Here is a 125,575-nt window from a genome sequence, read left to right as displayed (position 1 = left end):
TGAGTTGAGCTTTACAGGACGATTAGAGATAAAAGTGAAGGGGGAAGAGGGAAACGTTCCAGGGAAGGAATAAATAATGAGTAAAATCATGGGAAAGCACAGAGCACCGTGTGGAAGGGACACTAGTACAATTTGGCTGAAGCAGTGTCCATGTAGAAGAAGAATGAGATGTGTTTGCAAAGGTAAAGCAGTCTTTCAGAGAGGCAAGGAACTCCTAGGATGGAATGTTGTAGACATTGTCAGATGAGGTCACTGTACTACATGTTTTTGTTTAACCAGTTTTCTTTGTTATGAGGAAGGGCTCAATTTTAGGGCTGAGGGTGAAGAAAGGGAAGGGGGTGGGATTTCCAGAAAAGAAAAGGCATCAAGAAAATTTTTTTTTTTTTAAGAAACAAGGGGGGGGCAGCTAGATGGTGCAGTGGATAGAGCACTGGCCCTGGATTCAGGAGTACCTGAGTTCAAATCCGACCTCAGACACTTAACACTTACTAGCTGTGTGACCCTGGGCAAGTCACTTAACCCCAATTGCCTCACCAAAAAAAAAAAAAAAGAAAATAAAAGAAACAAGGGTAGGCTAGTACCAAATTGTGGAAGACCTTAGCACCTACAATGTACTAGGCAATGGAAAAGATACATAAAATAGTTCCTGACCTGAAAGAGTTTATAATCTACTAGGATCATAGATTTAGAGCTAACCTACTCATTTTACAAATGAGGATACTGAGGCCATGACATGTGGAGGGTCACAAGACTAAGTAAATGTATGGAGTTAAATTTGAACCCAGGTGTTCCTGACTCCCAAACCTAGTGTTTTATCCACTGGCATGTATGCAAATAGTGTTAGAAAGTAGTGTCATAAATTCCTGGAATAAACAAGTACAAGAGCTAAATTATAGAGTGTTCCCAAAGTCTTACTGCAGTTTTTAAGTTTTAAAATTTAAATAGCTTAAAACTGCACTAAGACTTTGGGAACCCACTATATTGCTCAAGATGCCATGAGGAAAATTGTACAGGCATATAAACATTAATTGATACAGGCAGCTAAATATTGTGTCTGATTTCCCACAGGAAAACGGGCCTGTAGGTGCCTTTGAATTTAGTGCAGTTATATCCCTCTGGAGTCTGCACTCATTTGCAAGTGTTTTTTTCTTCTTCTGGCTTTAGCGTTTCTCTTATGTGCCTTTGACAGTAAAGCCTCTTTGATATAAAACTGTGGTTGAAGGTCTTCATTTCCTCTTCTGATTTGGGGATTCAGCCAAATTCTAGAATCTAGAGTAAATTCATTTTCAGAAGTTTCTAGGAAATATACTTTGGCATACTTTGCAGATTAGACAGAGAAACTTTATTTAGGAGAAATACATTGACCTAGAAAAAGGCCCAAGATGACTAGAGGTTGGGTTTTTGTTGTTTTTAGTTTTATTTTGACAATTTATACCAAACCCAGTAGGTGTCCATTATGATTTGAATAAGAGGTGAATTTGGCTGACTGTTGCCCTCAGCTGATAAAACATTTCATTCTCCGGAAGGGACAAACCAGAGCATCATTTGTGTGTACTGCCTTTGGTCCTCAGAGAATCCCAAGCTAACAAAGAGTACCAAGGAAATCCTTTTTTCAAAAAAGCCAAAGTTCAATTAAAAAGTACTTATGAAGTCTAAACCTCCATTCAGATACATGACCCTGGAATGATTTAAGTATTTGGAATCTGCTGATTTCTTAAGAATCTAAAAACATTTATTAAACAAGACTCTTGCATCTTGACTCAGGAATTTACCTTAGGTGTGTATGTTGAAGGCAGTATAATATTGTAGATTCAGAGCTGGAAGCAATCTTAAAGGCCATACGATTCAAATTCTTAATTTGACAGATGAGGAGACTAAGTAACTTATACAGATCATGTAGGTAAACATTTTATAAGTGCCTTCTATGTTCCAGTGTGCTAAGCCTGGAGATGCAAAGAAAGACAAAAGACATTTCTTGCCCCCAGGGAGCTCATTATTTAATGGAGGAGACAACATGGAAACAACTATGTATAAACGAGCTATATACAGGATAAATAGGAAATAATCAATAGATGGGAAGTATAAGAATTAAGAGAGATTGGAAAGTTTTTCCTGTAGAAGGTGAGATTTAAGGCTAAGACTTTAAGGAAGGCAAGAGACAAATGATGAGGAAGGAATGCATTTAAGGCCAGAGTGAGTGAGAATTCTTGGAGTAAGGCAATGGGAGTTGTTTTTTTTTTTTTTTTTTGAGAAATGTCGAGGAGGGCTGGGTCATTAGATTGAGGGTATGTGGGGGAGGAAAAACTGTAAAGTTTAACAAGGCTGGGAAGGTGGGGGTTGGCAAGGTTATGAAGAGCTTTGAATGCCAAACAGGGTTTTATATTTGATCCCAAGAGTAATAGGGAGCCACTGAGGTGTATTGAGTTGGGGGAATGACATAGTCATACCTGTGTTTTAGAAAAATTACTTTGGCAACCAAGTGAAAGATGGACTATGGGGAGGGGGAGGTGTGGAGACTTGTGGCTGACAGATCAACCAGAAGGTTATTTTTTTAAAAGGTCCAGACATGAGGAACTAAGGAACTATACCAGGTGGTGGCAATATCAGAAAAAAGAAGGCATATTTAAGAGATGCATCAAAGGTGAGATAGTGAGGATTTCAGGATGATTCCTGATTTGTGAGTCTGAGGGACTGAAAAAGATGGGGGTGTTCTCAATAGTAATAGGGACATTTGGAAATGGGGGGGGGTTGGGGAAAAGATCATGAGTTCAGTTTTGGATATGTTGAACTTAAGATGTCTACTGGACATCCGATTGATGTCCAGTAAGCCAGTAGGAAATTTGTGATTATCGGTCATCAGAGAAGTTTGCACTGCATGACTAGATTTGACCTTCATAGCATAGAGATGATTGAATCTATAGGAGTTGACGAGATCACCAAGTGAAGTAGTGTAAAGGGAGAAGAGGAAGGGACCCAGGACAGAGCCTTTTGGAACGCCCATGCTTAGTGGGTCTGTCTTGGATGAATATATAGACAGTAAAGGAGACTGAAAAGGATTGGCCAGAGAGGTAGGTGAAGAAGCAGGATAGGAAAACCTAGAGAGAAGAGGATAAACAACAGTGTCAAGGTTGGCAGAGAACTCCAGAAGGATGAGGATTGAGGAAAGACCAGTGGATTTTGCAGTGAAGAGATCATTAGTGACTTTGGAGAGATTAGTTTCAGTGGAATGATAAAGTTGGAAGCTGATTATAAGGGGTTAAGAAGAGAGTGAGAGGAGATGGTGGCAACTATTACAGACAGTGTTTTCAACTTTAGCCATACCAAAAAAGCAGGAGACATATGGTAAGATAGTTAGCAAAGGATCAAGGGAAGATTTTTTTTTTGAGGATGAGGGAAACTTTAGGCACGTCATAGGCCATAAGGAAATAGCCAGTGGACAAGGAGAGATTGAAGATAAGTGAAAGAATGGAAATGATAGTGGAGAAAGCTGCTAGAGGGGACTTGGAATCATTTTTTCAGGTAGAAGAGTTGGCCACATCATCATGTGAGAGAGGTGAGGGAATAAATACAGTAGCAGAAGGCATCTGGGTAATGTGAGATAAAGAGGGGAAAAAGGGAACTCTTGGCAAATGGACTTAATTTTTTCAGTATGTTAAGAGGCAAAGTTCTTAGCTGAGATGGTGGGGTGTGTGGAGCCATTGGAGATTTGAGGAAGGATGAAAATGTTTGCAAAAGTTGGGGTGGTGAATGGGTTAGTGAGTTCAATTAAGAAAATATAAAACAATTGCCTAGCACCATTGAAAGTTCATTTGAGTGGCAGCTAGGTGGCGCAGTGGATAAAGCACTGGCCCTGGATTCAGGAGTACTTGAGTTCAAATCTGGCCTTAGACACTTAACACTTACTGGCTGTGTGACCCTGGACAAGTCACTTAACCCTAACTGCCCTGCAAAAAATAAAAATTAAAAAAATTTTTTTTAAAGTTCATTTGAGGGGCAGCTAGATGGCGCAGTGGTTAAAGCGCTGGCCCTGGATTCAGGAGTACCTGAGTTCAAATCTAGCCTCAGACACTTAACACTTACTAGCTGTGTGGCCCTGGGCAAGTCACTTAACCCCCATTGCCCCGCAAAAAAAAAAAAAAAAAAAAAAGTTCATTTGAGGTTATGCAATATAAATGTGTAGTGGATCTAGTCAGGATTGTTGTGTGATCATACTCCACCTTCATTCAGCAACTCATGTAGGAGAGAAGGCATTGGCTGGTAGAAGTGATCCAAGGCTAATGCTTGGAGAGGCATAAGTGGTGATAATGATAAGGGGACTTGAGAAGAAGACAGTATAGAGTTGAATTGATTCACCCAAAGGTCAAGATGGAAGAAGGAAGAGAGTGTGCAGAGATAATGATGGTCTAGAAGAGACCTAAGGAGTAAAGGGATTGGAGGTCACATCACAGACAAAAAAGGATTTGATGGTGGAAAGCAGAGGGAGAGATTTCAAAAAATATTTTATTTTTCCCTGATTACATGTAAAAACATTTTTTAACTTTTAAAAAATTTTTGAGTTCCAAATTCTTTCCCTCCTTTTTTCCCTCCCCTCTCCCTGAGATGGTAAGCAATCTGATAGGTTATACATGTGCAATCATGTAAAACATTAACATATTAGTCATTTTGTGCAATAAAACTCAAACCAAGAAATAAATAAAGTGAAAAATAATATGCTTCAGTCTGCATTCCAATTCCTATCAATTCTTTCCTTAGAGGTGGATAGCATTTTTCATTATGATACCCTTTGGGGGATTGTCTTGGATCATTGTATTACTGAGAATAGCTAAGTCATTCACAGTTGTTTATTATATAATATTGCTGTTACTGTGTACAATGTTCTCCTGGTTCTGCTCACTTTACTCTGCATCAGTTTATATAAGTCTTTCCAGGTTCTTCTGAAATCATTCTGCTTGTCATTTCTTATAGCACAATAGTATTCCATTATAATCAAATACCATAACTTGTTTAGCCATTACCCAATTGACGGACATCCCCTCAATTTCCAATTCTTTACCACAACAAAAAGAGCTGCTATAGATATTTTTGTACAGATAGATCCTTCCCCCCCCCCACCCTCTTTTAATCTCTTTGTAATACAGACCTGATAGTGGTTTTGCTGGATCAAATGGTATGCACAGTTTTATAACTCTTGGGGCATAGTTCCAAATTGCTCACCAAAATGATTGAATTGGTTCACAACTCCACCAACAGTACATTGGTGTCCCAACACATCATTTCCCTTTTTTGTTATATTAGCCAATCTGTGAGGTGATAACTCAGAATTGTTTTAATTTGTATATCTTTAATCAATAGTGATTATGGGCATTTTTATATGACTAGATAGCTTTGATTTCTTCATCAAACAATTCTTTTTAAAATTTTATTTTTCAATTAACAAAAAATCCATTTCTCCCTCCAATTTAAAAAAACAACAACCACTACCTTGTAACAGATATATACAGTGAAGCAAAACAAATTCCCACATTAACCTAGTCCAAAAATATATATCTCAATTTGCACTCTGAGTCCACCAGGAGGTGAGTAGGATGCTTCATCATCAGTCCTGTGGAATCGAGGTTGGTGGCCTTGATCAGAGTTCAAACCTAGTTCTTCAGTCACATCACCCAATATTGCTTTGTTGAAACTGGTCCTTTTAAAATCATACTTAAGAACAATCCACAAGCATTTGAGTGCTTAATATGTGCCAAATACTTTACTAAGCACTGAGGTCATAAAATGAATAAATATAATACCCTGGGAGTTTAGCTTGTTCAAAAGGCTCCCAAACCACTATGAAGAGTCTTTGAAAATTATGGAGAATCAAAAAGGTGTTAGGGTACTATAGATGATATAAGGTTATCCTGATTTTTTAAAAGAAGAAAGTAGATTCTTTTAAACTCTTAGGACCATGACTGATTCCTGGAAAAATTCTAGAATATATTATTTTTTTCTTTTTCTTTTTTGGTAAGGCAATTGGGGTTAAGTGACTTGCCCAGGGTCACACAGCTAGTAAGTGTCAAGTGTCTGAGGCCAGACCTGAACTCAGGTCCTCCTGAATCCAGGGCTGGTGCTCTATCCACTGCATCACCTAGCTGCCCCTAGAATATATTATTAAAAGGATGGTATTTGTGAGCCTTTCAAAAGATAAACAGTAATTGCTTTGAGCCAACATCGATTCTTTGAAAGCAAATTAAAAGATCATAGAATTAGAACTGGGTGATCTTGGAGGCCATATACTCCAACCTCCTGCATGCTACAGATGAGAAAAATGAAACCTGTTGAGATGGCTTACCAAACAAACCTCTCTCTGTCTCTGTCTCTGTCTCTCTCTGTCTCTCTGTCTCTCTGTCTCTCTCTCTCTTGATAGGGTCATCATGGAAAACCATGATCTCAGAAGTGCCAAAATTTCAGGTAACTTAAATGAAAAGGGAAAGACACATAGCATATGTATATAGGATGTACTTACTATTGTATATTTATATAAGTTGTATTACTAACGATGACTTATGCATGAGGATAAAATACCTCCAGAGGTGAGGAGCTCATGATGTACCAAGGCAAGGCAATACACTTTTGAATAGCTCCAATTATTAGGAAGTTCTTTCTTATGTCAGTAAATCAATCAACAAGAATTTGTTGAACCAAATTCTTTCTTCCTACAATTTTTATCTTTGGCTCCTAGTTTTCCCTTCTATGGTCAAGCAAAGAAGTCTAATCCCTTTTCCCATGACAATCCTTCAGTACTTGAAGGTAGCAATCATGTCCCTTAAAGTCTTCTTTTCTCTAGAATAAACATCTTGATCTCTTCAGCCAATTCTCCTATATCAGTGACTTAAGTTCCCTTAACCATCCTGGTTGCTTTCTTTTGGACATACTCCAGCCTATCAAAATCTTTTCTAAAATGTGGTGCCTAGAACTTATTGCAACACTCCACATATGAGGTCTGACCAAGGCAGCATATAAAAGAACTATCAATAACTTAATTCTGGCTACTAGTTTCTATTAACTTTTCTAGTAACTTTTCTTGAGTGCCAATTGCCCATAGTAGTTACTGGAAAAAATGTGAGTTGATGATGCCTGAGTTGGAAGGACCCAACTGGCTGCTGTATTAGTATCTCCCAGTAGATGTCAGTTTCTGCTCTTATTTAGAAAAGCTGCGATGTCCTATGCCCTCCTATGCTGAAAAACAGAAGTCCCTTTTCTCCAGTTTGGTTGGTAGCCATTCCAAGGGGAGAACCCTAGCCAACCCTTTTCAGGGTGAGCTTGACCATCAAAAATAACTTGACTGGGGGCAGCTAGGTGGAACAGTGGATAAAGCACCGGCCCTGGATTCAGGAGGACCTGAGTTCAAATGCGGCCTCAGACGCTTGACACTTGCTAGCTGTGTGACCCTGGGCAAGTCACTAAATCCCCATTGCCCCACACAAAAAAAAATTAATTAATTAATTAAAAAATAACTTGACTGATAAAGAGTACCTGCTGAACTCATGGAGGGTTGCCTGAAAAGTAAATCAGATATCCTCTAGATTACTTGCTCAGGAGGTCAGCATGGCATGTTTTGGTGAAAAGAGCCCTGGACCTGGGACTATTGACTCAGTTTGAATGCCAGCTCTGCCACTAAATGATTGTGATATTGAGAAAGTTACTCGATCTCTGATGGGCCTCAGCCCCCCATCTTTAAATTAAAGAGGTTATACTAAATGATTTGTAAAATTCTAAAATTCTCTGATGATCTGAAAATTCCCTTGGGAGTAAGGAAACCAGGGTTCTAAACCCTAATACCCTCATAAGTTTATCTGCTATATATGTAAATTATTCTCATAAAATTTTTATGTAGATGAGAAAGTAGGTGCAAAATATCTTTTTCCTCCTTCTAACTTGTTTTAAAATAAGTTTTTATCGATACCTTGTTTCTTATATCATCATAGTTATCCTAAGCATCTTCCCTCTCCCTCCTAGAGAGCTGTCCCATATAACAAATATGTTTAGAGGAAAAAAAAATCAGCACAACTGAGTAATAAATTGAAAAAGTCCAAAGATGTGCAGTGTATAAAATCTGTGGATCTCCCACCTCCCCAGAGTGGTAGACTGGGCCGTGTCCTCTCATATCTATTCAATTAAGTCCAGTTCGATATTAATGATTTGTTACATTTACTTTTGATTTTTTGGTGTGTAGTTGTTCTTTCCATTTTTTTTTGTAGTTATTGCATATATTGTTTTCTTGGCTCTACTTACTTTATTTAAGGTCATGGAGATTTTTCCATTCTTCTCTGTATTCATTACAGACATAATTTCTTACAGCTCAATAATATTCCATTACACTCATGTACCACTGTTTAGCTATTCTCCAGGTGATGGGCATCTATTCTGTTTTTAATCCTTGGCTATCACAAAAAAAAAAGTTTTTGTAAATATTTTGGTATATATGGGATCTTACTACTCAATAAGCCTTGGGGTAGGTATAAGCCTAGTTATGGAGTCTCTGGTTCAAAGGGTCTGGACATTTTAATCACTTTATTTGTATAATTCCAAATTGCTTTCCAAAATGATTGTACAATTTCACAGCTCCATGAACTATGTATTAGTATGCCTATCATTCTACAATACCTCTCCCCCGCAACATTAATGGTTGCCATTTTTTGTAACTTTTGCCAATTTTCAGGGTTTGAGGTAAAATTTTATAGTTTTTATGATTTGCATTTCTCTTATTATTAGTGATTTAGAATATTCTTTGATGTGGTTGGGAATACTTTGCAATTTTTCTTTTGAGAACTATTTGTTCATATTCTTTGACCACTTACCTAATTGGGGAATGGCTATTGGTATTATATGTGTTTATTATTTATATATTTTAGATACCAACTCTTATCAGAGAAATCTGATACAAAGATTTTTCCTCCATTCAATCACTTCCCTTCTTTTTTTTTTTTTTTTCCTAATCCAGAGTCTTTATTTGGGTAGCCTGGGGTGCCCTACTGGACCGAAATAGTGGCTCCAAGGACACCTAGATCACTTCCCTTCTTATCATGGGGAATTAATTTTGTCTGTGCTGAACCTTTTCATTTTCAAGTAACCACAGTTATCTATTTTTCCTTTTGTAATTGCCTCTATCTTTTGTTTGTGTAAGAATACATCTCCTACTCAGAGCTGTGAGAAATATTTGGTTTCTTTCTCTTCTAATTTTTTTTTGTATAATTTTTTATTATTAAGATCACATTTTCATTTAGAATGTATTTTTGAATATAGTGTAATTTGTTGGTCTCACCCTAATTTCTGCCAGACCGTTTTCCAGTTTTCCCAGCAGTTTTTTTTTTTTTTAAATCAAGCAGGGAGATTTTTTTTCCCTAGGTAGTTTGTTTTCAACTTCATTAAACATTGGGTTATTGAGTTCTCTTTTTATTCTGATTCTTCCTTGTCTAGTATTTTCCATTGGTCTTTCTATTTTTTGTAACCAATGCCAGATGGTTTTGATGACTGCTGCTTTATAACATAGTTTGAGGTTTGGAAGTGCTATTCCCTCTTCATCCCTTCTTTTTTTCATTATTTCCCTTGATATTCTAGATCTTTTGTTTTTCCAAATGACTGTTATCATTATATCAAGTAGTATAAAGTATTCCCTTGATTGTTATAGCATTAAAAGAGTAAACTAATTTTGGTAGTGTTGTCATTTTTATTGTATTGGCATGGCCTGTTCACAAGCATTGGATATTCTTCCGACTATGTAGATCTTTCTTTATTGCTTTAAAGCATGTGTTGTAATTGAATCTATACACGCCTTTTGGGTGCTTTGGTGGGTCAATCCCCAGATATTTTGTGCATTTTGTAGTTATTTGGAACGGAATTTACCTTTCTTTTTTTTTCTTTTTTTGCTTCTTATGTTTTGTTATTATTATATGTAAACACTGTTGGTTTTTGAGGATTTTTTTTGTAACCTGCAACTTTGCTGGAGCTATTGTCTCAAGTATCTTTGCTGATTCTCTAGGATTTTCCAAATAAACCACTATATCAGCAGCAATTAGGTATAGTTTTATCTCTTCTTTACCTTTATGCCTTTCATTTCTCTTGTCTTATTACTGTGGCTAGCATTTCCAAAACTATATCAAATAATGGTGGAGAGAGTCAGCATCCTTGCCTCAATCTTATATTTATTGAAAAAAGTTCCAGTTTATTCTCATTGCATATTCTGCTTGCTTTTGATTTTAGATAGATGCTTTTTATGATATTAAAAACATCTCTCAAAAAAAAGTCCCTTTGACTATACTTTGTAAAATTTTTAACATTAAGAATGTATTTTGGGGGCAGCTAGATGGCACAGTAGATAGAGCACCAGCCCTGGAGTCAGGAGTACCTGAGTTCAAATCCGGCCTCAGACACTTAACACTTACTAGCTGTGCGACCCTGGGCAAGTCATTTAACCCCAATTGCCTCACTTAAAAAAAAAAAAAAGAATGTATTTTGGAGGCAGCTACATGGCACAGTAGATAAAACATTGGGCCTGGATTCCGGACGACCTGAGTTCAAATGCGGCCTCAGACACTTGACACTTATTAGCTGTGTGACCCTGGGCAAGTCACTTAACACTCATTGACCTGTTTAAGAAAAAAAAAAGAATGTTGTATTTGGTTAAAGGCTTTTTCTACATCTATTGAGATGATCATGTGGTTTTAGATGTTTTTATTTTTAATATGATTAATTATGTTGATTTCCCCCCTTAATGTTGAACCATCCTTGCATTACTGGTATAAATACCACATGGTCATAAAGAATACTTTCTTGAATAATTGCTGTAGTCTGTGTGACAAAATTTTGTTTAAATTTTTAAAATCAATGTTCATTAATGATACTGCCCAATAATTGGGTTCTCCTTCTCCCCCTCCCCACCGTGTTTTAATATTTTCCTGGTTTAGGCATCAGGACTATATTTGTCTCTATTTTTTCCTCAATTTAAAAAAATAAAGTGAAGTATGGGTACTAAATGTTCTCAAAAAGTTTGATAGAATTCTCCTGGAAATTTATCAGGATGAGGAGGTGGTTTTTTTTCCCCCTCTTTGGTAATTCCTTTATAGCTAGGTCTATTTCCTATTCTGAAATTGGGTTATTTCAAGATCTCTAACTGGTCTTCTGTTTTTAATGTTGTTGAATTAAGTCATGTTCAACTCTTTGTGACCCCATTTTGGTACTGGAGTGGTTTGCTATTTCCTTCTGTAATTCATTCTACAGATGAGGAAACTAAAGCAAACCTGGTTAAGTGACTTGCCCAGGTTCACACAGCTAGTAACTGTCTGAGGCCCCACAGCTCTATCCACTAAGAATCTAGAATAAGCAGAAGGAAAAGATAGAGTGAAGAGAGAAAAATATTTTTTGGAAAGGGGCACAAAAATGTAATTTTCAAAACTAACAAATAGAATTAACTAAAGGGGAGAATCTAATTGAGAGAAAAAAAGAGGAGGAAGGAATATATACAGAAATAAAAGATGCCCCTTCTGTTGGTTGGGGTATCTTATATTTTTGAAGGTATTCTATTTTTCTTTTGTTCTCAGTTTTGGTAGCATATAACTGTGCATAATATGTTCTGATTACTCTTTTTTAAAATTTCTTCTGGTCTTGTTGTCGTTTTTCATTTTCATTTGTATTTCTTTTATTTTTTATTCTCTTCTTTTAAAATTTTATCCATTTTTTCATTTTGTTGAATTTTTTGATCCATTCACATTTAAAGTTATGAGTGTTAATTTTATATTTTCTTCCGTCTGTCTCTAATATTGTTTTTTTAATTATTTTCCTCTTCTGCTGTAAATACAGTATTATGTTCCTTCAGTTACATTATCTTAATCTTTTTTAAAAGGTGATCACTGTTCTTACTAGTTTTCTTCTCGTCACCCTTGATCCCCTCTTCTCATTTGTAATCACTTTCCCTTTAGAGTTATATTAGTTTTTCTTTTCTGCTTTTATCCAGTTGCATATTTCTTCCCCCTCTTTTTTCTGTCTCAATTAGATTCTCCCCTTCAGTTAATTCTGTTTGTTGGGTTTTTAAATTTCATTTTTATGCCACTTTCCAAAAAAGATTTCACTCTCTTCATGCTTTATCTTTTCTTTCTGCTTACTCTAGATTCTTATTCTCTCATTCATGACCCCCTATAATCATATGATCTCTATCTTTTCTCTATATTCTTCATATAATCAAATAATTATATAATATCCATTCTAGGCTCTCCCCTCTAGGTACTTTCTATCACTGCCTTGTTGTAGGACTTACCCCATGGTTTTCCCTTTTTCATTGTGCCTCACTGCCAAAATAATGCCAATTATTACAGATGTCAGAGAAGACACTGCCTCATGGCAGAATCCTTCCCCCTTTCCTCTTCCCCCCACCTCCAATCTCTCTCTCTCTCTCTCTCTTTTTTTTTTTTTTGGTGAGGCAATTGGGGTTAAGTGACTTGCCCAGGGTCACACAGCTAGTAAGTGTTAAGTGTCTGAGGCCGGATTTGAACTCAGGTCCTCCTGACTCCAGGGCTGGTGCTCTATCCACTGTGCCACCTAGCTGCCCCTTCACCTCCAATCTCCTGCTGATCTTTTTTCCCCCTACATTTGCCTGAAAATCTCCTTTCTGTTTTCATAGTTTCCCACTCCTCTAAGTTCCAACTCCTCTGCTCCCAGAATAGTGATTTTTCAAGCATCAAATCCTCCAGGCCTCATCCAGTGTAAGGTCCTCGTTTCTCTCACCAACTATCTCTCTTAATCTATAGGAAGATCATCAGTGGAACTCCCTCCCTCTACCAAAGACCTCTTTCCTTTCTTCCCTTTTTCAATCTTCAGCACTCACTCTTCTCTATCTCCCTGCTATCACATAACCTCCCATGTTGAAATGTAGTCCTATATAAGAAGCATTTACCTGTAGGCAAGGTATTTCCGGTTTCTGCCCAAAATGCCCCCTGTCCACCTCTTCACTGTTATCCCTACCAGATTTCAACCTTTATTCCTCTCTCCTTATAAAAATTTAGAAAGAAGTCTTCTACTGGTCTTTCTGTTGTCACTCTGTTGCTGACCTTCCCTACTGTATTTATTCCGTCTTTCTGCATTTCTTGGTTGGGTTATTTGAGAATCAAATAATCTCTTCAGTTCTGGTTTTCTTTTGAAAAACATTTCAACTGTACATATATAACCTATATCAGATTGCTTGCTGTCTTGGGGAGGGGGGAAGGGAGGGAAAGGAGGGAGAAAAATTTGGAACTAAAAATCCTATAGAAACAAATGTCGAAAACTATCTCTACAGGTAACTAGAAAAATAATAAACTACTTTTATGATAAAAAATTTCAAACTCTTCTTTATTATTGAACATCCTTTTGATCTGCTCAGTTATGAGCATTTATGCTCAGACTTGCAGGATTGGTCACCCTTGGCTATAACCTGACCTTTATTGCTCTTCAGAATACATTATTACATACTCTCTTTCTTTTTCTAGTGGGTGCAGAATAATCTTTCATTATCTGAATATCTTTTCCTTTGTATCTTTTCCTTTGTATATTTTCCTCATGGCTTATAGAATTTGTTATTTCTGAATTGAATTGTTAAATTTAACCACTATTTGTCTTGGAGTTTATAGCCTTGTTATCTCCTATCAAAAACAACTGACCTGGAAAACAGGTCAAAGCAATATAATCTAATAATCACCAGACTACCTGAAAATCTGAACCATTGAAAAGAGATGCCATATTTAAAGAAATCATGAATGAAAAACTGCCCAGATATATTAGAGCCAAAGGGCAAAGTGAAAACAGAAATTCAGTGCTTATCTCTTGAAAGAAATTTCAAAATGAAAACTTCCCAAAAGATCATAGCCAAAATCCAGAGCTTTTAGAGGGAAAAATACTCCAAGCAGCCAGAAAGAAAGAGATCAAGTACCAAGGAACCATAATCAGCATCACAGCTGACTTGGCTGTTGTCATGATAACAGAAAGGAGAACTTCAAATCTGATCTAATAAAAGGCAATAAATAACTAAACAAACAAACAAATAAATAAATAAAGGAAGGAATGAACGAATAAATAAATAAGTGGATGGATGGACAAATGAATGAATAAATAAATAAATTAATAAAAGCTTATAACCAAGAATAATTTATTCAACAAATACAGGGAGATATAATTATAGTTTTGACTCTTTGTCAAACTGCCTATTCATATTTTTTTGGGGGGGGGGTGAGGCAATTGGGGATGACTTGCCCAGAGTCACACAACTGGTAAGTGTCAAGTGTCTGAGGCTAGATTTGAACTCAGGTCCTCCTGACTTTAGGGCCGGTGCTCTATCCACTGTACCTCCTAGCTGCCCCCCTATTCATATTCTTTGACCATTGATCAATTGGGGAATGACTCATATTCTTATAAATTTTACAAAGTTCTCTATGTATTTGAGATATGAGACCCTTATCCAAGAAACTATCTATTAAATTTCCTCTCCAATTTTCTGCTTTCCTTCTAATCTTGGCTACATTGGTTTTATTTATACAAAACCTTTTTTTTTGTGGGGCAATGGGGGTTAAGTGACTTGCCCAGGGTTACACAGCTAATAAGTGTAAAGTGTCTGAGGTCAAATTTGAACTCAGGTCCTCCTGAATCCAGGGCTGGTGCTTTATCCACTGTGCCTCCTAGCTTCTGAGAGAGAGCTCACATCAAGTGGGGAGGAAATCAGGGAAAGCTTCGTGGAAGAAGTGGCATTTGATCTGGGTTATGAAGTTTGAGTTGGATTGTTGAGGGTTAACTGCTTCTCTTGTATCTCTAGTCTGAAACTAACCAGTAATATACAGCATGCCAGAATGCATTTCCATTCCATAAACAGTTGTTAAGTACTTTCAAAGTGCAAGGCACTGTATACTTGGTGCTGGGTAAAAGTAAAGGCAAAATATGAGCATTTCTGACCATAAGCTTACATTCTAGGTTGCTGGGTTGGTGGTTCAGAGAATGTACAGTAGGAACATACTTAAATACAAAGTACAGATAAAGCAATACAAAAAGTGAGTGGGAAGATCAGGAATGGTCTCATGTAGAAGATGATACTTGAGGTCCAGTCTTTAGGTAAGGAGTAAGTGCATTCCAGTAATGGGGGGCTGCTGGTGCAAAGGTCTCCCTAGCTGGCTCTTTTTTTTTCTTATTCTTCTTCTGTATTTCTCATGTTTCCTAGTTGTCTGCTGATTAGTTTTATGACCCTAAGGAGACTTTTCACTTTTTCTTTTTAAAAATATTTTAAATTTATTTAATTAAATATTTCCAATTATGCTTTTATTTTTAACATTCATACTTGAAATTTTGAGTTCCAAATTTTCTCCATCCCCCCACCTTGCACCCATTGAGAAAGCAAGCAATATATCATTTATACATGTGAAGTCATGTAAAACGAATTTCCATATTGGGTATGTTACCTAAACACACACACACACACACACACACACACACACACACACACACACACACGAAAAATAAAGTGAAAAAAATATGGTTTAGTCTGTACTCAGAATTTATCAGTTTTGCCTCTGGATGTGGATAGCATTTTCTTTCTTTCTTTCTTTCTTTTTTTTGTTGTGGGGCCATGGGAGTTAAGTGACTTGCCCAGGGTCACACAGCTAGTAAGTGTCAAGTGTCTGAGACTGGATTTGAACTCAGGTCTGCCTGAATCCAGGGCCAGTGCGTCATCCACTTCGCCACCTAGCCGCCCCATCAAGGATCCTTTAGAGTTGTCTTGGATCATTGTATTGATCAGAATAAGTTTTTTATGGTTGATTATCACTATAATATTGCTTTTACTGCATACAACCTTCTCCTGATTCTGCTCATGTCACTTTGCATTAATTCACGTAAGTCTTTCCAGGTTTTTCTGAAACCATCCTCCTCCTCATTTCTTATAATACAATAGTATTCCATCACAATCATATACCATCTCTTGTTCAGCCATTTCCCAATTGATGGGTATCCCTTCAATATTCAATTTGCCACCACAAAAAGGAGCTATAAATACTTTTGTACATATAGGTCCGTTTCCCTTTTCTTTGACCTCTTTGGGATATATACCGAGTAGTGGTAATTGCTAAGTCATACACAGTTTTATAAGTCTTTAGGGGTATAGTTCCAAATTGTTCTCCAGAATGATTGGACCAGTTCACAGCTCCACCAACAATGCATTAATGTTTCAATTTTTCCACATACCCTCCAGCATGTCAGTTCCCTTTTCTGTCATGTTAGCCACTCTGATAGGTGTGAGGTGGAACCTCGATGCTGTTTTAATTTGCATTTTTCTAATCAATAACAATTTAGAGCATTTTTTTATGTGACTACTGTTTTAATTTTTCTCTTGAGAGGGACCATCACCCTCTAACTCCCCACCCTGTGCTACTTTCAGTCCAAGAGATCGCTGGCCTAGATGGTCGCCAATAAGGCGTCTCCCAGCTCTGACACCCATTCGAATCCAGTGGTTTCCCCATTGCTTCCAGGATGAAACTGAAAATCCCGTTTGATTTTTATAGGGTCCTCCATAACCTGGCCCCTTCTTACTCCTTCCCCTCCCCTGTGTAATCGGTGATCCAGGCACCCCGGGCTCCAGGCGGTTCCTCCGGCTCTCGGCTCTGGGCATTTTCTCTGGCTCCCCCTTCTCCCTCCAGGTTTCCCTCGCTTCCTTCAGAACTCCCCCCAAATTCCACCTTCTAGGGGAGGCCTTTCCTGTTCCCCTTCGTGATAGAGTCTTCTCTCTGCAGATCGTCAATAGCTCGTTTGTCTGTAGTTGTTTGCATGCGCTCTCCTCCCCCTTCCCGCTTAGACCCGGCGCTCTTGGGGAGCAGGGATTGCCTTTCATCTTTTTCGGCATTATTCTTATTACACACAGGAGGGGCTTGTTTAATAAATGCTCCTCGGAGGACTTTTTGTCCCCTCTCCAACCTCCCCTCCTCCCCCCGCCCCACCCTGGGTCCGTATCCTCCTCCCCCCCTCCCCTCTCCAGCCCCCGCCCCGCCCTTGGCCAGCCTCCTCCCCCCCCCCCCACGGATGGTGTGGCTCAGAGGCGGAGGCGGGGCGGACGGCTGCGCAGGCGCACTGGGCGAGCTGAGCCCGTCGCCATGGAGCGGGGAGCACCCGAGCTGCCGCCGGGGCTTCTGGCCGAGCCCCTGGGGGGTCCGGACCCCGACCCAGTGGCAGCCGGGGATGAGGAAACGGCCAAGGTTGGAAGCAGGGCCGAGGGCCGGCTCTCTGGCTCCGGGGACGGCACGGTGAGGAGCGGAGGAGATCCGGGCCGGGCTCGGGCCTGAGCTCCGCGAGGCGGCGGCGGCGTCTGGGCTCGGCTGGCCCGGCGGGCGGGGGTGAAAGGGTGAGGGGGGGCGGCGGGGGGGGGGCGCCTAGGGGGGCCGGGAACTGGGGAAGGGAGGGGCGGGGCCCGGAGGAAAGAGGCCGGGGGGCAGGGGGATGCACCTGGGAGGAAGACCCCTGAGAGGAGACCCCTGAGCGTGAATGTGTGTGTCGCTCTGAGTGTGAGTGTATGACTGAATGGGTGTGACTCTGGGAGCGTGAGTGTGTGCGTGTGAATCAGTGTCAATCTGAGCGTGTGACTGAATGGGTGTGACCTGAGAGTGTGAAGGTGTCAATGGGTGTGTCAGTCCGAGACAGTGATTGTAAATGTGCCCCTAGGAGTGTACGTGTGTGACAGCCTCAGTGTGTGATTGTGAATATGTGTGTGTCCCTGTGAGTATATGAATGTGTGTGGCATTTTCAGTGTGTGAATGTATATATCACCGTGTGAGTTTGAGTGTGTGAATGTGTCCCTTTGAATGTGAATGTATGTGGGTGTGTCCCTGTGAGTGTGAATGGGTGTTTCTGGATGTCAGTGTCTTAAATATGTCAGTGTGTCAGTTGTGTGTGATTGTGAATGTGTCAGTGTATGTGTCCTTGTGAGTGTGAATGTCTGTCAGCGTGTGTGCCAATTGGAGTTTGTGAGTGTGCATTTCAGTGTGTGTTCCTTCAAGTGGGGCATGGTTGAATGAGTGGTGTGTGTGGGTGTGTGATTAGGTGCAGCAATGGATAGACTCAAGAAGACTTGAGTTCAAATCCTGCCTCAGGTACTTATCAACTATGTGGTCTTCTCCATGGGCATAATAATAGCATCTGCCTCCCAGGGTTGTAAGGATCAAATGAAATAATATTTGTAAAATGTTTTGCCAACCTTAAAGTACTGTATAAATGATGATGATGACGAATAACATGTATGGATGTGAATGTATGTAGGAGTGTGTATGAGAGCAAGCCATCAGGTGCAGGGACTGCAGTGATGGAACACTGGAATAGTAAATGGAACTCAAGGGAAGAGAAGAACAAGGAAGAAAAATGGATTGGGGGTGGGGATTTGAACCCACTGGTGTTATTTGGGGGGGTGGGGTAGCCTGTGCAGATTAGGTTTGGGTAAATAGGAGGTTTGGAAGGGGGTTGGCATTGATAAGGTATAAATTTATGAATTTGGGGGACTCCAGTTAAGTTTGTGGGACTTTGAGGACAAGGTTGGGGTTTGTAGTGTTGTGTGGAATGGACTTGGGATCTGTTTCAGTCAGTGGAGCAGCATTTAATTAGTTCTTACCAGGCACTATGCCAAGGCCCTAGAGAGACAGACAAAACCTAAATAAATAGCCCCTGACCTCACAGAGTTTAGATTCTAGGATAGGAGGAGGGATACAACATGGACAGATGTTTGCATTTTAGTGTAATAGACTCCTGGTAAGATAAAACTTCTTCACCCTTTCAGATCAGCTACTTACATTCCCAGACTGAGTTATCTGGGGGCACTGAGAGACTGAATAACTGTTTAGGGTTCCACTCTGACTTGATGGCTGCCCTCTTTCCTAGTCCAAACTACTGATTGTATTTATAAGTATGTACAGAATAAAAATGAGTATTATTTTTTTAGGAGAAGGCACTAGCAGCTGGGTGAATTTTATATGGAATAGAGCACTTGAGGTCAGTTTGAAAGGAAGTAGGGTTTCTAAGAGGCAGAGTTGAGAAGGGAGTACTTATTGTAGGCGTGGGGGAATATAACCATACAAAAGCACAGAAATGTAGGGGAAGTGTGAAAAACCGCAAGAATTCTAGTTTGACTGCTCCAGAGTGTAGGAAAGGGAGGAATGTCTGATAAGGTTGGAAAGATAGCTGGAAGGTTCTACTCTGGGAGTTTAGAATTTAGGACTAGAGAATTGAGGGTGTGGGTGTGGAGTTGGGTGGGGGGTGTGTGTACAATCAAATGACCTTGGTTGGGTTGCTTTTACTTTTTATGTGGCTTGTTTCTATGCCTCAAATATGCAGTAAATGAATGGCCTTGAAAAGTAGGGGGCTTGAGATTTTTTTTCCTTCCCTTCTTTAGAGTGATTTATTTGTCCGATTCCTGTCCTCACTTTAGTAAACTCCTGAAGTCAGTGTTTCTAGCTCCTGACTTTGCATTAGTACTTTGGTCTGTCTTTTAAGTTCAGCAATTCAATTAAACATTGACTACTTTGTGCAAGGCACTAAGTAAGGGGCTGGAGATACCAGGACAAAAAAATGAAACAAGGCCCTTGCATAAGGAGCTTCCATTTCACTGAGATACAGTATGTACCTAGCAAAGTAAATACAAAGTAATTTTAGGAAGCAAAAAGCCCTAAACAACTGGGAAGCACTGTGTAGGGGTGTGTGAGAAATCAAGAAAGGCTAGAGATGGATAGATAGCACTTGGCTGTACCTAGAAGAAAACTAGTGATTCTAGGGCTTAGAGATGAGAAAAGGCTTAGGAGGGGCAGTCTGTGTAAAAGCACAGAGTGTGCCATGGCATATCCAGTTAAGGGAACAGCTGGTAGATCAGTTGAGATGGAATGTGGTTTGTAAAGAATCATAGGATCATACATTTAGAGCTGAGGAAAATAAGCATCTGAGGCCCAGAAGGAGATATGTGACTTGTCCAAGGCCACAGCTGGTAGGCAGAAGAGCTGGCACTTGAATTAGGGTCCTCTGAAAAATACCAAAAACAAAACCAAACCAAAAAAAAGGTAAAAAAAAGAATTTGGGTCCTCTGACTCCAGAGCGGTCTGGTGTTCTTTTTACCTTACCACACTAATTCAGGAAAGATAGGCAAACACTACATTATGATGGCTTTTAAGTGCCAGTATAAGGACTTTGTATTTTATCTTAGAGGCAAATAGGTAGGGAGCCTCTGAAGATTTTGGAAGTAGAGGTGTGAGGTAGACTGACCTTAGTGATACAACTTTGGCAGCCCTGTGGAGAAGGAAGACAACCTGGTAGCAGGAAGTCCAGTTAGGAGACTTTTGCTGTAGTTCAGGTGAGGTATGATTAGGGAATCTATCAAGAAGCGTTTATTAAACATATATCATAATGTTGGACATTGCTAGATGCAATGTCTCACCTCAGAGGATTTACATTCTAACTTTTTTGTTTAACAGACTGAAGTCTGTGCCCTTCTCAAAATGTTTTTAAATGCACAAAAAATTCGTAAGGAACATTTACAGTATAAATATTCAATTACATTGAAGTACAATTATCACAATAAAAAAAAATACTTGGGCCCTAGGTTAAGAACTCCTGTAAGTAGGGGGATACAACATGCTTACAGATAAATACAGAGAGTGTGTGTGTGTGTGTGTGTGTGTGTGTGTCTGTGTGTGTGTCTGTGTGTCTCTGTGTGTATGTATAAGCATGGTAATTTGGTGGGTGGGTGGGGGGACAGTACTAACCAGGTGACTGAGAAAAGGCCTTTCTAGGAAGTAGCACTTGGACTGAGCCTTGAAGGAAGTTAGGGTGAGAATTGTGGAGGGGATTAGAAAAGACGACAGCTAATTGGATTTGGGGGGGTGAAGGAGAGTGGAGTGATAAAGATGATTCCCAGGTGGTAAACCTGAGTGATTGGAAGAATAGTGGTGCTCTTGACAGAAAAAAGAGAAGATAGGAGGAGGAAAGCCAGGATTAAGAGGAAAATTCTGCTTTTGGATGTGCTGAGTTTGAGATGCCTATGTGATAGATGTTTAGTAGATAAAAGAATGATGAAGGGAATGATTTAAGAGAAAACTGGTCAGTATAGCTAACCTTTTACCCTAGAGGTCTCCATAGTGGTGATCATGGATAACTTGGCTCCAAGTGGTGTGTGATCGGTCAGTCAGTGAGAGGATGGGAATATGAATACCACATTCCCTCCTTTCATAGTCTGTTTGGGGGTTTGTCTCCAGCACAACTTTTTTCAGTCCCATTTACCACTTAGGCAAAAGCTTTTGTTGAAATTTGACTAATAAATGTCCATCTTCCCTGAAAACTGTTATTTGTTCTTGCAAACTCTTGGAAGATTTAAAAAAATATATTTTAAACAAATGGGTTCAAAACTGGAGAATGGGAAAATGAGTTGTATGCAGACAAGGGGAAGGCTGCATACAACTCATTTTCCCATTCTCCAGTTAGATGATTACATATCCTAGTCCCAGCCCCCAAGACCCCACTTTGGAGACCATTAGACTAAAACTCATTATGTTGCTGTACCCAGCTATTCTTTTCCAAGTCACCCTTTTTGCTTGGAATACATGCAATCTGCTGATGTAAAACTTTTCATTCTCTATAGCAAGGTGATAAAAAAAAATAGAGTTGTTTATAGATAGTCTAATCTTGAATTTAAGAGGTTTTTTTAAAATATACTACATCAGGGCAGCTAGGTGGTGCAGTGGATAAACCACTGACCCTGGATTTAGGAGGACCTGAGTTCAAATCCAGCCTCAGACACTTAACACTTAATAGCTGTGTGACCCTGGGCAAGTCACTTAACCCTCATTGCCCCACAAAACAAAAACAAAACCAAAAAAATATACTGCATCAAAACTTCTTAAACTGTGGGTCACAAACCCTGTGGGGGTCGTATAACTGAATGTGGGGGTTGATGATGAAAAGATTATGTATATCTATTTTATATACCTGTATACCCAGGGTTGCACAGAAAATTTCTCCAGCAAAAAGGGGGCGTGAGTGGAAAAAATTTAAGAAGACTAGATAAAACAGTTAAGATAGTGTCTGCTTACCACAGAAATGAGTGAGTTAGGGTGGCTGATTTTATATTTATGGTTGGTAAATAGTACTTAGAAGGTAAAAAGGATGTTAAATGTTTAGGAAAATCCTCAGATATGAAATCTTCTGGTTATCTTTATTTTATTATAATTTTTTAATGTAAAATTGACACATTTTTAAAAATACAAGACACATTACAACAAATATACAAAAAATTCTTCCTCCAGGATATATTCTCCCCCAAAATTGGTTAACAATTTTAAATGTTGTTTGTTAATGCCTTCTTTTTTAAAATGCCACTCATTTTCTGATATTGTACAACCTTCCTCTATTGGACCATCCCTTGTAACAAAGAAACAGTTCAGCAAAAACAGTTTTCAAACAGTCCTATGCCCAGAGTCCTCCACTTCTTTACTGAGACAGGTTGACCGTTTCATTTTTCAAATTTTTAGTCATGATTTTTATTTTTACAAACATAACATTCATTTTCTAATATATCTCCCTTTCCCCTGCCATCTATTTGAACAAGTGAACCTGGACTTTGTATTTATTTTATTTATATTGTTGCTGTCGTGTATTCTTTGGGCCCTACTTTTTTTCCCTTTTGCATCACTTCACGCACATTTTTCCTTATTTCTTTGCATTCTTCATATTTGTCTATAAGGTGACCATCTAATTCAGAAGTTCTTAGGCTGAGGTCCACAGACAGGAGAGTGGATAGGTTTCAGGGTGTTGTAAGCTTGTATGGGAAAACAATTACATTCTTACTTCATTGTAATTGGATTCCTTTGTAACCCTAAGTATTTTATACATTTATAAGCATTATGTTAAGGAAGGGTCCTTAGGTTTCACTTTACTGCACTAGGGGTCCATGACACAAAAAAAGGTTAAGATTCCCTGAAGATCTGGTGATAAATGGGAAAGAAGTGTATCTTCCTTTTGCATCTTATAAAAATGTTTTCTGGTTTATAAATTTGTCTTCCTAATTTAAAAAATAATAATTTCCGTGTGTATGCCATTATACGTGTTTGTCTTTAAACTATGTGCTTTAGGTTATAATCTTCCAGAGGGCAGCAATTATGTATTTTTATTTTCTGTTGACTTCTTCATGCTCATATTTATTTGTTTATTTGTTCATTCATTTATTTACAGGGTAATATGCATTTTTATTTATAGCTTTGAGTTCCAATTTTTATCCCTTCTTTCCTCCCTCCCCCATCCCCCTCCCTGAGGTGGTAAGCAATCAGATATGGGTTATACATGTATGATTATGTAAAACATTACCATATTAATCATTTGTACATGTGGTATTTAAAAAATAATTAATAGTTAGCACATTTTGATTGTGAACTATTTTGAAAGTACTTTTAGAATTTTAGTTAAGCTTATAATTGCAAACATTGTATATAAATTAATTTTAGTAAGATTTAAAAATTAACATTTTCATGACTTGAAATTTTTTTTAGTTGCTTTCTAGAGCTGCAGAGGCAGCTAGGTGGTGCAATGGATAGATGACTAGGCCTGGTAACAGGAATACGTAAGTTCAAATGTGCCCTCAGACCCTTATTAGCTGTGTGACCTTGAGCAAGTCACTTAACTTCTGTCTGCTTCAGTTTCTTCTACTATAAAATGGGGATAATAATAGCACCTATTTCCTAGAGTTGTTGTGAAGATCAAATGAGATAATATTTGTAAAATGCTTTGCAGAACTTAAAGCTCTCTATAAATGTGAGCTATTGTCCTTATCCTTATCATTATTATTACTTATATACAAGGCATTCCAGAAGTCTTAGGACTTTTGGGACACTGTATAGTGGTACTTCATTTTAATATATTTTAAAGCTCAGAGATAATAGTAAGCTAGAGGTTTTGAATTCTAATTATAGTATTTGAGATGATTATATTCACATAATATTTGAAGTACACAAAACTCCCACTCCAGTGCCTCATCATAGTGTGGAAGTGACTCTGAGTTCTTGAAGGCCATGCCAGTGAAGTACAAGCTCAGATAGGTTTCACTAAGTTGGAAAGGCATCAATTATGAGTCTAGTAAAGAAGTCTGTCACCTGAAGACTAATCTGGCCAATTTAGGAGAGCTCTGTCACCTAAAGTTTGGTTACTGGGTGGTGTGTTGCTCAGGGGGAAAAAATTAATAAGATCTTTTTTTTTTTTTTTTTTGGTGAGGCACTTAGGGTTAAGTGACTTGCCCAGGGTCACACAGCTAGTAAATGTCAAGGGTCTGAGGCCAGATTTGAACTCAGGTCCTCCTGACTCCAGGGCCGGTGCTCTATCCACTGCGCCACCTAGCTGCCCCTTTATTTTATTTATTTATTTTTTGGGGGGAAATAAGATCTTTTGCTGAAGTGTGGACCATGTTTGAAATTCTGTGATTGCCAGTAGATAAAATGCCTGCATTGATGAAATTGTGGGTCTTGTGAGGAACATTTTTAGACATTTCATAATTATGCTATATAAGCCAAGGTGCAGAGGAAAGAGAGCTGAGTTTGGAGTCAGAAATCCTAGGGTCAGATCCTGACTCTGACACTTCCTGTTTGACCAGAATCAAGTCACTTGATCTTTTTGGGGCTTCAGTTTCCTCATCTGTTAAATAAAAGGATTGGATTTGATAAGCTGTAAGAGTTCTTCCCACTCAAAATCTGTGTTCTTTTGTTTTCAACTTATAGGATTTTAGGAAGTACATCTCTATATTTTGATTCATTCATCCATTTATTTATTTTTATTTTTTCAGTCAGCAAAAATCCAGCTCTTCCTCCTCCCCTAGTTGAGAACTACAGAGAAGCAAAATCCATTATGATCATGTATAGTAATCAAAACACATTTCCACATTGGCCATGTTTATAAAGAATTTTCCTTATTCTACACTTTTACCTCTCTATCAGGAGGTGGACAGCATGCTTCATCATTTAGTCCTCTGGAAGCATGGCTGGTCATTATGCTCATAAAGGTTGCCTTTACCATATTGTTGTGTTTATATAAGTTGTTCTTCTGGTTCTGATCACTTCACTCAGCATCGATTCATACCAATCTTTATAGGTTTCTCTAAAACCATCCCCATCATCATTTCTTATAGCACAATAGTATTCCTTCACATTTATATATCAGAACTTGTTCATCCATTTCCCAGTTGATGGGCACCTCAAATTCCCAATTTTTCCACTTGATAAAAAACTATAAATGTTTTTGTACATACGTAGAGTTTGTTTTGCTTAGGACTAATTCTTCTTTTAATCTATTCTCCCTCTAATTCTTCTTGCCCTCCTATTTCCCTGTTGAGTGAACTATATTGCTGGGTATGTTTGCCATTTCCTTCTTCAGCTCATTCTACAGATGAGGAAACTGAGACCAGCAAGGTTAAGTGACTTCTCTAGAGTCACACAGGAAATAAGTGTCTGAGGTCAGATTTGAACTCAGGACTTCCTGGCTTCTATTTAGTCCACTTTAGTTTTCAGGGAGTTTGTTGCTTGAGTAAGGTTTTGTACCTTTTGTGACAAGCTATTTTTTATTTTTTTTTTTGATGGTGCAATGAGGGTTAAGTGATTTTCCCAGGGTCACACAGCTAGTAAATGCCAAGTCTCTGAGGCCAGATTTGAACTTGGGTACTCCTGAATCCAGGGCTGGTGACAAGCTATTAATTCCCTTTTCAGTTATTTCTTTTTTCCATAGCTTTCATTTCTTTTTCTAATTGTTTCCTTCAATATTGTTTTTTTAAAAATAAAAACATTTTAAACTTAAAAACAAAACCAAATATCTCTTCTAGGATCTAATTGAGATATGCCCAAGATATGTTTTCCCCCCTAAGGCATTGCTTCTAAATATTTTAGTCATTTTTTTCCTCTGGGTTTGTGTCTTGAGCATCTCTGCCACCATACTTATTATGGTAGGATTTTTTTTTCTGTTTGTTCATTCTTCCAGCTTACTTCCTGACTTCAGACTTGATGATAGGACTGGGCTTTGCACATTTTGGTAAGGGAGTCCTGGGCTGGTCTGTTGCTACTTGAATATGAATCTCTTTTGACAGTAAGGACTTTCATTTTTGCCTTTTTGTTTCCTGGTATCTTCTTTTCTACATAGTGGGGCTCCATGAGCACTGGGGCTTTCTCCAGAGTTTGTCTTACATCATCAGCTGCCTAATATAAGCTGTAACTAGATGTCCCATAGGCATTTCAGTATGTTCAAAGTATGTTCTTTGAATTCGGTATGTTTAAAGCAGAACTCGTTATCTTTCCCTCTTCCAAACTTCCTTAGGTGGTCACCTTGGTTTGTAACCTCAGAATAATCCCTGACTCTTCACTCTTCCTAATCCTCCATATCCAGTCAATTGCCAAGTGGTTTTTCATTTAATCGCCACAGCATCTCTTGTATCTGTCTCCATCTCCCCACTGGCAAAACCCAAGTTTTGGCTTTTATTACCTCTCTCCTAGACTCTCTCAATAGCCTCCTGATTGGTCACCTTACCTCCATTCTTTCCTCTTTCCAAATACTCTCCACTTAGCTACCAAATTGATATTCTTAAAGTATCGGGCAAATGTTACTTCATTGATTTCCTACTTTAGGATAAAATAAAAACTCCTGTTTGGCATTTAAAGCCCCTCACAGTCTAGATTCAACCTATTTGTTCCAGACTAATTTCACATTACTCTCCTTTATGTAGTCACGTTTCAGACAAGCTGATTTATTTGCTATTGTCCATGCGTGACGTTATAACCTCTAACCTATCACCTATATTTGGAATTCCCTTCCTCATCTCTACTTCTTAGACTCTTTCCTACTTTCTCCAAGCAGAGATTCTTAACCCAGGGTTCATGAACTTACTTTTGAAAAAGTTTTAATAACTATTTTATTATACTTGATTTGCTTTGTAATCCTGTGCATTTTATTTTGTGCATTTAAAAAACATTTTTGAGAAACTTACAAAGGAGTCCATGACATTTTTTTTTTTGGTGGGGCAATGAAGTTTAAGTGATTTGCCGAGGGTCACACAACTAGTAAGTGTCAAGTGTCTGAGGTCGGATTTGAACTCAGGTCCTCCCAAATCCAGGACTAGTGCTTTATCCACTGAGCCACCTAACTGCCCCTAGGAGTCCATGACATTAAAATAAAAGTTAAAAACCCCTGCTTGAAAGTCCACCTGTTACACAAAGCCCTTTCTGATTATTCTTCAGTTGCTGTCTTCCCCCACTGCAGCAATTTAGTTTGTATGTGTTTTGTATTTGTCTATGCATGTTGTTTACCCCAGATATGCTGTTTCTTCACAATAAAATATAAGCTCTTTGAGAACAGGGATAGTTTTTGTCCTTTGTCTTTGTATCTGCTTCACACAGGCTCGGGCAACTCCAAAAGATTTTTGCAAATTGTGCTAGGGCTTGGGTTCCTTTGCCTGTCAGTGGCCACCTTTACTAGTATAGGAAAGTCTTCTTGCTTCCATTTGGTCCATACTTTGGGACCCAGGAGCTCCTGACATTTTGAACTCACTGTGCTTGCCACCAAAACAGTGAAAGTCCAGCTCAAGTGTATCTACTAATGTTCTGGGAAAGACATAAATCAATACAAAAAAGCAATAAAACTTCATTCCTAGGCCTGTATATTTGCACAGTTTGCCAAAAAAACATTCAAAACTAAACAATAGATTCCTTATTAACACAAATCCCTTTAACCTCTAAGGGGACCTTATCTCTTTAGTCATTCCCTAAAGCAATTAGATGATGACCTTTAGTCTTCAAAGATAACAGGAGACCTAGGCCTCTGGTTCTTGCCTAGGCTGGATACACCTTATTCTTCTGCATTTGTCCTTCTCTACTGAGGTTGGGGGTGGTGTGTGTCTCATTAATTCCCCACAATTGAATTCATTATGGCTGCTCAGAAGGTAAACTGAGTTCTGAGAAATCCTCTAGTAGAACCATGCTGGAAGGCCCAGAAGCAGTGCAGCTGGTGGCTCTAAAAGATACTTTGTTGCAGTTATCCTTAAGGTACTATCATTAGGGACAGTGGCATAGTCACCTTGGTCTCTCCTTGCTTAATGGCTGTGGGCAGTTAGTTTACTCCCTATTCTCCTAGGGATGAGAGAGGCTTCTTGTAAATAACTACCTTTTCTAGAGGCATTACCAAAAACACTCTCTGAACCAGTCTGGACTCACTTTCTGCCACGTTGCCTATCCCCCTGCTTCATCCACATTATTCCATTCCAAATTCTGTTGACTATACCAACTGTTCTGGACTGTGTCTGACTCAAGCTAGTTTCCGATATCTAGCCTGGTGTTAGATATCAGACTGGAATGAGACACCTTTAGGTCACTCAGCAGTTTCAGCATAAAGGAGATTCAGCTAGTCATAGCAGTAGGAAGAATACCCCACAAGGATGTGTGTGTGTGTGTGTGTGTGTGTGTGTGTGTGTGTGTGTGTACACACACACACACACACACTTGTGCACGCGCACACAGGCTCACGTTAAGGATAGCCAAAGTTGATTGAGCTGAGCCAGTTCCCTTGCCTGAATTGCTCATGGTTTTCCACTGGCTAAACATTAGAGTAATTGTACCTGGAGCTCTTCCTGGCTGTTTTGTACTCAACTGGCCAGGAAGTTACCCACAGCCTGAGCCTTTGGCCCCCTGAGCCAGTCTAGTCTGTTGTTCAGTCCTTTCAATTCTGTCTTACTCTTTGTGACCCCATTTGGGGTTTTCTTGGCAAAGATACTGAGTAGTTTGCCATTTCCTCCTCCAGCTCATTTTACAGATAGAGAAACTGAGGCAAAAAGGGTAAAGTGACTTGCCCAGGGTCACACACCTAGTAAGTGTCTGAAGCCAGATTTGAATTCAGGTCTTCCTGACTCCAGGCCTAGCATTCTATCCACTGCCTCACTTAGCTGCCCTTAATCTGGTCTAGAGCCAGTTTCTTAAGCTGTGGGTTGCAACCCCATATGGGAACAAGTAACTGAATGTGGGGTCTTGCAAAATTTGGCAACAGTAAAAGGTTATGTATACCTATTTTATATACCTATATACCCAGGGGAATCTAACAATTTCTCTGGCAAAAAGGGGTCATGAGTAGAAAACGTTTAAGAAACCCTGGTCTAGAGGATGGTTACAAAAGAAAAAACTCACCAAACTTGCATAGGGGAGGTGTTAGGTTACTGTTCCTACAACAGTTTCTCTATCCACTAAGGACATAAGTTTTTCATTAATGATTGGAGTGAGTAGTATTTAAATACTTTTTAAGTGCTTACTATGTGTTTAGCCCTATGTCTTTAGGCATCAGATCCAAAGACATAAAAATAAAAGCAACCCAACATCTACTCTTAGGAATTTCTATACTATTATGCCTCAGTTTTTCTACCTTAGACTTATTGTTCATTTCCATCAAGTCCCTTCATAATGAATATGTGTGTGTCATCTATTATCTTTAATTTTCTTACTTTTACATTTTTTGCTATTCTCAACTCCTGTATAAGATTTGAAATATGACATTTCTTAACATCTTTGGCTATAACTTCATTATTTATCCAATCCCATACTGTATTAATCTAGTGATAAAGTAGTATTACACAATTTATTAGATAGGTGCTCTTGGCAGATGATTTAATCTTTTCCCATAATTTGTTAAAATATAGGGATAATACCTCTTCTTCCTGTCTCCCAGGGTTATTGTATCAAGTAAAATAATGGGTGTAAAAATGCTTCATAAACTGTGAGGTGTTACATATAATTTTTTTCCATTATAAAACATGTCATGCAGCTAAGAGTCATTTTGTGTATGAAGACACTGAGTGGTTCTTTTTGTTTTGTTTTGTTTTTTGTTTTTTTCAGGGCAATGAGGGTTAAGTGACTTGCCCAGGGTCACACAGCTAGTGTTAGGTGTCTGAGGCTGGATTTGAACTCAGTTCTTCCTGAATCCAGGGGCGGTGCTCTTTCCACTGCGCCACCTAGCTGCCCCCCCACCAACTGGTTCTTGTTTTTGTTTTTTGTTTTGTTTTTGTTTTTGTTTTTTGCAGGGCAATGGGGGTTAAGTGACTTGCCCAGGGTCACACAGCTAGTAAGTGTCAAGTGTCTGAGGCTGGATTTGAACTCAGGTACTCCTGAATCTAGGGCCGGTGCTTTATCCACTGCGCCACCTAGCCGCCCCCCAACTGGTTCTTAATGAACTTGTCCACTATCTTCAGCCACTGAGTTTCATCATGAATGCCTGAAAGTTCTCTTTTTAATTGAAGTCCCATTTTTCCCCTTGAAAGATTATACTTAGTCTTGCTGGGTAGGTGATTTTTGGTTGTAGTCCCAGTTCCTTTGCCCTCTAGAATATGATATTCCATGCCCTGGTCCTTTAATGTAGAAGCTGCTTGGCTTGATCTTGTGTTATCCTGACTATAGCTACACAGTATTTGAATTCCTTTTTTCTAGCTGCTTGCAATATTTTCTCCTTGACTCAGGATCTCTGGAGTTTGGCTATAATGTTCCTGAAAGTGTTCCTTGGAATCTCTTTCAGGAGGTGATTGGTGGATTCTTTCAGTTTCTATTTTACCTTCTGCTTCTAGAATATCAGGGCAATTTTCCCTGAATTTCTTGGAAGATGATGTCTAAGCTTTTATTTTGATCATGGTTTACAGGTAGTCCAGTGATTTTCAGATTATCTCTCCTGGATCTATTTTCCCGGTAGGACTTTAGGGCTTTTTCATCTGCCTTGCAGGTGAATTTTCTTTTATGTGTGGTTTCTACCAGCTGTGAACTCTTTGAGAGGAAGGACTGTCTAGCCTTTTCTGTTTTTATTCCCACCATTAGGTACAATGCTTGGCACCCACTAAGCACTTAAGAAATTCATTTTCTTTCATTCATTCATTGATCATCTTCAAGATCAAATATAAACACCTGTTAGGCATTTAAAGTTTTTCACACTCTCACCCCACATACCTTTCCACCCTTATTGAAGATTATTGTTCTTTATATATACTGTGGTCCAGCCAAATTGGCCATTTTGTGTTTCCTCATACACGATACTGCATCTCCCACTGCCATGGCTTTGTACCTTTTGTCCCTCCTGCCTGCAACAAGATACAGTCAGAACACATTTATTAAGTGCCTACTGTTTTCTAAGCCCTGCTCTTCAGGCTGAGGGTCTAATCAGAAGGGTAGAGGGTACTGATGAGAGTACCAGCTCTATTCAATCTTACAGGATAATGAAATTTCCTAATGATGAGTTTCCTGGGGAAGGAAAGCATATTGGAGAGGTCCAAGGAAGATATAATATGTTAACTGAATTTGTGCTGGCTAGTTAGAACAGTTTAGCCCAGGGCAGAATTTCAGAATGGGAAGAGCAGATAACAAGATGCCCAGAGTGGGTGCAATGACTTATCCCTATTAACTGTTGCAGCACAGTCTGCAAAAACTTACTGGAATTTAAGACTATCCTGATTGTTAAGCCATTGTGGGAGGGGGACAGGGAGAGGAGAGACAAAGAACCTTCCTTTCTGGTGAATATGGTTTTGTTTGTTTGTTTTGGTGGGGCAATGAGGGTTAAGTGACTTGCCCAGGGTCACACAGCTATTAGGCAAGAGTCTGAGGCCAGCTTTGAACTCAGGTCTTCCTGAATCCAGGGCTAGTGCTTTATCTACTGCTCCACCTAGCTGCCCCCATGAATATGGTTTTTATCTGAACTTTTGTAAGATCCAGTTTTTGTTGTAGTTGTTGTGAGGAAAAATAAATTGCTTTGATGAGTTTAATGTTGATATTCATAAGAATCATTTATCATTTGTAAATCCTGTGTATTAAATCGTACCAGCTTTGATTAGGCCAAGGAAGATATATATATATATATATATATATATATATATATACATTTCTTTGTATACTTTCATAGCAATAAAGAGGATTTCTAATTTTGGTCAGTGATTTGAATTATTTAAATTTTAGTAACTGAAAGCATGGTAAGTGGTAATTAACTTTCAAAAAAATTTACTGTGTCTAATCCATTAATGATAGTAATATTACTGCCAGGTGCTAATAGTTTATCAACCCCAAATAAGGACATAAGAATTATTCTTATAAGAGATAAAACAAGCTAGTTTGAAAGATTTATGCTTATAATCTGAAAGGTTTTTATACTTGAGTCTCAAAAATGGCTTCACTGTGTTTCTGTGTTATGTGTTTGTTGATTTTTTCCTTTGTTACCAATGTGAAAATTTTGTTTTTCCCTTTGGTTTTGTTTAGATGACAGAAGGTAGTTTTTGGTCAAAGAAAATTGAAATTACTGTTTCAGAAGCAGAAAAAAGGACTGGAAGAAATGCCATGAACATGCAAGAAACTTACACAGCTTACCTCATTGAGACACGGTGGGTTATAAAAGTTATAGCAAGTCTGTGCCATTTAAAAAAATTTTTTTTGTAGCAGTATTTATTTCATATACTTGGAATGTTTGTTTTATAATCTTAGAAGAATTATCTTTATATGCTTCTTTTCCCCTCTCTTTGTATAGTACATAATATGTTAAGGTAAAAAAGTTGGATGGCAATTTGAACCAAAATCCTCATAAGAGCTGTAGCTACATCATTTACAGAGAGCTAAAAAATGTTTCAAGATTTCTGTTTTTTTAAATTTTCCCTATTTTCTTATATTTCACTTAATAAAAATATTTTATTATTTTCCAGTTACATATAAGGATAGTTTTCAACATTTGTTTTTATAGGGTTTTTAGTTCCAAATTTTTCTCCTACCCTCCTTTTCCTCCCTCCTCTCCAAGACAGAAAGCAATCTGATATAGGTTATATATGTGCAATCCATTCAACATATTTCTGCATTAGTCATTTTGTGAAAGAAGAATCAGAGCACAAGGGAAAAACCTCGAAAAAGAAGGGAAAAAAACCAGCCCCAAAGTAGAAACAGTATGGTTCAATCTACATTCATAATCCACAGTTCTTTTTTCTGGATATTGAGAACATTTTCTATCATGAAGTTCTTTGAAATTGTTTTGGACTATTGCATTGCTAAAAAGAGCCAAGTCTGTTAACATTGTTCATCACCATAATGTTGCTGTTACTGTGTACAGTGTTCTCCTGGTTCTGCTCTTCTCAGTCAGCATCAATTCATGTAAGTTCTTCCAGGTTTCTCTGAACTCCTCCTACTCATCATTACTTCTCACATTGATTTTTTTAAAACTTTGTTTTCTAAATTTTCTTCCTTCCTCCCTCTTCATCCCTCCCTATGAAATCCAGCAATTCAATATAAATCATACATGTGCAGTTATTCAAAGCATCTCATTTGTCAGGTTGTGAAAGAAAATAGACAAAATAACTTTAGAAAGGGGCTAACAAAATTATACTTCAATCTGTATTCATATACCATCAGTTCTTCCTCTGTTGATGGTTTGCATTTTTCATACGTCCTCCTGATATCATCCTGCTCATCATTTCTTCCACAGTTACTGTTGCTAACTGTATTACCCATCATCTTATTCCCTTCCCTTGATATTTACTCTATTTTCTATCTTCCTTCATCCTATCCCTCCTCAAAAAGTGGAGGCTTTTACCACTTTTAGGTCTTTTTCCCAAAGAAATCATGGAAAGGGGAAAGGGACCCACATGTACAAAAATATTTATAGCTGCTCTTTACGTGGTAGCAAGGAATTGGAAGTTGAGGGGATGCCCATCAATTGGGGAATGGCTGGACAAGTTGTGGTATATGAATGCAATGGAATACTATTGTGCTGTAAGAAATGATGAGCAGGAGGAATTCAGAGAAACCTGGAGGGTCTTGCATGATATGATGATGAGTGAGATGAGCAGAACCAGAAGAACATTGTACACAGTATCATCAACATTGTGTGTTGATCTACTGTGATGGACTATATTCTTCTCACCAATGCAATGGTACAGAAGAGTTCCAGGGAACTCATGATAGAAGAGGATCTCCAAATCCAAGAAAAAAAAAGAAAGAAAGAACTGTGGAGTATAGATGCTGATTGAACCATATTATTTCTTTTGTTTTTGGTGCTGTTGTTTTTTTTTCTATTTTGAGGTTTTTCATCATTGCTCTGATTTTTTCTCTTATAACAGGACTAATGCAGAAATAGGATTAATGTTATTATGTGTATATATATGTGTGTGTATAGATATATCTATATCTATATATCTATATGTATATAGATATATAGATATAACCTATATCAGATTACCTGCTGTCTAGGGGAGAGGGGAGGGAGGGGAGGGAGGGAGAAAAATCTGAAATTGTAAAGCTTGTATAAACAAAAGTTGAGAACTATCTCTACATGTAACAGAAAAAATAAAATACCTTATATGTAAAAAAAAAATTGTTTGCTTTTTACTGCTCCCTCCCCCAATCTGCCCTTCCTTCTCCTCTCCCCCCTCCCTATCTCCTTCCCCTCCCACTTTCCCTCAGGGCACAATATATTACTATACCCACTTGAGTGTGTATGTTATTCCCTCTTTGAGCCAATTCTTATGAGAGTAAGATTCAGTTACTTCCCCACTCCTTCCCCATCTTCCCCTCCACTCCAAAAGCTTTTTCTTATTTCTTTTGTGAACTACTTTTCCACAGTCCACCTCTCACTTTTCCCTTTCTTCCAGTGCATTCCTCTTACCCCTTAACTTTATTTATTCATTTTGGTGAAGCAATGGGGGTTAAGTGGCTTGCCCAGGGTCACACAGCTAGTGTCAAGTGTCTGAGGTCAAATTTGAACTCAGGTCCTCCTGACTCCAGGGCCGGTGCTCCATTCACTGTGCCACCTAGCTGCCCCCCCTTAACTTTATTTTAAAGATGTCATCATGGGTCAGCTAGGTGACACAGTGGACAGAGCACCAGCCCTGGACACAGGAGACCCCAAGCCCATATCTGGCCCCAGACATAAGCCATCCCATCCTGCCTGCCCCACAAAAAACAAGGATAAACAAAAAATAAATGCTTTACAGATATCATCCCTTCATATTCAGTTCACACCTGTGCCCTCTGTCTAAGTATATTCCTTTCAGCTGCCCTAATACTGAGAAAGAACTTATTAGTTAGAAGTATTATCTTCCCATGTAGGAATGTAGACAGTTTAATCTTTTAATATCCCTCATGTTTTCTTTTTCCTGTTTACCTTTTTATGCTTCTCTAGGGTCTTGTATTTGAAAGTCAGATTTTCTATTTAGTTCAGGTCTTTTCATCACGAACCCCTGAAGTCCTCTAAGACTCAAGCAGCTGAGCCTTTTTTAACTAATGTGTTTCCTAAAAGAAATAGCATCTCTTGGACAATACACACACACACACACACACACACACACACACACACACACACACATATATAGTCTTCAGAATGTGTTTTAAAAATTAAAAGATTTATTTGGAACTTAGAACAATTTTTCCCCCTATGGTAATAATACAAAAGGTGATTGGGCTTTCTGTTTAACCCACAAAAAGATTCAGCCTATGATGTAGTATGTCTAGAGCTGGAAGGGACTTCAGAGGTTAAATGACTCTCCCAAGGTCATACCAACAGTAGTTGTCAGTTCTGGAATTTGAAATCAGGTCCTCTGACTCCAGAGCTAGTACTCTTTCCATTGTACCATACCGTCTCCTACATAGGTTTGATACTATTTAAGTTGACAGGCCAACAGGAAAGGAATTCACTAGAAAAACACTTGAAATGTCTCTTGTGTGAAACCCTACACTTACTGGCCCTTGACTGCCCAGTAAGAAGGAAATGCAATGGTCTGAAGAATCTCTTTTTGTTCTCTCTTCTCAGCCTTAGCATGGTACAGGACAGTTTTGTTCATATGTTGACTTATATGTTGTACGTTTTGGTACTTGATTTCTAAATCCTGCATTCCTTTTTTTTTTTTTTTTGATTCTTTCAACAAACATTTATTTTATTTTCTATTTACATTTAAGGGTAGTTTTCAACATTCATTTTAATAAGATTTAGAGTTCTAAATTTTTCTCCCTCCCCCCTCCACAAGATTGCAACCAGGTGATATATATACAATCCACAAGTGTTCTTTTTATCAGTTCTTTCTATAGGGGTGCATAGTAAGCTTCCTCATTAGTTCTTTGGGATTGTCTTGGATCATTGCATTGCTGAGAGTAGTTAAGTCATTCACAGTTACTCATTGGGGGGCAGCTAGGTGGTGCAGTGGATAAAGCACTGGCCCTGGATTCAGGAGTTCCTGAGTTCAAATCCGGACTCAGACACTTGACACTTACTAGCTGTGTGACCCTGGGCAAGTCACTTAACCCCCATTGCCCTGCAAAAAACCCCCCCAAAACAAAAAACAAACACAATTATTCATTGAACAATACTGCTGTCACTATGCACAAGGTCCTCCCAGCTCTGCTCACTTCCCTATACATAGATGTTCATTAGTCTTTCAAGGTTTTTCTGGGATCATCCTGTTTTTCATTTCCTGTAGCACAAGTCTATTCCATTACAATCATATAACAGCTTTTTCCATCATTCCTCAATTGATGGACATTCCCTTGATTCTCAGTTCTTAGCCTCCACCAAGAGTTGCTATAAATATTTTTTGTACAATTTTTCCCCCTTTTCTCTTTTTCATGATTACTACTGTTAACTGTTTCCCTTCTATCCTATTCCCTTCCCCATGATATTTATTCTATTATCCATCTTCTTTCATCCTATCACTCTTCAAAAGGGATTTGCTTCTGTCTGTCCCCTCTCCCACTCTGCCCTTCCTTCTTTTGCCCCTCTCTCTTTATCCCCTCCCCCTCCTATTTTCCTGCAGGGTTAGAGAGATTACTCCACCCAATTGAGTGTGTACATTATTCCTTCCTGGAGCCAATTCTAATGAGATTGAGCTCTTTGAACCAATTTTGGTGAGTGTTAGGCTCATTTATTGCCCAGATTAAACAGATTACTCCACGCAGTTGGGTGTGTCTGTTAGTCCCTCCTTGAGGGACTAACTGATAAATTTAAGATCTTTGAGCCTTTTCTGATGAGTGTAAAATTCATTTACTGCCCTGCTCCTACCCATCTCTTCCCCCACTCCATAAAGCCTTTTCCTGTTACTTTCATGTAGGATTTCACTTCTGCCCTTCCCCCTCCCCCAATGAATTCCTTTCACCCCTCAGTTTTACCCTAAAGATGTTATCATCTAGCTAAGTGACACAGTGGACAAATCATCACCCCTGGACCTAGGGGGATCCCAGCCAAAACTCGGCCACAGACAGAAGACAGTCGCCCACTGTATGACCCCAGGTATGTCCCCCAGCTCCAATTTTTTTTTTTATGGTTCTCTAGGGTCTTGTATTTGAAAGTCAAATTTGCCATTCAGTTCAGGTCTTTTCATCACAAATATCTGAAAGTCTTCTTTTTCATTAAAGTCCCATTTTTTCCTCTGAAAGATAATGCTGAGTTTTGCTGGGTAGGTGATTCTTGGTTGTAATCCCATTTCCTTTGCCCTTTGGAATATCATATTCCATGCCCTCCAGTCCTTTAATGTAGAAGCTGCTAGATCTTGTGCTATCCTGACTGGGGCTCCACAGTACTTGAATTCTTTCTTTTTTGGCAGCTTGCAATATCTTCTCCTTGACCTGGGAGCTCTGGAATTTGGCTATAATATTCCTAGGAGTTTTCTTTTTGGGATCTCTTTCTGGAGGTGATCGGTGGATTCTTTCAATTTCTATTTTACCTTCTGCTTCTAGAATTTCAGGGCAATTTTCCCTGAGAATATCTTGGAAGATGGTGTCTAAGCTCTTTCCTTGATCATGGTTTTCAGGTAGACCAATAATTTTTAGATTATCTCTCCTGTACCTATTTTCCAGGTCGGCAGTTTTTCCCAGAAGATATTTCACATTGCCCTCTATTTTTGTATTCATTTGGATTTGCTTTATTGTGTCTTAGTTTCTCATAAAGTCACTGGCTTCCATTTGTTCAGTCCTAATTCTTAGGCAATTATTTTCATCAGAGAGCTTCTGTACCTCCTTTTCCATTTGGCCAATTTGATTTTTCAAGCTGTTGACTTTTTTCTCATGTCTTTCCCACATTACCCTCATTTCTCTTTCCATTTTTCCCTCTACCTCTCTAATTTTATCTTCAAAGTCCTTTTTGAGCACCTCTATGGCCTGAGACCAATTCATATTTTTCTTGGAAGCTTTAGAAATAGGGGCCCTGATGTTGACATCTTCCTCTGAGGGTGCCCCTTGGTCTTCCTTGTTACTGAAGAAACTTTCTATGGTCCTCACCTTTCTCTGTCTGCTCATCTTGCCTTTCTTTTACCAGACTTTTAGCTCCTTAAAGTGGGGCACTGTTTCCAGGCTGCAGTATCCCAAGTTTAAGAAGTCCCAGGTGGCATGATTTAAGGAGAATCAGGTTCTTCCCTTGCCTGGCCTGTTTCCTGGTCCTAGATGACCCCAGACCAACTTGCTAATCAACCAGCTTTCTGTGTTGTGATTGTCAGCTCTGATGAGCCTTTGTTCCTCCCTGACCTGGGCCCCTGCTACTCAAGCCTACCACCTGGTTCTCAGTAGGGGTGTAAAATCCAAGTTCTGCCTTAGCACCAGCATAGACCCCTGTAGTCTCCCCCCTGCCAAGGGCTCAGCCCACTCACCAGACTGTGAGCTTAGTTCCAGACGACACTGGCTTTTCAGCTGATTCAGAGGCTCTGGGGGTCTCCTTCTCTGGTGAGGCCTTCCTGAGATTGGATCTGTGTCAGGGTGACTGTGGGGTTGGGCTTGACTCCTGTATCAACACAGCAGCTCCCTCCTTCTGACTTTCCAAGCCGTTCTTGGTTAGAAGATGATTTCAGCACATTCTTCTGTGAGTTTTGCTGCTCCAGGCATTTTCCTATGACCTTATTTGGATGTTTTTTGGAGCAATTGTGTCATGAGTTTGAGAGTTCACTGCCTTTCCTCTGCCATCTTGGCTCCTCTAATTGAATCTCACTTTTAACTCTTGAGATCTCTAAATTCAGCATTCTTTATGAATAAGTATGAGAGTAAGGAAAGTGCCTGAAATAACATGGAATTAGGGAAGATAGAGAGGATAGGAGCTTATTCTACTGAGCAAGCTGATGAAATTTGTTAGAAACTTGGACTGTGCACTGTCTCTCCAGATTAGGAGGGGGAAGTACTTTAAGAGAGTTAACAATATCCTATATAGGGAAAAAAACCCCTATTAAATCCTCATCCTAAGATCACTAAAGGTTAGCACAGTGTTGTTTGAGTCTTACATATGATTCAGTAAATGTTAAGTGATTGAATAAGGACAGTAACCAGTTGTTGTCTTCACTAGTTTTTTCTTGTGTTCATATTTCTATTTTACATTTTTGTTTTTCCTGTTTGGATGGTTAAACCAAACTTTTTTTGGGGGGGGTGAGGCAGTGGGGGTTAAGTGACTTGCCCAGGGTCACACAGCTAGTAAGTGTCAAGTGTCTGAGGCCATATTTGAACTCAGGTCCTCCTGACTCCAGGGCCCGTACTCTATCCACCGCACCACCTAGCTGCCCCTTGTGTTCATATTTCTAATGGCTAACCTCAACTTCTTGCCTCCTCCTACCCCAGTATACAACTTTTGTGGAATAGGAAGTTACATGAACATTTTACTAAGGACTTGTTCTTAGCATTTTAAATAAAATGCAGTTAAGTGGAGACTTCATTTAAAAAAAATTAAAACTGATACACGGTACTATAAGAGTCAGTTACAATTTACATGTTTGTAATCTATTTGTAATTACCATTTTAAAGCAGACATACTATATCTCAAGTGTAGTAATGTTCCTGAATCACAATATATAGTATTTGTTTGGCTGTGCATTAGCAAATGTGGATTTTACTGAAATTAAATAATTTGAACTTGGTGTTAGCCCAAATGTATTTAAAGCTTAAACTTGCTGTCAATTGTACTTTGTGGGAATTTTTTTTTTAAATTTTTATTTTTAGTGAGGCAATTGGGGTTAAGTGACTTGCCCAGGGTCACACAGCTAGTAAATGTTAAGTGTCTGAGGCCGGATTTGAACTCAGGTACTCCTGACTCCAGGGCTGGTGCTCTGTCCACTGCGCCACCTAGCTGCCCCTGTGGGAGTATTTTTAAAGATTGGTTGTCTCTTAAGAACTTTTATGCATTTTGGGGGCAGCTAGGTGGCGCAGTGTATAAAGCACAGGTCCTCGATTCAGGAGGACCTGAGTTCAGATGTGGCCTCAGACACTTGACACTTACTAGCTGTATAACCCTGGGCAAGTCACTTAACCCTAATTGCCTCACCCTCCCCCCAAAAAAGAAAAAGAACTTTTATGCATTTTTAGTACTGAAGCTATATTTATGGTTTATTTTTCCCATTCTGTTATTTATTATTTTTAATATACTGCTTTAATTTATATAAGTAAAGATTTCTATTTTATTCTGACCTTTAATATATATGCATGTGTTTATATGTATATGCATGCACATACATACACATACATGGATCTATTTATTTTCTCCCCATCTCCTTCACAAGTACATATAGTCAAGCAAATGTCCATCTTGGCCACATATAAAAATGTGTGTCTCATTCTGCATATATAATTCATCACCTCTGAAGCTGTGTAGTATCATTCATCATAGGTGTATCATAGTTGATTGTTGTATTGATCAGAATTCTTATCTTTCAAAATTGTTCATTTTTTATGGTTTTGTTATAATATGAATTGTTCTCCTGGTTTTGCTTACTTCACTCTGTGTGAGTTCATACAAGTCTTCCCAGATTTCTCTAAAACCATCTTTTTAATTATTTCTTACAGCACAATAATTTTCCATTACATTATTTACTATAATTTGTTCAGCCATTCCCCAGCCAGTGAAGAGCCCACCTTAATTTCCAGCTCTTTGCTATTACAAAAAAGAGTTGCTATAAATATTTTTTACACATAAGACCTTTTTCTCTTTCTTTGATCTCTTTGAGGGTCAGACTTAGTGGTGGTATTGCTTGGTTAAAGGGAATGCATGTTTTAGTAACATATTGCCCAATTGCTTTCCAGGATGGCAATACCAATTCAAAGCTTCCCTGGCAGTGCATCAGTATGCCTGTTTTCATATAGCCCCTCCATGTTTATTATTTTATCAGTTTCCCAGTATGTTGGCTGTGAGCTGGAGCCTCAAAGTTGCTTTAATCTTCATTTCTCTAATTATTAGTGATTTGTAGCATTTTTTAGAAGTATGGCTATATATCGATAGCTTAGATGTCTTACCTTGAAAACTGCCTATTCATAACCTTTGGGAATGGCTCTTATTCTTAGAAGTTTCATATATATATCTTTTAAATAAGTTCTTTATCAAAGAAACTTGCTCCAAATATTTTTTCCCAGTTAACTATTTCCATTCTAGTCTTAGCTGCATTGGATTTTTGTTTATACAAAAACTTTATGTAATAAAAATTATCTGTTTTTTCTTATGTGATACTCGTTTAGGTAGTCATGAATTCTTCTCCTGTCTTAGATCTCAAAGGTAATTTCTTCCTTGCTCTGATATGACCTTTTATTTACTTATTTGTTTGTTTGTTTGTTTGGCAGTGAGGGTTAAGTGGCTTAACCAGGGTCACATAGCTAGTAAGTATCAAGTGTCTGAGCCTGGATTTGAACTCAGGTCCTCCTGAATCCAGGGCCAGTGCTCTATCCACTGCGCCACCTAGCTGCCCCTAAAGAGGCTTTTTTTTTTTTTTGCAGGGCAACGAGGGTCAAGTGACTTGCCCAAGGTCACACAGCTAGTACGTGTCAAGTGTCTGAGGACAGATTTGAACTCAGATTCTGTTGAATCTAGGGCCAGTTCTTTATCCACTGCACCACCTAGCTGCCCCCGTGATATGACTTTTTAAATCTATGCCATGTATCCATTAGGAGCTTATCTTGGAATATGGTGTGGGTGTTAGTCTAAATGTAATTTCAGCCAGATTCTTGTCCAGTTTTCTCAGCAGTTTTTGTCAGATAGTGAGTTCTTATTCTAGTAGCTGAGTCCTTTGGATTTATGCAACATTAGACTATTACTAGTTTCATTTGCTTTGTTATTTTGTGTATCTGATTTGTTCCATTAATCAGCCTCTCTTTTTATGTTTATTGCTTTGTAGTATAGTTTGAGATCCTATACTGCTAGGCCCCCTCATTTCCTACTTTTCTTTTCCAGTATTTCCTTTGAGATTCTTTATCTTTTTTTTCTTCTTCTCTCTCCAGATGAATTTCATTATTTTTTCTAGTTCAGTGAAGGAGTTCTTTGACAGATTGCTATGACCCTGAATAAGTAATTTTGATAGTATTGTAGTTCGTCTTATATTAGTTTTACCTTTCTTTGTATTCCATGGTTTATATGAGCTTTTATGGGCAATTTACATTTATTGGGTTAATCATTCAGACCTCAGAAAAAGTCAGTGTCGTGGCAGTGTTGAAAATTCTGCCACTTTCCAGCAGTAGTTTTACTCATTTGGCATTATTGAATAATTATTGTTAAACCTATATTTTAAATTTTTTTATAACATGTATGTGGTAAATCTTTCCTATTTAACCTAATGTTTAAACTTCTGTTGATGAAACATTGATTCTAGCTCTTTAAGATGAAAACATTATTTCTCCTTAGAGAATTTGGAAGAATGCTGACACATCTGATGCTTAGATTAGGTTAAAAATACCTCATTCTAATCTGTGATACCTTGACGTAGATACTGTGTAAAGTTAGAATTGAATTTTGATTCTCTCTTTTGAAAGCTAATTTTAATACCTTTCTAGAAATGTGTATTTTCATGGATTGGGTTCATTTGAAATTTGAAATTATCTTGTTCATTATAAAAGTCAATTATTATTATTTTACTGTAGTGGTAAAGACATCCATGGAAAGAATGCTAGATAGTGTTAGTGGAGTTGGGAACTGATTCAACCACTCTGGAGAGAAATTTGGAACTATGCCTAAAAGGCTATAAAACTGTGCATATCCTTTGACCCAGCAACACCAGTACTAGGTCTATATCCCAAAGAGATCATATAAAAGCGATAAGGACCCAAATGTACAAAAATATTCATAGCTATTCTTTTTGTGGTGGCAAAGAATTGGAAATTGAGGGATTCCCATCAATTGGGTGGGGAATGGCTGAACAAGTTGTGGTATATGAATATAATGGAATATTATTGTACTGCAAGAAATGATGAGCAGGCAGATTTCAGAAAAATCTGGAAAGACTTATATGAATTAATGCTGAGTGAAGTGAGCAGAACCAGGAGAACATTGTACACAGTAACAGCACCATTGTGTAATCATCAAAGGTGATAGACTTAGCTTTTCTCAGCAATATAATGATCTAAGACAATTCCAAAAGATCTGTGATAGAAAATGCTCTCCACATCCAGAAAAAGAACTCTGGAGTCTGAATGCAGATTGAAGCATACTATTTTCACTTTTATTGTTTTTTGTTTGTTTCCTCTTTCTTGTGGTTTTATTTTTCCTTTTATTTTGATTCTTCTCTCACAGCATGACTAATGTGGAAATATATTTAACATGATTGTAATGTATAACCTATATGAGATTGCTTGCTAACTTGGGGAGAGGGGAGTAAAGGGAAAGTGGGGAAAAAATTTGGAACTCAAAATCTTACAAAAATAAATGTTATGGAGCAGGTAGGTGGCATAGTGGATAAAGCACTGACCCTGGATTCAGGAGGACCTGAGTTCAAATGAAGCCTCAGACACTTGACACTTACTAGTTGTGTGACCCTGGGCAAGTCATTTAACCCCCATTGCCTCACCCCCCCCCCCAAAATGAATGTTGAAAACTAACTTTACATGTAATTGGAAAAAATAAAATACTATTTTGGGGGGGGGGGGCAGGGCAATTGGGGATAAGTGACTTGCCCAGGGTCACATAGCCAGTAAGTGTTAAGTGTCTGAGGCCAGATTTGAACTCAGCTCCTCCTGAATTCAGGGCCGGTGCTCTATCCACTGTGCCACTTAGCTGCACCTAATATACTATTTTTAAAAAAAGAAATAGTGCTAGATAAATAAGCTTTTACCATATTCTGAAGTCCATTCTTTTAAATTAACTGAGTTGCTTTTAAGGCTGTTTTAAAATGTCTTTTTTTTTTGAGGTTTTGTCCAACATGAGTTCAAATGGGCCTTTTGTGGTAAGTTCTGAAGTTATCTTTTTTTTAACATTCCCTTTTTTGTTTCCTTTCCAGATCAGTTGAACCGAGTGATGGCCAGAGTGTTCTTACAGACTCTCTTTGGAGACGGTATAGCGAATTTGAATTATTGAGAAACTATTTGCTAGTTTACTATCCACATATTGTTGTCCCACCTTTGCCTGAAAAGAGGGTAAGAAGTTGATAGTTTTTTGTTTCTGCAACATATATTTCTATTTGATTTTTTTAAAAATAAATTTTATCTTGTCACATTATCTAAAACAATAGCATATTCCCAGTTGTTTTACAATGTAACATCCCCCAAAACAGGAAAGCAAGTGAGTATAAACAAATGAGTTTGACTTGATAGTATATACATCTTTACACGTTAGTAGTTTACTATTTTATTTATTTATTTATTTTTGGTGAGGCAATTGGGGTTAAGTAACTTGCCCAGGGTCACACAGCTAATAAGTGTCAAGTGTCTGAGGCTAGATTTGAACTCAGGTCCTCCTGAATCCAGGGCCAGTACTCTATCCACTGCTCCATCTGGCTGCCCCAGTAGTTTACTATTGAGTAAAAGAAAAGGTGTATGTTTTCTTTAGAAGTTTGTGCCATCGTTGTCCAGTGTTTTGATCACAGTTTTATTGTTATTTAAAGTGATTTTTAATTATATAATTGTATATATTCTTTTGGTTTTGCTTTTAATATTTATCTTTGAAGCTATTCCTAATTAGTGATTTATTCACATACTTAGGCAGAATTCGTTTGGCATAAACTCTCTGCAGACAACATGGATCCTGATTTTGTGGAAAGACGAAGAATTGGTTTAGAAAACTTTCTTTTAAGACTGGCTTCACATTCTGTCCTTTCTGAAGACAAAATCTTCTATTTGTTTTTAACACAGGTATTTTGTTTTACATAACATCTAATCCTTTTATTTTCTGGAGGCATTTAGAAGCATCTTTGACTGGGTGATTTTTTTTTTAAGTGCACTGCATCATTGTTTTTTGCTGAAACTTTGAGTTTGTTGAACTATTGAAGGTATTTACTGATATTGCCTAGCTCTTGCTTTTCCTGATGCAGTCATTTAGATACATGTCTGTAAGAAATCAGGTCTTCCTCATGAATCTCTTGTGGATTCTGGATGGTGATAAAGTGTTTTAGTTTTTAAATCAAGTATTTCTCTTTTTACTACTTCTTGGGAAGAATTTTTTTTTTAAACGAAGTATTAGCACTGTATATTTTTTGTTTGTTTTGTAATAATTATGACAACTAAAATATAGCTTTGATTTTTAGGAAAATAACTGGAAGGAGACAGTGAATGAAACAGGGTTCCAGCTAAAGGTAATAATTGTGTGAATTAATTTTTTGACTAGGAGATTTTTGTACCTAGCTTTTGGTAAAAATGTCAAAGTCACATCAGTAAAGTTCTTCCCTTATTTGCATATTACTATGTTTTGAGGCCATATCTGGAATTTAATCATAACAGGAAATATTTGAAATAGCAGTGGTAGAATTTTCCTACTATAGTTCATTCTTGTTAGTACATATTGACATTTTCTCTTTTTAAAAAAATTCTAATTATTGAAGTCCTGACTATAACTCTTCATTGAAGGTGAAGCGAACTTTTATAGTATGTAGTCTGACATTACATCCTCAGCAGGCTGCAAATAAGTCATCTTAGTCTCATTTCATCTGTCCACTGGGACGTTGCTATTATTTTTTGTATATAATGAAAGCTTAAAGAGGTGATTCCTAAAAAGTCATTCTATTCATTTTAAACAAGGCTTTCTTGGTGACCCAGGCAAATTCAGGCCTCCTTGGGTTTTTCTCTCCAGTCATTAGAATTTCTGTTTTGGATACGGAAATGGCCCCACAGGTGTTTTAGAGCATGTTTCTAATAGTGAAGCTTAGGTGAAGAGAGGGAAGTAAATTTCATATGAATCCCTACCCCTATGTACATATTTATAGACACATACACACACATTATACACACTCATTTGTATATGCACACATGTGTATTGTGTTTGCAGATATATATATATATATATATATATATATATATGTATGTATGTATGTATGTATGTATCTTTCTAGAAAGAGATTTTAGGTTATCATCAGGAACAGATTGTACTAGCAAGAAATTGAGGAGAATATTGGTGACCCAATGTCAGCTTTACTTCATTCTGGCCCTAAGTTCACAACTATAGAAAAGTCCTTAGTGTCTTCCCATCTCTTCAGCCCAGAAACTTTGCCCCCTAAACATCTTGAGAATGCCTTACTTCATAGGCAGAACTAGTTTAACCCTGGTTATCATCCAGGGATAAAAATTAAACTGTTTTTTATTAGCTGATTTGATTAAATTTTTAAAGAGAAAAAGACCTCATAATACCAACAGGTATAATATTTACATATAGTAGTAGTGTGTCAGAGATTTAGCAAAGTGATAGAAATAAGAATAAAAATGTATATATAAATGATGTGATAATTCTGCAATACCACCAATTTCCTGATTATGAATTGGTATATAATATTCTTATCTGATTGAAATTTTGTGGAAAGAGTAAAATCCATTCATTCCAAATCTTACTGTTATTACTTAAACATTCTAATTTCCAAATCGTTCACCTTCTAAATGCACATTAAAAAAAAATGAAATCTTGCTGACTTTATGCCACCAGTTTCTGGACTGTCTTATGGAAATCATCTATGAGAATGCTGGAATAAGTACATATTAACTGAGGGATGGATTTAAAGAAATCTTAAGCTTTTAAAAATACATTATTTTGATAAGGATTCTGTAGAATTATTTATAATATGTTTGAGATTATTAAAAAAGGTCATAAGTAAAAGATAGGTACTTTGTACATATTTATTTGCTTTAAAAAATATTCTGTTAATGATTCATCTAAGAAGTTAGTATTCAGGACTTGATTCTAGCTCACTACCTGTTACTAAGTTGTCACAAAAACCCTATCTAAAAATATTTTTGTGTAAAATACATTTGGAATCTTGTAAATGCCAAATAGGTAGTCCTTTTTTTCCCTCCAAATAGGCAATTTTATAAAAGCAACAACTTTCTTTTTGTTTTAAATAATTTAAGTATGAAATTTAATACTTAGGCAAGTCTTAGAGTAATAATTTAATTTGAACTTTAAAAAATATCTGGGAAAGGCAGGACTGAATTTACTACATAATTTGTTAAATTACTTTCTTTTTTTGTTTGTTTGTTTTTGTTTTTTTTTTGCGGGGCAAAGGGGGTTAAGTGACTTGCCCAGGGTCACACAGCTAGTAAATGTCAAGTGTCTGAGGCCAGATTTGAACTCAGGTACTCCTGAATCCAGGGCTGGTGCTTTATCCACTGCGCCACCTGGCTGCCCCCCCCCCCCCCCCCCCCCGGTTAAATTACTTTCTTAATGAGGTTGTGACAAAGACTAAACAGATTCAGAAGACTGAGAAATGTAAATACCTTGGTATACTCCTGGTTTTATTCTTGGTTATTTTCATTTTAGCTCTCTTTTTCCCTCAGAAAAATACTAAATTTTTAATGTGTTTCAGAAAGTGCATCCTTTCTGAACATACCTATATTTGTATATCATAATATTGGTCACTTATTTGGTAGCCTCAACTATCCTGAATGTAACCAAAAATTAGGAAGTAAGTAAAAGTTGTGTAATGACATTAGACACCATAAAGAGAACCTAACTTTGCTCTTTGGGATAGCCTTTTGAGCATTCTCTCACACTCTCTTTGCTCATACAAGCATAGTATTAAGAAGCTTACTAATTTGTTTAGTTAGTTAATTAGAAGCATCAAATTAGAAGCAAAGCAGGTAGGTACCCATAGAGGCAGGTACATGTACAACCGTGAGAAACAATAGCTAATAGCCTTGATTACAAGGGAAGAAGCAAAAGGGTAAAAAATGAGATATCAATTAAAATAATATAAATTGTTACCTTTTGGTATAGGGAGAATCGCCCTTCATACCTCAGTAGCCTTTGAGGTTCTTACTGTATTTAAAGCTCAGCATATTTTTGAACCATCATGAGAGATTGTTATATTCATTATGCTCAATTTAAGAAACAGGTAAGTGTGTAATGCATTTAGAAAAATTTCCTTCCAAAAAGGGTTAGAACAAAGGTTTGGGCATTTAAAGTATTGTGATGACTATGTTAGGGATGTTTCAGAAGCAAAGGAATGGGAGTAGATGGGCAGAGAGTAGGTGGAGTGTATACAATTAAGGATTGGGTTTGATTTGTTTTTTATATTTTGTGTGATTTGCTTCAGTAAAAGGCTCAGGGATTTGGTGGTGCCAAAAATATTAGGTTCAAAAAAGATAGGGATAGGGACTATCTATACCTGTGATTTGACTGGTAGAGGGAACTCCTTTTACCAATTCAGGTCAGCACTTTCTCTGCAACTAGTCTTAGCGAGTTACCTAGAGCTTCGAGAAAGTTGGATGACTTGCCTGTCAATCTGTGTCAGAGGTTGAAATTGAAACCAGGTCTTCCTGGCTTTGAGGTTAACTCTATCCACTGTGTCACTCTACAAATGTCTACTATATTTTTTTCCACAATTTTTTATCTATGGCTTATCCATCTTAGTAAGCTGCTATTTTTATGAAGACAGCTTGATGTAGGGGGTAGAGAGTTGGCCAAGAGAATGGCCTTTTTCCTGATGTACACTGACTCTTGTTCTCAGGATGTGAGAGACAGCTAGCCACTCTTGGATGATTTAGGAAAACCATGTTTTAAGACTTGATTCTGATATGTGTGACCACCAGCAAGTCACTTAACTTCTCATTTTCCTTGGCAGCTCTACAAAATGCTAGGTTACAGACTGCTTGCTAGTCTGCTTTGGTAGATGGAGTTTCCACACTGGGAATTCCATTCATTGATAAAGTCATAGGCCTAGGCATTCAAAAAAATTAAAGTGAATGTCTTTAGTGACTTGACTTTTGAAACCCTTTGGTTCTTATTGTGTATTCAGTGGTAGACCACAGGATAATGCTAACTCTCTTAAATTTTGTGTAGTCTTTATTTGTAAGAGATTTGCATGCATTGATTCATTTGTTTTCACTTGTTCCACTTGTTACCAAATTGTATGTACATGTATGTTGTCTGAGCTGCAGCCTAACCACATTTGAGAGCCTCATCACCCCAATAGCTGCTGGGTGATTTTTTTGGGGCAACTTTCCAAGTTCATCTCCAAGTGAAAGAGAGGTCACAATCTGTGTCATTGAAGGGAGTGTTCTTACCAACAAAATCACAGATTTTTGAAGTATTGAGGCAAGGCTCCATTAAATTTCTGAGGTGAGGAGGGCTGGTGAATAGCCTCAAGAGCGAAAAAGAAACCAGCAAAATTAGTGAGAACCTGAGGATAATGTCTCTTAACTTTTTTTGGTTTGGTCTTCTGGGAATCTACATAAATGAACATATGTCAGCTAGAGGGAGATGCTTTGCAGGAACTGATAAGGCAGGGTTGAATTGGTAAAGGTGGGTAGTGCCATTGCAGATTTTTCATACCAATTTAGATTTTTTAATTGCCTTTTTAAACTTTTGGCATTGATGGGTAAACTAACTTTTTTTATTACTCCTCATGATTCCTGCTTCTGCTGGAGGTACCTGTCAGAATAGCTGCTTCTTTTTAAAGAAAAACAAAAACAAAATAGTTTTGTTGATGCTTTTTATTTTTTTAATCAGTCATTTTTAGTTATTCATTCCTTCCCTTCACCTAGTTTTGAATCCTCCCTCATAACAAAGAAACAGATAAGTAAAAACAAAGAATGTGGTGACCAGGTTGGTAGTATATATAATAATCTGCCCAAGGAGTCCCCACCAAGTTGGAAGGTGTTTGTTTCATTATCTGTTTTCTGAACCCATTATTAATTTTTCAACTGTTAGTGTAGCAAGAGTTTATTGAATATAAATCTTTCAGTTAAAGAAACTGTTATTTTATGCATGTATTCTAACTGGAGATAATTCATAATTTATGGTACTTCATAGCACATTATGTTTCTTGGAAAGGAATTTGTATCTCGATTTAAAAAAAAATTACTGGGTACCTCAGAATTTGCTGGCAAGGATTGTTTTCATCCACTCCTCCTTTATTTCCTAAAATTCTGGAACCTGAAAATGAAAGAACCTAATATCCTTTTGGTTTGCAATAAACTACTTTGTCTCTGTGGCCTGTACTCTATTATATCACTTGATAATAATGTAGAACAATTTCCCAGTATTGTAATTTATTGGGCTGTACCATTTCTTTGGCATTTACAAATGCCAAGTTTACACTCCTGTTTTTGTAATGTTTCTGAAAAGCTTAATGACAAAGTTCTTTTCTTTGTTCACTTGTGCACTTGTTCAAATGTATTTGACACTGTAATATGAAGAAAATTTTATTTTAGCATCTTAATTCTAGAAGGAAAGTAAAACTGTTTTGATTTTATGCCCTGAAATATAATTGTAATTGAGTTAACAAATTATTTTTTCCAGGCAGACTCCAGGTTAAAAGCTCTTAATGCAACATTCAGAGTGAAAAACCCAGACAAGTAAGGTTTTGTTTTAATAACAATTACAATGTTGTTTTGAATTGTGCCTTTCAAAAACGATTTAATTTTTTCATTTCTAAATGTATGCGCTTTATTTACCCAAGATTTTAAGTAGTGACTGAAGTCTGATAAAATTCTGTTTAAACCAGTTTCAATCTGGCTTTGAAATTTTAGCTTGATGATATCCAATTTAAGGGTATATTTGACTGATGGAAAATATTTTAGAAAATCAAGCCATGGGGGCAGCTAGGTAGCGCAGTGGATAGAGCACTGGCCCTGGATTCAGGAGTACCTGATTTCAAATCCGGCCTCAGACACTTGACTAGCTGTGTGACCCTGGGCAATTCATTTAATCCCCATAGCCCCGCAAAAAAACAACAACAACAAAAAGAAAATCAAGCCACACTGCCTCTTTTCAGTAGACTTGAGTGTTGTTGAAGGGATTAAAAAACTAGTGAGCAAAATAGCTTTCATTTTATTTAAAATGTTTCTTCATTTCCTCTTTTCATCTAGATGGAATATGTTTTCTCTTTCACAAAGAACTGGGCCAGTTTTGTACTTTTAATTTACTGATCTTAGACCCTATGAAAATAGGAATGAAAGGTTGATAGGCAATAATGTACTACCACAAATTGATTACATGTTTATTCTTTTATTGCATGAGAAAAGTATTTATTGATGATTTCTGAAATAATAGGAGTCATATGTAAGTATGACTGTTTTAAAGGAAGCTGTTGAGTTCAGGAATGGTCTTACGGGATGGGATGGATCTCCTCAAATTTTTGGTCCTTTCTACCTTTGAATTGTGGTCTAATCCTCTTTGTAGACTTTTCCTGTGACTGGGAATCAAAGGATGCAAGTATTAATCCCAGGACTGCTACCATTGAAAGACAACTGCTTTCTTCCTCAATTTTCCTATCTGTAAAATGAGAGGGTTGGAAGTGGTTAACTGTTTTGGGGGAAAAGAATATGCTTTGTAGGGAGGTTTCTTTGGATATTTGTTGTTGAAAAGTGACTGTTGGGTCAAAAAATTGTATTAATACGGTGTAGAAAACCAAACAAATAAAACCAAATCCTGCTCTACTCCAGAGCCACCTCCATATCACAATGAGGCATTGAAGTAGGGCTGTGTGTGTGTGTGTGTGTGAGTGAGTGAGTGAGCGAGGGAGAGAAGGAAATATTTGGCTAATCAGGATAATAATGTTTGGGAGAAAAGTTTTTTGTTTGTTTTTTGTTTTTCCCGTATTTTCTTCATATACTTTTAAAGATATCATTCATCCTGTAGTAGAAAGAGTGTTTATTTTGGAATCTAGCATGTGGGTTCAAATCCTGGCTCTCATTTTTAACCATCTGTGTGACCTTGAGCAAGGAAGTCACTTAACCTCTTTGGACCTCAGTTTTCTCAACTATAAATGAGAATATTGGACTAGATTACCTGGATGATCCCTGACATTCTTTTTTTGGTTTTGTTTTGTTTTGTTTTTATTTGCAGGGCAATGAGAGTTAAGTGACTTGCCCAGGTTCACACAGCTAGTAAGTGTCAAATATCTGAGGCCGGATTTGAACTCAGGTCCTCCTGATACCAGGGCCAGTGCTTTATCCACTGCACCACCTAGCTGCCCCCGATCCCTGACATTCTAAAATCCATGATCCTGGGAACTTCTGTAATTTTTGTTTGCTACTGTATTATCTAAAACTTTCAAAATATATTCTATTTAATATTCTCAATTATTACCACCTTATTGTCAAATATATATTTTTACTATTAAAAAAAGAGGATACTCAACCAAATAATCTGTTTTCTCTTCTAGTTCAAGAATTCTGATTTTATTATACTTCTTTATCAACTAAAAGAAATTATTTGTTTTAAATTTGTTCAAACTGAGAATGATTTACCCAAATGTGGAGAATAAAGCTGTAATAGCTATTAGAATGTCTCTAGCTATAATACTTCAGGAGAAGTTAATCTGTTATTTGCATAAATGATTTCATAGCAATTCAAGTTTTTTTTTTTTTGGTGGGGCAATGAGGGTTAAGTGACTTGCCCAGGGTCACACAGCTAGTGTCAAGTGTCTGAGGCTGGATTTGAACTCAGGTCTTCCTGAATCCAAGGCTGGTGCTTTATCCACTGAGCCATCTAGCTGCCCTAATAGCAATTTAATTTTACATATTTAGATAAGCTCTCTTATACTTGATTTTATATAATGCAGTTCTAGATATATGAATGTAAATCTCCAACAATTTTGTAATTTTCAATAATTAAGTAGGTTGGTTAGCATTTGAATATCCCTTTTTGAAGTTTTGGAGTTGATCTGATTGATATTTTATAGTTGACTTGATAGTGTGAAAATGTGCTCTGAAAGATTAATAATAATAATTTGACCTCCTCATGCCTTTTATTTTTTAATTTTTTGTTTGTTTTGTGTGTGTGTGTGTGTGTATGTGTGTGTGTGTGTGTGTGTGTGTGTGTGTGTGTGTGTGAGGCAGTTGAGGTTAAGTGACTTGCCCAGGGTCACACAGCTAGAAAGTGTTAAGTGTCTGAGGCCGGATTTGAACTCAGGTCCTCCTGAATCTAGGGCTGGTGCTTTATCCACTGCCCCACCTAGCTGTCTCTCCTCATGCCTTTTAAAGGGGAAAAGTATAATTATAAGTGCCTATAATTTTAAAATAAAAATAATCCATTGCCATCATCATCCTAAAAAATTTATAAGAAAAAAAAAGCCTAGACTTTGTGGTACTTAAAACCTAAGATGCTAGATATTATTGCATCTTTGCCTGTTAACATTTTTACATATTTAAGAATCGTTTCCTTCTAACTTGACCAGTTTAAAATAATCTGTGAATATTTATTAAAGTTTCTAAATAGAACTTAGTATGATAGTAAGTAAAATGAAGAGAATATATGTCTTTTTTTTTTAGGCCCAGTGATATTGTTGATATTTAGAGAAGGAAGAAGCACAGTTAAGTGATAAAGTAGATAGAATGCTGGGCCTGAAGTTAGGAAGACTCATCTTCCTGAGTTCAAATATAACCATAGATACTTACTAGCTGTGTGATCCTGGGCAAGTCAATTAACCCTGTTTGTCTCAGTTTCCTCATCTGTCAAATGATCTGGAGAAGGAAATAGTAAACCACTCCAGGATTGTTGCCAAGAAAACCCCAAATGGGGTAGTGAAGAGTTGTACACAACTGAAAACCAACTGAACAAGGGAATGAGGAATAGGACAAGGCGGGGTAGGAATAAATGTGGCTTATACAGGGGACAGCAAAGAAATGAGAAAAGAGGAAATATTGGACATATCTATCTCTTGTGGGAACTAAAGCCACCAAACAGAAGCTGCTTTGGCAGCCTACTCTCTGTGACCTTCTGGCTCTGCTTTTGAAGGACTTTTAGGTTTCCCTAGAAATCACAAGTTTGGGGCCATAGGCTTTTGCCTTTGACTTCTTTTTCCTGTCTTGAGCACAGGAAAACCAGGCACTCACTGGTTAAATTGCAAAATTATTTTACTTATATATGAGGAAATCTTGGTTTAGAAATTGTATATTACAGGAAAAGTATAGGCATGACAATTACTTAAATAAATTTGACATTATTCATTCTCTATTTTTCAGTTCCAAATGGCTAACTCATTCCTTTAGCCCCTGTCCTTGGAAGGTCACTTAGTTCTTTATTGCTCACTCCCCCTCTTGGGTTCAGGATGAAACAGATACTGAAATACCAGTTTAATAGTTTTGATCTCCTTTGTATTCTAGTAAGCTTCTGTCTTACTCCTCTAAATTCTTTCTGACTGCCTGAATAATTTTGCCCAAGTCTTTGTCCCTGGCTTTCTAGCCTTTACCTGTGGCCATTCTCTGTAGCTTCCATCAGTTGAGGTGAGTTATTCATACTTCTCATACAAGAATATGCTTACATCTGTTTTAATTTAGTTGGGAGATTCTATGTTAAAATCTCAATTCCAAGCAAAGTATCTAGAGGCCTAACTTTGTTTATTCTTTTAATTTTGCTGGCTACTGGGTGGACGTCCCCATCTAAGTCTGCAGGCATTGCTAGTTTTATTGACCGAGACAAGCATTAGCTGACTTAAAGGAATCCAAGTCCTCTTCTGTTTCTTAAATGTGTATTACTAGACTTTGCAACCTATAGATCTGCTGGTATCTCTCTAATGATGACTCCCATAGTAGGAGGAATAAAAGCTTTCTCCTTCTCTGTCCCATTCATTAGCACTAGTTCTCTCAATTTAAACTTATTAGAGATCAAATATTTAAATTCTCTTGGTATTCCACAAGCAACTATGATGTAAACATATTTCAGAATTTTTAGACTCGGAAATTTTGTCCAAGTACAGTGGCTTCTTGGCTAGTCTTGGAGGGGAAGGAATACAGACCAAGAAATCTATCTGACCTATTGTGAAGAAAACTTGAGGTTTCTAATCATGCCTAATTCCTGGATTCAAGGCTATTCTGAAGGTTGTATTTATTGGGAGGCAGTAGACTGAGAGTTTGCCTCTTAATGCTCAGCCTAGGTAAAAAGGAAGGAATAAGCAACGAGAAACTTGACTGGCAGCAGGCAAAAAAAAGAAGCAGTCTTTAGATCTCTCATACAAAGTTGCTTGAAATAACACATTTTTTCCTGTTCCATGTAGGATGCTGCAAGTAAGCAAGGCCATCCTAATGATATGTTCCCTATCCTAATCATGGCCACCCACTCTTGTAAGCCTTATGGCCCCTGACTTGGTTCTCAAAAGGTTTTATGGCTGGAAAACAATATGGGGGAAAAAGGATAGAGTAAAAGAGGGAGATGGAGAAATGCAAAGCAGTTTTACATTACCTTTACCTTGTGACATGCTACACATTAATAAGCATTGCTCATTCTCTCAGCTCTGCTTGCTTGTTGTCTTCTTACATAATATCTTGCATAGAAACTTTGAATTGTAAATGAGATATACCTTTGATGACTATACATGTGGAGCATTAAGATCATGAGGCACCCTAGAGAGTCTAAAAGCACTTTTTAATATTGTATTTATTTGTTTTTGATTCACTAACCTTCATACTGACTTTCCCTACTTACTCTTGTTTTTTTTTTTTTTTTTTTCTGGTGAGGCAATTGGGGTTAAGTGACTTGCCTAGGGTCACACAGCTAGTAAGTGTCAACTGTCTGAGGCTGGATTTGAACTCAGGTCCTCCTGACTCCAGGGCTGGTGCTCTATCCATTGTGCCACCTAGCTGCCCCTCTACTTACTCTTAAGACTACAGAAAGAGTGTACCCAAAGTTCCTGTCTTTTAAAAGAGTCGACAGTTAACAGAACATTGCCTTTGGAATCAGAACTAACTTTGTGTCAAAGCTAGCTTTAACACTGATTAGCTGGGTAATCCCGGGCAAGTCACTTCTCTCTCTCTGGTCTTCTGTTTCTATGAGGGGATTATACAAAATAATCTCTAAGGTTTCTTCCAACCCTGTCTAGAGAGGGAAGTAATTGAAAATTTTTATATAGAATTTGTTTTTGAATGACTAGGTTCCAAAAAATTCCCTTAGAAAATCTTGAGACAAATGTATTTTCCTTATTTAATTCCAAGATGATTTTTGTCTGAAAAAAACCTCACCACACAATCAAGGTTTTAACACGACTTGTTCCTAATTTTATTTTGAAAATGTCAAATGAATATGAATGTGTTATGTTCTGAGAATTTTGTTAGTTGTATAGTTGAAGAAAAATCTGCAGCTAGCTTGGTGTTAAATAGAATCAGACTCATCATCAACAGTTCTTAGATCATAGTAACTTCTTTCAGTTTGTGAATGCTTGTTCCTTGATATATATTGATACACTATCTGTGTCCTGTTACCAGGAGATTTACTGAGCTAAAACACTACGGTGATGAACTACAGTCTGTCATCTCACACCTTCTTCGAGTCAGAGCTGTAAGTGATACCTACGTGCTTTTTGTGAGAAAATTTAGAAGGCAGTACAATTATTTAACGACAATTAAGTGGTGGGTGGGGGTAATACTCATGTTCAATAACTTAGAATTTTTGAATCATTCCCATTGCATTTTGTAAAAAAACAATGCAAAATGTTTTCTAGACTAACCATTTTGAAAATGTCTGGCTATATTCATCTTCTCATGTTTATAATTTGGTATATGTGTTTGTTTTGACATACTGTCAAATCTTACATTTCATTGTGAGAATATACCTAATTGCTTTAAGATCTACCTAATCTCTATTCATTCTGAATTCTTATTAAAGACTTGTAATATTTTACTTATTAGAAGAGGCCTTATATCAGTGCTTTTAAAACCTCTTAAGGTGGGTAGGTTTGCTGTGATGGAAAATATAAGAAGTCTTTTAGAAAAGTTGGTGCTAGCATTTCAGGGATGTTTTATACATATCAATACAGTTACTCTAATGATTGCCATATACTTTGGGGTGAATAGATGGACCTGGGAAATAATGCTTCATTCACTCTTACTCTTTGAGAAATTCTAAAGCATGTGAACCTAGCCTTCGTAAGAGGAGGCTATGACATGTCCAGAGAAGTCTAGGGTATCTTGGGACAGGCCTACATTCATTTGAATCCCTAGAGAAGTTCCCAAACTGACCTAGCCCTCTGGGTAACTTGAATTTTCATGATAGGAGCATAGCCTCTTACATTACATCCACCTTCTTTATTTTACATATAAAAAAGCGGGCCTAGAGAGGTAAATTGACTTGGATGTTTGTGTTATTTTAGTTAATTTAAGTGCTCATACTGGAATCCAGATCATCTGTTCCCAGTCAGATGTTATTTTCACTCTAATGCTGTGCTACCTCTAACCATTGGTCTCAGACGTATCTCGTTGTTTGATTTAATCCAGATGTATACCCTGAAAGCTGAGTAGAACTTGACTGAGCTTTAGGCCCACAAGTGGGCAACAGCAAAACATCTCTCTCATTGTACTCTTTTGTGTATTATTCTTCAGGAGTAAGTTACACTGGAACAGGTTGCCAGAGTACTCAGATCCTGTGTTGTATGGCTTAACAGAGAGGGAACTAGATTCAGAGCTGGAAAATCTAGATTTGAGTCTGAACTGAGATCTACTAGCTGTATTTTCCCCCAAAAATGAGTGCCTGTTGGCATAATGCAAGCTCTGTGTATAAAGTTTATCCTTTAAATGTTCAGGAATAAGCCTAGTGGACATTGTTAGCCTAATGCCTATTAGGATGAATAAGCAAACACAAGAATACCAACCCTTGTAGTCCTGCCAAATGTAAATATTTTAAGAAGTTGGGTAGGAAAGATATGATCACAAAGTCAAAGGTGTTTTGATTCATTTCAACTAACAGTTATCCTCTTCTCTTGGTATTAAAAAGAACCCATTGTAGAATATTATCTGTAACATTAAGTTTCTCTTAACACATACTTGTTGAGTGATCTATGTCCTTGACACAATCCTGAGGGACATGTCTTTGTTGCATTAGGATCCAATTTATAAACTGCTTAATGTGCATATATGTATACCTTATACATAATAAATATTGAATTTCATTGGGTGACATTTTTTTCACATAAATTAGGATGAATTTCTTGGCTTCTTCAGACAAAATTTGTAGCCTTTTTATGTCATTAGAAAAGTTCATTAGGTTGCCAACATGTAACTACCATAGCCCAAATTTAAAGAAGAAAAATGTACTTACATGTAGTATAAATTATGTATTACAAATTATGATACACATATGTATAATATACATCTATGTGTATATATGTGTATGCATATGTATGTCTGTATGTATATGCATATTGTGTAGATGTGTACATACTGTCCCAAGTTTTGGTGCACTTTTGAATTTTAATAACTTCACGAGTATAAATGCTAAAACGTATAGAAAATAACATTTGAAAGGTTACATTTTGAGAATAATGATGTAGAAACATCATTAATGTTACATCATTGTAGCTGATTTTCAAACTTTGAAAAAAAGCTTTCATTAGTTGCTGCTCAGTGATTGAAAGTATTACATTTGTCATCCTATCCTTAAGATTATCCAGAGAATGCAGATTTTTAAAAAAATAAAAGTATTTTATTATTTTCCAGTTACATGTAAGGATAGTTTTCAACATTTGTTTTCATAGGATTTTTAGTTCCAAATTTTTATCCTACCCTCCCTTTCCTCCCTCCTTCCTAAGACAGAAAGCAATCTGATGTGGTTTATATATGTACAATCACATTAAACATATTTCTGCATTAATCATATTGTGAAAGAAGAATCAGAGCATAAGGGAAAAACTTCAAAAAAAGAAGGAAATAAAAAAAAAAATTCATCTCCAAAGTAGAAACAGTATGGTTCAATCTGCATTCATAATCCACAGTTCTTTTTTCTGGATGTTGAGAACATTTTCTATCATGAGTTCTTTGAAATTGTTTTGGATCGTTGCATTCCTGAGAAGAGGCAAGTCTATCACCATTGTTCATCATACAATGTTGCTGTTACTGTGTACAGTGTTCTCCTGGTTCTGCTCCTCTCAGTCAGCATCAGTTCATGTAAGTCCTTCCAGGTTTTTCTGAACTCTTCCTGCTTATCGTTTCTTATAGCACCATAGTATTCCATTACATTCATAGGCCACAACTTGTTTAGCCATTCCCCAATTGAAGGTCAGAGAATGCAGTTTTGATACTTACTTGATAGTTTTGATGTGACTCCACAAGAAAAAGTCTAAATTAGTAAATGAATCAGGTTACCAAACAAGAATATCTCTTTTGCCAATCTACCAGTCTAAGAAAGTGTCACGTGCAATGAATATATAATGCCCCATCTTATTAAAATTAAAAATTCACAAACAGAAGTCCAAAAGAAATTTAAATAATCTTTCAAATGATGTTTTTTGTAAGTTTGTAACATTTTAAAGCTGAAGTTATTAAAGCTTAAAACTGCACTAAGACTTCTTAGGACACCAATATTCTTACATACGTGTGTATGTGGATCTCCTTGGATGATTATGACTTTAATATTGGTAACTAGGGGCAGCTAGGTGGCGCAGTGGATAGAGCACCGGCCCTGGAGTCAGGAGGACCTGAGTTCAAATCCAGCCTCAGACACATAACACTTACTAGCTCTGTGACCCTGGGCAAGTCACTTAACCCCATAACACTTACTAGCTCTGTGACCCTGGGCAAGTCACTTAACCCCAATTGCCTCACACACACAAAAAAAATTGGTAACTGATTTCAGCTAATATTTGTACAAATTTCTTAGTGTTCAGTGGAATAGTTGAAATTGACCTGGTTAAATTTGAATAAAACTATTATATTGGTGGAGGTCAACATGTCCTTGGAATTAAGGTTAAGGAAACTTAGACATACTAGAAGGAATAGAGTCTTCACTTAAACATAAAGGGAACACCACTAACAACAGTATTTATCTTCCATTTTTTAAAAAGTGGTAATAGGGGCAGCTAGGTGGCGCAGTGGATAGAGCACCAGTCCTGGATTCAGGAGGACCTGAGTTCAAATCCAGCCTCAGACACTTGACACTTACTAGCTGTGTGACCCTGGGCAAGTCACTTAACCCTCATTGCCCCACCAAAAAAAAAAAAACGGGGGAAAAAAAAGTGGTAATAGTTATATATAGAGAGAGCTTATGTTAGAGTGTAAGCTCATTGAGGACAGGAACTGGTTTTGCTTGTTCTTTGTATACAGTGCTTAGAACTGTTTTTGGCCCATAGTAGGCACAGAAGTGCTTATTAAATGATGTTTATAAAAACAGATGTCTTTTGTATGTAAAATAATTCATAATTAAGCAGCCAAAAATAAGACATTTTAAAATTTGGGCTAATAATGATGTATGAGTGTGTGGCAGAATGGTTAGGTACTTTTAAAAAGTGAAGGGGAGGCTTCCCTTGTCCATCATGGATTTTATTCTTTCTGTCAAGATCATTCAGGGAAATGGGTGGCCTGGAGTTAACCAGTAAGCCAGTATCAACTACAAGTGGTAGTATTACCCGGTAATAGCTAAGAATTCAAGTGTTTGAGCCTAAAACTACTTCTCCTCACTCTTAACTTTGAAAACATTGAAATAACGCCATAGAACAATGCAGCAAAACTCACAGAAGAATGTGCTGAAATCATCTTCTAACAAAGAACAGCTTGGAAGGTCAGAAGGAGGGAGCTGCTGTGCTGATACAGGAGTTGAGCCCAACCCCACAGTCACCCTGACACAGATCCAGTCCCAGGAAGTCCTCACCAGAGAAGGAGACCCCCAGAGCCTCTGAATCAGCTGCAGTATTAGTGTCATCTGGAACTAAGCTCACAGTCTAGTGAGAGGGCTGAGCCCTTGGCAGGGGGGAGACTACAGGGGTCTATGCTGGTGTTGAGGCACGACTTGGGTTTTTCACCCCTGCTGGAAACCAGGAGGTAGGCTTGAGTAGCAGTGGCCCAGGTCAGGGAGGAACAAAGGCTCATCAGAGCTGACAATCACAACACACAAAGCTGGTTGATTAGCAAGTTGGTTTTGGGTCATCTATGGACTAGGAAACAGGCCAGGCTAGTGAAGAACCTGATCCTCCTTAATCATACCACCTATGACTTCTTAAGCTTGGGATACTGCAGCCTGGAAACAGTGCCCAACTTTAAGGAGCTAAAAGTGAAGTAAAAGAAAGGCAAGATGAGCAGACAGAGAAAGGTTGAGGACCATAGAAAGTTTCTTCAGTAACAAGGAAGACCAAGGGGCACCCTCAGAGGAAGATGTCAACATCAGGGCCCCTATATCTAAAGCTTCCAAGAAAAATATGAATTGGTCTCAGGCCATAGAGGTGCTCAAAAAGGACTTTGAAGATAAAGTTAGGGGCAGCTGGGTAGCACAGTGGATAGAGCACCGGCCCTGGAGTCAGGAGGACCCGAGTTCAAATCTAGCCTCAGACACTTGATACTTACTAGCTGTGTGAACCTGGGCAAGTCACTTAATCCCAACTGCCTCACCCCCCCCCCCCAAAAAAGATAAAATTAGAGAGGTGGAGGAAAAAATGGAAAGAGAAATGAGGGTGATGCGGGAAAGACATGAGAAAAAAGTCAACAGCTTGAAAAGTCAAATTGGCCAAATGGAAAAGGAGGTACAAAAGCTCTCTGATGAAAATAATTGCCTAAGAATGAGGATTGAACAAATAGAAGCTAGTGACTTTATGAGAAACCAAGACACAATAAAGCAAATCCAGATTAATAAAACATAGAGGGCAGTGTGAAATATCTTCTGGGAAAAACTGCTGACCTGGAAAATAGGTCCAGGAGAGATCATTTGAAAATTATTGGTCTACCTGAAAACCATGATCAGGGAAAGAGCTTAGACATCATCTTCCTAGAAATTGTCAGGGAAAATTGCCCTGATATTCTAGAAGCAGAAGGTAAAATAGAAATTGAAAGAATCCACCAATCACCTCCAGAAAGAGATCCCAAAAGGAACACTCCTAGGAATATTATAGCCAAATTCCAGAGCTCTCAGGTCAAGGAGAAGATATTGCAAGCTGCCAAAAAGAAAGAATTCAAGTACTGTGGAGTCCATCAGCATAGCAGAAGATCTAGCAGCTTCTACATTAAGGGACTGGAGGGCATAGAATATGATATTCCAGAGGCAAAGGAATTGGGATTACAACCAAGAATCACCTACCCAGCAAAAGTGAGCATAATCTTTCAGAGGAAAAAATGGGACTTTAATGAAAAAGAGGACTTTCAGGTATTCATGATGAAAAGACTTGAACTGAATGGAAAATTTGACTTACAAATACAAGACCCTAGAGAACTATAAAAAATTGGAGTTGGGGGTGTCTAGGTAGCGCAGTGGATAAAGCACCAGCCCTGGATTCAGGAGTACCTGAGTTCAAATCCGGCCTCAGACTCTTGACACTAGCTGTGTGACCCTGGGCAAGTCACTTAACCCCCATTGCCCCGCCCCCCCCCCCAAATTGGAGTTGGGGGACATACCTGGGGTCATGCAGTGTCTGTCTGTCTTGTGTCTGAGGCTGGGTTTTGGCTGAGATCCCCCTGGGTCCAAGGTGAATGCTTTGTCCACTGTGTCACCTAGCTGTCCCATGATGACATCTTTTTTTTGTTTGTTTTTGGTGAGGCAATTGGGATTAAGTGACTTGCCCAGGGTTATACAGCTAGTAAGTGTTAAGTGTCTGAGGCTGGATTTGAACTCAGGTCCTCCTGAATCCAGGGCCAGTGCTCTATCCACTGTGCCACCTAGCTGCCCCCCCATGATGACATCTTTAGAGTTAAATTGAGGGGTGAGGGGAATGCACTGGGGGAGGGAAAAGGGCAGAGGTGAAATCCTACATGAAAGAAACAGGAAAGGGCTTATGGAGTGGGGGAATAGATGGGTAGGAGCAGGGCAGTAAATGAGCCTAACACTTACCAAAATTGGTTCAAAGACCTCAATCTCATTAGAATTGGCTCCAGGAGGGAATAATGTACACACTCAATTGGGTGGAGTAATCTCTCTAACCCTGCAGGAAAATAGGAGGGGAAGGGATAAAGAGAGAGGGGCAAAAGAAGGAAGGGAAGATTGGGGGAGGGGACAGACAGAAGCAAATCCCTTTTGAAGAGAGATAGGATGAAAGAAGATGGATAATAGAATAAATATCATGGGGAAGGGAATAGGATGGAAGGGAAACAGTTAATAATAATCATGAAAAAGAGAAAAAGAAAAATTGTACGAAAAATATTTATAGCAACTCTATGTGGTGGCTAAGAATTGAGAATCAAGGGAATGTCCATCAATTGAGGAATGATGAAAGAAGCTGTGGTATATGATTGTAATGGAATGGTCTTGTGCTATAGGAAGTGAAAAACAGGATGATCCCAGAAAAACCTGGAAAGACTCATGAATTGATGTATAGTGAAGTGAGCAGAACTGGGAGGATATTGTGCATAGTGACAGCAGTATTGTTTAGTGAGCAATTGTGAATGACTTAACTACTCTCAGCAATACAGTGATCCGAGACAATCCCAAGGGACTAATGAGGAAGCTTACTATGCACCCCCATAGAAAGAACTGATAAAAAGAGTACTTGTGGATTGTGTGTATATAGATGTAGATATATACATATATCTGTATACACACATACACATATGCATATATGCACACACACACACACACACACACACACACACACACATAAACCTGGTTGCTGACTTGTGGAGGGGGGAGGAAAAAGAGGGAGGGAGAGAGAAAAATTTGGAACTCTAAATCTTATGAAAATGAATGTTGAAAACTACCCTTACGTGTAACTGGAAAAAAAACCAAAATAAATGTTTGTTGAAAAGTAATCATCTGGATTTAGCAAACCTGACTTCTTCTATGTTCCTGACTCTGGCTTAGCAGTCTGTTTCTGACCTATTTTTTTTTAACCTCTTTTCTTGTTTGCTCCCCCTTCTCTACCTTAGATCCTAGTAATGTTATTTTGGGCTTCATCATTTCCTCAGCAGTAATAATGCCATAAAACAAAATACTGTAGCAGTTTGGTAGGAAGGGTCCAGGCTGTGATATAAATGCCAAAGCACTGGATTTGAAGCCTTAATGTATTTCCCTAACCCTTTGCCACTACGAACAAGTGACTTTTCTTCTGTATCTCAGTGTTAAGGGCTAAAATTCTAGCTAGCCTGTCTAAAATATCTAATGAGTGGTCGCCAATAAATTATAAGCTTTAGCAAGAGTTAGACTTTTAAGCATTTATTAAGGAGAATAAGAATTTGGTAAAGAGAGAGAAAGGCCTAGATTCCTATCTATTAAAGGGAGAGCACATTTCTAGCTCCGCTCTCCACCAGAGTCCAAAGGCAAGAGCGCGAGACTGAGCGCCAGTCTCTTCCTTCCTCCTCCCACTAGCCCGAGTCACTTCCTGACTCCTGGTCTTGCCCTCAAAGACCTTCGCTTCATAGGCAGAACTCTTCTACAGTAAGTCTCCAGCAGGTGGCGTCATTCCAAACGTTACATCAGTTTACTCATCTTTTGAATGAGTGCATTGGACTGTATGCTTTCTACCATTCTTTTAGCTCTTAAAATCATTTCTTTCTATGACCTTTCATCTTGAAGTGCAAACTATAGGCATATGTTTAAAAGATTATACTTTATTTTAATATTTATTTTAAAAATTTAGAGTTCTGAATCTCTCCTTCTGTTCAGCCTCTCCCTCAACCACTGAAAAAGCAAGCAATATGATATCAATTATACATGTGAAGTCATGCAAAACATATTTCCATTCTAGTCACGTTGCTCCCCACTCTCATCCCACTCCCAAAAGCAAGAAAAATAAAATGAAAAAAGTATGCCTCGGTCTGCATTCAGAATTCATCAGTTTTCTCTTCTGGATGTAGATACACTTTTCATTGTTGGTCTATGGGCACACTCTTGCATAAGGTTTTCTTGAAATAACAAATTTGATATATTTGAACCAGATCTCATCCTAAAGTTGTAAAATCCTGCTACATGTGAATTCTTTGCCTATTTATATAATATCGATTTCAGGGAACCATTCAGTCTAAAATGTTGTTATGGAACCAGTTAATATTGGGTTAGGGAAGTACTATATGTAATGATAATCAAGTTTTAGGTATAGAACAGATTTGTTTTTTTCATAGTATTGAGTCTAGTTTTGCCTAACTTAATGCATATCTTTTTTCTTTTTTGTTCTATACTGCTTATGTTCATTCCAGTTCCTATACTGGAAGTGCCACACACCTTTTCTTATAGGTTCCAGGAACATTCTGGCTGGTACCTCCTCTTTGGGTTGATTATGAAAGTGTACTGTGAGACTTCATGAAACTGTACTGGCTAATGTCTTTCTGAGCTTCTGCCCTGAATCACCAACTGCAAATTAGACATTTCCAACTGGATGTTCCATAGGACCTCTCAAGCTTAACATATGCAAAAGAGAATTCATTTTCTCTCCCCCCAAATCTACCTTGTTTCCTTACTTTACTATGTCTGTCAAGGGTACTTTCATTCCTGCAGACAACCAGTTTCGCAACCTCACCTTTGACCCCTTGTTCTCCTTCATACCTTACATCTGATCTGTTGTCAAGTCTTGTCATTTCTATTTCCATAATATATCTCCACTTATCACTTCTCCCCTGGACTATTTAAATGATTTAATTGGTCTCTTCACCTCAGGTCTTTCTCTAATCCATTCTCTACTCAGGTGCTAGAGGGATATTGCTGTAGCAAAAGTCCAACAATGACATTTGCTTGTTTAAAAAGCTCTAATGTAACTCCCCCTTACCTCTAGGATGAGACATAAACTGCTCTGTTTTGCATTTAAAATATTCACAACCTCACTCGAGCTTATATTTCTAGACTTATTTCATATTACTTCCCCTCATGTACTTTTATATGTTCCCTCCACACTGACTCTGTTTGTTATTCCTCACCATAATAGCATTCCATCTTCCACCTCTGGGCTTTTTTACAGGCTTCCTTCTCTGCCTAAAATATACTCTCTACACCTCCATTAAAAAAAAAAAAAAGTCTTAGCTTTCTTCAGAATCCAGTTCAAGCTCCTTTTCCATGGGGCCTTTTCTAATTATCTCAACTACTAGTGTCTGCCTTCTCCTTCCTTATAAGTTGTTGTTCGGTCATTAGTCGTGTCTGACTCTTTGTGACCCTATTTGGAATTTCCTTGGCAAAGATATTGGAGGGGTTTGCTATTTCCTTTTCCATCTCATTTTACAGCTGAGGAAAATGAGGCAAACAGGTTTAAGTGACTTGCCCAGGGTCTCACAGCTAGTAAGTGTCAAGTGTCTGAGGTCAGATTTGAACTCAGGTCCTCCTGAATCCAGGGCCGGTGCTTTATTCACTGAGCCACCCAGCTGCCCAACACTTCTTCTTTAATGTAATGTTGTCTAGTCTTTAAGCAATAATTATTTTTATGGCAGTTAGATCAGTTATATCATGCATGAAAGCTTGAACATCTTGCTATAAAGTAAGTCAAAAAGGTGAATAAAAGGAAAATAGAAATTACAATCCCTGTTGACTGGGAAGATTAGTTTTCAGCTTGTTTCATAAGAAAAGCATATTATTGACACAGTCTGCTGCTGCAAGAGTGGACTGTTACAGATTATTTTGTCAAGTTGAAATGTCCTAGGATGATGATGATTATTGTTAATAATAGTAATAATTATATAGCTAAGCTTTATATGGCACTTACTACATGCCATGTGATGTGCTAAGTACTTTATAATTAATGTCTGATTTGATCCTTATAAGAACCCTGGGAGATAGGTGCTGTTATTATCCCCATTTTCTCATCCCTAGATGAGGAAACAGATTTTCTAGTGACACTATCTTTCTATTACTCTTTAGTTCACCCCCAGCACCTCCCCTCCCTCCCTCCCTCCCAGCAGCCCTCATTTTCCTTTTTTTCTATTTGTTCTTGATGCTTAGGCTTTTCAGTAAGCTTTAAATCTATCAAGTAGGTTGTTTGTTTATGTTTTTTAAAGAATTATGATATGTAGTAATGTTTGCCCTTACTTATAGGTTTGTAGATGCTTGTCCTCTCATCCAGGTCTTCAGTCCCTGGAGCTATCACCAGCTGCCTGGTGGTGCCGGGATTTATTTGGTGTTGTCTCATCATCACTTAGGGTGATCCTGAGGCTTATAGAATCAGGAGATATGGGTGATCGGGCATGTGATCTAGCCATTATGGCTTTCTCTATAAAAATGGTTTAATTGTAGTATGTTAAGGGCTAAAATTCTAGCTAAACTGTCTAAAATATCTAATGAGTGGTCGCCAATAAATTATAAGCTTTAGCAAGAGTTAGACTTTTAAGCATTTATTAAGGAGAATAAGAATTTGGTAAAGAGAGAGAAAAAGGCCTAAATTCCTAGCTATTAAAGGGAGAGCACATTTCTAGCTCCGCTCTCCACCAGAGTCCAAAGGAAAGAGCCCGAGACTGAGCGCCAGTCTCTTCCTTCCTCCTCCCACTAGCCCGCGTCACTTCCTGACTCCTGGTCTTGCCCTCAAAGACCTTCCCTTCATGGGCAGAACTCCTCTACAGTAAGTATCCAGCAGGTGGCGTTATTCCAATCGTTACAGTCCCCCCTGTTGTTCCTCAAGAAACAAAATGTTTCCTTGACGGAACAGTAAAAAGAATACAATAACTATTGCTAACTAATAATATGTGAACAACAATATAGAAAAGGAAGAGAGGAAAGTTTTGTCCAGAGGGGCGATTTTTTTTTGTCCTCATGAACCGACGCTTTGACATTAGTCTTGCAAAGGGAGGGCCTCTGCAGAGAATACATGTTACAGATGGTGTATATTATAACAGAAAGAGAAAAAAACAACAAAAACAACAAATCAAAACTGTTCATTTAAAGTCTCTGAAAGTCTTTTCTCAGATGTCCTCTAGGTGTAGTCGTGGAATGGAAGTCTTTTCAGGGGTTGATGTGTGGATGCTGGTAATCAGCCAGGAAATTCCTACAAAATTGAGCTTAACACAACTTTAAAATAGCTTTGTCAATAATCAAATCAAACAATGAAAGTTCTCAAAAACATGTCTAAGGGAATTCAGAATCTTAGTTGTTACACATGAAACATATAATAAAACAAAAATTGAAACATTCTTTAAAATTATAATATTACTATAGTCCCCCCTTATGGAGGGTAATTGAGAAGACAATTGCTGTGATATTAATTTTTTAAAATAATTTTTATCTTTGTTTCATCACTTTTTGCATCATCTGCCTAATTATCCTCATGCCATTATGAGAAATTAGAAAATCTAATATAATTGGTAACAGGTGTCAAGGCCAAATTCAACACTGTATTTATCATGACACCTGAGATAATTATGGGGGGTTACCATAAAAGAACAGAGAAATGATGGGATATGAGCATTCCCACACTTGAGCAATATGTACTGCCCATACAGTATGCCAGGCTTAAAATAGGTGGATGGAATATACGTCCATGCCACCGAACATATTGGAGGAAACTGAGTCAGACTTAATCAGATCCATGGGATTAAGATGTCCATGGCATCAGGCATATAGGAGGGAGCATAGAAGCCAGGTGTAGGAGTGAGATGGGTGGGATGAATACTTCCAGCCATCTGTACAATATTGTGGGGAAAAATAAAATAAAATATTAAACCAAGAGAATCCAACCTCAACATTTGTCAAAAGCCGTTCCCTTGGCCATACCTTGACTTCATGCATGTCTCCCCTCATGTGTATTCCTCTTGTGATTGGATGGCATCTTGGCCAACTGGCATCTGATAACTCAGAATAAAGGCAATTAATGTCTTAAATGATAAGTTCCCATAATCCAAGTCTCATATGTATTTAAAAATTGAGGATAATAAATGATTGCAAAAAATGTGAATACATCTTGACTCAGAACACAATATATAATTATGCAACAATTTCAAATAATACCCCTTTTTTAAAAACTTAGTATACAATTACTTTTGTGAAAAATCTGAATATATTTAAATACAAGTTAAAGCATAACAGAATCTCAAAGAACTTTTTTTTTTTTTGAAAAAAGAAAACTTTTACAAATGTTCCCCTCTTTTTTTTTTTTTTTGGAATATGCTTATCAAAAATAATACTTCTAGAATCAATTTACACTTGCCATGGCAAACAATTTGCTAGGGAAATGCTTTAAAGAGTTTGATCAAATAATCAGTTGAGAAAAAATAACAAAAACAAACAACTCAGAATATGGGAGCACAATACTCCTAGAATTAACATTGTATTATGAAATCAAAACCATGTTTCAAAATTAGATAGATGAATGAATAGAAGAAGATACATGTGGAACAATAAAAGACAATGAAATTCAAACTAGGGAAATCTAAATGAATATGAACTTAATATCAATAAGAGTATTATAAAATATAAACTTGATCACATGACTATAAAAAGCTTTTACAAATATTCTCCTTGTTTTAGAAACTAGGTATAAGACACAATCTCAAAAGCATGAAAATCTCTATGAAAATAAACCCATACCATTAATTTCAAAATGTATATGTAATAGCATAGAAATCCTATGTAACCTCTGAACTGATACTATTAATAATCTGAGTGAATTTAGAACACTTTTGATTCCGATATCTAAAATCCCCAATACTCATATCAATACCTTGCTGCTTACTTCTACATTTCTGTAAAATATATACCCTTCCATGGCAAAAGAATCGGAGTCTTGAACTATGTTGATGATTGTCATTCTTATTCGGCTTAAGTTTTTCTTCTTTAACCCCTCTATATTGTCTGTCAGCCTTTCACCATACAAATGCTTTATAAGATTACTAATTAAAGACAAAAGCAGGTTAGCAAAATTATGAACAAAACGAGCATATCTGGAATTTAAAGGGTTTTCTAAAGTTGTCTCAGAAGCACAGCCAGGCTGGGGAAGGGGTGAGCCTGAAGCTGCAAATGCAGTTAGAGAAAGTTGAGCATGCGCATTAGATCTTTGGACTTCCCGGGCCAGGGAAGCAATGGGCTTGGCCATGGGAGGAGTAGAGGGTGGGGTCTGGAGAGGAGGGGAGGGACCAGAGCAATTTGAATCAGACTTGATTTTGAACTCAGGCCTGGATTCCTCTTCCCCCACTTTGCCTCCAGGTGCTAGGGGATTAAAAGCTTCTAGAGGGTGGGTCATTGCCTCCAGGCATGCAAAATTAAAGCAACAATTAGTGTTAGAACTGGGAAAAGCTGCAGGAATCTCTTCAGGTTTCTCTGAAAAAGCATGGTTGGGAGAGGGAGAGATATTTCCTTGTGTGAGTAAGTTGCTGGCTCTTTTAACAAAAATAAAAAGAAAAATAGAAAATCCACAAAAACAAAGCATTAACATGATCTTATCTCCCATTTGTCTGGTTAAACAGACTAAAATCAAAATAGGATAATTAGGGAGTTTAAAAGGTCCATTCGAAAAAATTTAAAGGAAAACACAGCCAGTACACCAGTACTTAGCAGTTTAAAGGGTAGGGGAAATTTCTTACCCAACCGGAAGATCAGAAGTGAGGTTCAGCTTTCCTCTTCGTGGTCAGCCATCTGTTAAGGGCTAAAATTCTAGCTAAACTGTCTAAAATATCTAATGAGTGGTCGCCAATAAATTATAAGCTTTAGCAAGAGTTAGACTTTTAAGCATTTATTAAGGAGAATAAGAATTTGGTAAAGAGAGAGAAAAAGGCCTAAATTCCTAGCTATTAAAGGGAGAGCACATTTCTAGCTCCGCTCTCCACCAGAGTCCAAAGGAAAGAGCCCGAGACTGAGCGCCAGTCTCTTCCTTCCTCCTCCCACTAGCCCGCGTCACTTCCTGACTCCTGGTCTTGCCCTCAAAGACCTTCCCTTCATGGGCAGAACTCCTCTACAGTAAGTATCCAGCAGGTGGCGTTATTCCAATCGTTACAAGTAATAATGCAGAGTAGTTTTTGACGCAAGACAAATACCTTTTGTCATATATTGTATCTTCCCATATTTTAAACTTTAGACATCAATCCCTACTTAATCTTTACCTTTTGCTTAAGTCTCATGTGCTTGGAGCGCCTCCTTAGTGGCTCCTTTCTACCTCATTTTACCTGATCAGGCCAGTTTCACATTAACAACAAAGATAAATGAAATAGTTCTTGCCCCTAAGAAGCTTACAGTCTAATGGGAGGAAATGACATTTTTAGATAATAAAATATGAACTAGTAAATTCAAAGTAATTGTATTGGAAGCAGGCAGCACTGATAGCTGTGGGGTGGGAAGAGAATCAGGAAAGGCCTCATGTGAGTTCTAGTTATCAGAGTTTAAAATGTTCCCCCGGGAGTCAAAAACCTTTACTTGGGCTAATTATTTTAACTAGAACTAGCTCCTACGATCTGGGGGATTTATTATCCAAGTGCAGCTGTGTGAGGTTTCCTTTTATAGTCAGGAAAAAAAAGACCCTAAAACAGGGGTTCTTAACTTGGGATCCATGAGCTTGTTGGGTTTTAAAATATATGTGTCTTTACAACTGTATTTCAATATAATTGGTTTCCTTTGTAATCCTATGTATTATATTCATTTAAAAATCTTATTCCAAGAAGAGATTCATAGGCCTTACCAGAGTTGTCCATTAGACAAAAAAGATTAAGAATCCCTGCCCTAAAACTTAGTATCAGGATCATAGCAGTCATGGACTTACTTTGGCAGTTAGGCTTTCCCATTCCTCCTTTCTGGAGCTCCTCCCTGGGTCTTCCCTTTTCTTGTATTAGCCTGGCTGTACCATGGCTATAGTAATTTTTTCTTTGAATCGTTTGCTGACTGGCATGATAATCGTCTATCACATTGTTTAGAATTTTGGAAAAGTCTTTTGATCCAGTAGGTTTTTTTTGTTTTGTTTGATCCAGTGGTTTCTATATGTTATGACCCAGTCAGGGAGCTGCATATGCCCTGCTCCCCAGGCTGACCAGCAGTCTCATGAAAACTTTCTTCACTTTCCCTTTTCTACCCTTACAACTAGAGGCTTCCATATCTTGTACCTCTGTGACTGAGAAGTATTGAGTGAGAAGAGGAGATGCTCCTTTTTGACCTGTTTATACTCTCTCTGGCCATCTCAAACTCCCTCTCTGCAAAAGAAATCGACATGAAATACTCACTCCCTTTGCCATTTAACCTGTAGATTAGTCAGCTTCAAGTAATGTTTCTGAATGTTTGTTGTTCAAGATCTCCTGACAGAGGTTCAAGTTTCCTTTTTCTTTTGTTCAGATCCTTACAGGGCTCTTAGTTTTCCTTGGCTGTCAGGACTGTTCTTTTCTGCTATTATTGTTCCATTCTTTTCCTGGAAGAGGGAACAAACCTTTCAACCTGAGAAAAAACATTAACCATTCCTCTATACCTCTCCCAGGGCATGACACAATAGAGTGTGACTAATTCTAAAAAAGCAACCTTTCTTCACACTTGTTCTTAGGCTTCCTGGAGCATGTATATTCATTACTTTTCAGGGTTGAATTCACTGCTTTTTTTCTTTTGCCTATCATCATCACTATTAATCAAAGGTTAGTTAATTTCTTTGCCTATGTACTGAGCAGGATCAGAAACTGGAGAGTTAACCTATGAGGCACTACAGGGAGTGGAGTATATGCTTTTTTCTGATTGGGTTGGACTCTGCAAAAGTCCATTAGACTAAAATTTTTTTCTAGAATACTAAATTCCATGGTAGACATATGTTAGCTGTAAAGGTTGACAGCTTTAAAGAATCACACTTACTGTTAAATAGTGGGTTTTAATACAATACCTTTTAATACCTTTCTTTGAGAGGCAATGTTGTGGGTTTGTTGCACCAAAAATTGCAATTCCTTACTGCTCATTTCAACTCTCCTTTCTCTTTTGTCTCTTCTGTACCATTTTGGGGCAGAATTCTAGGTCATGTGGTCACTGGGAGATAGGCTCGGAGTAGGAAAGGCCATGTGGCATGGGCTGATAGGTAAGATCTAGGAATATGGGACAGAAGGCAGGATTTTTAGGGTGGCAGAGGAAGCCAACATTCCCAAAAGCTTGGGTCCAGAAATTAAAGGTAATAACTTTGGAAAGCTCCAAATAGAATGTGAACTAAGTTCTTCCTGGGGTGAATTTGAAAGATTTTTAATAGATGTGATCTTATACTACCATCTCTTGAAGTTGATGGCTTTCAGATATTTAAAGGATTAGTATCTTCTTTAAGGACAGGCTTTACTAGCATTGAGAATTCTTATAGGTTGGTTTGGTAACCATATTTTCCTATTTTATTAATTTATCAAGGATATGGTGCATCATTAAGATATTGAAGGGCTTTAAGGAACAAATCAGACACTTATGGTTTGTGCAGCCAATGCTAGACTCTGGTTTATACTTTCAGGTGATATTTGTGACATTTGAGAAATTTTAGTGAGGGTTAACTAGTCAAAACAGCACACAATCCAATACTAACATGAGTTTTTATGTAATATTTGTCCCATAAAGTGTTATATTGTTTTTATTCTATTTTTAAAATATAAATTTTTCTTTTTTAGTATATTACTTTTGGTTTTAAAATGCTAAACTTGTTTTGGGGATTGGAAAATTTTTACCCTTTTTGTGTGTGTGTGTGGGGGGGCAATTGGGGTTAAGTGACTTGACCAGGGTCACATAGCTAGTTAGTGGCAAGAGTCCGAGGCCGGATTTGAACTCAGGTCCTCCTGACTCCAGGGCTGGTACTCTATCCACTGTGCCACCTAGCTGCCCCAATTTTTACCTTTTTGGTAAAAATAATTTGGTAGTAAACAATATAAGATAAACCCAAACTAAATCAGCTTCTATAAACATTTATTTTAGAGAGTGGCAGACCGACTCTATGGTGTCTATAAAGTTCATGGAAATTATGGAAGAGTTTTCAGGTAAGCATATCTTTATAAATGTATGGTTCTTGACAGTAGAACTTTTATAGGATGTGATGTTTATACCATAGTAAAAAGAACATTGAAAGTAAGAGTCCAAAGAGGCTGGTTTCACTTTGCCTCAACATTTAGTTGTCATGGGACCCCCCCCCCAAAAAAAAAAAGAGAGATATAGTTGTCATGGGACTTTGGGCAATGTCATTCATCTCTTAGCCTTAGAATGAAAATAATACTTACATTATCTACTATCACAGGGGTCTTTTTCAGAAAAGTGCTTTGTAAAATGCAAAGCACTATACTAATGTGAACTGCTTACTATTCTTAATAATAATCAGAATTCATGATATTTAAAAAGACCTTCGTTACAGGGAAGTATTTCTTAGTCTTAGAGTGTTTTATATACATGTCTTTTTTATATAAATCATTTGTTCTTGTACAGTTCTCTTTTCCTAAATTTAAGAACTTAAATCTTGTTGTTCCTAAAGTTTTTTACTTCCATCCTGAATTTCTTGCTAGTCTTCTATTATAGTTTTTTTTTTGGCTGAATTATCTTTTTAAAAATTTGTGGTAGATGCATAAGTTTTTAGTCTCTAGTCACTTAAGGATATTAACTTCTCAATGCATGTCACTTTTTAAAAACATGTTATAGGTTTGTGGTGAAATTCAGGTGCATTTCAGAGCAATATCAAGATTGTTGCTAGTATATGTAATGCAGAATTGAATGCTTTTTATATTCCATGAAATAAATAATAGACACTGCTATGAGTAGATGAAAATTCCCCCGTCCCCTGAAAAAAGATAGTTATTGCAATAATTTTCTAAAAAATTTATATAGTTGGATGTTACAATAATGTATCATGTTGAATGTCACTATATAATTCTCTTAATTTCTTATATTAATTATTGTATCTCTTTAAGCAGTTGCTGGAAATTAGACTCACAGTATTTGAATTCAGTCTGAACAAATCACAATGCAATGTCTTTCTCTAACCTGTTTCCCAACCAATCTTCAAATCAACAGAATAAACTAATCAAAACACATGTCCTGTGGCAAATATTCACCAACAACATTCTTATTAATGTTGTAGGAAAACTAAGCAGAATGTATTTGGGTTTTCAATAGGTCTGTTTAGTATTTGAAATTTACCTTTATCATAGACCTTTCTCTCATGGGACACATCTGTTGTCCAAAATATCACTGAAAGGAGAGCCATTCACTATATAGTCTTGGTACCCATGTTCACAAAAAATGAAGAGAAACCAAATCTTACCAAGATAAAACATTGTAATCACTAAAATGTCTGGCATAAATCGGTCAGGAAAGCTGTTTTTTGTTGTTGTTATTGGTAGGACTTAATCTGAGACTTAAAGGAAATTGAGGGATCTGAGAAATAGATGATGAAGGAATATATAGTAGTTGTGGAAGACAAACAATAAAATTAAAAGTTGAGCTACAGAATTTTAGCAAGGTGCTTCATACCCACCTTCTAGAATTTTATACTCTTTCTCTGGGATATTTCATAAGTTGTTTTCTTAACAAATTCTCATTTTATTAATGTTAATTACAGAGATCCTTTATTGCCTGTTGTGTTAAAGAAACCATACTGTTTACCATCAGAATTAAAATAGAATCAGAACTGAAAGTCTTTAAAAATTTTTAAGTATTTTTATTTTTAAGTAAATTTTAAAAAATTAACCAAATCTGCCTTCTTTCCCTACGTTGACAAAGAAAGAAAAACAAAAATGTTATAAGTATGTGTAGTCAAATGAAACATTTGTGAATTGGTTATATGCAAATACATACATATGTATGTGACTGCTTGTGTGCATGCATGCACATACACTTACATACGTACGCACACTGACACACGTATATATCACTCTGTACCCATAGTCCATCGCCTCTCTGTTGGGAGGGTGAGTAGCATGTTTCATTATGAATCCTCTGGAATCATGGTTGGTCACCAACAAATTGGTCGGTGTTCTTAAGTTTCTCAAAGTTTTTTTTCTTTACAATATTGTTGTTATTTATAAATTATTCTCCTGGTTCTTCTCAGTTCACTCAGCTTCATTTCATACAAACCTTCTCAGGTTTTTTGGAAACTGTCTTCATCATCATTTCTTGCAGTACATTAGTATTTTATCACATTCATATACTTTAATTTGTGATGGATACCTCTTTAGTTTGTAATTCTTTGCCATTGCAAAAAGAGCTGCTATAATATTTTTGTACATTTTCCTCTTCTCTGACCTGTTTTGAGTATAGACCCCAAAGGAAGTCTTAAAAAAAGTTCTTTTTTGTTCTGAACTTGATAAATATCAATGTAGATGAACATTTCTGTATAAAAAGAATGGAAAAAGAGGATTGCATATGAAATTGTGAATCTATTACATAAAGCTTTTTTTAAAAAGTATATAATAAATTTAACATAGTAATTCCAGAGCTAGAAGGTTCTTTAGAGACCAGCCACATATTCGACTTTCACATTTTAAAAATCATAGGCTCGTAAGTATGGAACTGGCAAGAACCTCAGAAACCTTTTAGTTCAATTCCCTCATTTTATAGATGAAGAAACTGAGCCCTTAGGATGCTACTTGCCCAAGGCCACACAAATTCTACCAGAGATGGAATTTGAATCCAGGTCCAGTGACTCCAGAGTTATGCTACTGTTCTACTTTGTTTCTGTATAAAGAAACTGAGTCCAAACAGGTGAGCTGAATTAATTAGGGTTACACAATGAGGTAATGACAAATCCAGAACTAGAGTGATATTCTTTTAGATTTAGGTAGCAAAATTTGTTTAGCCCCTTCCCAGTCAATTATTCTTTACTAGCATAGGAAGGGATTAAAACTTGCACTGACTCTTAGGAACCTGTATATGGGATCTTTTTTTCTATTTTTGACCTCTTCGGAGTATATGCCTAGCAGTGGGATCTCTGGGTCAAAGCACAGTTAAGTCACATTTTTTTTCTTTAGCATATTTTGAATTGTTTTCCAGATTGGTTGTACCAGTTCACAACTCCACCAACAATGTATTAATGTGTCCATCTGATAAAAAGTTTTAAAGTGTGATTGAGTTGGATTTATTGCTTGAACATAGCAATTTCCTTACATGTCAAATATACACAGTCTTTAAATGTTATATGGAAAGAAATAGTATGGAAGACTAGACTGTTTAACTTGCCACGTCCTTAATTTATATCATATTTGTAATTTTATTTGTTTTTTCTTAGTGAATGGAGTGCCATAGAAAAAGAAATGGGAGATGGACTACAGAGTGCAGGACACCATATGGATGTGTAAGTTCTGTATGAATGTTAGATAATTTGACGTAAAGTTTTTTATGTGTCCTAATGACAGGATTTGTCACTGTTTTTGTCTTTCTTTTGAAGATGAACCATTTCAGTTCACTTCAAATACTTATTGTATTCTTTGTCTATATTGTGTGTGTGGTGTTTAATAGTTCCTTCTGTGCTGAGCATATATGGATGTTGGTCATTGAACCTGAGAATATTTGTTAGGGGAAGAAAAAAACTTTAGAGAGCACCTACATTGGCCTCTTTATTTCAAAGCAGAGGAAAATTGAATGCCAGAGGAGTCAAATTGCTTTCATAGTTAAACATTTAGTTAGTGGCAGAGGCAGGAGTAGGACCCCCAGGCCTCATGACTCTCAATCATTGCTCTTTCTACTATGCCATTTTCATAGCAGCTTCAAAAGTGCTTCTTTGTACCTCTGCCTCAGAAACTCATGGCAAATAGGAAACTTATGTTCAAAGAGTAACTCTAGGGGCAGCTAGGTGGTGCAATGGATAGAGTACCGGCCCTGGAGTCAGGAGGACCTGAGTTCAAATCTGGCCGCAGACACTTAATACTTACTAGCTGTGTGACCCTAGGCAAGTCACTTAACCCCAATTGCCTCACCAAAAACCAAAAAACCCAAAAAACCCCAAAGAGTAACTATCTCTCAGAGCTGGCCTGTCCATTCTGATATTTCCTAGCCATCTGCAGAGATGCCATGTTGCTTTAAAACTGTATTTTGGGGGCAGCTATGTGGTGCAGTGGATAGAGCACCAGCCCTGGAATCAGGAGGACCTGAGTTCAAATTTGACCTCAGACACTTGACACTTACTAGGTATGTGACCCTAGGCAAGTCACTTAACCCCAAATGCCTCACCAAAAAATTAAATTAAATTAAAAAAATTAAAAACAAAAACCAGCAACCTGTCTTTCATAAACCCCTTATATGTTTCTTTTACTCTCCTTGCTTGTGTTTACTTTGGCTTATTCTATTAGTAGTCTGGAAATTCTGCCCAAAGCCCTTTTAATTTTTCTACAGCATAATAGTATTTCATTCTTATAGGACCTTGGACAAATCTCTTCACCTCCCTAAGCCTTAGTTTCCCCATCAGTAAAATGGCAATGTTAATATTTGCACCTTTTGTCTCACAGGGCTGTTGTAAGGAAGGTGCTTTGTAAACTTTGGAGTGCTATAGAAATATGAATTGGGGGCAGCTAGGTGGCGCAGTGGATAGAGCACCGGCCCTGGAGTCAGGAGGAACTGAATTCAAATCCGGCCTCAGACACTTGACATTCACTAGCTGTGTGACCCTGGGCAAGTCACTTAACCCCAATTGCCTCACCAAAAAAAAAAAGAAAGAAAAAGAAATATGAATTGTCACTATCATCATTCTTCTGTTCAACTTTAGTGATAACTACATGCTAGGATTTTACTTTTGGAGATCTTATCCTACCACTTGGTTTTTATTAAACTTATAGATGATAAGATTGAAACTACTTGAGATGACATCTTTGGTAAATTTAGTGTTCAGAATCAAATAAGAAGTAGAAGGCTCTACCACTTTTGTAGACATAGAGTTTGGCACATTCTGAATCTCAGTGAAACCTCAGTGAAATTTACTGCTTCATTCTTTACCCCTTCACACACATTCTCATAGTTGGGGCTTTCTCAATGTTCATGATATAAGCTTTTGGTATATAGCCTTATTTATCATTTGGAATCCACTAAGGAAGGGGGGGGCAATTGCACATATCCAAACCTAACTGAAATTTGTTGTTCATCTCAGGCAGGGATCTGTGTAAGTAAGGTTAAACAACATCCGTAAGGACACACATATACTCCCTTTTGATGTTTCAGTTCCTAGCTTCTTATCTTAAAAGTCAGGTTGGATTTCTTTGCAAAGATAGTTGTCCTTGAAAGTATCAATAAACTGTAAAAACCAAACCAAAACCAAAAAACCAAACCACACACAAGAAAAGTAGCACATACTGCTTATCTATTTTCTTGGAAAACCAGATTAGATTGTGCTAAACTTTAGGTTTCTCTAAGCCTTATGGCTCCAGCCATAATACTTCTCTCAGGACATTTAGGGTTTTTAATCCTAACCTCAAACTAACACCTCACTTCCAAAACATGCTAAGTGCTTGAGCACTTTTTTTTTCTTTAAATTTATTATTTATTTTTGATTTTGAGTTCCAAATTTTCTCCCTCGCTTCTCCTTCTTCCCTTCACTGAGAAGACAGGCAGTATGTGTGAAGTCACATAAAACATTTCTTTATTAGCCATATTTCCAAAAAAAGCAAGAAAAATAAAGAAAATTAGAAAATTATTCATTTGCAAAGTTCATCAGTTCTCTCTGTTTCTAGATAGCATTTTTTTTCATCATGATTCTTTTGGAATTATTTTGGATCCTTGTATTGATCAGTGTAGCCAAGTCTTTCATAGTTGATCATCTTTATAACATTGCTGTTACTGTGCCCAATGATCTCCCAGTTCTTCTCACTTAACTTTATATTAATTCATATGGATCTTGCCTTGTTGTTCTAAAACCACCTACTCATTTTCTATATAGCACAATAATCCTCCATCACAGTCATATGCTACAACTTGTTTAGCCATTCCCCAATTGATAAGCATCCCCTTGATTTTCAATTCTTTGCCACACAAAAAGAGCAGCTATAAATATTTTTGTATCTATAAGTCTGTTTTCTTTTTCTTTGATCTATTTAGGATATAGACCTATTAGTGGCATTGCTGGGTCAAAAGGTATACATGGTTTTATAGCTTTCTGGGCATAGTTCCAAATTGCTTTTCAGAATAGTTGAATCAATTGACAACTCCACTAACAGTTCATTAGTGTACCTATTCTTCTCATATCCCTTCTAGCATTTATCATTTATGATAGATATGAGGTGGTACCTCAGTTGTTTTAATTTGCATTTCTCTAATCAATAGTGATTTCTAGGATTTTTTTTATGTGGCCATAGGTAGCTTTGATTACTTCTTCAGAAAACTGCCTCTCTATATCTTTTGACCATTTATCAATTGGAGAATAAAGCTTATTTTTATAAATTTGACTCAGTTCTATACTCAGTATATATTTGAAAAATGAGGCTTTTAGCAGAAACACTTGCTCTAAAAATGTTTGATATTACTTTATTGTCTATAGGATCTTTGAAGTTTCCCTAATTATCCCTTTTAATGAAGTCTATTTTTGCTTTTGCTTTTTCTGAGATCATGATTGCCTTTTTTTTTAAGTTCTGCTGAAGCATATTAGATTCTGTTCCACCCCTTTATTTTAACTCTGTGTATGTCTTTCTGTTTCAAGTATGTCTCTTGTAAACAGTATATTATTGGATTCTGATTTCTTTTTTTTTTTAATTTCTTTTTCTTTTTATTTTTTTTAAGGGCAATGGGGGTTAAGTGATTTGCCCAGGGTCACACAGCTAGTTAAGTGTCAAGTGTCTGAGGCTGGATTTGAACTCAGGTCCTCCTGAATTCAAGGCCAGTGCTTTATCCACTGCGCCACCTAGCTGCCCCTGGATTCTGATTTCTAATCTATTCTGCCATTTACTTCCATTTTATGGGTGAACTCATCGCATTCACATTCAGTTATGTCTTTCCCTCTATTCCATTTTCTTTTTATCTTGTCCCTCCTCAAAAATCTATTTTGCTTCTAACTACTGTCCTCCTTAATCTGGCCTCCCTTTTATTGTTCCTCCCCCTTCCCCACTTCTCTTATCCCTTTCTCAATTGGGCAAGTTACATTTCTATACATGCCTAAGTGTGTATATATGTTCCTCCTTTGAACCAATTCCTATGAGATTGAGGTTCAAGCATTGCTCAACCCCCACCCCCATTTTCTCCTCTATTGTAAAAGCTTTTCCTTGCATGCCTTTTTTGTTGTTTATATATTTATTTAGAATTTCCCCCTACCTTACATGTAAAAACAAATTGTAACATCGATTTTTAAAACTTTGTGTTCCATCACCCCTTAATAACTCAGGCAATTCAATATAAGTTATACATGTGCAGTCATGCAAAACATAGCAGACAAAAAAACTTTAGAAAAAGGAACTAACCACCACAACAACTACATTTATATAGTACTTTAAAGGGAGATTTCTTTACAAAACACCCATGAGGTTGATTATTGCAACAACAATAATAGCTAACATTTATATAGTACCTTATACCTGACAAAGAGTTTTCTTCACAATAGCCCAGCAAGTAAATACCATCACCACTACCACTACCATCCCCACCATCATCATCCTAGCCTTACATTGCTTTTGCCTCTACTTCAGATTTTTTACCTCAGTTACTATTGCTAACTGTGTTTCCTTCCATCCTATTACCTCCCCATGATATTTACTCTATTTTCTATCTTCTTTTACCCTATCCCTCCTCAAAAGTGTTTTGCTTGTGACTGCCCCTTCCCCAGTCTGCCCTCCCTTCCTTCACCCCTCCCCCCTTATCCTCTTCCCTTCCCACTTCCCCACAGGGTAAGATGTATTACTGTACCCACTTGAATGTGTATATTATTCGCACTTTGAGTCAATTCTGATGAGAGTGAGGTTCATTCATTCCCCTGCTCTTCCCCCTTCTTCCCCTTCATTCCATAAGCTTTTTCTTGCTTCTTTTATGTGAGATATTTTGTCCCAGTCCACCTCTCCTTTTCCCTTTATGCCAGTGCAATCCTCTCACCCCTTAATTTTATTTTAAAGATGTCATCATGTTATACATGTACAACCTATATCAGACTGCTTTCCATCTTGGGGAGGAGGGAAGTAAGGAGGGAGGGAAGAAAAAAAAATTTTTGGAACTAAAAATCCAGTGAAAACAAATGTTGAAAACTATTGTTATATATAATATATAACTGGAAAATAATAAAATAATTTTTTAAAAAAAGATGTCATCATGGGGCAGCTAGGTGACACAGTGGACAAAGCATCTGCTCTGGACCCAGGAGGACATGAGCCCAAATCCAGCCTCAGACATAAGACACTCCCCAACTGAGCAATCCTGGGCATGCCCCCCAACCCTGACTGTCCCCCACACACACAAAAAATAAAATAAACAATAAACTTGCATGCCTTTTTTATGTGAGAAAAATTTCCCCATTCTATCTCTCTCTTCCCCCTTCTTCAGTGAATTTTTTTGCCTCTTTTACCATTAGGTCAATTCTGTTTTTTATGATATTTTCTTCAGTATTTTTTGTGCCTTTTACCAAGCTATTAATTCTCTTTTCACAATTTTCCTCTACTGCCTTATCTCCCTCTCTCTTTTTAAAAACTCTTCCAGGAATTCTTGCTGGCTTTTAGGTTCAATTAGCATTTTTCTTTGAAACATTGTAATTGCTTTGACATCATTGTCATCTTCTTGGTCTGTGTCTTGATCTTCCCTGTTACCATGGTACCTTTTTATGGTTAATTTTTTTTGTTCTTGTTGTTTGCTCATTTTCCCAGCCTGTTTCTTGACTTTGAACTTTTTGTTAAAGTTAAGCCCTGTTTACCTGGGTCTGAGGAGGCATTTCCCAAGATACATGCTTTTTTTGTGCTGCTGTTTCAGAGGTAGTTCTGGAGTTCTGGAGAATTTTGGTGCTTCCAAGGTGGTGTGATCCGGGGAGAGATGTGGCTGGTACTTGCTTTCCTGGTCTACACTCTCATCTTTACTCAGAAGAAATCCCTGCACCCCTGCAACCACAAATGCTAGTGTTCTCTTTGCCTTGGTACTGTGACCAGGGCCCCTGCTCTCTTGTAACTGACCTTCAGCACTCTGTTCCTCCCTAGAACTGCAACCCAGAACTATGGGCAATAGAGTTATCAGTCGGTGCCATCTGTACACAGTGCCAGCAAAGGGTCCCCTGTAATCTCTCTCTTTTTTTTTTTTTTGAGGCATTTGGGGTTATGTCACTTGCCCTGGGTCACACAGCTAGTAATTGTTAAGTGTCTGAGGCTGGATTTGAACTCAGGTCCTCCTGAATCCAGGGCCAGTGCTCTATCCACTGCACCACCTAGCTGCCCCTATAATCTCTTTCTGATCAGTTGTCTGACCCTTGCAGTACATGTGGGCTGTTCTGACAATTACCCAAGTTTTCTTAGACCAGAAAAATATCTCAACCTGACTTTGTGTTGGCTCTGCCACTCCATATTTGATTTGAGGTGTTATTTTAAAGTTGGAGAGGAATGTTGAGAGAGTTCAGCTGTATTGCCCATAATCTACCATCTTGGCTCCACCCTTTCCCTTTAGGGTGCTTGAACACTTTTTAATTCTAACCTACCACTCAAGGATCTTTCTGACCTTGATTTTTTTTTAACATGTATTTTTAAATAATGTTGTTGTTCAGTCATTCAGTCTCATCTGACTCTTCATGACCCTATGGACCATAGCATACCAGGCCCCTCTATCCTCCACTATCTCCCTAAGTCTGTCCAAGTTCATGTTCACTGCTTTCACAGCATTTTTAAATAATAGAAGAATTTATTGAAAGCTTCCAACAGTTCGGTTTCTTTGAAAATGTTAGGCAGTGTGTAGGGTTTCCATGGTGTTGGACAGTACACATAGTTCTGTACTGGTTCTGTAAAGGAGTCCATGATCAATTATGCATTAAGTATGCTTGCAGAGAATAGATTGATTAAAGTGTCTTTATCAATGTAGTCCTGCTTGGTTCCATTGGGGATAGGAAATAGAAGAGATAAGTAGTACCATCTTCTGCATACTTTGGCAGCCTTTCAGATGTGATCTGCCAAGTGTTCATTTATTTGCTCTGATCTAAGGTTTTCTAGGCCCAGCCTGAGGCTGGGGAAAATTGAAGTATAATTGCATCGAAGGCATATCCAGAGAAGACAGTGACACCTGGAAAGTTTTAGAGAAACTGGGTCAGAAATAGAGAAAAAGATTAGGAAGCTGTGAAAAGCAGGACCAACTTAGGAAAACTCATTGGAGGGTGGGGGCAAATGTAGTAGAGTATCCAGGAAAGGAAAATATAGCTCTCTTCTTCCCCTTCTGCTTTCTTATTCTAGCAGAAATTGATTCTTTGTACCAGACCTCAGGTCACTTGAAGGAGAAGGGAAAATCATATATTGAATCTTTGACACCAGGTAAAATTGTAAACCAACCAGAACCGAGAAAACATCAAGAAATTCAGAGGGAACTATTTGGGGGAAATGTCTCATTCAAGACTGGAGGGAAAAAAGTAGAATTAGATATTTAAATAGTGATTGGAAACAGTTAAGAATCATTAAACAAGATCATACAAAAGTGAATTTATAGGAGGAAAGGATCTTGGGGGACATCTAGTGTAATCCCTTTATTTTATAGATGAGCAATCTAAGGCCCAGAGTGACTTGTCCAAGTTGATAAAGCTAGGATTCAAATTGAGTCCATATTCCAAATGTAGTACTTTCCATTATACCATTTTGCCTATAATTTGCATTTTGATATAATCTTCCTTCTAAATTGAGCTAAGTGTTTTAATCTTGTCTGATGTAGTAGCTCATCCATCTCCTTTATCGTTTCGTTAGTGTTTCTCCCAGTGTTCTCTGACTCTGCTTTCTCTTTCTTGTGGTAGAGTTGTCATAATTAAACACAGTACTTTGGAAATGGACACACCATGGCTTTGTAAAACTTGGTTTTTTCCAGTACTTTGAGTCTCTATTTTCAGAAGATATCTACAGTTAATTCCTATGTCCCTTTCCTGGGACATAATTGATACCTCAGAGCCTATCATGGGGAGTTTTTTTTCCCCCTAAGTGCATTCATTATCTTGGAATTGGCCATACTAAAACTAAAACTTTTTAAGTTCTCCATAAAGAATCAAAAGATATTCCTCTCAATTTGGTATTTTACCTGGAAGAATTAATGTGATTTACATACTTAGAAATTTCATGGTGTATAATCTTCCAGATAATTTATTAAAATATTTAGTTATATCAACCTTAGCAGATGTTTATACATCTTTATCCTAAGAAATGCTTGTTTATTCCTCTCCTTTTCCCTATCTCTAAGCCTTGCGCACTGCCATCAATCTGGTTGTTGCTCAAAAGCCTTTTTGTTAACATTGACTTAGTATACACAGTCATAATTGTTTTAAAGCTAGAAGGAGCTTTTATTATCCTCAAGTGACTTCAAAGAATTTGATCTGTACATAGACAAAAATTCCTCCAAGCAAACATTGCAGATTCCTAGTTTCAGTGTAACACACTGTAATTCACTGTAACTCCAGTGTATATATTTGTGTCTGCCTATTGTACACACAGCTGTAAAAATGCACATTTTTGTATCGTGTCCCAAAAGTCTTGGTGCAGCCTTAGCTTTAAGTCTGCATCGATTCTTTTGGGATGCCTAACTCCTTATGAAGGCTAACCCCTTTACCTGTTCAGTTGATCCCATTCTATCCCATCTTCACCAATAGATTTTCCCCTATTGTCACCCCTACTCTTTTACTTATTTTCACTTATGTGTAAGATTGCACCAAGACTTTTGGGATAACTTGTACTTAAAATGACCTATAAATTTTATATTTATGGGGCAGCTAGGTGGCACAGTGGATAAAGCACCAGCCCTGGATTCAGGAGGACCTGAGTTCAAATCCAGCCTCAGACACTTGACACTTACTAGCTGTGTGACCCTGGGCAAGTCACTTAACACTCATTGCCCCACCCCTTCCCCCCCAAAATAATAAATTTTATATTTGCAAATTGTCTTTTTCAGCAACTTTTGTTGCCTTCTCCATTTAACAGAACAAAGAATAAATAGTAGATAAGATGTAAATTCTGATTTTTTTTTTCTTTCTTTAGTCATCCAGAAAGTGTTTATTTGGTACCTACTGTCCTTAGTTCAGTGCTAGGCACTTTAGGGGATACAAAGAAAAAAACCCTTTTTTTAATTCAAATTTTCATGTACAAAATTAATATGGCAATATTTTACATAATTGCACATGTATAACCTATATCTGATTGATTACTGCCTCAGGGAGGGGGTGGGGTGAGGGGAGGGAAGGTAGGAAGGATAGAATTTGGAACTCAAAACTTTAAATAAAAATGTTAATATTATTTTTTAAAAAAGAATAGGTATGGTTTGGATAAACAGTGGGGAGCACATTCTAGAAAAGAGGAACAGAATGAACAAAGAGATCAGAAATCACAGTGTGGTAATGAGAATGACCTGATCAAAGGAGGTGATAGTGGTCAGTAAGCTGTTGTTAAGAATTTGCTGTTATGGCAATGGTGTAAGATGATCTGCTGGAAAACATGTGGCTATTTTAAGCATTGCAATGGTTCAATACACCTCTGAAGGACTTAGGAAAATCGCAATCCATCTACAGAGAAAGAACTGATAGTAACTGAAAACAGATTGAAGCTTTTTTTTGGACAATTCCTTAATCTGAAGTTTTGTTTTTCTCTGTTTTCTCTCACAACCTGGCTAATGTGGAGATGTTTTCCATGACTGCTTATGTATAACTTATATTGAATTGCTTGAGTTCTTGGGGGTTGGGGATGGGAAGGGAGGGAGGGAGGAAGAGAAGTTGGAACACAAAGTTTTAAAAAATTGATGTCAAAATTTGTTTTTACATGTAATTTGGAAAATAAAATTCTAAACAGAGGAACCCCCCCCCCCAAAAAAAAAAAAAGAAAAAAAGAATTTACTGTTATGTGCCAGGCAATATGCTAAGTGCTGGAAAATGGCACAATATCTTTTTGTATTTTGACTCTACTTATTTTATAGAATGTGATACACACACACACACACACACTCATATGTAAACAGTTTGTTAAGAGGCATAGGCATAGGGGCAGCTAGATGGCGCAGTGGATAAAGCACGGGCTCTGGATTCAGGAGTACCTGAGTTCAAATCCCGTCTCAGACATTTGACACTAGCTGTGTGACCTTGGGCAAGTCACTTAACCCCCCCATAGCCCCGCCCCAACCCCCAAAAAGAAGGATAGGCATTTACCAATATTGCTGAAATGCATTGTTTTCCATAGGTTTCATTGCTTTTCCTTTGGGAAAAAAAAAGTCTTAATATGCATTAGAACATTAATATTTTGTATTCTAGGAAAATTGTTTAATTTTTTTAAGTATACATATACATTTATTTTTTAAAAATAGATATGCAGCTTCTATTGATGATATTTTAGAAGAAGAGGAGCATTATGCAGATCAACTAAAGGAATATCTTTTCTATGCAGAAGCATTAAGGTAAGTATAGTTAAAATTCCAAGTTACTTGCCTTGTGGTCATTCAGAACTGAGGCCATGTGCTTCAAAAGAATATGGGTAATGTGATTTTTCATTCATTTACTTAGTAAATATTTAGAGGTCTGTTATGTTCCTTTTTGTTAAACATTGGTAGAAGGCCACAAGCTAGTTTAAATCCTTTAGTTCCTTGTGGGAACAGTGATATTGTATCAAAACCTTCCCTTACCTGGATGAATTGAAACTCTTCCTGTTCCCCTAAAAGGGGGAAAACATATATACATAAAAAGATAAGTAAAGGTGAGTTATATGAATAATACTTTGTTCTGTGCCCACTGATGAACCATCGGCAATTTTTCAGCGGATGGGTAAAATAATGAAAACAATGTTTTAAGAAGATTGACCTGGCTGCAGCATTGCAAGATGTATTGAGTTTACTTAGACTGAGTAGGCTGGGTTTGAAGTAAGAATTTTAACTAGGGTAGTGGTGGTAGGAGTGGAAATGAAGAGATACTTTTAAAAACACTATGAATCTTTCAGTTGACATGACTGAGTGACTAACTGGATGTGGCGATCAAGAAGAGTGTCAGAAAACTCCAAATCTTAAAAAGAAAAGAAAAACCTTAAATAAATGCTCAATTAATTTTCCTTTTATATTACTATCACTTCCAACTGACTCCTTCCCACCAACCCCCAGTACAGTCTTCACAGCAAATAAATGCAGCTAAACAAATGTCTCATTCAGTATCTATGTCCACTGCCAAGAAAAGGGAGTTATGTTTCACCCATAGTTCAGTGAAGTCACAGTCACTGCATTGCTTAAGTCTGATCTCTTTCACTGTTGTTTTCCTTTTTGTGGTATTTGGGTAAATTGTTTCACTTAACTCTATATCATTTTGTACAAATTCTTTCAAAGTTGTTTATATTTATCAATCCTCTTGATCAATAATAGTATTCCATTGCATTCACACATCACAGTTTGTCCATCGCCCATATTGACTTTCCCTCAAATGCACTAACCTAACTACTCAATTCCTCAGTCTATTCACTTCCAGGAGATACTCCTCCACCCTATCTTAGCCACACCCTTGATCTTACACCACCCACAAATGTTCTAGAATTCTGATATCTCTTTATCTGATTGAAGTCTATTGGCTTTTCTCCTCTTCCTCTGCCTTCCCTTACATAACCTTTGTCCTCCAGAGAGTGCTGTACTCTTTGTCCATACTTTGACTTCTGATCCCTTGAGCCCCTCAGTTCTCTCCCAGGCCTTCTGCCTTGCACTAATCACTGTCTCTTCTCCCATTTTGATCCCTTGGTGAACCAATTCAACTCTAGATTATTCTCCTTTCTTGATTCCTCAACCCCTCTATTATATTGCCAGTTATGGCCAGCCAAGCCTCAACCCTGGATCACTCCTATCATTCACTGCCTTCACTATTACACATTTGCTCCTGAATGAAGGTGAAGAAAATCACTCGGCTCTTGTGACGGGGTTCTCTTCAGATTTATCTTACACAACTTCAACTGGGCAATCCTATACCTCCCATATCTACTCACTATCCCTCTCTCCATGGTGGCTCTTCAAAACCTTTTCATCCTTCCTCACACTTTTTTGTGACTTTCCCTCACTCTCAGCCGAGAACCTTGCCTCATACTTTACAGAAAAAATTGAGGCCATTTGCCATGAGTTCCTTCTCCCATCCTCCTCATCTCATATCACTCAGATGCCTTCTGCCACTATTTTCTCCTATATGCCTGTCTCATATGATGAGGTGGCCTGACTCCTTTCCTTTTTTTTTTTTTATTTTTGTGAGGCAATTGGGGTTAAGTGACTTGCCCAGGGTCACACAGCTACTAAGTGTCAAGTGTCTGAGGCCAGATTTTATTTTATTTTTTGGGGGCAATGGGGGTTAAGTGACTTGCCCAGGGTCACACAGCTACTAAGTGTCAAGTGTCTGAGGTCAGATTTGAACTCAGGTACTCCTGAATCCAGGGCCGGTGCTCTATCCACTGCACCACCTAGCTGCCCCTTATTTTCAATCTCTTCTTCTCTATTAGTTCATTTCCTACTACTTACAAACATACCTGTGTCACCCCAATTGTCAAAAAATCTTCACTTGATCTTTCTATCTCTGTTATCATCCTATTTCTCTTCTGCCCATTTTAGCTAACCACCTAGAAAAGACCATCTACAAAGGTGCCTCCACTTTGTCTCCTCTCACTCTGTTATTAACCTCTTAGAATCTAGCTTCCAACCATATCATTCCACCAGAATTACTCTCTCTAAAGTTACGAATCATCTTGTAGTTACCAAATCCAATGGCCTTTTCTCAAGCCTCTTTTTCCTTGACCTCTCTACAACTTTTGACATTGTTGATCACTTTTTCCTCCTTGATACTCTCTTCTCTCTAGGTTTTCAGGACACCACTTTCTCCTGGTTCTCCTACCTATCTGACGACTTCTTCTCTGTCTCTTTTGCTGGATCTCTTTCCACAATATACCCTCTAATTATAGGTGTCCCTCAGGATTCTGACCTGAACTCTCTTCTCATATCCTTGTATACTACTTCATTTGGTCATCTCATCAACTCTCATGGATTTAATAACCATCTCTATACTGATGATTCTGAGATCTACCTATTCTACCCCAGTTTTTCTACTGATCTCCAGTCTCACATGTCTCATTGCCTTTCAGACATCTTAAACTCAATATACCCAAAACAGAACTCATTATTTCTTCTCCTTGAACCCTCCCCACATTTCCTTTTACTGACAATGGCAACACCATCCTCCTGATCACTCAAGCTCCAAAACCTATGTCTCATCTGGATTCCTCACAATCTCTCACCCCCAGTCTCCAATCTGTTAGATTTCACCTTTGCAACATCTCTCAAATATGTCCTCTTCTCTTTGTCATTGGCATCTCTCCAGTAAAAATCCTCATTACCTACATCTGGACTATTATGATACCCTCCTGGTGGTCCTGCTTGCCTCACGTCTCTCCTCATTCCAATCCATCCTCCATTCAACCATAAAGTGATTTTCTTAAAATACTTCTCTTACCCTCTCACCCACCTACTCAGTAAATTCCAGTGCCTCCCTCTTGCCTCCAGATCAAATAAAAAATGTTCTGTTTGACATTCAAAGCCCTTCATAACCTTGTCCCCTCCTACATTTCGAGTCTTCTTATACCTTACTCACTGACACATACTCTTTGATCCAGTGATACTTGTTTGCTGGCTGTTCCACAAATGCGACACTCCATCTCTTGGCTCTAGGCATCCTCTCTTGCCATTCCCTGTGCCTGGAGCACTTTGCCTTCTTCACTCCAACTCCTGACCTCCCTACCTTCCTTTAAGTCCCAACTAAAATCCCACGTTCTATGGGAAGGCTTCTCCAACCCCTCCCCTCTTTATCCGGTATATAGCCTGATCTGTATATATTTGCTTGCCAGTTTTTTCACCCACTACATTGCAGGGTCCTTGACTCTGTATCCTCAGTGCTTAGTACAGTGCCTAGCACATAGTAGGTGCTTAAGTGTCTCTATAAATATTTTTGTATAAATGGTATTTTTCCTTTTGTCTTTCACCTTCTTGAGTTATGCCTAGCAGTGGTTTCTATAGTTTATTGACATTTCTAATATAACACCAAATTGTTTTCCAGAATAGATGGACATATTTGCAGCTCCACCAGCAGTGCATTAATATGCCTATCTTGCCAAACCCTTTCTGGCATTTATCATTTTCATCTTTTGTTATCTTTATCAGAATGATTGGTGTTTTAATTTATACCTCTCTTATTCATGATTTAGAGAACTCCCAAGTTTTTGAGATTGGTGTTCAGGAGAGTTTTGGTACCATTATTATGTCATTTTCATATTTGTATCTGCACCACTTAACCAGCCATTAAATATTTAGCACTTACTATGTTCCAGGCATTGTGCTAACGACTAAGGATACAAAAGGAGGCAAAAGATAGTCCTTGCCCTCAAGGAGCTTACAGTCTAGTGGAAGAGACAGCACCAAGCCCTATGCTTGGCACATAATAGGTACTTAATAAATGTTTGTTTTGTTATCAGAATAGGGAAGTCAAATGAAGGAACTGATGTTGGGAAGAAATGAATCAAACATGTTAAATCTAAATTTAGATGAGGAAAATATCCAAGTGGGAATATCTTATAGGCATTGGAAATGTAGGACTGGAGCTTGGAAGAGAGTTTGCAGTTATTGAGATCTCATTTGGGAAGTAATAATTGAAGTCAGAAGAATCAGTGAAATATTTGAGGAGGAAAGTATATAGAAAAAAGCAAAGGGCTGAAGATGGAACCTTGAGGGATATTCATATGTGAAGGCCTAATAAAAAGAGTTAAAGAAGTAGAGAGGTGGGAAGAAAATCAGGATCGCTTATGATCCATGGAAGCCAAGGGAAAGAAAGTTTTAAGGAGAGGCTGTGGTCAACAGTATTAAATGCTGCAGTTTAAGGACAGTAATGGATAGTAAAAAGGGGTTGTCATATTTGGCAAATTAGGGAATCATTCATGACCTTTGAAAATGTAGTTTCAGTAGAGACTGAAAGCTAAATATGACAGTGGGAGAGGCAGGGAGCATGCTTTTAGGAGAATAGTTGGTCTCCTTTCCCCTTCTCTCCCTCTAACGCTCATATGACCCAAGATGGCAGCAGTAGGGGATTTGTATGTGAAGACACATTCTTAATGGAGGAGCTGGTGCAGAAGATGGAGGCGGGGGGGGGGGGGGGGGGGAGGAGGAATGGCCAGCAGGAACCACTGATAAGGCCAGGATGAGGATGATAACATCAAGGAAAAGTTGTATGATGATGGTAAAGAAAAGAAAGAGGAAATAAGGTAACAGAAACAAAAGTTTTAGAAAATAAAAAAAAGCAGAAAAAAAATCAAAGAGAAAGAATAGCAACAGAAGAAACAACAAGAAGATATAAAAAGTTTGAAAAACCTGAAGAATATATACTAGAAGAAAAACTAACAGATCAAGTATGTCTAAAGAAATTACAGGAAAAAGCAGACTTAAATTAGCACAAGAATTAGCACAACTACTGTTAATAAACAATGTGTGGTATAGGGGTGGCTAGGTGGAGCAGGTGATAAGCACCGGCCCTGGATTCAGGAGTACCTGAGTTCCAAATCCGGTCTCAGAAACTTAACACTTACTAGCTGTGTGACCCTGGGCAAGTCACTTAACCCCAATTGCATCACTTAAGAAAAAAACAAGAACAAACAAAAAAACAAGTGTGTGGTATCAGAAGCTATGACTCTATTTTCTTTTTTCTTTTTTTTTTTTCGGTGAGGCAGTGGGGTTAAGGAGACTTACCTAGAGTCCACACAACTAGTACACGTCAAGTATCTGAGGTCGGATTTGAACTCAGGTCTTCCTGACTCCAGAACCAGTGCTCTATCCACTGTGCCACCTAGCTGCCCCTTCTATTTTCTTTTTAAAAGTTAATTTATTGGGGCAGCTAGGTGGCGCAGTGGCTAAACACACCGGCCCTGGATTCAGGAGGACCTGAGTTCAAATCCGGTCTCAGACACTTGGACAATTACTAGCTGTGTGACCCTGGGCAAGTCCCTTAACCCCCATTGCCCCACCCCCCCCACAAAAAAGTTAATTTATTTATTCTGAACTTAAGAAATAAAACAAGCATGTCCATAATATAGTAGAATAGGGGAAAAAAAAGATGATTGTACATGAAACTTGCAAATCTATTATGTACAACTTGCTATTCCTTTTAAATATATAATAAAGTTATCATGTAACTTTTTCCCTTTTTTTCATCCCCACCTCCCCCTCACTATACTATAGTACCCCCCCCACACACACACACAGTGTGTATTTCTATTTATCAATTCTTTGTGTGCAGATAACATCTTCCTTCATATGTCCTTTGTAGTTTAATTTAGGTATTTATAATAGTCAAAGTACTTAATTCAATCAAGGTTGTTCTAAAACAGTATGTTGTAGGGTAGCTAGGTGGTTGCAGTGGATAAAGCACGGCCCTGAATTCAGGAGGACCTGAGTTCATATTCAACCTCAGACACTTGACACTTACTAGCGTATGACCCTGGGCAAATCACTAACCCTCATTGCCCAGCAAAAAAAACCCCAAAAACAAAACACAATATTGTTGTTATTATATACAATGTTCTCTTGGTTCTGCTCATTGTGCTCTTTATTATTTTGTGCAAGTCTATCCATGTTTTTTCTAAGAACTACTATCTTACACCATTTACCAAAAAAAAGATCAAAGTAGATAAATGATATAGATATAGAGATGTTAAAAGAAAATTGAAGAATATGGATATATTACCTATCAGATTTATGGATAGTTTGATAATTTATGAATAAACAAGAGGTAGAGAACAGTGTGAGGTGAAAAATGAATTCATTATCTAGAGATGACTTAACAGAATTTGGAAAGTTACTAAAAGATAAAATTAAACAATATGAACCATATTGTATTATGCCATTTTCTTAGAAGCATTAGCTGGAGATATTTGTAATTTCATTAGAAATTGATGGCTTGAAAAAATTATCAATTCATTGACAGTGCAATGAAGTGAAAAACAAACAAGAAAAGCAAAGCAAAAAAGAACATTGTGGTTCCTGGAGGGGATTAAGATGATCTTGCAGACTATGTTGGTTGTCATAGAGGATATTTGTAAGGCTTTGAAGACTTGGTGTGACGTTTCATCTTTTCCCCATTGTCTTCTGTTGCACCTTCTACATGTAGCACAACTTCCTTTCCTTTCAGTTCTGCCAAATGCTACAATAAAAAAAATAGCCAGCACAAAAATCTTTTTGTGTTGGTGATTTAATCCCTTGCCACTTAGGTGCTAATGCAATGGGGAACTTGGTTCTTGCTGCCAAAAAGTTAAAGTCAGGAAACTTGGTTGCTACTGAATCACAGTAATAATGTCGTTGTTGCTATCTGGTTCCAGGGCAGCACAGTCACTAAATTGGATACAAGTAGTTGCAGTATGACAAAAAAACAAACAAACAAAAAAACCCACCCCCAAACATTCTGCAGTATTCACCAGCAGCATTCAATAATACAGCTATAACCATACCTCTTTGAACTCTTTCATATCTTGTCAGCAAACGCAATGTGGGACAAGGACATGTGGGCTGCATTTAGTATTAAAATTGCTTTGTCTTAAGATATAGTCTCAGAAGACTACTTATTTAAGGATACAGTGCCTGAAATGGCTACTCGTTTGACAAAAAAATTTAAATCGCCAAATCCCATCAACCTTGAAGCCACTTGAAGTAATGTCTCCACCATTGCATTTGACAAAACCCAACTTGTTGTATTCTAAGTGTTTAAACAGCCTAGTTCATATTTACTAGAATATTTCTACTGATGTAGCTCATAAGGGGGAGAATGGGAAATTCTTAACCTGTTTTTATTTACCTGATTTTAATATGCCTGAGAAACAAACTTCCTTTGTTCTCCTAGATTGTATTAGGATAAACTTTCACTGGGTTTTGGTCTTTCTTTTCCATTTTCAAAAGATGCTTAGCAAGCTGAAACAGTTACTACAGTTTGGTAAATTGTTAAAGTAACAATTGTGACATCTGCTTTTATAAAGCAACTTATTTAATAAAATCACTATTGTGAAGGCTTCAAAAAAAAAAAGGAAGCATAAGTGATGAGAAAGTGAAAAAAGTTACAAGTCTACTCATTCAAGAAGTTTGAAAGTGAAATAAGGAGAGAAATTGACAACAGAGTCAAGTCAAACTTTTTTGCAAGATGAGTAGACTGGATATGTTTGAAGGTAGAGGGGAAGGTTCCACTGTTGAAAATAGAAATAATCGTAGGGAATAGGGAAGACATTGGGTGGGTGAGTAAGCCTTGAAGGGGAAGCAAACATAAAAGATACTTGTAGTGACAGTGAAAGGAAAATAAGAGTCATGATAGCTGACATAAATGTACTCGAAGCCTTTGAAAACATTTTCTATATATTATTTCATTGTATTTTCGTAACATCCTTGAGTATCTATACAGTAGATGAGTAAACTGTACAGACTTGCCCATAATTCCATAGTTACTAAGTGTGTTACAGGTAGAATTTGAACCCAGGTGTTCTTAAAGTCTAGCATTTTAACATTCTGCCATACCTCTTCCTTTGCTAAATACAAGTAAATAAGGAGAAAGTGCTAACAACTGAAGGAATCTTGATAAAACTTCATGTTAGAGAGGCAACACCTGGGCTGAGCTTTGAAGAAGTTCTGCGGAGAGACTGTGTACCATGGAACAGCACTCTACAGATAGGGGGTAGTTTTGCTGTACTAGAACATGTGTGAAGGGGGGAGTCCAAAAAGATGGGCTGAGCCAGATTGTAAAGGGCTTTTTATGTTAAAGGAATTTCTCCTAAAGGAAATAGAGAGTCATTGAGGCTTGTTGAATAGGTTAATGACATGTCTTAGAGCTATGCTTTAGGAAGATAATTTTGGCAGCAGTGTGGTTGATGAATTGGAGGGAAGAAAAATTTGAGGCAAGGAGCCCAGTTAAAAGGTCACTGTGGGCAAAGACAAGATGGCAGAATAGTAGGAAGAATTAAGGTGAGCTGTGCTCCTCACCTGCAAGCTCCTCCAAAGACATGTAGTAAATGCATCAGACTGACAGGGAAATCCAAGAAGAGTAGCATACTTTGTCATTTTTTCCAGCCTGGGTCAGCCTAGGAGACAGAGAGGTTTGGGGACACTGAGGACAGGGATCTGTTGGGAGCAGCCAAATAAAACACTCCATTATAAGGGAGAGACTATGTACCAGAGTTGAAATGTGGTCCAGACCACATCCTGGGGCATCTCAACAAGAACAGGTGCCAAATGGCAGCTTTGTTGCCCACTACCCAGTTCAGGGTCATAGATCTAGGGCTGACTGAGTAGGGACCTGTAGTCTTGATTCCTACCAAGAAAGAAGAAAGTTCAGAAGCAAGAAGCACCTTAGACCCCAGGATCATAGAGGCATCTCAGTTCCAGGCTATGGCCCAATCTGAAGCCTGCAGAGAAATAACCAGGTCAGGAATCCCAGACCAAAATGAAACTTGCATTTCTGTCTCTTAGAACAACAACCCTCCCAGCTGGTTGATATAGCTAAGCCCACCAGCAATCCACTGTTGCTCAGATCCAAACTCAGGTGAGGAACTTACAAAAGCTTAGGCAGGCTTTACCCTCATTTTGGGAGCCCTGAAGTTCCCCAACCTAAACTCTGCTAGAGATCATAGAATAACAATACTCAATACCCCCAAGAAAACAGCAAGAGAATTAACCCAGACTATCCTTTCAGAGTATGCAGAACTTCATCTTAACATCAAGTCCAAAGTCAGAAAGTAGGCTGTAGGAATGAGCAAACAAAAAAACAATCCCACCATAAAAAGCTGTTATGATGACAGCACTCTCAAACAGAAGAAGGAAATGATTCCAAAATCAAAAATCTACAAGCTAAACATCAAGGAAAAAGATAACTTGGGGACAGGTTCAACTAGAATTCCTGGAAGAGAGGAAGCCAGAGTTTAAAAAATATATATATAAAAATGCATTTATAAATGAAATAGAATACAAAACCTTTGCCCAACCAGCAACTTCCCTGAAAGTCAGAATGGACTAGATACAATGACTGTTCTCAATGACTCCATGTGACAACCAGAAAGATTTAAACAGTCAAAGACAAAAGAAAAGAAAATGTAAGATATCTCATATCTCATAGCAAGGACAGCTGTCTTAGAAGACAAATCAAGGAGAAAAAAATTTAAGAATCATTAGACTAGGGGGCAGTGAGGTGGTAGCGCAGTGGATAAAGCACCGGCCCTGGATTCAGGAGGACCTGAGTTCAAATCTGGCCTCAGACACTTGACACTTACTAGCTGTGTGACCCTGGGCAAGTCACTTAACCGTCATTGTCCCGCCCCACCCCACCCCCAAAAAGAATCATCAGATTATCTAGATACCATGACCAAACAAGAAACTAAACATCATATTTCAAGAAGTTTTAAAAAGAAAACTGCTCAGAGCTTTTAGTGGAAAATAGAACTCACTGGTCTTCTACTGAAAGAACCCTCAAATGAAAATTTTCAGAAACATTTTAATCCAATACCCAGAGCTTCTTTATTTCTATAGCTATCTACTCGTATATCCTAATTATGTAAGATAGTTTTCCCTAACTTTCCTTTCCCTTCATCCTGCTGTGTATTTATCTTCCCTCTTCATTCTTTTCTTAAGATCATTGAGATATAACAGAACCACTCCCAGGCCTTCTGTCTATGCTGTAGACTTATGCTGTAACCCCTGATGATAAAAGGGTTCAGTGAGCACATCATCTCCCCTTATTAGGATGCAAGTAATTCAAAGGTCAAAGAAAAAAATACTGCAAACAACCAGAAAACAGAAAATCAAGTACAGAGCAGTTGCAGTCAGGATCACATATGATTTAGCATCTACCACTATAATGGAGCAGAGAACTAAAATGCCATAATCCAGAAGTCAAAGGCCTTATGCCTAAGAATACTTTACCCAGCAAACTGAACATCATTAGGAAGGGGAAAAGATGAATCTTTAATGAAATAGAGGACATCCAAGCATTCCTGATCAAAAGACCAGAGTGTGTAGAAATTTTGAAGTTCAAATACAGGAGTTACTAGAAACCTAGAAAGGTAAACACGAATGAATAATGATGAAGGATAAACCACTTCTAATTCTAATAGAGGGAGATGATATATGTGTTCCCACTGTCCCTATCAATAATTAGAAGGCCTAGGGGTGGTTCTGCTAATATCTTGATCATCTTTAGGAAAGAGTGGATGAGAGAAGATGAAACATCACAGAGGGAAGGGAAAGGAAAGTTAGGGAAAATTACCGTTGTGTAAGTTGGTACACAAGTAGACATCTCTACAGATAAAGAGGAGGAGGTGGAAGAAACGGTTGACAATTGAATCTCACTTTCATCTGAACTGGTCAAAGGAAGAAAGACTATATGCACACAGGTACAGACAATACATTTCACTCAACAGGGAAATGAGGAATGGGGAAAGGGGACAAGGAGAAATTATTGGTAAAGTTAAGGGAGGGATTAGTCCTAAACAAAACAAATTTTAAAGCTGTATGTATTTATAACTCTTTTGAGGTGACAAAGAATGGGAATCGGGGAGTGCCTATCAAATGGGGAGTAGATAAGTAAGTTACAGAATATAAATGAATACTATTATTGCACAATACTGTTGTGCTATAGGAAATGATGATGGGGATGTTTCAGAGAAACCTGGAAAGATGAGTATGCACTGATGCCACAGTGTTGTGAACTGAATGAGGGAAACAATTCATACAGTGACAACAATATGGTAAAGACAAACAACTTTCAAGAATTAGGGAACTCTTATCATTATAATGACCAACCAATCTTTAGACTCCAGAGGTCTAAAGATGACATGCTACCCATATCCTAATAGAGAAGTGAAAGACTAAATGCAGAATGAGACTTAATGTATTCTCTGAAATGGACAATGTGGAAATTTGTTTTGCTTGAGTATACATGGTTTAAGAGGGGTTTTGTTCTTTCATCTTCAGTGGAGAGGGGTATGGGATGGAAGGTGGATTTTTCTTGATTTTTAAAAATCCTTTTAAAAAAGAAGTTATTGCAGTAGTCCTGGTGAGAGGTGATGAGGGCCTAAACTAGAATGGTTATTGTGTAAGTAGAAAAAATGGAAGGGATGGAAAAGATAATTAGGAGGTAGAGTCAAAATACTTGACAAATGTTTGGATATGCGAGGAATGAGGGAAAAGGAAGAATTGAGCATAGTTGAAGTCCTTGAGTCTGGGTGACTTAACTTAGCTGTTCCTCAACAAAAATAGGGAAGTTAGAGGGAAGATACCCGGTTTCATTTTAAACATCCTATAATGTTCATTTTATGACTTAACAGTTTCACATTCACTTCATTTAAATCTGAAGAAATTTTCAGACAGCCATTCAGCAAGTGTTGAGCACTGATAAATGATATGTTCACTATAGAGATTTGTGCTTTAACTTTTTTTTAAACTAATGGTACACACATATTAAGTATGATATAAAATGATGGTATTGTTTTTAGGTGTCTTAATTAAATTCTGCTGCTTTTTTTTTAAAGCCCTATTGCAGTGTCTCTTTATGACATATCTGACCTTGAGTTCTTAAAGGCTGTGCCAGCCAGAACATAAGATCTGGCAGGTCGTAAGCTGCTGACCTGCATTTCTTAACCTTTTTTGTGTTTATGGACTTCTTTGGGCAGTCTGGGTGAAGGCTATGGACCATTCTTAGAACAAATATTTTTAAATACATGTTATTACAAGGGCAACCCAGTTATATTGAAATATTGATCCAAATATTTAAAAACCAAGGTTCCTAGATTCCAGGTTAAAAAGTCCTTTCAGTAAAGGCTTTGAAAATGGGCCTTGTGATAGACCATACTTCTACTACTAGAAAATTAGTCTCGTTAGGCAAATTTTTTGACCCACAACAACTCTGAAACCATCTACTATGTCAGAGGTGTGATGATCTGTCTTACTCTTCCGCTAATTATTAGTGAATTGAGATCATAGATTTCATTGATGAACTCATAAATCCTTAATGTATCAAATTATAAAAATCAGCCCTGTGAGATTTTTATTTTAATGGAATAGGGGCAGCTAGATGGTGCAGTGGATAAAAGTACTGGCCCTGGATTCAAGAGGACCTGAGTTAAAATCCAGCCTCAGACACTTAACACTTATGGTTTGTGTGACCCTGGGCAAGTCACTTAACCCCAATTGCCTCACACACACACAAAAAAGTTATTTTAATGGACTAGAATCCCCCGCAATGTCAGAGATAAAAACAGCGCCCATCTCACATTCTCATTATGGGATATTGCATTCTTAATTAGGAGGGGTTATGTTTTAGGGACTATATAATTATCAATTGTTTTATAACAGGCTTTTTGGTATTTAAATAGTATCCCCAAGTAAGCACAAATGAAATATTCATCAGAACCCTTCAGTAAAACATTTAAAAACGAAACAAAACCCGTCTTTTAAAAAAGGTCTTAAACATACATTGCCACAGTTATTTCTATTGTATTTTTTTTTTTTTTGCAGGGCAATGGGGGTTAAGTGACTTGCCCAGAGTCACACAGCTAGTAAGTGTCAAGTGTCTGAGGCCGGATTTGAACTCAGGTACTCCTGAATCCAGAGCCAGTGCTTTATCCACTGCGCCACCTAGCTGCCCCTCTGTTGTAATTTTAATCCATTTCTTAGTGTAGTGGAATGAGACCTGGCCTGGAAGCTGACCAGGGTTTAAATCCTACCTTCTAACACACTGACTGTATGACCCTGCGCTAGTCACTGAACCTCTCACTACTCTAGGCAGCTCTTTAAGACTATGAATTGCCTTGCTTGAGGAAGTTTCTTCTTGGAAATCGTTGGTCCTTTCTCCTGTGTAGCTCTTGTTGTATTATGTAAAATTATACATATACTTAAAAATTACTAATATCTATTTACAGCTACATATATTCAAAGACCTAGCCAGTCTTTTTGATATGTTAAATATAAAATCAGCCAATGTTCTGATGTTAAACTATGAATTAGCTGTATTTATTAGTATTGGGCTGTTAAATTTATTTTTTTTTTTTAATTCAAGGTTATAAGGGGCAGCTAGGTGGCACAGTAAGAGCACTGGCCCTGATTCAGGAGGCCCTGAGTTCAAATCCAGCCTCAGACACTTGACACTTACTAGCTGTGTGACCCTGGGGCAAGTCACTGAACCTCTGTCTCAATGTCCTCAACTGTAAAATGGAAATAATAACAGCACTTACCTCAAAAGGTTGTTGTGAGGATCAAAGAGATATCTGTAAAGTGCTTAGTATAGCACTTGGCACATTGTTGGCACCATATAAATGTTTATTCCATTTTCTTCCTTCTCTCTATAAAAATGATTAGAAAGTTAAATGACAGCCTTTTTTTCCCCTCAGAGCAGTTTGTAGGAAACATGAATTAATGCAGTATGATTTGGAGATGGCTGCTCAGGATCTGGCATCCAAAAAGCAGCAGTGTGAAGAACTTGCAACAGGGGTAAGTATATTTCATTTAATTTATGCTTTATAAGACTTAAGTTTGGGGCACTAAATTTTGTTGAGGGGGTAACTAGGTGGCGCAGTGGATAAAGCACCGGCCCTGGATTCAGGAGTACCTGAGTTCAAATCCAGCCTGGGACACTTGACACTTACTACCTGTGTGACCCTGGGCAAGTCACTTAACCCCCATTGCCCCGCAAAACAAAAAACCAAAAAACAAACAAATTTTGTTGAGAAAAAAATAGTTATCAATATACAAATGCATTGTATCTAATTATAAGAAGTTCTGGTTCAGAAAAGCACCTTCACTTGTATATAATTTGTGTGTGATATTTTTATTGTGGGGGGGGGAGCCAAGCAATTGGTACTGTTGCTTAATAAGGTATTGAAGAGAACTCTATAGATGTTGCTTGGTATGTTACCATAGTAACTGATACCAGATTTGTATATGTATTTCTTGGGGGGGGGGCCAGTGAGATGAGGCAGGAAGGGCACTGATCAGACCTGTGATTTATCCATGTAGGGAATGTTCCTGGTGACAAAACTCCTTCTTGGAAGCAGATTGACAATTGTTTAGCAATTTATAGTCTTAGATGGTTGCCTGGGCTAGTTTTGTATGAATTAATTTTTTAGTTCGTCTTGAAAGGATTCAGTTAATTATTCTAAAAGAAGTGCCTTTTGCATATTTTAAAAAATTCTTTCTGTGAGTACATGTGAAGAATATTATCTGTTTTAAGTTTCACGAGGGCAAGGCCTATCATATCCTGTTTATCTTACTCATGGGCTACAATATTCTATAGGTAATAGATATTTGTTGATTTGAATTGGTATTAGACTGATTCGTGGAATCAAGGTATACATTGTGAGAAAAATCTTTGATATGCTTTGTGTAATTCCATAATAATGGAGTTCTGTAATATTACTTTCTATTTGTTAACAATTTTTAAAGTTTACAGAGCACTTTATTTTGATTTTTCACACTAGCCCTGTCAGATGAACAGGGCCAGTATTATTATATGTAGCTCATTATGTTTTGGTCTGTACCACATTATATAGTATTAATATTTTGCGTTTAGGGGGCAGCTAGGTGGCGCAGTGGATAAAGTATTGGCCCTGAGTTCAAATCCAGCTTCAGCCACTTGACACTTACTAGCTGTGTGACCCTGGGAAAGTCACTTAACCCTCATTGCTCTACCAAAAAAAAAAAAAAATTGTGTTTAATATCATTCACAATCACAGACTGTCAAAGTGAGATGAGACTTTGTCATATAGTCCAACCCCTTCAAGACCCAGAGAGGTGAGAGTGATTTCATGAGAATCATACTACCAAAATAAAATCACATTACAAGTGACAAAGTAATTTTCAGTTCTCTTATCTGGAAAGCTAGGGTTAGAGCCCATTTCTTCTACCTACTAGTCTGTTGTTCTTTCCACCAGGCCATGCTGCCCTTCATTAAAGGAGATAACAACCAATGTGAATGGGCCAGGCACTCAGTTTTTACCTGTAGTGGTGATGGGATACAGTGAGCTCTAGGTATATTCTTATCTACTTTTTCTTGTGCTTAGTGTGTGACATAGCTAACTGTAGTTAAGATAGTAGTTTGTAGTGGTCTATAGAATAGGTAGTTTGGTTTGTTTATTTTTTTTAACTTTGGAAAAATTCTGGGCCATTTTTGAGTAGGTTTAGGGTAGGGGGGGTATTCCCTCAGTAATCTCCAAAGAATGGGGAACAGGAGAGTAATGAAGTATGAATTTAGGATACTCTCTTTATGCACTACTACCTGTTGTCAAAGCTTAATTTTCTTGGCTTGTGAGTAGATGACATTTTCAGCCTGAGGTAAGCAAATTTTAACAAGTTTTTACCCATTTTTTTTATAGTAGGCTTTTAAATTATATCTGCCTTTATGTTATGGAAGTTTTCTTTGATACCTATAATTTTTAAAAAAGGATACTTTTTGAGAGTATACCCTGACACAAGATTTTTACTTCTTTGGGGGATGGGGAACGGGGAAGGAAGAAACTATTCATCTATCTATTTATTTATTTGTTTGTTCGTTTGCTTGGTCGCTCTTAGACTGTGAGGACATTCTCTCTAAAAGGAATGACTAGCAAGCTGTTTGGTCAAGAAACTCCAGAGCAAAGAGAAGCCAGAATAAAGGTGCTAGAGGAACAAATAAATGAAGGAGAAGAACAACTGAAGTCTAAAAATCTGGAAGGCAGGTAAAAGTGCAGAGAAACATAATAAAATTTCATTTTAGAAGGCATGAAATATTACTCACCAGGAGGTAGTTTTCCCCTGAGATATCTATTCAAAGGGGAATCCTTGTAGCGATGGTAATTAGAAAACATAATAGTTGAGGATCTCCTAAAAGTTTCATGTAGTTTATGTACCTGACAATGTGCATGATTTCCATGCTTTATGTTTTGATATCTTTGAGGATAAATATTGATTAAATTTGACCATGAAACATGTATAAAGTGATCATTTTTGTAGTTTGTGACATTTAATTGCCATCTGACTGGCTTTTCTTATTTTGCTTCCATCAGGTAATGAAGTAACAGAACTAGACCTAGTATTTCTGTTTGTGTTTTTCATTAAAAATGTAAAGGCTATTCATTTCTTCAAAACCTAGTTCCTAAGAAATCAGAATCAATTTAAAGATACCTTTATTGTTAGAATAAAAATTATAAATGCAGTTCACACAAAATTTTTAAAAACCATAGTCGTCCACAAAAGCAAACATAGCACATGGTAAACTCATCTCTCTAAATGTTAAAGCATTTGCTTTATATACAACTGCTTGGTGCTTTAGTAAAACAAAGATGAGCCATACTCATTTTCACAGAAAAACTATACATTTTCATATGACCAAGGGAAGCAGTTTATACAATTATATCTACCAAGTTTGGGAGAAGCAATTCAAGTAGCATTCTCTTGCTTACTTGAAAGGTGCAGTTTGAAATTGTTATGCATATCAAGACCACCTAAAACAGACTTTGTTTGCACACTAGTCACTCAGTGAATACTAGTTGAATTGAACTGTGGCAAAACATATATTATTAAAGGAAAAGGTATGTCTTCACTGAAATATTTTACCCTGTCATTTAAAACATATATACATTCATGTAGTTAAAATCAGAATAGGGTATCTGACATAAACAGTCCCATTTCACATAAGGAGGCACAATGATGATTCTGCCTTAATTTCATTACAGAGAATTTGTGAAAGCTGCTTGGGCAGATATTGAACGCTTCAAAGAGCAAAAGAATCATGATTTAAAGGAGGCTCTCATAAGCTATGCAGTTATGCAGATTAGTATGTGCAAAAAGGTAGGTGTTCAGTAGACCTTTAGTGAACCTACAGATTTGTAACTGTACATTTGGTGAGAACTGTAAAATTTCATTACATCTAAATGCTATTTTGTTGCCAGAAGAATTTTCTTTTCATTTTAAAGTCCATAATGCCAGAGTCATTAAGTTTTTAAAATTGTATCTCATTACTTTATCAAATTTTATAGACAAATATGTAGTATTTTGTAATATATTGAGTTTGTAAATTTATGCAGATGATCTGTCCGAAAACCTGTACCCACAAATAATACTATTAACCTCTAAATATATATACATATATATTAGATATTTAAGAATATTTTTCACTAACAGTCAAAATCTTGAACACACTTGCATTGTTATAGTTTTCAAAGCTGTTCTTTAGCATTTTCTAATCAGTGCTAAGTGAGGTGGGATCTGGCAGTTATTCATTGACCTTGATCCATAAAAACAGCCTTTTTTTTCCCCTTTATCCTAACCTGTAATTTTACCAGTGTAGGGAACTATGTGAAAATTATTCATTGATTCAGATTGAAATGCATTCTCTAGGGCCAAGCTTGGCCATTTCCCAACATTCAGTTCCAATTGTGTTGTTGTTATTGTTATTTCCATTTCCATTGTTGTAGTCATTGTGTATATAATTTTCCCATTTCTGATTACTTTATAACAGTCGTATGTCTCATACTTTTCTGTTTTTGTCATTAATTATTTCTAATGGCATAGTAATATTGCATTCCTATAACAGTTTGTTTCATTGTTGCCGAGTCCAGGGGAATCTACTTTGTTTCCATTTCTTTGTCACTACAAAAAAATATTTCTGAAAATATTTTGGTGTATATGGAGCATTTCTTTTTATCATTGACCTTTGAAGCATATGCGTAGCAGTGAACTCTCTTGGTCAAAAGATACAGAAATTGTAGTCATCCTCTTTGAATAATTTTAATTTGTTTTCCAGAAAGATAAGACAAATTCATAGCTCAGTTACATTACATTACTGGGCCCATCTTTCCTAGCCCCTCCAATATTGACTAGTTCTACCTTTTGTCTTTTTTTTTTGTTGTTGCAAATTTAAGGAGAAATCTGAGTTATTTTGCTTTTCATTTCACTTATTGCTGATTTGAAGCATTCTTTCATATGATTGTTAATAGTTTGTGATTCTTCTTGTAAGAACTATTCAAATCCCTTTGATAGCTTTTCTTTTGGGGAATAGCTTTTGGTCTTTATTTCTGTTAATTGTCTGTATTCTTGTCCATCAAACCCTCATCCATAGATCTTTAAAACAAGGATTTTCCCCCCAGTCAACTCTTTCCTTAGTTGCATTAATTTTGTTCATGTAAAACCTTTTTTAATTTGTTATATTTGAAATGATCTGTTTTATATAATCATTTATATTCTTGTTTGATTGGAAATTGACTTTCTAGCCATAGCTATGAAAGGTATCTTCTAGTTTTTTATGGTATAATCTATAATTTATTCAAATCAAATATTCAGGGTGGCTAGGTGGTGTCCCGCCTCAGACACTTGACACTTAATAGTTGTGTGCCCCACCCAAAAAAAAATACAAATCAAATATCTATTTTTAGTTTATTATAGTATATAGTGTAAGATATTATTCTAAACCCAGTTTTCACCAGAGTACATTCTGCTTTCCCCAGGAATTCCTTTCAATAGGAAGTTCTTTCCTGTCTTGCATGCCTTTTCATCTTTCCATAAATCCTCTGTAAAGGATTCATTCAATGCCCTTGAGATCTTCCTCTGGTTCTTTTATGATTTCTTGGATACATGTACAGCATTTAGACTGTACATCTATTACTATCTTTCATGCTCACCAAATGAATGACTTACCCCATTTTCCAATCCTACATGTCTTTAATAAGATATCTGTTACACCACTTTTATGAGTCTTTTTTTTTTTTTTGGTGGGGCAATGAGGGTTAAGTGACTTGCCCAGGGTCACACAGCTAGTAAGTGTCAAGTGTATGAATCCAGATTTGAACTCAGGTCCTCTTGAATCCAGGACCGGTGCTTTATCTACTGCGCCACCTAGCTGCCCCCCATCATGAGTCTTTAAAAAAACATGCTTCTAGTTTTACAGTGGTAGTTCTCAGAGTCCAAACCTGGCCTATAAACAGAGTATGTTATGTAGTAGGATAGATATAATATGGGAGTTATGACTTATCAAAACTTTAGACATTACCTAGCTTATTTTATTGCTTTTTGATAAAAATTTCCTGGACATCAATGTAAAATCTAATGTACCAAGTCTTAAGTTTTCAGAACTCATTGTAAGTCATCCATTAATGTTTTGATTTTCTTTTAGGGAATTCAAGTGTGGACCAATGCTAAGGAATGCTTCAGCAAGATGTAATCCTGGAGAAATTAATTCCTCTTCAATCAAGTGCCCCAGAACAGAAGCACAAGTACATAATGGAGATTTAAGTTGCTACCTGGTATACACAAAAATTTACAATTTAATCATTTGAATAAATACAGTGTTCTTTATGCTGATTGTAGTTGTTAGAATAGCACAAAAAGGAGATGTTTTAATGAAGATTAACATTGAAATTAAGAACTTATGGTGATTCCCCCCAAAGTCATTTGGTATTGTTTGAGACGATTCTGAACTAGTAAAAGTTCCATTGTTAGGTCATGTTTATGTGTCCTTTTAGCCCATGCTCCCTCTATCAATATGTAAAATGATTTAGAGAGTTTTTACTAAAGATTATATTCTTGAGGTTTACCCAGTAAAGATGGCCAAGTGGAAACTCACCAGAGTGCTGTGGGGGTGATTTTTACTTGCCTTATAGTTGAGCTATTTGCTTTGACAAAAGCTCAGCAGAAACTTAGTGTGAAATCTAAGCTATTCCACCCATACCTCCTCAGCACCCCTGTGAGTAATGTATGCATACACTAGAAAATGCCTTCAACTTTGTGCTTCACCAGAATTTTGATATTGGACAAAAATTTTTATACTGCCAACAAAGACAACTCTTTAAATGAATAGTGGAGTCCATTGTCATGAATTAGTAGAAAGCCTTTTAACTGATTATGTTAAATATAAGATAGAAGTTTCCAAATCATTTTTTCAAGCCTGAGTGATGAGCCTAAATTAACTTGGCTTGGCTCTTGACATATGGTGTTTCAGGGTACGAGATGTAACAATTCAATGTAAAAGATCTATATGTCAACAATATATATAGTATCTTCATTATTAACATCCTTCTTTTATACTGCTTGGCTGTAATTTTGTAAAGAAAAATGAATAAATTATATTGATTTTTTTGTTTGGTTTTCATGATACAGTATGTTCAAAAGCCAGGCATCTTTATTTTTTGCTAGCTTTGCAGAATCTTAAATGTGAACTTGCTGTTTCTAATTATGTAAATAACAATAATCCACTACTATTTAGCATTTGACTTTTTTTACATGTTGAAATGTTACAAAATATTGTGGAAATTGCCAGACTTAATAAAAGAAAGAAGCATTGTGCTAATTTCATATGAGATGTGTTAATTTAACAAAATGAAATACAAAAAAAACCCACCCCAAAACAAACAAAAAAAGGGGGCAGCTAGGTGACCTTACTAGCTGTGTGACCTTGGGCAAGTCACTTAACCCTCATTGCCCTACAAAAAAATAATAATAAAAAACAAACAAAAAAACCAACAAAATGATTCATAAACTATTAATACTTCATTATCTACATCATGGAATATGTCCTTAGATTTCATTCTCTTCCACCTTCTGGTCCTTACCCCATTACTCCCTAGCTCTACTGCTTGTTTCTTTGTTTAAATATTTCATTGTATTTTTTTGGGAACAAAATGTTTGTTTTAAAAATAACGAATTATACTGAAATGTGATTTAATTTTTTTGTTTTATTACTCTCTTGGGTTTTATGAAAGGTAACACTAGTAGAAGGAAAGCTCATCTGTTAAAAGACACACAAATGAACTTTTATCTGAAATAAGACAACCTTCCTATCTGAAATTAAAAACCAAACAAACCAGTAGACACAAACTAAAAAAACCGACATTGGCAAATGGATAGTGTACCTTTCTCACTTCCATCTGGTTTTCTTTAATTTGGAAAAAAAAGAACAGAACTGGTTTTTTTAGCTCCATTCCAAATAAGCAACATAAAACTCTTGAATATCTTTCAAATTTTCTATAAATAAATATATGCCTATCTAATAGAGTGTCTTGATTAGGACCATTTTTATTTACTTTTTGACCTTGTCACAGAAAGATGCTGTAGTTTCCCTTCATATTTTAGAGGACTAGTTTACTTTTTTTTTAAATTGTGCAAGTCAATAGCTAAATTTTTCTAACCTTAAAAATCTATTCAGAACATTTTGGCATGATTACAGAAAAGAGAGAAAAAATAGATAAATGGACTAGGCAAAATTCCTTCTCGTCTTCAAGTTCTTTTTTTTTTTTAAGTATTTATTTCAGTCTCTAGTTTTTTGATTATTTAGTTTAGCTCCCAAACTAAAAAACCAAATATAAACAATAAATGACTTTTAAAGTCTTTTAAACTAATTTAAAAAATAAATACAAAGACAACAATACTGCATCTCAATGACTGCAACTTCTTGACTTCCCATTAAGGAAATGTGACAGTCTGCAGTGTTATCTCAACTGAAATAGTGGTTATTTAAACTTCCCTTTGTATCTAGACATTTGAGTTTGCATGAGTCACTAATGATTGCAACATAACACTCACCAAAACAGGGACTAAAGAATCATTAAAGTGTGTTTTTAGAAAAAGACACACTTTTGTTTTTGTATTAAAGGACAAGGTTCAGCAGAAATAATACCATTCTCCCATCCTCCAGGCTGGCAACATAGCTGTCATTCTTTTCTCTTCACTTTCCCTTACCTCTCTATCCAAAATGTTGCCGAGGTGTATTGATTGTACCTTTGCAACATCTCTTGAATAAGTTCCCTTCTCTCCTCTGATACCGCCAACACTCTGGTGCAGGCCTTCATTTCTTCATGCCTGGACTATTTTAAGAGTTTTCTTTCAGTTGACAAGGTGATTTTTTTTTCTTTTTTAGTGAGACAATTGGGGTCAAGTGATTTGTCCAGGGTCACACAGCTAGTAAGTGTTAAGTGTCTGAGGCCGGATTTGAACTCAGGTCCTCCTGACTCCAGGGCCAGTGCTCTATCCACTGCGCCACCTAGCTGCCCCAAGGTGATTTTCTTAAGTGCAGGTCCAATCATGTCACCTCTCCCCCCCCTACTCAGTAAACTCAGGTGGGTCTCTACCACCTGCCGGATCAAATATAAGATCCTCTAGTGATCAAAGACCTTCATAACCACCCTCCCACACACACATCTTTCCAGTCTTCTTATGCTTTAAACCTCCTCACCTCCAAGTCCTCTTCAGTCTAGTGACACTGGCCTCCTTGCTGTTCCAAGCCCAGGGCACTTCATCTCTTGGCTCTGGGCATATTCACTGGTTGTCTTCCTCCTCATCTCTGCCTTTTGTCTTCTCTGACTTCCTTCAGGTCTCAGCTTAAATTCCACCCTTCACAGGAACCCTTTTCCACTCTCTCTTAATGTTAGTGCTTTCCTTCTGTGGATTATTTCTTGGTTTTACAGCTTGATTGAGTACATAATTGTTTCTGTGTCGTTTCCCCCATTAGATTGTGCGTTCCTTGAGGACAGGGACTCTCTTGACTTTCTTTGTATCCCTAATGCTTAGCACACTGTTTGGCACATAGAGGGTTCCTAATAAATGGTCTTTTTTGACTGACGAAAATTTATTTGGGGGCAGGTAGGTGGCATAGTCCAAAGAGTGCTGGCCCTAGAGTCAAGAATACTAATCTTCAGAGGCAGCTAGGTGGTGCAGTGGATAAAGCAGAGGGCCCGAGTTCAAATCCAGCCTCAGACAGTTGACATTTCCTAGCTGTGTGACCCTGGGCAAGTCATTTAACCCTCATTGCCCTGTCCCAAAAAAAAAATACTCATCTTCCTGAGCTCAAATCTGGCCCCAGACACTTCCTAGCCATGTGACCCTGGGCAAGTCACTTAACTGTTTGCCTCCATTCCCTCATCTGTAAAATGAGCTGGAAAAGGAAATGACAAGCCATCGCAGTATCTCTGCCAAGAAAATCCCAAATGGAGTCGTGGAGAGTTGGGCACAATTGAAATGACTGTATAACAATTTAGAAAGCATATATAACAGAAAAGCCAGGATTTTGCCATATAGAATTCACAATTTGGGGCAGCTGGATGGGGCAGGGATAAAGCACCGGCCCTGGATTCAGGAGGACCTGAGTTCAAATCTAGCTTCAGACACTTGACACTAGCTGTGTGACCCTGGGAAGTCACTTAACCCTTATTGCCCCACCAAAAAAAAAAATCACAATTTTATTAAATTTGAAATCTCTATAACACATGGAATTTCAGGCTTTCCAGTCCCATGTTAAGAATCACATCCAGAAGGAGTTTATTATTAATATAATTTTACATATAATATAAACAGGATATCTCGGATATCCCAAAATACACTAAGATTTTTCTTATACCCTGTATATATTTACTTCATTGATGGAAAAATCTTTTGCAAATGGAAATAGTTACTCCTGGAAAATGTATTAATTTTCAATGTACTTTTACAACTCTTATCTTTTTAAGAACACTTTACTTTATATCAAAGGATGACTGAGCAACCTAATCAACAGACTGAAAAACAATCACAAAACCAAGTTAACTTAGTTTTTATTTATTTTAGAGAGACAGTAATTCAGCACTACATTCATTGTCTTGTTAAAAGAATTAGGGGGCAGCTAGGTGGCGCAGTGAATAGAGCACCGTCCCTGGAGTCAGGAGGACCTGAGTTCAAATCTGGCCTCAGATACTTAACACTTACTAGCTGTGTGACCCTGGGCAAGTCACTTAACCCCAATTGCCTCACCAAAAAAAAAAAAAGAAGCATTTATTAAAGAAAACATTTCATTAGATTGTAAGCTCTTTGAGGGCAGAATATGTGTGTGTACACTCTGTAGATAAAGGTGGGCCTGGAGTCAGGAGGACCTGAGTTCAAATCCATTCTCATAGCTCTCCTAGCTGTGTGATCCTTGGTAAGTCACTTAACCTCTGATTTCCTGATATAATGGACCCACTGAAGAAGGAATTGACAAACCACTTCAGTATCTTTGCCACGAAATCCTCCTTCCAAAAATAGGGAGTCATGGAGAGTCAGACATGAAGGATACAACTGAACAGCATTGTACAGTACTTTACACATAGTCTAAATAGTAAACATCAAATTAAACATTTATATACATATATATGCATATATAGAGAGAGACAGAGACAGAGAGAGAGAGAGAGAGAGAAAGAGAGGAAGCACAAGAATACAAGATGCCAAGAAACATAAGTGGAATACATTCAATACATGGTATTTTAAGTGCACTGGCAGAACAAAGTGCTTTGAGAGGCAGTAGTAAGACTTGGGTTTAAATTCCAACTTAACATTTGCTACTTGTTTGACAGTGAGGAAGTCCCTAACCTTTCTCTGGGTCAGTGCCTCTCATTTTCAGCCCTTACCAGCCCAGCCCTATCCTACCCCAAGCCCACTCTGCCCTGGTTTACTCCTCTGTTCATCCATCTCTATTATATCCCATGGAATCCCTTCTAGCATGAGCAAACTCCCCTTTCCTTTGAGTGTTTCTTTCACCTTTCCTATAAATGCTTCTAAATCCTTGCATTAATTAATATCTGTCAAAGAAGGACACAACCTTCAGGGTTGTAACGGTCTAATGAGCTTTAAGAGAAACTTTAAGGCACTATATAAACGTCCAACTACTTTTCTATCCCCTACCTAAATCATCACACCTTCCTTATCCCACTACAACTTCACTTCATGTGGCTCACCCTACCATGACCATCTTCCTCACTTATGAGTTGCATATTATAGAGCCAGGAGGAGTGGAAAAATAGCCAGCATTGAGCCTTCCCATTTCTGCAGTCCTTCCCTTCTCTATGGCCCTTTAAGTAAGAGACATACACTTTAGTGCATGATGCTATGTAGGCTATGCAAGTTTTTGCTTACATGTGACTAATAGGCAACTCAGATGACATTTGAACCTAATTCTTCCTAACTCCAAATCTAATGTTCTAGCTACTATATAGCAAAGCTTCTTAAAGTGGGGGTTGTGACCCCATATGGGGTCACATAACTGAATGTGGGGGTTGTGAAAAATTTGTCAGTAAATGTTTGATTTGTATACCTATTTTGTAGACCTACGTTACCCAAGGTCATGCAAACATTTCTTGGATGAAAAGGGGTTGTGAGTGGAAAAAGCTTAAGAAACTCTGCTCTATAAGACATTGAAATGGCCTTGAATGATGGAGCTATGGTAAGAATTGGAGCCCAAGAAGTGATGTGACAGAAACAGTGTCTTATGGCAAGTCATCTGGTAGCGCCGTGTTGGATTTGAAGTGCTCTGCTGAGTATATAGAGAAATCAGAGTTTTTCGTCTGACTTTGAAGCATTTCACATTTGCAGGATTCCTTATGAGGACTGGATTTATCAGTACCTAACATTTTCCTCAGGAGTCATTTTCATTTTATGTGGTGAAATGACAGAAAAGTGTCTGTGATCAAGAAAGATGAGTTTAAATTTACACATTTTGTCCGAACATCATGCGGGGAAGTCAGGTATAAAGGGATGGGGGATGGTGATGGATATAAAGGCAGAGTCCGGCATCTAGGGAATGGAATTTTAAGAGTCCTGTCTCCACTATTGCTTTTCTACCTCAAAAACTACAAGTCAGGGGCAGCTAGGTGGCGCAGTGGATAGAGCACTGGCCCTGGAGTCAGGAGGACCTGAGTTCAAATCCAGTCTCAGACACTTAACACTTACTGGCTGTGTGACCCTGGGCAAGTCACTTAACCCCAACTGCCTCACTTAAAAAAAAAAAAGCTACAAGTCACCAGGTATCACAAAATCTAGTACCCATAGAACAGATTTCTTAAAGCCTCCATCACATCTCTATCCGAATGGAGCCTAGTAGCTGGGTATTTCTATAAACTGAAGTAACTACATTTTCCCCTATAATGTGTCCCTACTGCCTAACAACTGTGTATCTGCTTCCATAATTCCTATTAAACACAGTTCTCATCCTAGACATAAACCTAATCCATCTACCAGTGCCTCTCATTTTCAGCCCTTACCACCCAGCCCTATCTTACCCTAGGCCCACTCTGCCCTGGTTTACTCCTCTGTTCATCCCTCTCTGTTTTATCCCATGGAACCCCTTCTAGCTTGAGCAAACTCCCCTTTCCTTTTAGTGCTTCTTTCACATTTCCTATGAATGCTTCTATATCCTCACATCAATTAATATTTGACTTTTGCCTATGACATATTTCCTTCAATGGAAGCTACTCCTTCCATCTTAGTGAGAGTTGGAAAGAGTTCACCCTGTTTCTTGTTTAACCTCTGCTGATTCCAGGCCACTGTGACCTTCAGCCTCTTTTCACCAGGCAGCTGGTGGTACTGTAGATAAAGCACATGGCCTGGAATCAGGAAGGCCTGTTCAAATCCCACCTCAGCTATGTGACCCTGGGCAAGGTACCAAGTCTCTGCCTGGGCTTCCTCAGCCCAGGGGATAATAGGGGGCAGCCAGGTGGTGCAGTGGATAATGCACTGGCCCTGAATTCAGGAGGACCTGAGTTCAAATCCAGCCTCAGACACTTGACACTTACTAGCTGTGTGACCCTGGGCAAGTCACTTAACCCCAATTCACACACACACACACACACACACACACACACACACACAAAGAAAACCAACAACCTCTTGCCATTGATATCATGCCCTTTGTGGAAACCCCAGGCTCTGTCTTGGGCCCTCTTCTCTCTCAATGCTGTCATGATTATTTCTGTGCAGACAGAAACTAAATCTGGGATTTCCAGGCCTGATCTCATTCCTGAGCTCTAGTCATATATTTCCAAGTGGATGTTGAATAGGCATCTCTAACTCATTTTCTTTTCCTTCCAAACTCACCCTTCCTCTGGACTTCCCTCTATCTGTCAAGGGTACCACCATTCTCCCAGTTGCTCAGGCTCACAGTCTCAGCATTATCCAAGAACAATCAAATCACTGAGAATACTTTATATTGTTGAATACAAAGAGGTAAATTTTTTTCCTTTATTTATTATACCAGGAACAGTCTCTCTGTGTCTCCGAATGACTGCTGATTGCAGTTGCTAGACGCAAAGTTCTCAAGGGGTGTGATGTGAGTTTCTCCCTGGCATGCTGTGAATTGCATGGAACTTATACTGGTGATCCATAGTCTTTCTAACTTAGAAGTTCAGTGTCCCACGATTCCTCATGTCAAAGGACGGTGCTATGTCATGAGTAAAACCAGTTTGAGAACCACTGAAGGGGTCTGTTTCAGGCAGCTGGCAGCTGAGTTCAGTCCATATCTCCTTTCCAGCTTGCCTTTATGGTGGAATGGATTCTCTAATGTTTTAGCCTTTCACGATTCATGTTCTCTACCCTGATTGTTTGAAGCACAGTGTCCTCCTTGGACGGCTCCTTGGGAGTCTGGCTGGCCTGGGCAATCATGTCTCTAATTTTCTGGAGACCAAACTGCGAAACTGATAGCGACTGGGATCAAAAGGAATCATCAACTCTCCTGATTTGCTGATCTTATTTTTGAACCAGACAGCAGTCTTTTCCTGGACAAGCTCTGCAATCCAGTCTGCTGTTGCTAAATGCATAACATTCTGCCCTCCAGGGCCACTACTCTTGGAATAAGATATTTGCTGGTGATCTATAGGAACGTCAATGTTGGCCTGCTTTGCATCATCCGGGACTTGCCAGGTAGTCTCCTGGCCATAGGAGTTCGGATAAAGCTTGGCTGAAGATGCTCTTGAACTCAGAGCTGGCGGCCTTCTTGTGAAAAGTACAGCAGAGGCAGCTGCCAGGCAGCTGAAGCAGAGCCAGTCTGAGCCAGGCCTGGCTCAGTAACTAAAGAAGTCATCCAGCGGTGGCCATGTTTCCTTCTCCTGCTTCTGGCGCCTCCTTATTAACCTCAAGATCAACATTGTATTTCTTGGCCCCAGCCAGCGAACCTCACCTCTACTCCATTTTCAACAATACATTTTAAATAAAATGCTATATCCTCTTTAAGATTTCATCACTTGGGGCAGCTAGATGGCACAGTGGATAGAGCACTGGCCCTGGATTCAGGAGGACCTGAGTTCAAATCCGGCCTCAGACACTTAATACTAGCTGTGTGACCCTGGGCAAGTCGCTTAACCCCAATTGCTTCACAAAAAAAAAAAAAAAAGATTTCATCACTTGAAATTCCTTTCTACTACCTTCTATCCTACTCATCACTGGTTCTATCCTTGCTCTTTGCTCTCCTATCCTGACCTCCACTTCCTCAACCCTTATTTTCCCAGCTGTCAACTTCCTCTCGGCATCAGTTGTCTATACGAGACTGATCCTTGGTTGTACATTTAATTTTGCTTCAACAAACACTTATCAAGAACCTACTGTATACAGAGCAGTATACTACAAACTAGTTGAGATAGAAAGACAAGAAGCTAAAAGATAAAACCTTTGTAGAATAATGGGGAGCAGGAGGGGGACATGATATACTCAACTATAATACATAAACAAATAAAAGATATGTAGGAAAAGCACTTTGTGAGATCTCAAGGGGATAAGACCATTGCCAACAAGGGAGCAAAAGCCAGGGAAGTACTTTGGTTAGATTTGGGTTGGGTTGGGTTGGGTTTTGAAGGATAGGAATTCCATAGGTTGAGGGGCAGGGAATTCAATACACAGGGTGTAGAGGGAATGATAGCAAAGTAGTCCAGTGGGGTACTCAAAGTTAAATAATGTGACATAAAACTGGAAAAGTAGGGTGTTATCATATTAGGGAAATCCTTGAATGCCAATTTGTAGCATGTGCATGCAGCAAGTACTAATAAATGTTGAAGCAAACTGGAACTTTATTCAGCATTAGGAAACTACTGGAAAAATTTAACTGGAGCAGCAACATGACCAGACATGTTTATAAGAAAACTGTCTAGCAATGGTGTAAAAGAGGCAGTAGAGAATGGAGATGGGACAAATCTCTTGGGGGAATACATTGCTGTAATTAATTGGTTGGAGATGAAAGCCTTACTAATGTTAATAGCAGTGAGAATAAAGAAATAGGAACAGATTTGAGGAAGAATACAGAAGTAGAGATGAGGAGACCTGAAGATTAATTAAATGTGAAAAGGAGGGGAAAGGAAATACCAAGGTTTAGAACATAGGAATAGTAACCTGAAAAAAAAAATAGTGAAAGCAGGAAGAGTAAGTTTAGGGAAAATGAGATAAAGCCTGTTTTTGAAAGGTTGAAGCTGAATATGCTGGTGGGACATGCAGGTGATGTGTTGTAAGCAGTTGAAGATGTAAGTAATGGAGCTCAGAAGAGAGGTTAGGGTTAAAGTTATAAGTGGGGCTAAAATTCTAAGTGAAACATTCTTAGACTGGGATCAAGGTATAGATTTCAGTAGGTCTAAGAATTTAGATGGGGGAAAATACATTTTTATTTGCACTAACTTTTGTTTTCCTTTGTAATCCTATGTATTTTATTTTATGCATTTAAAAACATTCTAAGAAAGTGTCTGTAGATTTTACCAGATTGTCAAAAGTCCATAGCATGAAAATTAAGAACCCCTGACCTAGATTTAGGAGTCAGCTGAATAGAAGTGATGTTTGAATCTGGGAGAGTAAATGAGATTGTCAGAGAAGAAACCATAGAGAGAAAGGAGGGACCAAAGGTAGAACTTTTGAGGAACACCCATGTGAGAAGTTAGGAAGCCAGTGAAGGAGCTAGAAAAAGCATTTATAGAGAGGCCGACTGTAAATTCCGGCTATCTAATTTAAGTTGGACAATCTTTGATTCATCTTGTTATTCCATCATATTCCATATTGTTATTGTTTCAGATGTTTTCCACTCTTAAAGCACTAAGCACAAGACAGATACTCACAAGGCCATCTGTCCTCCATGGACTCAATCTCTTCCCTGTCCCCTTCAAAATGTGTCTTCATCCATTCTTTGTTTCACAGGAAGAAACATCTACTTGTGCTATGCTTCTGACCCTGCCCCCTAATCTTTTCTCAACTCAACTGTCCCCCTCCCTCCCTTTCCATTGTTCTTACACCTTTCTTCCCCATCCTACTGGCCTTTGTGTTATTTCTCAAACAAAAACACTTCATCTCCTGAATCCAGGAATTTTTGCTAGCCATACCTTCATGCCTGGAATGCTTTCTTTCCCTTTTCCTGGCTTCCTTGTCTTCCTTTAAATCCCAGCTAAAATTCCTCCTTCCTACAAGAAGCATGTCCTAAGCCCTCTTAATTCTAGTCCCTTCCCTCTTTGATTGTTTCCAATTTATCCTGTATATAGCTTGTTTATATGTAGTTTACATATAGTCTCCCCCATTAAACTGTGAGCTCCTTGATAGGAGGAACTATCTTTTGCCCTTCTTTATATCTCCAGTGCTTAGCATAGGGCCTGGCATAGAGTAGGTGCTTAATAAAATGTTTATTGACTCACTGACTTTACCTAGTTCTATCACTATTTCCTCATCTCTTGCATTGCTAATCTCTCCTATTCCACTGCCTTTTCTGCTAACAAATATGTCCAGATTTTCCCTGTCCTAAAAGTCATTCCCCTGCCTACCTAAACTACTGTCATATCTCCTTTTCACTGCTAATTTTTTTTTTGGCAGGGCAGTGAGGTTTAAGTGACTTGCCCAGGGTCACACAGTTAGTAAGTGCCAAGTATCTGAGGTCAGATTTGAACCCAGGTCCTCCTGAATCCAGAGCAGGTGCTTTATCCACTGAGCCATCTAGCTGCCCCAACTGCTAATTTTTTAAAAAAAGAGTTGACTACTCTTTCTGCTCTGTTCAAGGTCATTAGGACACCTCCTAACTGCTAAATTCAGTGTGGGGTCTCCCCCCAGTGATTAACTTTGAATTTTCTGCGGCATGTGGCACTATTCTTGAAATGCTCTCCCAATCTTGACTTCTGTGACACTGCATCGACTTGCTTCTTTGACTAGATTCATAAGCATAGAGATCTATAGGTAGAAAGGTCATCTAGTCCAACCCTCTCATTTTACAGATGAAGAAATTGAAACTCAGAAAGATTGGATGACTTACCCAATGCCATACAGATTGTAAGATGAGAGGAAGGAATTGAATCCAGGTCACTCCAGAATCAGTGGTCTTTCTGTGATAATATACTGCCTCCAGTGATCTCTAATTGTCAAGGCAGATGCCCTTTTCTCAATCCTTATCCTTCTTGACCTCTGTAGCTTTGACATTGTCAACCAGCCTCTGGGTGTTCTCTCCCCCATGAGTTTTCGTGATACTGCTGTCTTGGTTCTCCTCCTGGTATGTAATCATTTCTCTCTCCTTTGCTGGGTTATCAGCCATTTTCTACCATCTAACTTTCCTAGTCCCTTTCTCTGTCTTGTAAGCAGCCATGGGTTCAATGATCATTTCTAAGTGTTTGATTGCCAGTTGTATATATCTAGGCCCACCTCTCTCCTGAGCTCCAGTTCTACATTAACAACTCCATATATTTACCCCCAGTCTCACTACCTTTCCATTCTTCCCCATTTTTGTCAATGGGTGCACAATCCTTTCAGGTACCAGTGTTCAAAACCTCACTCACCTTTTATCTCTTTACCTTATATATCTAATCAGTTGTCTGGTTCCACAACATCTGTCCCATCTGACCTCTCTTCTGTAGCATATAAACCTCATCAGCTCACACCAGGACTTTTGCAATACCCTCCTAATTAGTCTCCCTGCCCCTGTTCTCTCACCTCTCCAATTTGTCTTCCATATAACTGCCAAAGTGATATTCCTAAACACAGGTCTGATCCTGCCACTTCCCTATTCAGTAAACCCCAGTGGCTCCCTATTACCCTTAAGTAAGGGAGTCTTAACCTTTTTTGTGTCATGGACCTCTTTGGCATTCTGGTAAAGTATCTGCATTCCTTCTCAGAATAATGCATAAAAATAATGAATAAAATAAAACAGGATTACAAAGAAACTGTTTTATTGAAATATAGTTGTAAAGATATTTTTTAAAATGCATACATGTCAGAGCAGCTAGGTGGCGCAGTGGATAGAGCACCGGCCCTGGATTCAGGAGGACCTGAGTTCAAATCCAGCCTCAGACACTTAACACTTACTAGCTGTGTGACCCTGGGCAAGTCACTTAACCCCAATTGCCTCACCCCCCAAAAAAATGCATACATGTACTCCAGGTTAAGAATCCCTGCTTTAGGATGAAATATGAACTCTTCTGTCAGTTAAAGACCTTCACCACTTGGCTTCAACTTACTATTTAAGAATCATCATACATTACTCCCCTTCACACACTCTTCAGTCCTACCAAAGTGGTGTTCTTGCTTTTCCTCACACATGACACTCCATCCCAATGCTTTTGCAAAAGATGTCCCCAATTCCTGGAGTACGCTCCTTTCTGACTTCTGCCTCTTAAAATTCCTAGTTTCTGTCAAAGATCAGCTCAAAAGCCTTTTTGAGACTTTTCTTGAATCCCTTAGCTGGAAGTACCTGCACCCACTCCCTCTCTCCCATTTCCTTGAATTTATTTTGTCTATATTAAATGAAATTTTATTTGTAAAGTGTTTAGCAGAGTATCTGGCACATAGTAGATGCTCTGTCTTCCCTTCTGTTACCTATGTGTTATATGTTACAGTATCCACTTAGTAGAATGGAGGTTCCTTGAATGTATCAACTGGTTTGCTTTTATTTTTGTATCTCCAACACCTAGCTCAGGGCCCAACACATAAATGCTTAATAAATGTTCGATGAAAAACAATAAATAAATAAATGTTCATTGAAAAAAACAAAACAAAAAATAGATAAATAGATGAATGAATGTTCATTGATAAAAAAATAAATAGGTAGGGGCAGCTAGATGGCACGGTGGATAGAGCACCGGCCCTGGAGTCAGGAGTACCTGGGTTCAAATCTGGCCTCAGACACTTAACACTTACTAGCTGTGTGACCCTGAGCAAGTCACTTAACCCAAATTGCCTCACTAAAATAAATAAAAAAATAAATAAATAGGTAGATAGATAAACAAACAAATGAATGAATGAATGAATGTTTGTTGATTAATAGTTTCAGCCTTCAGTGTGAACGAGGTTGATCAGTTACCCCAGTTTGGACTCATCATTTCTAGCTATACCATGTGAGTATTGATGTATTGCCTCACTTTGCTTCAGTCCTGGTTTCAGTCTATACACAGCCATGGGACCCTTGTCCCTGTTTCCCAGTCCTAAGGTCTCCAGTTAAGCCATGATGTCCTTCCCATTTGGGTCTCAGGATACTGTGGAAGTGTGCCTAGGCCATCTCCCACCGTTCTAGGTCCCAGCTGATTGGTTCTCTTTCTTTTTTTTTTCTTTTTTTTTTTTTTTAGCGAGGCAGTTGGGGTTAAGTGACTTGCCCAGGGTCACACAGCTAGTAAGTGTTATGTGTCTGAGGTCAGATTTGAACTCAGGTCCTCCTGAATCCAGGGCCAGTGCTCTATCCACTGAGCCACCTAGCTGCCCCCTGGTTCTGTTTCTAGGAGGAATGATCGTACAAATTCAGGGGAAACCAATTCTGCCCCCCAAATGGCCCAAGATAATTGGGGCTGGCATTGTTTTATACTTAGGAAGACAAAGGGAGCTAGAAGCTTTAACAAATGCCGATCTAGGGCAAGCTGACACAAGCAGGACATATACCACCTGGGCAATAGGAGAAAAGGGGCGTACAGAACTGATTCACCCTAAGCTGTCCAAGAGTGAAAAGGGGAGATTTATTTCAACACAAGTAGGAAGTATAGCCCCGAGAGCCCTTTGGCAAAGAAGGCAGGGATTACAGGGCCCATGTATGCAAAAGACTTCCCATTTCAAAAGAGTAAGAAAGAGGCACTCTGGTCTGCAGAGGTCTCATGCCATTAATGTTCAGCTTACTCCACATGGACATACTACTAGAGTCTTCTGGGAAAGGTGATTGTAGAAGAGCTTCTGGAACATGTCAAAACATCAGAAGACAGTAAAGAACCCGAGTTGTAGGAAGGAAAATAAAATTATAGAAGTTAGTGCTTCTGGAAGCTGAGTTCTAAAAAATAGAGCTGCAGAGGCCAGTGAACAGTGTCTGAGCTGGGGTCTGCTAAGGGGAAAGCAACATGGCCTCAGGGGCCTCAGAGTGAGGCATTAATGTGGAGGAGCAAACCCTAAACTGCCCCTCTGGATAGAGCCTCGCTCATGACAGGACAGTAAGTCATAGAGACAGGTCTCTGATGGCTGCATTGCCCCCACAGATGGTGTCTCGGTTCTGTAGGGATTTGGATGTTAAGCCCTTTCTATGTGTCTATTTTTTAAATAAAATTCTATTTTAAGCTTTAGTGAACCTGAACATTTATATGTGTAGCTACCCCTAGGGAGTGCTAGATAGCAATAAGAGCTAACATTTATAAAATGTATTAAAGTTTGCAAACCGTTTTACGTACATCACCTCATTTTTAGGTCATTTGGATAACAAGCAATGATTTAGAAAAATTAGAGGTCACCAAAGTGTACCCAGGCCTTAGGTGTCTGGAGTTACATCATTCAGAAAATATTTTTAAAACCAATTATAAAACAAACAAATAAACAAAAAATCAATCTTGGGGAATTAGAGGTAAACACTGTTAATAGGTCTCATTTATAATAATAATGGCTTCCATTTGCATAGGTTGGTGGTTGGTTTTTTTGTTTTTTGTTTTTAATTTAGAAAGCTGGAAGATCTTGTAATAAGACTAAAAGTGTGTGTGTGTGTGGGGGGGGTGCAGCTAGGTTGGCTCAGTGGATAAAGCACCAGCCCTGGATTCAGGAGGACCTGAGTTCAAATCCAGTCTCAGATACTTGACACTTACTAGCTGTGTGACCCTGGGTAAGTCACTTAGCCCTCATTGCCCTGCAAAACAAAAAAACAAAAACAAAAAGAATAAAAGTGTGGATTCTGTGAAGGTGTCTTGAGGACCTGCCTAGCTGTGTTCAGAAAGATTCCTCACCAGAAAGTTGGCCAGTTTGGTGATACCCTTTTTCAGCCACAGCGATACATATTGAAATTGGAGTCTGTTTCAGTCTTTGCTATTATATCTTCAGCACTTAGCATAGTGCCTGACACATAGGAGGTGCTTAATAAATGCTTGTTGTTTGATTGACTAATCTACCAAAACACCAAAGGGTTGCTATCAGTTTACCAACAAAACTACATATCTCTAAAGCTATGAAGTATGTAATGCAATCAAATCAAATAAGTAAAAAAATTCCTTCATTATTCATTATTATTAATAACAATAACGGACATTTCCACATCTTGCAAAGTTCTTTACACACCATCATCTTATCTATTCTTCATAACAATCTTGTGAGGTAGGATACTACAGACTTTATTACTCCGATTTTACAGATGAAGGAACTGAGACTTAGAGCACATTAAGTGGCTTTGCTTAGGGTTACAGAGCCAGTAACTATCAGAGAAAAGCCTTCCTGATTCTATGTCCAACTCTCTTTCTACTACAATAATAAGAGGATGGAAGGATTTGTTACATCATCACAATAGGAGATATGACAATTTCATCATATTTATCAGCCATGTAAGAATCTTTGATATCACATGGGGATATGAGAAAATGGTTGTATCTCTCTAACACCCATCAGACTGGTAAAGCTGTAGAAAATGACATGTCAAAGGAACTGCAGGAAAATCAGCACATTAATGTATTGTTGGTGGCACCATGGGAAAAAAAAAGCACTAAACTATGCACACACTAGCAATATTACTACTTAGGTCTATGCCCATAGAGATCAAATAAAGGAAAAGACCTGTATGTACAAAAATATTTATAGCAGCTCTTTTTTGTTGTAGAAAAGAAGTGGGCAAAAGAAGTGTCCATCTGTTGGGAAATGACTAAACAAATTATGGCATGTGAATGTAATGGACTATTATTGTACCATGAGAAAAGAAAAAATGGACAGCTTTGCAGAGAACTGGGAAGACCTGTATAAAATGATTTGGAATGAAATAAGAACCAGGAAAGCTATATGTGTGTGTGTGTGTGTGTGTGTGTGTATATATAATATGTATATATTATCATCCTAAAGAAAAACCACTTTGAATGACTTGAGAACTCTGATCAATATCATGACAAAATCCAATTCCAAAAGGCTCATGATAAGGCTTTCTACTCACCTGCTGACAGAGGTGGACTCACAAGGCAGACTATGGCATACGTTATTAGATATGACCAATGTGGGAATTTGTTTTGCTCAACTATGTAGATTGGTTACAAGGCTTTCTTTTTATTTGTTTTTTTCCTCCCAGTGGGTGTGTGTCTGTGTGCTGTGGGAAGATGGGAGTGGGGTATAGGGGCCAAAATAGAAAAGAGGGCCCTTGAGGCATTTAAAAAAAAAAATACACTGAAGGAAGGACAGAAGGAAACATAGATAAGCAGGACAATCATGAAAGCTATAGTCAATGTAGTAATAAACCACAAGTCCAGAGTACCAAAGATTATGAAAGCTACCCCTGCCAGAGAGGTGACAGACTGAAAAAGTTGGATGAGATTTGGGAGATCATGACCAATGTAGGAAATTGCTTTGACTATGCATATTTATTATGAGTTATACTTTCTCTCTCTCTCTCTCTCTCTCTCTCTCTCTCTCTCTCTCTCTCTCTCTCTCTCTCTCTCTCTAATTGGGGAGGAGGGAAAAGAGATGGAAGGGACAGAAAATGAATGCTTTTTAATTGAAAAATGTTTTTTAAAGAAAGAAAATGGTGGCATGGCTAACAAAGTGGCAGCTGTCAGCTGTTTTCATTTTCAGTTTCTCTTTCATCCAGCTATATTATAATAAGTTTTTTACTTAGAACTAATCAAATATTTATTAAGCATCTATTATGTGCCACACACTATACTAGGCACTGGGATACAAATGCAAAGGCAGCTAGGTGGTGCAGTGGATAGAGCGCCAGCTCCAGAGTCAGAAAGCCCCGAGTTCAAATCAGGCCTCAGACACATTAGTTTTGTGACCCTGGGCAAGTCGTTTAACCCTGTTTGTCTCAGGTTCCTCATCTGTTAAGTGAGCTGGAGAAGGAAATGGTAAAACTACTCCACTATGTTTGCCAAGAAAACCCCAAATGAGGTCACCAGAGTCAGACACAACTGAAATGATGCAATAATAACATACAAATGCAAATAATAAAGGTCTCTACTCTCAAGGAGCTTCGATTCTGATGGGGGCTTGGGGAAAAAAAAAAGTACCAATATAATATATTCAAAATAAATATAAAGGGAATAAATGCAAAATAGATAAATACAAGGTAATCAGGAGGCAGCACACTAGCAGTTGGAGGGCATCAAAAAAGGCTGTGTAGAAAAGGTGGTATTTGAACTCTATATTGAAACAAGAGAGGGATTGTATGAGGTTGGAGGTGAGGGGAAAATACATTCCAGATGGCCAGTGCAAAGGT

The 125,575-nt window shown here is 37.8% G+C and overlaps 1 protein-coding gene and 1 pseudogene across 1 annotated transcript; one reads left to right on the top strand and one right to left on the bottom strand.

Annotated features, from left to right (window-relative positions):
* Positions 1-17,097: 17,097 nt before the first annotated feature.
* SNX4 (sorting nexin 4) lies at positions 17,098-108,505 on the top strand. Its single transcript, XM_043997049.1, has 14 exons — positions 17,098-17,285; positions 32,298-32,419; positions 44,228-44,363; positions 44,928-45,077; positions 45,470-45,517; positions 50,668-50,723; positions 56,571-56,643; positions 74,011-74,072; positions 77,306-77,371; positions 87,484-87,573; positions 101,577-101,676; positions 103,753-103,898; positions 104,895-105,009; positions 107,330-108,505. The coding sequence occupies exons 1-14, from the start codon at positions 17,136-17,138 to the stop codon at positions 107,375-107,377; spliced, it is 1,362 nt and encodes a 453-aa protein (XP_043852984.1). The 5' UTR covers positions 17,098-17,135; the 3' UTR covers positions 107,378-108,505.
* Positions 108,506-115,440: 6,935 nt separating this feature from the next.
* Positions 115,441-116,025, bottom strand: LOC122745339 (annotated as a pseudogene).
* Positions 116,026-125,575: the final 9,550 nt, after the last annotated feature.

The sequence above is a fragment of the Dromiciops gliroides genome, chromosome 3 (assembly GCF_019393635.1).
Source record: "Dromiciops gliroides isolate mDroGli1 chromosome 3, mDroGli1.pri, whole genome shotgun sequence".
Classification (NCBI taxonomy): domain Eukaryota; kingdom Metazoa; phylum Chordata; class Mammalia; order Microbiotheria; family Microbiotheriidae; genus Dromiciops; species Dromiciops gliroides.
This window is presented reverse-complemented; position numbering and strand designations above follow the sequence as displayed.

Bases quoted from the DNA above. Each gene is read 5' to 3' on its own strand.
- SNX4 (XM_043997049.1), top strand. From the start codon at position 17,136: ATGGAGCGGGGAGCACCCGAGCTGCCGCCGGGGCTTCTGGCCGAGCCC. The intron at 77,372-87,483 runs GTAAGTTCTGTA...TTTTAAAAATAG, and splicing joins GCAGGACACCATATGGATGT to ATATGCAGCTTCTATTGATG. The intron at 101,677-103,752 runs GTAAGTATATTT...GGTCGCTCTTAG, and splicing joins GTGAAGAACTTGCAACAGGG to ACTGTGAGGACATTCTCTCT.